Source organism: Peromyscus eremicus, chromosome 23 (genome assembly GCF_949786415.1).
Source record: "Peromyscus eremicus chromosome 23, PerEre_H2_v1, whole genome shotgun sequence".
In the NCBI taxonomy this organism is placed as follows: domain Eukaryota; kingdom Metazoa; phylum Chordata; class Mammalia; order Rodentia; family Cricetidae; genus Peromyscus; species Peromyscus eremicus.
This window is the reverse complement of record NC_081438.1, coordinates 19,689,127-19,806,379: the sequence shown is the minus strand read 5'-3', so window position 1 is coordinate 19,806,379 and position 117,253 is coordinate 19,689,127. Positions and strand designations below refer to the sequence as shown.

General features: G+C 46.2%; 3 protein-coding genes and 1 non-coding gene across 6 annotated transcripts; 1 reads left to right on the top strand and 3 right to left on the bottom strand.

The window, feature by feature from the left end:
* Nucleotides 1–16,703: 16,703 nt before the first annotated feature.
* Nucleotides 16,704–48,749, bottom strand: LOC131898010 (protein-tyrosine sulfotransferase 1-like). 2 transcript variants are annotated; one of them, XM_059249047.1, is made up of 4 exons: nt 48,666–48,749; nt 31,456–32,401; nt 20,507–20,705; nt 16,704–18,021 (listed from the first exon to the last, which is right to left on the bottom strand). In XM_059249047.1, exons 2-4 carry the CDS (start codon nt 32,298–32,300, stop codon nt 17,872–17,874), a joined length of 1,194 nt encoding a protein of 397 aa, XP_059105030.1. In that variant the 5' UTR covers nt 32,301–32,401; nt 48,666–48,749; the 3' UTR covers nt 16,704–17,871. The 2 variants fall into 2 exon arrangements, with proteins under 2 accessions (XP_059105030.1, XP_059105029.1); XM_059249046.1 differs by lacking the exon at nt 48,666–48,749 and adding an exon at nt 40,550–40,671.
* Nucleotides 48,750–56,484: 7,735 nt separating this feature from the next.
* Crcp (CGRP receptor component) lies at nt 56,485–86,489 on the bottom strand. Its single transcript, XM_059249778.1, has 6 exons — nt 86,249–86,489; nt 76,038–76,117; nt 75,022–75,120; nt 70,930–71,024; nt 64,636–64,693; nt 56,485–56,787 (listed from the first exon to the last, which is right to left on the bottom strand). The coding sequence occupies exons 1-6, from the start codon at nt 86,487–86,489 to the stop codon at nt 56,638–56,640; spliced, it is 723 nt and encodes a 240-aa protein (XP_059105761.1). The 3' UTR covers nt 56,485–56,637.
* Nucleotides 86,487–111,464, top strand: Asl (argininosuccinate lyase). Of its 2 annotated transcripts, XM_059249004.1 has the most exons (17): nt 86,487–86,737; nt 95,334–95,391; nt 100,786–100,980; nt 101,504–101,587; nt 101,781–101,837; nt 101,984–102,081; nt 104,325–104,402; nt 104,506–104,583; nt 106,248–106,300; nt 107,156–107,218; nt 107,813–107,927; nt 108,059–108,143; nt 108,254–108,313; nt 108,560–108,643; nt 110,850–110,930; nt 111,041–111,147; nt 111,264–111,464. In XM_059249004.1, the coding sequence occupies exons 2-17, from the start codon at nt 95,380–95,382 to the stop codon at nt 111,406–111,408; spliced, it is 1,395 nt and encodes a 464-aa protein (XP_059104987.1). In that variant the 5' UTR covers nt 86,487–86,737; nt 95,334–95,379; the 3' UTR covers nt 111,409–111,464. The 2 variants fall into 2 exon arrangements, with proteins under 2 accessions (XP_059104987.1, XP_059104986.1); XM_059249003.1 differs by lacking the exon at nt 86,487–86,737 and having other exon boundaries at nt 95,103–95,391.
* On the bottom strand, nt 90,983–91,091 carry LOC131898704 (U6 spliceosomal RNA). The gene has a single exon (XR_009376009.1). It is a non-coding gene; the product is annotated as a U6 spliceosomal RNA (small nuclear RNA).
* Nucleotides 111,465–117,253: the final 5,789 nt, after the last annotated feature.

Genomic DNA, 117,253 nt, shown 5'->3' with positions numbered 1-117,253 from the left:
TAGATAATGGATGATAGATGGATAGATACCTTGATGGTAGACAGATAATAGATGGTAGATTACAGATGACAGATAAATAGATAGATGATAGATAGTTAGCTAGATAGACAGATGATAAGTAGATGACTGACAGATGACAGGCAGAGACAATGGACAGACAGACTTCACCACCGTTACCACTACTGATCCTGAAGTTTGAGAGTAAACTTCAGGCAGTCTTATGTTCTTTTCCCCCAAATACATCAACAGTATCCCCTAACAATAAGAGCATTCTTTTAAAAACATTTTTATCTCTATGTTTATCTTTTAATTTACAAGTATGTGTCCGTGTATGCCACATGAGTGCAGTGCCCACAGAGGCCATCAAAGAGAGTTCAGTCTACAGAGCTGGAGTTACACATGCTTGTGAGTTACCCATTGCAGGTGCTGGCAACTGAAGCTGGGTCCTCTGGAGAAGCAGTATTTGCTCTTAACAGCCGAGCCATCTCTCCAGCCACAGCACATTCTCTTATTTAATGATGACATGAAAGAAATGTAAAATGGGCATGTTGGTGCATGCTTGCAAACCAGCAGTAAAGACGTTGAAGCGGAAGGGTTGTGAGTCCTAAACTAGCCTGGGCTATATAATAAGACCATATCTGAAAAAAAATTTTAAGGAATCTAGCATTAATTTGATTCTATTATCTAACAAACAACATTCTCACATGATATTTTCCCTGAATTATTATCTCAGCTCTCTGACTCTGGGCCATTTCCTCTCTCTTTCATTGAGAAGGCACAGTAGTTATCTGTCCCAGCTGCGGTACGCTGCCTTTCTCAGTAGAAACAAGTCTGTCTGTCTGTCTGTCTGTCTCACTTTTGGGACATACACATCTTTGGTGAAGGCAGAATCTGCGAAGTGTCTCCAGTACAAAGTTACCATGTTGGCCCTTGTGATAATTAATGGAGAGATCCTTCGAGTCTGTGGAAATGTTCTGGGCTGGCCACTGAGGATTCCATGCCCAGCCCTACTGAGCTTGCCAGTCATTCAAGGAAAGTGGAGCTGGCCAGGGTTCAAGATCCAGTGCCAGGTTTGGGCAGGGAAGGAAAAGTAACCAGAGCAGAAATCTATGCCTAGAGCCACGGGACAGATTGTACGCCAAGCAGTGTCTCACTGGGGTAGGAATCAGGCACCCTTCCTTCTCCTTCAGTATCCATCACAAACCTCCGAGCACCCCAATGGGGCTTACCTTTTTGCCTTCATGCCTTGTACAGGGGCAACTTTGTAGGAAAAGAAGAACCCCGAGACCAATAAGTCCCTCTTCACCCTCTACTAGTCTCTGATGATCCCTCAGGGTAAATATGCCTGAGACAGAAGTCCTGCATCATTTCTAGAATCTTCAGAGGCTTTAGCAAATCGGTTATGGGCTTCTGGGTCTGGTGTGGCCTCCTCCACGGTAACTCGACATGCCCCTGCCAGTTTGCTCAGCTCCCTGCAAATATTTGCTGTGCTGTTGTTCCTGGCCCTGGGCTGATAGTCAATGTGGAATGGGGGAAGGAAGCGAGCATGAAGCCCACAGGATACAAACACAACCCGGGACAAATTGGCCATGCGTCAAGTCACTGTTTGTTTGACAGAAGGTCTATTAATCTCCTAGGGTGCCAGTTAATAAGTGAGTCATTTGCAACCTAGTGGTAACATTTCTTCTCTTTTTCTATCTTTCCTTTTTTTTTAGAGAGAAAGAGAGAGAGAGAGAGAGAGAGAGAATCTCACTCTGTAGCCTTGCTCGGCCTGGAACTCACATTGATCCACCTGCCCCAGTCTCCCAAATGCTGGCATTAAAGGTGTGTGCATCACACCCAGCTAAAGATTTACGTGTGTGTGTGTGTGTGTGTGTGTGTGTGTGTGCCCATGTGCAGGATACCCATAGGTCAGAGGTGTCAGATCACCATGGAGCTAAACATACGGCTTGTGAGCCACCTGACATGGGTGTTGGAAACCAAACTCAGGTCCTCTGGAAGAGCAGTACATTGCTTTAACCACTAAGCCATCTCTCCAGCCCTGAATCTTTTTTTTTTTTTAATGTGTGTGGGTGTTTTGCCTGCATGTATGTCTATGAACCCCATGTTTGCAGTGCCCCTGGAGGCCAGAAGAGGGTACTGAACCCCAGAAACTGAAAATACAGATAGAAGCTGCAACGTGAGTGTGGGCAATTAAACCTGGGTCTTCCGAAAGGAAGAACAGTCAGTAAGAACTCTTAAGTGCTGAGCCATCTCTCCAGCCATGAGTTTTCTTTCTTTCTTTTTTTTTTTTTTTTTTTTTTTTTTTTTTTTTTTTTGAGGACTTAGGACTTGCTGGTGTAAAGGGCAAGCCAAAGAAACCCACCCTGGCCCAGATACCAGAGCCAGTGAAAGAAACACTTTAACACTGAACCAAGAACCAAAGAAACACATCTTGACTCTGAAACCAGAGCCAAAGAAACACACTTCAGTCCTAGAATCAGAGCCAGGAAAAGACTATGGCCTAGCCCTGAAACTAGAGCCAAAAGGCTAAAAAGGGTCAATGAAATAAACACACTTTAGCCCTGAAACCAGAGCCAAATCTTCCCCTGGCCAACTAAGCAGAAAACCAACCAATCCCTGGGCAGGAAAACGAACCAATCCCTGAGCTGAAAACCAACCAATCCCTGAGCAGGAAAACCAACCAATCCCTGAGCAGAAAACCAACCAATCCCTGAGCAGGAAAACTAACCAATCCCTGAGCAGAAAACCAACCAATCCCTGAGCAGGAAAACTAACCAATCCCTGAGCAGAAAACCAACCGATCCTTGAGCAGAAAACCAACCAATCCCTGAGTGGGAAAATGAACCAATCCCTGAGCAGGAAAACCAACCAATCCCTGAGCAGAAAACCAACCAATCCCCGAACATGAGATCTAGACAATCTGAGCTCAAGGACTGAAATCTGACCAATTCCCACCCTGAAAATCTTCTCCCTGAGAAAACTCCGCCCCCAAGAAGACCTATATAAGCCCTGCGTCTGTTCAGTTCGTTGCTGCCCTTTTTTCCACCCTGGTGGAGGCAGCCACTTCTCCAGATTCTTCCCTCCCAATAAATCTCCTAAATGAGGTTTGGGTGAGACCTTCTTTCGCCCAGGCTCGGGCTTGGGCAGAGCATAGCCAAGCACGTCTGTTTCCGCTTCCTCGGGGAAACCCTCCCCTACCGAAGCAGAGCTGTTACATTGGAGAAGCCTTTCCCTGGAGCAGGGCTGTAAGTTGCTATGCTTACTGTGACTTGTGGTGTTCCTTGGCTCCCGACTGCCAGAATACTTTTCCATCTGAGCTGTAACACTTAGTATTCATTGGCTCCTGATTGACAGAATCCCTTTCCATCTGAGCTGCAACGCTTATAGCTGGACCATTGCTCCACATAGTAGACATAGTAGCTGGGCCTGAAATCATCATTCTCCAGTCCCTTTAAATCTTCCAAGTACCTGGGAACTAGAAGCTTCTAACTGGGTTGTGGGGTCCAGATCTCACCTTTTTTTTTTTTTTTTTTTTTGGTTTTTCGAGACAAGGTTTCTCTATGTACTTTTCTGTCCTGGATCTCAATCTGTAGACCAGGCTGGCCTTGAACTCACAGAGATCCGCCTGGCTCTGCCTCCTGAGTGCTGGAATTAAAGGGCATGCGCCACCACCGCCCGGCCCATAAATGTCTTTTTATAGCAAAAGACCATAAGCATAGTGGGTAGTGCATTACTAGGGTCAGGATTTACAGCCACTGGGGAGTGTCCTCCCCCCCTCAGTCAGGATTTATAACCCCTGGGGAATTCATACACACACCCAACCCCAACCAGTTGGGATTTACAACCTCTGATTACAGGGTGTTAGTTCAAGATATTTACATTGCTATGGTTCTATTTTAACTATTTTTCCCATCTCTGGGGAGAATGTAAGGAAAATGGTCAGGTAGCTTGTTTAAAGCAGCCCCAATACCCCTAGAGTATGCGTATAGGCTATAGGCATACAATTTTTCATATTCCTGGGCTCTTCGCTCTTAAACGCTGAACTATCTCTCCAGCCCATGTGTGACTTTCTAACATAGAGGTTCTGAGGGGTCAAATTCAGGTCCTCATGCTTGCCACAAGCACTCTTCTGGCCCTTAAGAGGTGTGCCTCTGAAGACCAGACTCAAGCTTTTGCTCCTGCCTGTCTCTCTCTGTGTCCTGGTCTGCTGGGATGTGAACAGTACCTTTACATGCTCCCACTACCATGCCATCCTCCTCAAACACATGAGGCCAAATAGGTACGGAATAAAGCACCCTAGAACTGCAAGCCCCAAATTTGCACTCCAATACATGGTTTCTTTTAGGCATTGTGGTCTTAGTGTCCTAGTTAGCAATAATTGTCAATGTGACACAGCCTATCAGTCATCTGATAGGAGAGACTCAATTGAGACATTGGCTAAGTCAGATTAGCCTGTGGGCATGCCTCTGGGGGATTGTCTTGACTGTCAATCATGCAAGAAGACCCAGCCTACTGTGGGCAGCACTATCCCTATTAAGGTGGTCCTGGGCTATATAAGAAAGCTGATTAATCATGAGCCTTTGAGTAAGCCAGCAAGCAACATTTCTCTATGGTCCCTGCCTCCAGGTTCCTGCCCTAATTTTCCTCAGTGATGGACTATTTACCTTGAAGTGTAAACCCTTTCTTCCCTAAGTTGCTTTTGGTCAGAATATTGTATCACTGTAACATAAAGGGAACTAGAATACATGTCAATGGAAAAGTGAATGAATACAGATAAGTATCTCCACATATTTATATATGTAAATCTATACACATAAAATGTGTCCTGGATAGCATCTGGGTCAATGATAGCATATACAACAGTAGATTCATAAGATTGCATTGCCTATGACATCATAGCTATCTTTGTAAAGGATGAGGATTTATATGATATTAAGAGAAGCAAAAATATCATTATATGATATACATTCTCCTAAATCTCTGCATCCTAGCTAGCTTCAACTGTCAATTTGACAAAGCTTAGAGTCACCTGAGAAGGGAGTCTCAACAGAAGGATTACATAGATCAAATTGTCCTGTGGGCACATCTGTGGAGGGATTGTCTTGATTGTTAATTGATGGAGGAGGGGCCAGCCCACTGTGGGCAGCACCATTCCCTGGGCTGTATAAGACTGCCAGTTGAGCAAAAGTCTGAATAAACCAGAAAGTAGCAGTTCTTCATGGCTTCTGCTTCAGGTTAATGTCTGACTTCCTTGTCCTGATCCCCTTCAACGACTGACTATGGCTGGAAATATATAAGCCAAGTAACCCTGTCCTCTCCTAAACTGCTTTTGGTTAGAGATTTTTATAACAGTAACAGAAAGGAAACTATAATGTTGTGGGATGTCTGCACACTGTATGAAGGTGTATTGAGTGACTGGTGTAATAAAATGCTAGATGGCCAATAGCTAGGCAGGAGGTATAGGTGGTACTTCCGGGTACAGAGAGGAAGGAGGAAGAATCTAGGTGCATGAGAGAGAAGCCAGGAGACACAGTAGAAGCAAGATGGGCAGTCCGTGGCAGAATATAAATTAATAGAAATGGCTTAAGTTATAAGAACTAGTTAGGAGGCAGGCAGTGGTGGTGGTGCACGCCTTTAATCCCAGCACTTGGGAGGCAGAGGCAGGTGGATCTCTGTGAGTTTGAGGCTAGCCTGGTCTACAAAGCGAGTTCCAGGAAAGGTGCAAAGCTTCACAGAGAAACCCTGTCTTGAGAAACAAAACAAAAACAACAACAAAAAAAACAACAAAACTAGTTAGGAACAAAACTAAGCTAAGGCCGAGCTTTCATAATTAATAATAAGTTTCTGTCATTTTTTTTGTGAGCTGGTGGCCCACAAAAAATCCATCTACACTATAACATTATGCATAGTAATGAAATTACCTAAAGATCTTATTTTTGTGTTAATGATTCTGTGCATGTATTCACATACACACATACATGCATGTATTGATACATTGTACTGGTTTTGCTTCTTAATTTAGTCTCTAATACAATACTATATTTATAAACCATTAGAAATCTCATATATATGTATATGTATATATGTATGTACATATATATGTATATATGAGACAGGGTCACATGCATCCTACTGTGGAGGATGGTCTAGAATTTACAGTATAGCCTAGGCTGGCCTTGAACACTTGACCCTACTACTTCAGTTTTCCAGGTGCTGGGATTACAAGCATGCACAACCACACCTCACTTCCATTTTTGTTTTGGTTACCTCTCCAGCATGTCAGAACCAGATCACCTCACAGACTAGAGCTTCCAGAAAGACCATATGTTTGACTATTGGAATTTTCTTTTTACTTTTTTGTTTGTTTTTGTGTGTGTGTGATATGCATGTGTGTATGTATGCTTTTGCATGTGTGGGGCGAGGGTGCATGTGTAGGTGTGTATGTATCTGTGCATATGGAGGCCCAAGTCAACACGAGGAATCATGCTGGATTATTCCATCCCATTAGTCACTGAAGTAGGGTCTCTAGATCAAGTCCAGAGCTTGCAAGTATAGCAGGCCTTGCTAGCCATCTTGTTCTAGGGATCCCGTCTCTGCCTTCAGGGGCCAGAGTTGCAGGTGGGCCACCACACCGACCCAAAATTGATGTGGATCCTGAGGATCTGAACCAAGAGGCTTGTACTTGTAGAACAATGCTCTAACCACTGAGCCATCTCCCCAGCCCCCTGCTTTGCACATTCATATAAACATAAAATCCGTTTCCTGAACTCTATTAGGAAAAATGCTGAGCTATGCATCATGACCTTCCTGTTCCAGCACCCAGGATTGGAAGCAAGAGTATTGTTATGAGTTCACATACACACAGTGAGTTCCAGGGCTAGTCTGAGCTACAGAGTGCAACCCTGTCTCAAAAACTCAAAAGGAGGAATATACTGACATTTTTATAAGAATTGTGCATAATATACAAGTCGATTTGCTTCTTCTTTAAAAGATTTATTTTATGTATGTATGATACATGAAAACAGGTGATGATAATAGTTGATAGATAACATAGATGACAGATTTGATAAATTAGATATTAGATAAATAGATGATAGATAGATAGGCATAGATGATAGAAAGAAAGAGAGAGAGAGAGAGAGAGAGAGAGAGAGAGAGAGAGAGAGAGAGAGAAAGAGAGAGAAACAAACAGATACATAATTTCATGGAGCCTATAGAGTGTTCTGGGCAACTGTATCTAGGTTACATTCTCTGGAGTAAAAAGGATCCAGACTTCAAGAACTGGAAATAGGAATGCTGGAATTGCAGTTCCGAATGGACGATGACACATTTTATTCATTAGCGTTGATGCGGGCCAGATTGCTTTCCAAGAAACCCTGCCCTCTTGCTTTTTCCAGCCCTTCTTGATGGAGGACAACGAAGAGCTAGGCAAGCCTGGAGGGGAAGTTGTGCCCTTGCATGGTGGCCAGCTCTCAGGAGGGGGGTATGCAAAGGGGTGTGATGGATGAGAAGAGAAGCCAGCAGCCAGCCCCTTCCAGGGAGACCACAATCTTCTGGGTCTGGAGGCCACAGAGGAGGCCCGCCTCCACAGTCCAGCTATGACCCTATTTCCTCTGTGCTCCTGAAATCCAACCAGAGCTCATTTCTCGGCCCAAATTGCATCACAAAACGTGGCAGCTGTAAAAAGTGATCTTGTATGTCACATACAGCTGTAACTACACCCTTGGTTCCAGACTTCATTCTGGCTTGTTGCTTGTTTGTTTGTTTAGCTGGTTTGAGTAGCATAGGTTGCCACAGAACTCATTTTGTAGTCCAGGATGGCCTCCCACTCATGATCTCCTCGCCTGAGCCTTTCATTGTGTTGGGCTGACAAGCGTGTGCCACCAAAACTGCTTAAAGCTATGATGCTTAATCTTGATTTCAAACTAGATGGGTTTTACAATCACCATGGAAACAAACCTCTGGGTACATCTGTGAATTTCTAGACTGTGTTAACTGGGGAGGGAAGACTCCCTCCAAAGGTAGACAGAACCATCTTATGGGTTGAGGTCTCAGGCAGTGAAAAGTGACCTGAACACCAGTACTCATTTTCCCTGCTTCCTTACTGCAGGTGCTATGTGACCATGATTTCCTAGCTATGATGGAACCCCGAAACTCTGAGACAAATACTCCTTTCCTTGCGTGGCTTTGTCATGACAAAGAGAAAAGTAATAGACACCCCCCACCCCACACACATTCTAATCCCACCCATTTGGATCTGGAGCCTATTCCACATTCCATGAGAAAAGACCATGGAGATTCTTATGGCAAGCTTCAAATTAAAGACTGATATGTAAGTTAACCTTTTTCATTGCCAGTTCCAAATCCTGACACGATACAATTAGATAACAGAAGGATTTGTTCTGGCTCACAATTGGATACAGACTGCTGTGGTAGGGAAGGCATGGGGGCAGGAGCATGAGGCAACTGGTCCACTTCATCCAGTCTGGAAGCATCCAGAGACGAATGCTGATGTTCAGCTCACTATCTCCTTTCTATGTAGTTCAGAACCTCAGATCACACAATGGTGCTACCCACAAGAGAGGTTAGATGATAAAGGAGCATCTAAGGACTTGGGAGAAGCTGGCCTGGGAGCCTGTGACAAAGCCAGGCACACTTACCAGTGCCACGCTTTGCTCTGGAAGGGGTTCAGCGTTCCAGCTGGGCTGTCACAGGATGCTGGCTGTCCTTTCTCTCACCCCATCCTGCAGCAAGGCAGAGACCTCCCACCACATAGATCTGCTCCAGCCTTGGCTGGAATCACAAAATCTACCCAGTACTCTGAGAGACGATGCAGCCTCAGCATCCGGTCACCTAGAAAAGCTAGGGAGGTGGCTCAGTTACTGTGGTCACAACAGCATGAGGGCCTGAACTTGACCCTCCAGACCCCAGGTAAGAAAGCTGGGTGTGGGAGAATGCACTTGTGGTCCCAGGGACATGGAAGCAGAGAACACCTGGGTGGACTCTACCTTAAGTCCTCAATAGTGTCTCAAAAAAATAAGGTGGAGACCAAAGAGACATCTTAGCCCTTAAGAAGCACATATTGCTGTTGCAAAGGACCCAATCTGGCTCCCAGCACCCAGGCCAGGTGGCTCACAAATACCTGTTACAAAGAGAAAAAAAAAAAACCATAAATGAGGAAGTTGGAAGTGTGGCTCAGTGGTAGAGCACTTGTCCACCATGTGCAAGGCCCTAGGTTTCATCCACAGCACTGAAAACTTAATTTGAAACTATGTAACAAAGAGAATATACTTAAGACTATTAGGGACAAAGGCCTCCAGTGTGTTTATATGTGTTACAACCCACCCACCGTGTAAGGATCTCTTGCGTTGGCTCTAGGGTGAAACACTAAAAGCGGCGCGGCGTGGGAGCTTGTGGGGCGTTTGCCCACCAACCTCACAGCTCCCCAGAGTTTTCTTGGATGTGTGCAGCAGGAAATATTAGATAGAAGGAGTTATATTGCGGAGAATATTGCGGAGATAAACAGATAAAGGATAGCCTCGAGAGGGCCTGGAACCTTTTCCAACGGGCCCCAACTGTCTCTGCCCCACAGTATTTATGGAGACGCCAAGGGGTGGAGCAAAAGATCTCCCCCCAGCACAGCCAAGTGCAGACCATCTCAGACACCTGCACTCAAGCCCGTGGTTCTAATCATCCTCTATGTGGACCTGCTGGTTAAAGCCATGAGGAACCCGAAAACGGGCTCCCACAGAAGCTTCCCCAAGGGAGAGCCCCCCCACTATTCTGAGATTGGGAAGGTTGGGATTCCATTGTCGGGGGGCGGGGAGATCACAACTGCCAGGGGGATCTGTCCAAAGCATTCATTAGATCTCACTTACCGAAGAAGCAGGAGTTCATGGCTATCTTTGATTACATAGTGAATCTGAGACAAGCCTGAGCTACATGAGAAATGAGGGAAACAGGGAGGGAAGGGACGGGAAATAAGGGAGCAGGCTCCATGAGGAATGCATTTGTCAGCAAAGATGCCAGGAAGGTACACCCAGTGTTGGGGTGGGCAATCGCTGTAAGGGTGACTTGGACACAGACATAGCGGCATTGGTGCTGGTGACAGAAGTGTGTGTGGTTGTCCTTTGGCAGCCACATCCACGGCTCTGTGGCGAGAATACTGGTGTCCTCATCAGGTCCATTCTGCCATATCGTCTGGGCACTGTTCCTGCAGGCTCAGCTGCAGGTGGTTCTGAGTTTCCCACTGCCCAGTAACAGGTGCTTTTCCTGTGCAAACTAACTGCAGGGGGGTTGCTACATGTCAAGAAGTCTTCTCTGACCCAGTAGGCAGGACTAAACAATGAAGGTGGTGTTTCCAGATGAACTGTTGTTACAGATGCTTGGTATTTAAAGTGTGTCATCACCAGTGGCAGCAAGGACTTGGTAATAAATACATTGTTTGGAGGCTGGGGCTGAGGCTCAGTTACCTTTTAAAGTACTTGTCTGGCATGTACAAAGCCCTGAATTTGATTCCATGCAATATAGAAAGCAGGCAAGTAGTGTCACATGCCTGTAATCTTAGACACAGGAGGTGAAGGCAGGAGGATAAATTCAAGTTAAGCCGGGTGGTGGTGGCATACACCTTTAATCCCAGCACTTGAGAGGCAGAGACAGGCGGATCTCTGACAGTTCCAGGCAAGCCTGGGCTACAGAGCAAATCCCAGGACAGCCAGGGCCACACAGAGAAACTCTGTCTCAAAAAAACTAAACAAAACAAAACAAAAAAATGTTCAAATTTGTCCTCAGCTACACAGCAAGTTTGAGGTTAGCTGAGGACACATGAAAGCCATCAAAACAAAACAAAATAAAATCAATGAAACAAAAAAGCACACACACACACACAGTATTTCTATGAAGTGGTATGGAATAACTTCGAGAAGATTTAAATAGACATATTGAATTACATAATATAGTAGAATTACAGAAGAGAGAACACACAGATTCTAGAATAACCTAGGCTATAGAGTCTCAAAAATAAACATAAAAGAGATATAAATCAGTTAACAATGGAAAGAAAGGAAGAACTGAAGGCAGATAGCACATAATGAAGCCAATTTAATTTCAAATTAGTTCCACAACCACACTGAAATTTTCTAAAGAACAAATTCCACTAACTTAGCACAGCATTTGACTCCATACCCTCAGCTGGGGGCAGAGGACGTGGAGGGGGGAGAATCAACAACAAATCCCAAACTATTTGTGGTTGATTTGTTTTGTTAAGACAAGGTCTATGTAGCCCTGGCTGTCCTGGAACTCACTATGTAGACCTGGCTGGCCTTCAACTCACAGATATCCACCTGCCTCTGCCTCCCAATTACTGGGTTAAAGGTGTGCTCTAACAATGCCTAGCTTAAACTTTTTTTCCCCCTGTTTGAGACAGGGTTTCTCTATGTACCCCTGCCTATCCTGGAACTCAGAGATTCACATGCCCACCACCGACAGGCCTTAAACTCTTATTTTTCAAAATAAAATTGTATTACTGGTTTTGTGCTGTGTGTTGGTGACTGTGACACAGGTATGTAGAAGTCAGAGGACAACTCTGTGGAGTGGGTTCTCTCCTTCCACCTGAATGGAGGTCTGGGGCCAGGCTTATGCAGGAAGCACCTTTACCCCAAGCCATCTCACTAGCCCCTAAACTCTTTAAAATAGCTATTGTTACAAAAAAAAAATAGCTATTGTTTCTAAGGGCATACATGAAGCCATTCAGAGACAGAATAGAAGACGGAGTTTATATGCTGATGTGGTTGGAAGCCAGGATTCGAAGAGGAAGAAAGATAAACATATGTCATGTGGCGGGGAAGATCAGGTGTGGTAGTATACATGTGCAATTTCAGGATTTGGAAAGCTGAGGCAGGAGGATTACAAGCTTGAAGCCAACCTGGACTAAATAGAGAGACCCTGGCTCCATAAACAAAGCCCAGCCAGTTGTGATGGCGCACGCCGGTAGGATTTGCTGAAGGAGGCGGAGGCAAGAGGATCACAAGTTCCAGGCCAGACTGGGCTACACATTATAAAATAAAAATATTATTTAAATAAAAAAGGGGGTGGGAGGAGGGAGGATAGGGAAATCCTTGGCTGATATGTGAAATTAATTATAAAATAAAAATATTATTTAAAAAAAGCCCAAACACTAAATGTGTGAGGGGCTGGAGAGATGGCTCAGCACTTAAGAGCACGTGAGTGAGTTTGGTCCCCAGCAACCATGTCAGGGGGCTACAACCACCAGTAACTCCACTTTAGAGCTCCGATGCCCTCTTCTGGCCATCACGAGCACTGCACTCTTGTGCACAGAGGCATACACACATAGGCATACAGAAAAACAAAAATAAATCTTAAGCAGAAGAAAACCTATACTGCAACCTAGTAGCAATGACCCAACACCTTGACCTTGACCTTTAACACCATTCACTGCTATCAGAAATTAAACTGCTTGTTTGAACCACTTTAAAGAAGTAATTAAATTCACAGTTGGCAAGACAGACAGCGGGAACATCTGATTCTATCAAAAAGTCACAAAGTAATTTTTTTTAAGAACAGGGTTATGCCATAAGGACCCATCCGGAAGATGTTTCTACTAACAAATCTGAGGCAATTTGAACACCAAAATAATTCAGTGAATTTGTTTTTAGCTTGAGTCTTGTGGAGACCAGACTAGTCTCAAACTCGCCGTGCAGCTAAAGATGGTCATTAAATGCACACCATGGCATCCTCCCAACACATAATAAATAAATGTAATGTACAAAAAAACAAAAATAGAAAACAAGCCAGGTGTGGTGATACGAATTTGTAACCCCAGAATCCAGAGGCAGAGACTAGGCAGCAGACTGAGTGGTGGGCTCTAGGCCAATGAGACACTGTGGCAAAAGCCAAGACAAATGCTTCCCGAGGGACAACAAATGAGGCTGTCCTCTGACCTCCACCTGCACACATGCGCACATAAACCAGTGCATGCTCTCACAAGTGCTTATGCACAAACACACAGAATTCAAGGAAATATGCATTTATTTGATATCGCCTGCTTTTATTTTTATCACATTTTATAAATTTGTTTCCACATATTTTAAAAAAGAAAAAGTCAGGACATAGAAGAAGGCTCTTGAGAAATGTAGTGTACCTCTAAAGAGAAGCTGGGGTCAATGGAGAAGCCACAGATGAGCTGCAGCATCCGGTGCCCCCAACTGAGAAGACTCCCGAGAAGCTGGGCCTGCGTGTAGTTAGGTCCGTCTGGGCCTGAGGGGTCTGTTGGAGCTGCTTCACCATAGCTGGAGAGCTCAAGAGACACCCTATGTGGTGCTCCCTCCCAGCCTGGCACACCCCTATCTGATCCTCCCTCCCTAGTCTTGAGCACTCCCACCACTGGACCAATCAGTCCAGCCGGCTTAGACCACCGTCCACCCTGAGACCAGACAGCAGCTCTGGGATCTGCAGACACACCAGCCTCCCCTAGCCCAGTCCTTGAGACCTTGCCTTGTCAGGACTGTTCCTGGCCCCGAGCCTGACTGCAGCTCCATCCTGTGACTTTGCCTCCAGCTGCTGACTTCCCATGCTAGTGCAGTCCCTGGCTTTCCTTCCTTCAGCAGTTCTGGCATTGTGCACCTTGCCCTGGCCCTGACTCCCTGGCTCCCCTATGACTCAGGACATTGGCTCCTTGCCCCAGGATCCCACCCTGCCTATGCATGCTCTGGGCCTCCCCTCTGAGGCCCTCACTGGGAAAGAACTGGAATATTTAACCCCCAATCTCCCAGGTTTCCAGGCCTCTGCAGCCTGCCCTGAAAAAGGACAACTTGGAGCTTCTGATTCTGTGAACACCATTACCAATCCAACTCTGACATAGGACATCAAAGACATGTCATGCAGGTGCCTAAGGAGGCTCTAGGCAGGAATAGCTGTAGCTCCATCCAGGAACTAATTACAGACTAAAGAATATAACCACCCAGCATGTCAGCCTCCAGCCCAAGACTGCCTGCTCTGCCCTTATGCTGGCTAGTTTATGTCAACTCTTTACAGTAGAAGAGGAAACCTCAACTGAGAAAATAGCTCCATAAAATTTGCCTGCATCAAAGTCTGTAGTGCACGTCTTAATTAGTCACTGGTGTGGGAGGGCCCAGCCCCCAGCCCATCTCTGAGGGGTACTATCTCTGGGCTGGTGGTCTTGGGTAACAGACAGAAAGCAGGCTGAGCAAACCAGGATGGAGCAATCAGTAAGCAGTGGTCCTCCACCGCCTCTGCATCAGTTCCTGCCTGACTTCCTCAGTGGTAGTCGCAAGTGTAAGTTGCTTTTGGTCATAGCGTTTGGTCACAGCAACAGAAATCCTAACCAGCCAGGCACCGGTGGCGCACACCTTTAATCCCAGCTTGGGAGGCAGAGGCAGGTGGATCTCTGTGAGTTTGACGCTAGCCTGGTCTACAGAGCGAGTTGCAAGACAGCCAGGGCTACAACAAGAAAGCCCTATCCAAAAACAACAAACACACAAACCCTAACTAAAAAACCACTTTCAATTGTTCAGAAGTATTCAGGAACCCAAGGAAGAAAAATCAGTAAAGGGATTGCTTAACCAAGTATGGTGATGCAGCCTCAGACCAGCAACTTACTTGGGGGGCTAGAGCAGGGGAATCATGAGCCCGTGTGCTAAGCCTGTCTCAAAAAGTTCAGCAGTACAATTTGCCTAGAATCCATCAGGGAAGGCCTAAAGAGTGCCACTCAGAGGGAGAGTGCTTGCCTGGAATTCTCCAGTGAGGAGCCACAAGTTTGGCTCAGCAAGACAGCTTTTCCTAGGAGCCCCCAGTGTTTCCAGGGGCATGGCTCAGTGGCAGAACACTTGTCTGGCATGGATGAGACCTTAGGTTCAACTCCCAGCTAATAAATAACAATTCAAAGAAGAGAACCAGGCTTGATTAGTAGGCCTGACAATCCAATCTATATATCTGGGGTCTATATCTGGATCAGATAGTCCTGGGTGTGCACCCCCATTTCTGCTGCTTTCTGGCTCTGATTCTTCAGGCCATCGCTTCTTTCTCCCTGTTAGCATCAGGGTCTTCATCTGTGACTCGGGAACAATGCATGTGAGCCACCAATTGATGCCCTCCATACTAGAGACTTTTGTAAGCAAAGCTAGACAAAAGCAGTTTAAGGGGTCAGAAGTGGCTGCTGGGTTAGTTGTGTTTCTGGGCCTAGTGTGAGGCAGAACATCATGGTGGTGGGAGCGCAGGCAGCAACAGGAAGCAAAGAGGAGAAATGATAGGAAGAGGACAGGCCAACACCCCACCTCTAAGATATGTTCCTCGAGACCTACTTCCTCCACCCAGATAGGACTTTCTACTGTGCCCCAACAATCCATTCACATTCTAATCCATGAAGTAATGGATTAAGCCTAGGTCAGTCTTCATGATCTATCTCTGGAAACACCCTCACAAATACACCCAGAGGTGTGCTTCCCTCTTTCAGAGGTAGATCTCTGTGAATTTGAGGCAGACCAGAGCAACACAGTGACACCCTGTCCCAAAAAACAAAACAAATCCAGGAGGTGAAGGCACACGCCTTAATTCCAGCAGAGCCAGAGGCTGGTGGATCTCTGAGTGTAAGGCCAACCTGGTCTACAGTGTGAGTTTCAGGACAGCCAGGGCTACACTGAAACCATGTCTCGAAAAACTAGAAGAAAAAAAGAGTCTCAAAAAAAAAAAATCAAAACAAACTAACAATAGCAAACAGAAGTCGTTATCAGGCTCTCTGACAAGCAACAGAGGACAGCGACAATAACTCTGTTACTAAGAAAACACTGAGACCCAGAAATGAAATTCAGTGACAGAGACTATATCTCTGTGCACAAGAAAGCGTCTGTTTCTTGATCAAACTTCATCACAGTTTCAAGGGGATCAAGCTGGCCAGAAGAAGGGTAGAGAAGAGGGCTGGAAACTTTTAAGAAGACATGAAGTTCGTTGGTCCTCAGGGAGAGCCACCACCTCATCCCTCTGAAGGACAAATACCAGGACAAATACCAGAATGTATGTATGTCTCTGCAGACCCAGCAATGAAGATACTTGACAAGGAATCTTTGCCTCCTGGACTTCCTCCTGAGGACAGGAGTGACGATATGTTGACGGAGCAAAAGTACACACAAGGTGACAGCCCCATCAAAAAAGAAACAGAAAGCTAGTTTGTGGGCTTTCTGGAAAAACTGCAGTTAACGGTGTTCTTGTGGAAGAGCCACTGCTTAATAGCTCTGAAGAAAAACCACACTGCATGCTGTCCTGGATGCAGAAAAGAAGACCAAGAAAACAGTAACCGTGACAGTGACTATACACCTGTCCATTTCCAGCCTCCCTGGGGACTCACACGAGGAAAGCTGGGCCCAGCTGGGGGCCACACAGTATTCGTTTCTTATCCAGTACCTAAGAGAAAGACTGAAAGAGAGGACGAAAGAAGGTACTGAGAACTCTGAATCTGATACTTCTGATGAAGAACCACTACCGAGAACTTCTGGAGGAAGAACATGTGGCTTAGTGCCACACTGATTCCTTTATGTCCTATGACCCAACTGTAGAATGTCCTTAGCAAAAGGGTCATACCATTGACTTTTAAGGAGCCATGACAATGTCCTCTAATTGTTTTGGGGTGGGGTGGGGTGGACATCTATGGGACTCATAAAGATTACCTATACCTAGCAATGCACATTTTATTTGATAGACCATGGTGTCTGGAGAGAAACTATCTCCCCATTATATAGTAACTCCATTAAACTCCTATTAAATATGAAAAAAAAAACACAAAAGAAACTAACCTCTTCTCCCCCCAACACACACACACACACACACACACACACACACACACACACACACACCAAGTATGGTGGCACACACTGGTTCATTTTTGTTTTTATGAGACAGGGTCTCACTGTGTAGCTCTGGCTGGCTGGAACTTGCTATGTGGACCAGGCTGGCCTTTACCTGGTCTCTCAAGTGAGTGGCACACATTTTTAATCCCACACTCACGAGGCTGAGGCAGAAGAATCATCAAAAGTCTGATGACAGAGTGGGCTACATACTGAGTTCAAGGACAATTTGGGCGACAAGAGACTGAAAATAAACAAGTGCTTCTCATTTTCCATCAGGTGGTATCCTATGCTACCCCAGCATTCTGGCAATAAGAGGTCCATACCCAGGACGCCCTATGACCTTGGACCTGAACCATGAGCCAAAATAAGTATCTTTTTCTTGTCACTTACCAAGGCTATAGAGTTGTTTTGAGCAACAGAAAACGGACTAATTTTTTGTATGTATGTGGCATGCATGCATGTTAGCTGTGTTCACATGTGTGTTCCTTACTATGTAGACCAGCATGGGCTCTTAATCTCCTTTTCTCACCTCCTGTTTCTGCTGAGGACATTCCTCTAGAGTGAGCTAAGCTCTGGGTCATTCCCCTGGAGCAGCTGTGTGCAGCTCTGGGTGCTCTCAACCATCTGAGCCCATTCCCACAGCTCTGCTCTCACCCAGGAGCTCCTGCCATTGCCTACAACACAGCCACCAAAGCACCTGACTGGCTTACCACTGTGTACAAGTGTGGCAGAGGCCACAGAAGTCTTTCTACCCCAGAGGGCTGCACAGCCACATCCCCTCATCTTGAGTTCTCTGCCCTTCTCTGATCCCATGTTTCTTGATCCCAAGGCACAAAGATTCTTTTTATCTTAGTTTTGTGATTTTCCCAACCCACCCTGAGATCAGGCATTTTGAGAGAGGGGGTAAAACCAAATACACAATTCTCTGAACATCCAGGAAATGGCTGCTGGGGTTTCGAACTTCACGAACAACCTGGCCAGCTGTGCACATCTACGCTGGGTCTTCCTCTTCCATGGCCACATCATTGCTAGTGTTTTTACTCTGTTCATCCTCTGGGCCTGCAGGCAGAATGCTGGTGACAGTATGCAGAAGGGCTTCAATCTGCTCCTCCGTGAGGCGCTCTTCACTCTCCTCTACCATCTACAAGGGAAAGGAAGCCGTCAGGGCTTTAGAAGGAAGCCTCCCATCATGGCCCACCCCAGCCATGCAGTCCACAGTGCCAGCCCAGACCCTGGTCCTGAGCCAGCCAGGTCTTCATCTAGGATCCACAGCAGGATGAAGCCAGCTCAGATCCCAGACCTAGCCAAAGCAAGCACATAAAATGGGTCTGTGAAGCTGAGTGTCTGTCCATCTGCCTGCCGCCTGCAGCATCTCAGTCATCAAAGGCAAAAAAAAAAAAAAAATTTTTTTTGAAGATACACAGGATTGGGTTTGAAATTCAGCTAGCTAGTAAGACAGACAATGAAACTCAAATTCAAAAACAAGGCTAGGGTCAGCAAGATGGTTCACTAGGTTCAAACGGCTAGCAGTGCAAACCTAGCAAGCTGAGTCTGACTCCTGTGAACCCATACAGAAGGGAAGGAGAGAATTTTCTCCACAGATTTGTCCTCTGACTTCCACATGCATGCCATAGCACACACAGTAAATATACAATAACAAACAAAAATCCAAGCACATTAGGATTGCATACATTATTACAAAGGGATCAATAATGGAATTCATCTTTTCTTTCTTAACTCTCCACCCCCAGGATGCATTAAGAAACCCTTTCAAAAGCCACAGTGTGTATAAAACACATTCTCGAGTCACATGGATTCAAACCACAGCATTCTTCCCAACTACCCCTCAAGAAAGCCAAGAATAATGGAGCAAAGACAGCATGCACATGTGAAACTGTAGTGACTACTGTCCTGGGAACCTGGGAATATTGTTGACACACGTATCTTGGTTTACAGAAATCCCTTTCAGTCCTGTGCACAGGAGAAAGCTACTGGTTACATCTCATTACAAAAAGACTGTCAGGGATTGCCGAGTGGCAGGCTAGACTAATGTTGGCTTGCTATTTAGCAAACTGCAGTTCTAAACTTCAATATATGAAATAATAAAACTTTTTAGAAACTTAAAAGGCAGTTCAAAAAACACATGCCAAGAGTTGGGCGTTGGTGGATCACACCTTTAATACCAGCACTCGAGAGGCTGATCTCTGTGAGTTCAAGGCCAGCCTCGTCTACAAAGCATGTTCCAGGACAGCCAAGAGAAACACAAAGAAATCCTGTCTTGAAAAAACAAAAACAAAACAAACAAACAAATCCACATACAAACAGCTAATAAACTGGAAATGTTCAATTATATTAATCAGTGATGCCTATTAAAATTAACAAAAATCTAAATTACCTCCATTATGTTGGTTTTCAAGTTTCTGCAGTATACATGTGTGTTCAGCAACATATATCAAGCACCTTAAAAAAAATCTCAGAGACTTTGACCTGTTCAATCTTACCTTTATTAATTTAACCTTAACGAAAACCCTAAAATATATAACCTATATTCAGTACCCAGCACCTCTTCTATATAGTGAGTTAAAGGCCAGCTTGAGCCATAGGAGACTCTGACCAAATCCAACCACAACCTGGATGTCAAAAAAAAAAAAGTGTAAATTTCATGTTTATCTTACCCAATAAAAACTTTCAGCAAAAATATAAAATGCTGATTTGAAACCAGACCTAACCACCAATGTATTTATTCATATTAGTTCAAGTCTTTAGCACTTTCTGAAACAACATTCTGTAAAGCTGCAACCCTGTTTATTTTTGTTGTATGTATTTAAGTGTTTTGCCTGCATGGATGTAGTGCACCGTGTGTATACAGTACCCTTGGAGGCCAAAAAAATGGCATCTGATGCCCTGGAACTGAAGTTAGAGGCAGTTGTGAGCTGCCAGGTGGCAGCCAGTGCTCTTAACTACTGAGACATCTCTCCACGACAAAATGTATTTATTTTTAACGTGTATGTGTGACTATATATGTTGGGGGAACTGCATGCCCACATGTGTATGGAGGTGGCTATCACACCTAGCTTTTCTGTGGGTTCTGGGGACTGAACCCAGGACCTTAAATCTGAGTAACAAGCTTTACTGGTGAGTCATCTCCCCAGCCCTTACTAGTAACTTTGAACACAGCGCTAGCATATCTAATCTTTCTTCTCATGTAGCTAACGTCTGGCCTTCAGGGGGGTCAAGAAATCACATCTCATCTAAACAAAGCCTTAAGAGTAAAGTGCTCCTCATACTTAAGGAAAGGAAAAAGAAAGCAGAAGTAAGGTCACTAACAATTCTGGTGTTTGTGCGAATTTGGGGTAATCAGCTATGGGAATAGATGTCAGCATGCAAACGGAAGTCAGAGGACAACATCCTACAAACTGAGCAGGGCACAGGGTTGAACTGTCTCCACAGCTCTTTGAAAGAAGGGTTTTGCTGACATTGCAGACTTCTGATGATAAAGCATTCAACAAGTTACAACAATGGTAATTTAAAATAATTTTCTGGTCATAAAAAGTAAGAAACAAAACAAGAAAAATCTACTCAAAACCAAATTCCATGTCCTTAGTTACTTTGGGAGTCTCACTTACCCTTCTGGTGTTTTCAAGGATCTTGGGGTCAGGTTTTCCATAGTTAGGGGGATTGGCATATGGGTCATATCCAAGTTTGGCAAGCATGGGTGCAATCACGGCCATGTCTTGTAAAACATCTGGGGGTATCTTCCCAACCCACTTTGATAGAGCCCCCACGTTGACAGGCTTGATGACTTGGTCTGTTGATCTTTCCACTCTGAAAACAACAACATGAACAATAACTTACTTCAAATCTAAACAAAACCAAAACATGGTGGCAGGCCCTATAATCTCAGCGCTCCAAAAGCAGAGGCAGGAGAATTAGGAGTTCCAGGATAATTCTGTGTACAAGAGCAAGTCAGAGGTCAGCCTGACTCCATGAGACTCTCATCTCAACAGTTAAACGATTGTAAATTCTCTTTGATAGCTTTAAATTCTTTAATTGTCTGAGCTGCTGAGATGGCTCAGAAGGTAAAAGTACTTAATAGAGGAAGATGGCTGACTCTCAAACTTGTCTTCTGACCCATACAGTGTGTTGATATACTGCCTCCCCCCACTCTGTCTCTCTCTGTGTATGTGTCCTCTGAGCCAAACAATGTGCCCATATTCACTCACTCACACACTCTCTCTAACACACACACACAGAGTCACACCACACACATGGCAAATAATTAAAATCATAATTGTCTGCATTATATTATAAAGCAATCATAAAAGGTTAGATGGATGTTGTCATGATTCATTAGAATAGATGGTATGGGAACTAGGTATGGTGGTATACACCTTTAATCCCAGCACTTGGAAGACAGAAACAGCTGGATTTCTTTGAGTTCAAAACCAGTTTGGTCTATATAGCGAGTTCAAAGTCAGCCAAGCCTAATTAGTGAGACCTGTCTCAAGAAAAAAGAATGGGCAGTATGGGCGGGTGAAGTGGTTTAGTCTTTCCACTTGCCAACAAGCCTATCAACCTGAGTTTGATCCCCAGGATCAAAGAGGAGAACTGACTCCCACTGGTTGTCCTGACATGAGTTCACACACACACACACACACACACACACACACACACACACACACTCTAAACATAATACAAATTTAAAAGAATGGACAGCAGAAGAGTGTCTCCTTCAGTTTTAGAAAGTAGCCAACATGTAGTCTTGATATATACTAGGGCTTTTGGTTATCATTCTGGCACTCTCCACCTCCCTGGAACCTTAAAACACAGCTTGACACACTGGTGTGCTTCAAAAACCCACATGAACCAGCCATCACCCCCATTAGCCTCTGCTCAGCACCCCCTGTGACAGCTGCTCCATCTCAAGAAATGGGATCAAACCGGGCAGCGGTGGCACATGCTTTATTCCCAGCACTCAGAAGGCAGAGCCAGGTGGATCTCTGTGAGTTCAAGGCCAGCCTGGGTCTACAGAGCGAGATCCAGGACAGGCACCAAAACTACACAGAGAAACCCTGTCTCGAAAAACCAAACCAACAAACCAACCAACCAACAACAACAACAACCAAAAAGAAATGGGATCAAGGCCAAAGCCCTGAATGTCTGTGTTGAGTAGCTAAACATCACAGCCAGACTGTCTGTCAAGCCGCAGCTGAATTACAGTATGCAGCAACTACTACCGGAACTCAAATCCTCCGTAGCACAGCATCAGTGCTGGAGTGGACATGCCAAGAGGAATGAACGAAAGTCAGTAACCGAAGCCAGATGATCACAGGGAAATACACAATGAAATGCCACCAGAAGCCATATTTTTAAAGACTAATATTAGAAAATGTTCAGGTTTTGTCTTTGGGAAAGATGGTTTTAAAATGCAGACAGGACAATGAGATAGCTGAGCCAAGAAAGGCACCAGCTGCCAAGCCTGATGACTTAGTTCCATCCCGGGAACCTACATGGTAGAAAACCAACTTGTACAACTGTCCTCTGAGTTCCACATACACACACCACGTCATGTGTACAGACAGACAGAAACACACAGACACACAAATACATGGAATTTTAATAATTCTAACAAACGTATTTTTCAATGTATATACAACAGAAATTCAGGTGGTATGGGACTGGAGACATGGCTCAGTAGCTAAGAGCACTTGCTGCTCTTAAAGTGGACCAGAGTTCAGATCCTAGCACCCACTTTGGGTGGCTCATGACTGCCTGTCACTCCAGCTCCAGATGATCCAACACCCTCTTCTGGCCTGGGTGGGCACCCACAGAGCACATGTGTGTACACAAAGACACACACATATGCACAGATAAAATCTTTTTTAAAATGTGCTATATTAGAGGCTGGATTGATGGCTCAGTAGTTAAGAGCACATGCTCTTGCAAAGGAGCAAGATTCAGCTCCCAGCACCCAAATGGCAGCTCACAACTATCTGTAACTCCACTTTCCGGGTGATGCCTTATTCTGACCTCCACAGGCACCAGGCATGCAGGTGACACACATACATGCAGACAAATCTCATACACATAAAACAAAATATGTAAATATGAAAATAAAAATGTGCTATACACAGATGATATATCTATAGCATAACTGCTTACACATGTGGGCAATGTGCACACAAAGAACCATGCACAATTGCTAACAAATAGAGCAGTGGGATATTAAAAAGTCATTAAAATTTTATAACTAATATATGAAAAAGCAATCAAAATTAGATTGTAAAAAGATACAAGATACAGCAAACTGATAAATCTAAACATGGAAGATCAACAGCTGCTAACATCATGGAAGAAAGAGAACCACACACTAATACTAACATTGCCAAATCAGACTGTGGGCCTTTAATATAGTTCATCATGTTGTAGTGACACCCCAAACCATAAAATTATTACTACTTCATAACTATAATTTTGCTACTGTTATGGCCCTTTTTCTAAAAAGATTTATTTATTTTTATGTATATGAGTGCTCTATCCGCATGTATGCCTGCACACCAGAAGAGGACATCAGATCTCATTACAGATGGTTGTGAGCCACCATGTGGTTGCTGGGAATTGAACTCAGGACCTCTGGAAGAGCAGCTGGTGCTCTTAAGCTCTGAGACATCTCTCTGGCCCGTTATGAATCTTAATGTAAATATCTGTGTTTCCTGGTGATGTCAGCAACTCCTGTGAAAGGATTGTTTGACTCCCAAGGGGTCAAGACCCACAGGTTGAGAAACACTTCTCTAGGAGCTCCAACAACCTTTCCTGGTTTTCACAGGCCTATGGAGGCATGACATGCACACACACATACAAACACATAAAAATAAAAATACCCAGCACTCAGGAAGTGTGAACTCTGTAAGTTTGAGGCTGGCTAGGTCTAGTTCCAGGTCAGCCAAGGCTACACTGTATGACCCTCTCAACAAATAAAATAAAAACTTAAATGTGTGGTAAAGAGGGGCTGGAGAGATGGCTCATCAGTTAAGAGCACTTCCTCCCTTTGCAGACTATCTGAGTTCAGTTCCCAGCACTCACACCAGGCAACTCACAACAGCCTGTATGCCCAGCTCCAGGGGATCCAATGCCCTATTCTGCCCTCCAAGAGGTACCAGCAAATCTTCCTGCCTCCTTGGAATCTTATTAGCGCTAAGAAGCCATCCTATTAAGTAAGTTAAAAGACAAGTTAAAGGTGTGTTTTGTGAGATGGTAATAAACACTGGATAAAAAGCAATAAAGCAGAGGGATGGATATTTGTAAAAAACTGGGTTGAAAGCCTGGCAGTGGTGGTACATGCCTTTAATCCCAGCACTCAGGAGGCAGAGCCAGGCGGATCTCTGTGAGTTCGAGGCCAGCCTGGTCTACAGAGCGAGATCCAGGACAGGCACCAAAACTACACAGAGAAACCCTGTCTCGAAAAACAAACAAACAAAAAGAAACTGGGCTGAAGGAATATGACATATCACATACACTCATCAAGACACAGACACATGGACATGTGATATACAGCCATAAAAAAACTTTAAAAAGAATTCATTTTTTTTAATGTATGGTAAAGAAAGGAATGGAGCACTTGGAAACTTGTAGACAAGGTAACATAAGACATGTCAAATTGCTACTGTTTTGTTTTTGAGGCAGGGACTTCTATTCTCATCAACGATTTTCTTCCTTTTCTTCACTAAACTCGCTAAGACGTGGTTTTCTTATTTTATATAGATTTTATTGTGCTTTGATTTCTGTCTGCTTGGTCCACTTGTCCTACAGTTCTCCACTCAAATGTCACCAGGCTTTTCCTGACGCTCCTTCAGCCCAGTTTCTCCAAAATATCCAGCTCTCAGCTTTATTGCTTGTTATCCAGTGTTTATTACCACCTCACAAAACACACCTTTAACTTGTCTTCTAACTTACTTAATAGGATGGTTTCTTAATGCTAATAAGATTCCAAGGAGGGAGGAAGATTTGCTTTGTATGTCTCGATAGCTGCTGTCACCATGGTGGAAAACACTCCCTAGCATATAATAGGGTGCGGGGGGGGGGGGGGGGAGTTACATTTAAGGTTTTCTCTTCTTCCTTCTTTAAGACAAAGAAATTTTAACCAAGAAGTCTTCTCAGAACCAATAATATAACCCAGTGTTTTTTTCTTCTTTAATTTACTGATGAAGTAAATTATGTTGATAGTTGCTAAAATAAAAGTTATTTGGTCATGATATCTTAACAGTCTTTGATACACAACTGAATTCTTCTTATAGCTATTGTTTATGGTTTAAGCATCTGATAGATATTATCTGAAGTTTCCTTCCTGTAATTTCTACTGAGAATTGTGATTAAATAAAAGTTTCATAAAATGACACTTTTTTAAAGATTAAAGAAAATAATTTTTTAAAGCCAGGTGGTGGTGGCACACCACTTTAAGTCTAGCACTTGGGAGGCAGAGGCAGGAGGATCTCTGAGTTTGAGGCTAGCCTGGTCTACAGAGCGAGTTCCAGGACAGCCAGGGCTACACAAAGAAACTCTATTTCAAAAAAAACAAAGAAAAAAATTTAATTATTATTTTTATATTATGTGTACGGATGTTTTCCTGCAAGTATGTCTGTGCATCACACGTGTGGTTGTGCACAGGAGTCAGAGGAGGGCACTGGATCCTCTGAAACTGACGTTTCAGGTGGTTGTTATCTGCCATGTAGGTGCTAGCGATGGAACCCAGGTCCTCCGGAAAAGGAGCAAGTTTTAACTGCTGAGCCATCTTTCCAAACCTATTTTTATTTTTAATTATGTGTATGTTTGTGTGTGTGCCTGTGAGTGCAGGTACCCATAGAGGTCAGAGGTGTCAGATCCTGTTTTAATCAGAGTTCTCGAGACGACCAGAACCAAGAAGGTGGGGGTAAGGGGTTTAAAACAGTAACAACAGCCAAATCACACCTGGAGAGCCACTGGTCTATTCCACAATGGAAGCGTGGAAACCCTGATTCTGCTATCTAAGGAGTCAGCAGCAACCAAAGGGCCAATTCACCAGCATCAGGAGGGAAGCCAAGCAAGCAATGGAGGCGCACGCCTTTAATCCCAGCACTCAGGAGGCAGAGCCAGGTGGATCTCTGTGAGTTCGAGGCCAGCCTGGTCTAGAGATCGAGTTCCAGGAAAGGTTCCAAAGCTACACAGAGAAACCCTGTCTCAAAAAACCAAAAAAAAAAAAAAAAAAAAAAAAAAAAAAAAAAAAGAAACGAAACAAAACAAAAAAAACCCACACTTTTTTTTTTTTTAAACCTGGGTTCCTACCAGAAGGCACTGACTACAGCGGGAGTGGGTCTTCCCACATCAATCAGAGTCAACAGGACAGTTCCTCAGGTGAGGCTCCCTACTCAGGTGGGTCTAACTTGTGGCAAGTTGACATTAAAACCAAATACAATACAATACATTCCTTGGAATTGGAATTACTTTGACATGGGTTCTGGGATTCAAACGGGTCCTCTGCAAAAGCATAATTCTCTATTAATTTCTGGGTCATTTTTTCCACCCTCTTCCCAGATTTTTGTTTGCTTTTGAGATATGGTCTGAAGTAGCCCAGTTGAGGTCTGTGCTGGGTAGTTTTGCATCAACTTGACACAAACTAAAATCATTTAAGAGGAGGGAAACTCAAACAAAATTGCCTCCATAAAATTGGCTGTGGGGCACCTTAATTATTGAATGATGGAGGAGGGTCCAGCCCATTGAGGGTGGTGCCATCCCTGGGCTAGTGGTCCTGGGTGCTATAAGAAAGCGGGCTGAGCAAGCCATAGGGAGCAAGTCAGTAAGCAGCATCCTCCACAGCTTCTGCATCAGCTCCTGCCTCCAGGTTCCTGCCCTGCTTCAGTTTCTGTCCTGACCTCCTTCAAAGATGCACAGTGACACGGGAATGTAAGCTGAAAACCCTTTTCTCCCCAACTTGCTTTTGGTCATGGTGTTTCATCACAGCAATAGAAACCCTGACTGAGACAGTCTCCAATTCTCCATAGATCAGACCCTAGCTAGCCTTCAACTCCTCATCCCCCTGTCTCTAGCTCCAGTGCTGGGACTACAGGTGTCAGCCACAATGCTTGCTTCTCTCTCCTCCCTCTCTCTCTCTCTCTCTCTCTCTCTCTCTCTCTCTCTCTCTCTCTCTCTCTCTCAAATGATTTATGTAACAGACTATTTGTTCTCTAATGGATGGAAATAATCTAGTTGTGATCACCTTATAAATGACATCTCTTCACCATCTTTAATTTCTTCGATGCTAATCAACCTGTTTAAGTTCAATATCCATCTTGTAAAATCAGTGATTGTCTCAAGAATAAAATTAATAAACATGCACTTTCATGACTGCTTTAAATACTTTATATCCGATTATTTCTCCTCATCTACTGAATAAAAGAAACTGGGGAAATCTGTTTCTATTCTTCAGAAACAATGAGCATTTCTCAGTTTACAATAACAGTTAACACAAGAGTAAGGAGAAAAAGGCCTCCCTTTAGTCTACTCTGCAGCTCCCCCACATGCTGGCCATGCCTCAGCCTTTATTCTTTTGTGTGGGGACAAAGCAGTTGTGCTGCAGTTCCTCCCTGGTTGTCTTATTTTCTCTGTGGAGCAACATCTTGGTGTGTGGCCAGCCAGCCCTGCATTCTTTGCAAACAGCAAATCTCATTTCATGTTTGGTTTTTTTTTTTTTTAATTTCCCAATGTGGTTGTAAAAACACTGCATCCCGTTTCTCAAATGTTCCCTCACTAACACATTCTGCTTGGGCCCTCCAGCATGAAGTAACAACCAGCTTGGTGAAAGGCTGCTTCCAATTATGCTGGACTTCCAATTAGTCCTGGACTTCAGGAGTAACACAGGGCCAAGTACTAAAACGCTAACTCAAATCCAGTATGTGAACTGTCTTGATTTGCTCTCTGTTGCTGTGATTAAACACCATGACCAAAAGTAACTTGGGGAGGAAAGGATGTATTTGGCTTACACATCCCAATCACAGTCCATCCTTGAAGGAAGTCAGGGCAGGAACCTGGAGGAGGCATGAACTGAAGCAGAGACCAGGGAAGGCCACTGTTTCCTGGACTGCTCTCTTCATGGCTTGTTCAGCTTGCTTTCTTACAGAACCAAGGATTGCTTGCACATGAGTGGTACTGCCCACAGTGTGTTGGACCCTCCCACAACAATTAGTAGTCCCACACACTTGCCTACAGGAAAACGAAAAGAAATGTTTCTCTTTATTTCTCAGAATTACTCATTTTATTTTGTGTTACTGTTTTGCCTGCATGTATGTGTGCACCACATGTGTTCAGTGCCTGTGGAAATCAGAAAGTATTAGATCCCTTGACCTGGAGTTGCACATGGTTATAAACCACTGTGTGGGTGCTGGGGACTGAATCCAGATGCTACAAGAGCAATAAATGCTCTTAACTGTTAAGTTATCTCTACAGAGCCCCTGGAGGAATTTTCTCAACTGAAGGTCCCTCTTCCCAAAATGACCCTGGCTTGTGTCAAGCTGACAAAAACAAAAACAAAAGAAAAGAAAAAGTCCCAACTAAGCACCACAGGAACCAACAGACTCATAATTAGATTTAGGTTGATGTTTTTGGCTTTTTTGTTTGTGTATTGTTTTGTTGTTGTTTGAGACAGGGTTTCTCTCTATGTAACCCTGTCCTGGAACTCACTATCTAGACAAGACAGGCCTTGAAAGCACAGAGATCTACCTGCTTCTGGCTTGTTTTTAATTAAAAAATAAATCATTTAGGACCTGGGACAAGGCACCATCCGTAAAGCGTTTGCTCTGCAAGTGTTGGTCCTCAGAACATATGCAAAATGCACATGCTTATAATCCTAGTGCTGGAGCAGTAGAGACAGGCAGAGATCCCTGGGGCTTAATCAGCGAATTCCAGACCAATGAGAGACGCTGTCTCAAAAAACAAGCTGGACAGCACTTGAGAGAAAACACCCAAGGTTGACTTCTGGCCTCCACCTGCACACATACACAATGTGTGGTCATTAGCATATAGGTGTACCCCACACGAATGAACACACACAGTTTGTCCTGGTTGTTGCTTAGTTTATAATTTTCTTCAGAATTGACTCTACAAAGTCTCTATCTCTTTTTTGTTATGTGGTACTGAAGTCTGTTTGTCAAGCTGGTGGTCAGCCAACAACCACACAGAGTTTCTTTTTTGTTTGTTTTGTTTTTTTTTTGTTTTTTGAGAGAGGGTTTCTCTGTGTAGCCCTGGCTGTCCTGGAACTCACTCTGTAGACCAGGTTGGCCTTGAATTCAGATCCACCTGCCTCTCCCTCATGAGTACTGTGCTTAAAGGCATGTGTCACCACTGCCCGGCTACAAAAGCTTCTTATATGCCTAAACCCACAAGAGCTCCATGTGTGTTTAGGGCACAGCATTCAGCCAGCTGGTTTATAAGTCTGCCTTTGCCTTTGTTTCCTGCTGCTGTGGAGCCTTGAGATCAGCCAGAAGGCTCCCCAGGCATGCACGCATGTCCAGGACCTTGGCCATCTGTGCTTGCAGAAGCATGTCAGAGTCCTTATATGTTTTCAGGGTTTCTGGTGTTTGTCCACATTGCTATCTACTGACTCAGGCAGCACGACCAAACCCCATAAATGTTTCTGGTGGTAATAGACCTCCACATTCTCAGCAGCTTCAGTGGTGAAACAGTTCTGGGTCAGAAGGAATAAAGAGACTTGGTTTGGTTTGGTTTGGTTTTTGGTTTTCGACACAGCCTTTCACTGTGTAGCTTTGGAGCCAGTCCTGGAACTCCCTCACAGACCAGGCTGGCCTGGAACTCACAAAGATCCACCTGCCTCTGCCTCCCCAGTGCTGGGACTAAAGGTGTATGCCACCTCCGCCCAGCTATAAAGAGACTTTTAAACTGGTTTTCCAGGGAACTACCACAAAAGAAAACCAGTACCAATAATCCAGGCTGTCCATTCAGTCCACCTGAATATCCACACCACAAATATCAACCTTCCCACTGAAATTCTGAAAAACTACAATAAACAAACAAACAAACAAACAAAAACAAACACACACATAAAAGAAAGACAGAGCACAGAGTTTGGGGTTTGCCCAGCTGGTGTTTGGTCTTGCTTTGGTCCAGTTTTTCCTCACTATGCTCCCTTCCTACATTTTGGAGCTATAATGTATATCCTGTGCTACTGTATGTTGGAGGTATGTGATCTGCTTTTTTATTTCAATTTTATAAGGGAATATATATGGATAAAAGTGGCATTAAGGGGGCTGGGCGGTGGTGGCGCACACCTTTAATCCCAGCACTCGGGAGGCAGAGCCAGGCGGATCTCTGTGAGTTCGAGGCCAAACTGGGCTACCAAGTGAGTTCCAGGAGAGGCGCAAAGCTACACAGAGAAACCCTGTCTCGAAAAACCAAAAAAAAAAAAAAAAAAAGTGACATTAAGTATAACCAATCTACTCTCCCAAATTTAACAGCAACTTCCATTTGCATAGCCTCCCTGTAGGAATAACACTCACTGATCAGGTTATCAGGGTCAGGACAGCTAGTTCAGGAGAATGAAAGCAGACACTGACATTTCATTAAATGCTAAAATCACTGATGTATGCATGTTGAATCTACAAGCTTCTTATATGAACTATGTGCCCAGAATTGGAGACTCTCCAGCCTTTCGTAAAAACACGATGTATGCTTTACATAACCAAAGCAGCAAGGGACATATACAATCCCTTGGGAAAATACAAGAGCTCAAGGGCAAGCTCTGGATCCTAACTCTGGCCTTACTCTTTCTGTGGCTTACCAATCTCTTTCCTGTAGGGTTTTCTAAACTCAGCTTAGTGATATGACTCAGGAAAGGGCTTGACCAGCATACATGAAACCCTGGATTCTATCCCCAGCACTGCATGAACACCAGAAGTTCAAAGTCATCCTCAGCTAACAAGTGAGTCTGAAGCTAGCCTAAGGAATATGAGAGCCTGTCTCAAAAAAAAAAAAAAAAAAAAAAGGAAAGAGAGACAGAAGGAAAGAGGGACAAGAAAAAATCTAAATGCTTTCAATTCACTAAGTGCTTACACACGAGGTAGATGTACTTCCTGATACAAGCTACAAAAAAAGACAATTATTCTTATTTGCAGAACTACCTGGGAATCAGAAGCCACTGAACGGGAATGATGGACACTGAAGCCTGAGGTCAGTGAAAAAGCTTTTCACTGCATTTAACTTGGGTTTGGAATGATCAAACACACACAAATCACTAGATATGATCAAAATGGAAGGACAGAAAATAAACTGGTAGCAAATGAACCAAAGAAACCTCACCAATGAAAAACAAACACAAACATACACTTGTGTATATCTTTTCTTTCTTGAGACAGGGTCTCTCTATGGCCATGACTGGTACGCAACACTTCCTAGACCTGGCTGGCCTCAAACTCACAGATGCTTGCCTCTGCCTCTCGAATGCTGGCCTGAGCCAATGTAAGTGGCATGCTTCCATACCTTTATCAGTTGAATATAGAGTTAAAAAAGAAGAAGAAACATTGTGTTTACTCACTTTGACAGAGACACTCCCCCAGCTTTCCCGATCATTTCTTCATGGTGCAAAACTGAATGGTTCCATGGAATATGCAGGAACTTTAAGAGTGTTCTCATCCACCGTTCAGGGTGTAAGACAAGCTGTTCATAGTGAACCAACATGCACTTTTTATAACCAACCTCCATACACTGGTTGTACATGGTTTCTATGGCCCGATTCCACTTGGTCAAACAGTCCCTGTAGCTGTTCAGGTCAAATCCAGCTATGGTAACTCTTTGAGAAATCATTGAATGTACTGTTGCCCGGCCATCTCGGACCATCAGGAGAAATTTGGCATTGGGAAATAACCTAGCAAGGTAAGTCAAGGATTTCAGGGCAAAAGGATCTTTGTTACATAAATAAGGTGCTGGCTCCCCGTGTTTAACAATGACCTCCAGAAGGAAGGCTTGCATGGCAGAATCCAGCACTTCATCAGTGACACCAGCCTCATCCAGGCGGATCTTCTCTTTACTAGACTGGGACCACATCTGCTTCAGGGCAAGGATTCGAGGGATGACCCTGGTTTCCTCTCCACAGCGGATGTCAGGATGTGCATCCAGCATAGCCCTCATGAGCGTGGTTCCACTCCGAGGCACACCTCCGATAAATATTAAAGGCATATCTTTGTGATAAGTGAGTGTTTTGTTGGATTTGATGTCCAGGCCAGTTCCCACAGTTGTCTTGGGGTTCCTCAGTCTAGCTGGCTGGCTACGTTCCTCTATTCGGTGATGGCACTCCATGGCATGCTGGCCCAGGTAAAACATTGTCACAGAACCAATCACCAGACACGCCAAAAGTAAGTTCTGCTTCAGCTTTCCCACCATCTTGATGTGGTTATCTTCTTATTAAACGTATAATTTGCTCAAAATGATTGTCAAGAAATGTTCAGGCCATGGAGATTCTATTTCAGAAAGATGGTCAGCATCTGGTAAGAAAAAAACAAAGATTACCATCACATTATGATGTTTACAAACCAGTCATCAATCATTTTAGACAGAAAGCGGCAGAAGCAATCTGGATGCTTTACTATCCTAAGAACATAAGATCTACAAATGTGGGCACAAACGAGGTGGTGAAGCACTGTGGTGCAGGCCTACAACCTGGCTACTCAGGAGGCTGAGGTAAGCAGACTGCATTAAGGCCAGCCTACAGTACAGAGTACGTTCGAGGCCAGTGTGGGCAACTTCATAAGATCTTGTCTCAAAAGAAAAGGATGCTGGGAATACAGCTAAATGGCAGAGTGCTTGCCTAGCATGAAGACCCAGGTCCAACCTCTAGAAGAGAGCCCCACCTCCTCCAACAAACAAATGCTTATAATCAGAAACAGCTTTTTTTGATTTCACAGATCTGAAGCTGTGCACCTGGCTCACAATAGAAAAACCAAAACTATTTTTAGCAGCAAATTTAGCAAACATTTAATTCATTCCGACATGTATTCAATGTTGGGAGTCCAATCTAATATTGATCACTTGTATTCAAATTGCTTCACACACACACACACACACACACACACACACACACACACACACACACACACCACTATCACTAGCTCCACATTCTATTAAAAAGACAAATTACCTAACTAGGAGTCCAGTGTGCCTAACTCATATATGCCTAACTGTCTTAGGGATTTCAATTTGTAGTCTCATAATCACTAAGCTAGTTTCTTAAAATCAATCTTTTAGCGCTTCCATCCTCCCCACCCTTGGTGTGTGTGTGTGTGTGTGTGTGTGTGTGTGTGTGTGTGTGTGTGTTCCCTAAACATACCCTACTGGCTCTATTTCACAGCAGGATGCTAACTAAAACAGAGAAATGACTGGATATACTAGAGAAAAAAATATATTCTAGGGCCTGGGGAGATGGCTCAACACTTGTTGCTCTTTCAGAGGACCTGGGTCCAATTCCCAGCATCCACATGGTGGCTAATATTCATCTGTACCTCCAGTTTCAGGGGATCTGATGCCCTCTCCCAGCTTCCATGGGTGCCAGGCACACATGTGATACATATACATACACATAGACAAAACACCCACACACATAAAATAAAAATAAAAAAATAAGTCTTAGAAAGAGAGGAGGAGGAGAGGAGAAGGAGGGGGAGAGGAGGGGGAGGGGGGAGGGGGAGAAGAAGGAGGAGGAGAATATATTCTGAGAGTCAGGACTTCAGCTCTGGCCTAGTGACAATGCAGTCAATTCCCCACCCCAACCAATTATAAAGCTTGATTAACAATTGGGCCTTTCAGTGTTCTGGAAATCGAAGGAATGAACAACCTAAGAACATTTACAACTAAACACTATACAAGCTGGTCAGAACAAGCCAGAGTCTGTAACTCCGCCATCTCCCAACTCAGGAGGTACCAAGGGCAGCAGGGCAGCGTAAACAGTTAGCACTGCCAGCTTTTGCTCGGAAGTGGATGGGAGCTTGCTAATTTGAGGGGGTGAACAAGATACATGCCCAAGAGCACTGTCAAGTTGAACGAGAAGGTGAGCAACTCTAGCAGGCTGAGGCTGCAGTACTAGCTGGGCAACTCAGGCACACAAGAGTCGGGAACAGAGAAGTTTGTATGGCTCAGATTTATAATCCCAATACTTAGAAATTGGAGGCAGGTAGAATGCTGGGAGTTTGGTGCTAGCCTGGGCTATATACTGACCTATATATAGGTCAGGATGGACTAGTGTGATACCTTGTCTGAAAAAAATTAAATAAGGAGAAGGGAAAGGGGAAAAAGGGGGAATGGGAAAGAGAAAAGAAGGGAATGCAAAGGAAACAAGTAATAGATGTCCAAACAGCCTGAACTTGACAGTTCCCCAGCTCAAGTCCAGATCTACTGGTGGAAGAGCTCAGGTGTCTAATCCAGGCACTATTCAAGTACCAGCTGACGTCTGGGTACTGAGCTAGGCAGACAGAGGCAACTCCTAGAAACCATGCTAAAAAAACAATTACAAGAGCACAGATACTTTACACAAATAGGGTTGGGGTACGTCTAAGCCATTCATAATAGTGTGTGTGTGTGTGTGTGTGTGTGTGTGTGTGTGTGTTTCTGAAACAGGGTTTCTCTGGGTAACAGCCTTGCTGCCCTGGAACTTCTCTATAGACCAGGCTGGCCTCAAACTCACAGAGATCCACCTGCCTCTGCCTCCCAAGTGCTAGGATTAAAGTCATGCGCCACCACCACCCAGCAGTATATATATAATAGCTTCCATTTAACGATCTAAAAAGTAACAACCACATACACATATACAGCATATCCATATGGGCAAGCTCACAGAGAGAGAACAGACTGCAGAATCAAGACTTTAACTGCCAACGGGCAATGTGGGACTTTCCACAGTAGATGAAAATTATCTGCCTCAACTGTTGTCAAAGTGGCACAACTATATAATCTAAGAAAATCACTGAATTATACTCTAACAATGGGTGACTATTATGACATACAAATCACACCTCAATACAGCCATTATCTAAAAATGAATACATAACTAAAATTGTATTAATAGTCTCAGTGAGCGATACCAACCGAGATCTGGTTTTTGTTTATTCATATATTAATTCATTTGATGTCGCTGAGCACATACTATTCTGTCAGGCATTGCACAGAACTTCAATCAAGAATCCTGAAGAATCGGTTGAGATTAAAAGATTGGCTTAATAAAAAAGACTACAAATGAAAAGCATTAATTAGGATAACTGGTAGCAATACAGCTCCAAAAAGTCTTAATACAAAATGGTATCCATTGTATGGAAGGCACACTTAAGATATTATCCTGGACTTCAATTTCAAAGGGAGCTTATGGGAAGAAAAGCAATAGCAAGAAGACCAAGAAACAGAAACCAGTGAGATCCAACCCCAGAACAGTCACACTCTGGGTTTTTTGTTTGTTTGTTTTGGGTTTTTTGTTTTGTTTTGTTTTTTTTTTTTTTTTTGCTTGTTTTCTGAGACAGGGTTTCCCTGTGTAGTTTTGGAGCCTATCCTAGAACTCACTCTGTAGCCCTGGCTGGCCTCGAACTCACAGAGATCTGCCTGCCTCTGGCTCTTGAGTGCTGGGATTAAAAAAAGGTGTGCGCCACCACCGCCGGGAGAACAGTCACACTGTGGTTGATGAAATTAGAACTGTATTATAAGGAGAAGGGGGACCAAATGACAACAGGTCCAAGGAAGACATAGCATGACATTTTTAAGCGTGCAGGAAATAATTCAGGAGGACATCAAATCAAAAGACTATAAGAGGGGGCTGGAGAGATGGCTCAGTAGTTAAGAGCACTGGTTGCTCTTCCAGAGGACCCGGGTCATTTCCCAGCACCCACATGGCAGCTGACACCTGTCTGTAACTCAAGTGCATCTGACACCCTCACACAGACACGCAGGTCAAACATCAACTCACATTAAAACAAAACAAAACAAAACCCAGAAAAAACCAAGAACCAAAGGGCCAAATAACCAGTTGACACTAGATGTCTTGACTCAATGCTTGTCCTTGAGTGTGTGTGTGTGAGATGTGAGAGTGTGCCTGTAGGTAGAGGTGAGATGTCAACCTTGGGTGTCATCCTCAGAAACACTACCCACTTCTTGAGACAGGGATTTCCACTGGCCTGGAATTCACCATTGATGTCATACTGGCAGGCTAGTGAGCCCTGAGGCTGGACCTGTCTCTACCTTTCCAGCACTGGGATTACAGGCATGCACCACCACACTCAGAGTGTTTCACACGGGTTCTGGGGGTCTAATTCACATCCTCGTGCTTGCTAGGCAAGTACATCACTAAAGCCATCCCTCAAACCAATCTTTCCTTTAAAGTGGCACTTGGGCTAAGACTTGAAGAATGCGTAGAAGTGAGGCAGTGTGAGGTGAAGGGCATGCCAAGCACCAGGGCCATGTTGAGAAGGCATTTCAGCGCTGTCAGGAAGAAAAGGCCAGTGTAGTTACAAGGTGGGGAGCAGGGGGCAAATGAAGAAGAAAGGGAACCAGGCAGGGGCTGGACTACAAACCTCACAGTGCAAGGAAGGGATGTGAAATTGTACAGCAGAGTTCAGTGTGACTGATTCTAACAAGGAGTCACTTATCAAACTTAGCATAATAAAACCTCATTCTAGCCAAAACAACCTCGACAAAGAATAAAGCTGAAGGACTCACACTTTGAAGTTTCAGACTACAAAGCTATTAGAATGACGCCAACTTAAAATGGCTAACACAAAGACGGACTGTCCAGAGCAATGAGTTTATTTGGAAATAGCAAGAGGCTGTGATCCAGGATTCATGTGCCATGACAGGGCATTCAAGGGGAAGCTTTTAAAGATGGAGGGCTGAGGAGATATTTCAATGGGCAAAATGCTTGCCTTGAAGGCACTAGAACCACTTTTCCACCCTCAGAATCCATGTTAAGGTAGGTGTGGGTGTGTGGGTGTGTGTGTGTGTAAACAGGTAAAAGCATCTGTTGTGCAAGCCTAATAACCTGAGTTCAATTCCTTGAACTCACAGTAGCAGAGAACTGACTCCCAATATTTTTTACCTCCATATACACTTGTTTATATTTGCACATGCACACACGCACACATAAATTTAAAAAGCAGTGCACATGCACACAGCATGTGTGTGCAATCTCAGCAAAGGGAGGTGGAGGCAGGCAGGACTCTGGCACCTGTCTAACCTGCTTGGCTAATAAAAAGTGCATGGCACCAGAAGAACAACATACCTGGAGGTAGTCACCTGGCATCTCAATACACATGCGCCCACATGTGCACTGGACTGACAAAAACTAGGGGAGTGTTTGCCTGAATGCATGAAGCCCTGGGACTCATCTCCAGTACCACATAAATCCAGCATGGTGGCACATGCCTGAGATCCCTGCACTTAGGAGGTGGAGGCAGGAAAACCAGCCCTGCCTACATGAGAGCATTTCAAGCAAACAAACAAAAAGGTCACTGTGTAGAAAAAAGGTCTTTTTTTTGTTTGTTTGTTTGTTTTTGTTTTTCAAGACAGGGTTTCTTTTATGAAACCCTGGGATTTAAGGCATGCATCACTGCATCACCACTATCTGGCTTGGTTCTTCTTTTTTAAAGATTATATTTATTATTAATTTTGTGTATGCCTGTGTGTGTATGTGTGTGTGTGTGTGTGTGCGCGCGTGCAAACGAGCACACACATGAGTGCACGTGCTGGAGGAGTCTAGATGAGGGTTGTAGAACGAATCTTACAGGTCTTACTAATAAAAACAACCCCTGGAGCCTGGGGTCAGCGCTAGAAGATCAGAGAAGTAGAACAAGCCACAGCCACCTCACCTCGCCAATTCCTCAGCTGATTCTGTTTCCTCAGACTGCAAGCCTCTGAGCCCTCACCTAGAATGAATCTCAGCTGAACTGTTGCTCAAAAGCATAAAAGCTTAACCAGGCCTAGTTCCTGGTTTTCACGCCTTATATATCTTTCTGCCATCACTTCCTGAGATTAAAAGCATGAATCATCATGCCTGGCTGTTTTCAGTGTGGCTTTGAACTCACAGAGATCCAGATGGATCTCTACCTTTGGAATGCTAGGATTAAAGGCCTGTGTGCCACCATTTTCTGGCCTCTGTTATTTAGTGGCTGTTCTGTTCTCTGACCCCAGATAAGTTTATTAGGGTGCACAATATTTTGGGGAACACAATATCACCACAGAGGGTGTTGGGTCCTCTGGAACTAGAGTTACAGGAAGTTGTGAGAGCTGCCTGACCTGGGTGTCAGAGCAGAATGCAAGTTATGCAAGAGCATAACTTCTGAGGCATCTCTCAAGCTCCTGCTTTTTCTTTTCAATGAAGGGAAATTTGAGGGAAAACACAACGCATTCCATGGAAAATAAGAAGGTGGATTTAAGTCAGAAGCCATGGCCCTAAATTTTCCAATCACTACATAATGTTTCTGATCAAACAGTACTTACAGGCATGAGTCCGGTGGTAATGAATGAAGTGAATGATAAATTTTACTGATATTGACAGAGAAATGATCCTGGGAAAAAAGCTGTCATGTCTATTTTACAAACTAATGAAATTTTCAAAATAATTGAAATCTGGGCAAAGGGCGTTCGACTCCATGAAACAGAGCAGAGCTGATTTTAGGGGCTTTAATAATGGTTGCTTTATCTTTGGATTATCACAGGAGTGGCTGTCTAACACGCTCCATTTGTTTTAGGTTTGTATAAGCATACTACAGGAGAGCACAGAAGTAAAACCAGCCAGAATTATTCTGAACAAGCAAGGCTTTTAATAAAAACCTACACTTCATATGTTCAATTACATTTAACTTGCTAACTTTTGACAACTGTCAGGATACAATAGGTGACAGATGACTCAACGTCTTTCAAAATTACCTTCAAAATCAGCATGGTGAAAGTCAACTGAAGGTGGGGATGTAGCTCAGTGGTAGTGTTTGTGCAGCATGCATGAGGCTTCTATCCCCATGAGGGGGGAAAAACCCACTCAGTTGTAAAACAAAAACAAATGACTAGCTACCTCACTAAAATAAGAAATAAAAAGTATATCTTACCAAAAATTAACAAGGTGAGCTGGTCATGGTATCGCATGCCTTTAATCTCAGCACTCAGAGGCAGAGACAAATGGATCTCTGGAGGCCAGCCTGGTCTACAGAGAAAGTTCCAGGACAGCCAGGGCTACAGAGAGAAACCCTGTCTCAAAAAATCAAAAAGAAAAAAAAAAATTAACAAGATGGTCATGTCTACTATCCCAGTACTGAGAGGGCTGAGGTAGGAAGACGAGGAATTCAAAGCCATACTTAGCTTCAAGGCCATTCTTAGCTACAAATGGAATTGGGGCCATCCTGAGTTAGAGACTCTAGCTCAGAAAAGAAAAGGTTAACAAGGCTAATGTCTGCAGTATCTTCTACCATTACCAGTTTTCTACTAAAACGTCTTAACTCCCAGTTCTGAACATACTGACGAGTGCTAACAGTTTCTCCAACATACTCAGACACAGATCTTCCTGATCCTACATGTGACTTCTGCACACCTAACAGGCCATCAACCCATAATTCAGTTAGGACAGAAGGATCCCTTGGGCATGTTGTCCAGACAAAAACCAAAAAAAATCCAACAAGGGGTCTTTGGCTTCTGCACATTTTCACTAACTCATGAAGCTTGACTTCCTCTTTGGATGTTTCTCAAACTGGAAGACCACAGGTCCATACTGCAGCCCTGCTATAAGGGGCCTCAGGGTCACTCCACTTCACAGATGAACAATCCGAGGCTCAGGCATTAGATTCTCCTCAGCACTTCTCCAGAGCCAACCAAATCTTCAAATGTCCTTTGGCATTTCATCTTACATATTGTATTTACTCCAAAAGATGTTCAATCCCTACAGCCCAAAGCCTTTGTCTACACCTCACCTCCACCACAGCAGGTGGAACAGACAGCCAGCTCTCACTGTCTACGGCATCTCCAGCAAGATTCCAAAAGAACCCGTTTGGTAGCACCTTTCTCTAGATAAGAGAAAGGGTCAAGCCTGAGGTCCCTACACCTTGATGTTCTTCCTTCCAAAGCCTTGGCTAATAGCCCTTTAAGAAAGCACACGGCTGGGGATATGGTTCAAAGGGTAAAACCCTTGCCAGGCAAGTGTGAGAACCAGAGTCTAGATCCACACAAAAAAGGTGGCCAGGCATGGTAGCTACCTGTGATCTTCCCACTTGGGAAACAGAGACAGGGGTTCCTTAGGGCAAGCTGGCCAGTTAAGACTAGTTCAATCAGTGAGGTCATGGTTCAGTGAGAGACCTTGCCTCAATAAAGTGCGAGAGACTGAGGAAGACACCATTGAGATTAGGCCTACACACACACACACACACACACACACACACACACACCCCAAAACAACAAACAAAAAAACAAACAAAAACCTGACATGGCAGGGACTGGAGAGATGCCTTAGTGGTTAAGTCTTGTATAATATTAAAGGACCAGCCTTCCCAGGGACTCAGAAGAGAAATGACAAACAACAGAACTATTTTTGGGAAATGAATCTAAGTACACCAAGCTCTTTGTCTGTCTACTTTATCCCTCTAGGATAAAAATCCTATCTACACAGCTTCAGTTCTTACCCATCTAGTTCTTCTGTTTTCTTTTTTCCTCTCTCTTTCCTCCTCTCAGTCTCCTTATTCTCTCAGTTCTCCCTAAGTCTCTCAGAAATCCAGTTACAAACCCAAGTAATAGCAATCCTCTCACAGAGCAAGGTCACCAGGCTTGAATTCTTACGGTGTCATAAAGGCAGGTAAGAACTTTCCTCAGGTAGTGACCACTAGGCTTTCTTTTACAACCAAAAAGGGGAGTGGTAAAGGAGGAGGCCAATAGAGAGCTAATGATTGGTTAGTATATCAAGAAGGGAATTTATATGCTCAATCTACATTCCTAGAAGTGGTTAGGTAAGAAATTAGGAGTCTATTAGTAAGGCTGTAAGGAAGGAGGTCTCACCCTAAATTGCACAAGAAATAAAGCTATCCTCCTGACCTAGGAGACAGATGTTGTTTCATTTGGCCTTTTTTTTTTTTTTCTTAATGGGTATTTTAGATAAATACACCGTTAGGAGTTCTTGGAAGCACGCACAGCATTCCAAGAAAATCACTGTAGGAACCAGCTAATATATATATATATATATATACATATAAAAGCTAAAAGATCACCAAGACTTCTTAAGTCAGGGCTTGACCTATGGAGAAGTCCTTGACTTTTCCAAGTAGTAGCTTTTGTGATAGTAGCTAAATTCCATACATTTTCCTGTGGCTTGCAGCAGTTAAGAGTTCATACTGTTTTTCCTGAGGACCTGAGTTTGACTTCCAGAAACCCCATCAGGCAGCTTCCAACTGCATGTAACCCCAGCTCCAGGGGAATCTTACACCTCTGACCTCTGTGGGCATTTGCACTCATGTCCATACACCCCCCATACACATAATAAAATAATAAAAATAAATCATTTTTAAAAAGACATGGAAGTAGGAGGGCTTGTTGGGAAGGTGAGAGAAGGAACTAAGAGAGGATAATGGGAGGGTATGATGAAAGATTTTATATATATATACATACATATATACATATAGTGTGTGTGTGTGTGTGTGTGTGTGTGTGAAAGGCTAAGTCAATCAAAAAAAAAAAAAAAGCACAGTAAAGGCTGACCTGACCATTTCCTTTACACATCCTAATACTCCATACATGCAAGTGTATATGGACATCTGTGCGATGGGGGGGGGGGGGGGGGGGGGGCTCTTCCCAGGACCTCAAATGCTTCATCATGTCTTTTCAAACAGAACCAGAAAAGAACCCTAGGATGGTTCGTTTCAATTTTAGTCAAGAGAAAGAGAAAGAAGAGAAACTCTGTAGAAACATAACTTCAAACACTATTAATAGAAGTGCTCCCTGCAGCATGTGCTGTCTCTGCAGCCCAAATGACATCGACTGCTTAGAAAGACCTGAAAGCTTCTAGACTCAGAGTGTCACAATTTCTCTTTCCCTTTCTTCCTCTTTCATTGTTTATGTAGTGTTGGAGACCAAATGAAAGGCTTCACATGCTGGGCAAGCATTTACACTCACTCCCCAAACTCTTCGCAAAATTTCCAAAGTCATTCTGCTAATTAAAAACAGCACTGAGCTGGAGAGATGGATGGCTCAGAGGTAAAGAGCACTGGATGCTCTTCCAGAGAAACCAGGTTTGATTCCCAGCACCCACATGGTGGCTCACAGCTGTCTGTAATTCCAGTCTCAGGGAACCCCACCCCTCTTCTGGCCTCCAGGGGCATCACATGCATGTGGCACACAGACACAGAAACAGACAAAAAACCAAACTCATAGAATAAATATTAACAGCACTGCCAGATGTGGTGGTGCACACCTTTTACCACAGCACTCAGCAGGCCAAGGCAGGTATATCTCTCTGGGTTTGAGGCCCTATAGCAAGCTCCAGGCCAGCCAAGGCTATAGAGTGAGACCCTATCTCAAACAAACAAAGAAACAAGCAAGCAAAATGAACTCAAATACAGAAATGAAAAAATAAAACCAGTAATGATTAGCCAGCAAGGTGACTTCCTGAGTAAAGGTGCTTGCTGCCACTCTGATGACCTGACTTCAACCCCCCAAACTCACATTAAAATAAGAGAGAACCAACTCCTACAGGTTAAATTGTCCTCTCACCTCCACAAGCACGCCATGGCACAAGCCCACCCACCTGTCCTATACACATACACATAATAAAAAAATGAAATTCAAATGCCACACTGTGCAACTTGAGGGAGTTGGTTGGTGTCAAGTGTCTCCACTGACCCATCTTGCTGACCCTGCTATGGATTCTGTAGTTGTTGTGCTGATTGGGGGAGGGGGCAATGTGTGGCTCAGCAGTTAAGAACACTGACTACTCTTCAAGTCCCAGAACATGGCATCTCATAACTGTCGTCTATAACTACAGTTCCTGGGGAACTGACCCCCTCTTCTGGCTTCAGTGGGCACCAGGCACTCATGTGATACACAGACATACATGTAGGCAAACCACCCATATGGATAACATAAAAATAAATAAATCTCCCATCTTCAACACAACTCCTAAACCTAAGGCTCAAGGATTAAGTGTAGAAGAGGGGGCAGAAACACTGTAAGACCAGAGGAACAAGAAGGTGCTGTGAGATTCCCTCTCCTAGAAATGCAAGAGAAGCTCCACCCATGAAATTGCACCAACAGGAGCCTAACCATGCTGTGAACAAGGAAGACACCAACGGATATGCTAATGTGGAAGGAGGCAAGCTCAGGAGGCCTCAACCCTAGACAAGGAACTCCAAGGATAGATGGAACTGACTGGAGGCAGCAGACTTCAATAGGCCCTATGGTCATGAGCAGAGAGCTGGCCAGGCATTAACAACTGCCCCTAACATCCAGGACACACTTTGGGGGCCGGGAGTACAAGAGATGGGGGAACTAAGCTTGGTCTGAATAAGACCTGTTCTTTGTCACCTGGCAGCATTAGATAAAGTACTGGGTCATAGTTTTTTAATCCACAAAACAAGAGCAATGATAAACTCTTTCACAGTAATCAGAGGGAAATTATGAAAGGACGGAGCAGGGAGCAGAGGAAATGGAGCACACTTGCTGGGTTCTCCTTTTTAAAGAGCAGCTTCCAGGGCGCCCACACGGACTGGTCCTTGTGTGCCTTTACCTCCCAAGCAGGACTGGTGCCATGGAGCCTGCCCTCAGGACTACTCACACCAGTTCCAGCTTGTCAACAACTGCCTGTGCTCGCCTCTGGTGTTGTTCTCCTTTTCCTTTATCCATCCCTCGGGGACGTCTTCCCGAGGTGCTCTTTTTCCATTCTCCAGCCCCAAATCAACCACTTCCCCTTCTGCAACCTCAAACTACTGGGTGAAAACATCTTGTGTCCACTCAGACAGACCACTGCATGTGGTTAGTTTACTCTAGTAGACTGCAATCTTTGTAAAAACCCATCAGCATCCAGTATGCTGTGGATACATGAATACTGAGTAAGGATAAAACCAAGAACCCACAGGTAAAGAGATAAAGGAGTGAAGGGTCATTTCCTAAATCTTCTTGAAATATCTATAAAGTCATCTGAGACAAATGAAGCAAATATTCAAGAAAATAATCAAAAAGTAAAACAAAGAACTACAAGTAAACAGGAACAAAGTAATCTGAAAGCGATGAAAAGGTTTTGCAATTATAAACATTATCCTCTAAGGGTTTTTATTATTTTCAAACACAGAGAGCACACAAACAAACAGGACCCACCATCTGCCACAAAGAGCTGGCAGGGAAGACAGGAGACCCTCCACACATGCCATGACAGAATGATAAAAAGGTCACACAGGAGGTACGAACGGACAGAGGAGAAGTCTAAGGAAGAGTTAGGTCGATGGGCTGAGGAAGGGCAGGACGGAGGAAATGGCACTAGAGGAAAGGGTCCCTAACAGTCCCACTCTGGTGTGGAAGGACAATGCAGAGGAGGGCAAGAACACATATTGAGGGACTATTAAAGTTAACTCTGAGGGAACAGAAATAATGGCACAAAACGGAAACAGAAAAACAGATCTGTAGTATTTCAGAGTTGTCAGGGGCCTAAACAAATGTGCTAAATCATAGTGCATGAAGGGCTGGAGACATGGCTCAGTGGTTAAGAGCACTGGCTGCTCTTCCAGAGGTCCTGAGTTCAATTCCCAGCACCTACATGGCAGCTCATAGTCTGATGCCCTCTCGTGGTCTGCAGGCATACATGCAGACATAACACCTGTATACATTAAAAAAAAAAAAAAAAAGACATATAATATGGGTTGGAGAGATGGCTCAGAGGTTAAGAGCACTGGCTGCTCTTCCAGAGGTCCTGAGTTCAATTCCCAGCAACCACATGGTGGCTTACAACCAATCTGTAATGAGATCTGGTGTCCTCTTCTGGCCTGCAGGCATACATGCAGGCAGAACAGTATATACATAAATATTAAAAAAAAAAACAACAACATAGTGCAAGAGCCCCTTGTCCTCCATAAACAGAAGGAGAGGCAGGAGGAAGCACTCTTAGGATGGTGGAACAGGGACTTCCAAAGTCTGCTCTTCATGAAAGTATAGAACACTGACAGAATGGTCAAGACCAGCTTTCTCAGAACTCTAAATATTCACCAAAGGCTTACAAAAATCCAAGGAATGTTTATACAAGAAAGAAGCCTGACTCTCGGCAAGCAGTGAGCACTAAAGCACTGTACCTTGCCTTACTTACTCCCTTTCTCCAGCTCTGAAGAACCTTGAAAACCAACAGCCTCATAAACATCTTATGAACACCGGGAGCCACTGACTGGGGCAGAACAGAACCGCAGCTCCCAACAAAACAGTGCCCTCAGAGAGCTGTCGCTACTTACCCTGTCAGGCGGCTCACTGACAAAGCTCCACTCTTAGGACTTCTCTTGGTTAGAATGGAATCAGCTCCCTTCATATGAATGGTCATATCCCAAAGCATTTGTAAAAATAATCAAAGACAACTACTTAATGCCACAAGCAACCACAAATGGAGCAGTCAAGACTAAAGATTTGGGGAATGAGATGTTCATAGAGCTTAGAAAAGCCCCCAAAATGTCATGGGATGTCTCTCAGCATTTCTTGACCTGATGTTCTGTACAAAGAGAAAATATGAACTGAGGCACAGAGGATGTAGAAATGAAAGCCCATCTTGATTTCAAAGCCCTACCCTTAGGGCGGAGAAAGAGGAAAAAGATACATAAACAAGCGAAAGCCACAATCACAGGTACTTTGGACAGTAGACATTAAGCATAAGATAGCCCAGTGTGGTGGCTCATGCCTGTCATCTTAGCACTCAGGACCCTGAGGCAGGGGGATAGAGAAATGTTTCAGTGGGGTAAAGTGTTTGCACTCAAGCATGAGGACCTCAGTTCAGATCCCCAGAACCCATATAAAGCCAGACACAGTAGTGTGTGCTACAATTTCAACATTCCCACAGCAAGGTGGAAGGTGAGAAAAAAGGACCTCCGGAAGCTAGCCAGCCAACCAGCATGATATGGTGAAGAAACAGAAGAGACCTTGCCTTAGGAAAACAAGATAGAAGGTGAGGACCACACACATGTGCACCCACACTCACACAAATATCCATAAAAGGAAGATAGATTGAAAGCTTTTTTATAAGCAGGGGTGGGTATGGGGGTGCACACCCTTAGTCTCAGCACTCAGGAGGCAGAGGCTGGTGGATCTCTGAGTTAGAGGGCAGCCTGGGCTACAGAGAGAGTTCCAGGGCAGCCAGGGCTACACAGAGAAACTCTGTCTTGAAAAATATAAATAAATAAATAAATAAATAAATAAATAAATAAATAAATAAAAGCTTTCCTATAAACTAGACACACAATGGGCTATATGACTCCGGCCCATTCCGTTCCCTTTATTACACTTGGAATCCCCCAATTCACCCGCTGTCTCCCACCCCAGTCTTCAGGTAAAGGGTCAAAATCTTCTGGAGGCTGGAGAGATGATTCACTGCTAAGAATGCTTGCTGTATAGTCACAAGGACCAGGGATGCCCTCTTCTGGCCTCTGTGCATACACTGGCACACGCACCCCCAGCACACACACACATGTGCATACACTCATACATACAGACACATACACACCTATAAATAAATCTTTTTTAAAAATCACTTTGTAAGAGCTGAGGAAATGGCTCAGTGGTTAAAAACACTTGCTGCTCTTCCAGACAATTCCCAGCACCCACACAGCAGGTCACATCCATCATTAGGCACAACCAATGCCTGAGTCAACTCTCTGTCCATGAAGACAGAATAAGACCTGAGGTCACAATAGGATATATGACAGACCCAAAGCAAGGGGAAAAAATGATCCTGATATTTGTTTTTAAAGATTTATTTTTAATTTTGTGCATATAAGTGTGCATGTGTGTGGGGGTACATGCATGTGGGTGCAGGTGCCCCAGAGTCCAGAAGAGGGTATCATATCTCCTGAGCAGTTGTGAACTGCCCAATATGGGTTCTGGGAACTGAACTTAGTCCTTTTTAAGAGTAGTACAAACTCTGCACTCCTGAGCCATCTCTTTCTACAACTCCCTAGTTCTAAGAAGAAATGGATACACGTGGGCGTGTGCACACACACACACGTGCACTTAGAGGTCATGGGTACAGAGAAGACAGAAGGAGGGAGGAATAGACAGCCATATTTGTAATGTCAAGGTTATCCAGCAGAGATGAAAACTGAGACCTGAGATTCACCAGAAATGAGGACTGAATAAACATCTTTGAAAATCACAAATGTTCTGGGCATGGCAGTTTTTAATGCCAGCACTCAGAAGACAGAGACAGGTGGCTCCTCCTAGGAATGAGGACCCCTCTTCCTGAGATAAAAGGACAGATCAGAATCAAATAAGCATGAACAACAGGCAAAAATGAAAAACCCTTAAGAGTCCAGGCCTAATACCCACCAATTTCTTCTGTAAAGTGGGAGGCACAAAGAGAGAGAGGTAGTGGGGAGAGCAAGTCAAAGGATCTCCAAGTACTAAGTAAAGCTGGGACTACCTTCCATGTGCTAGACCACTGTGTAAGCGATCATCAATGAGGAGTTAACACATTATGGGTACAGCTTACCTAAGGACAAATTATGATACTTGTTTAGATATACTTTACATCATTTCTTCTTAGGGTTTGAGTGGCTTTTGTGGAGGTCACCGGACAACTTGCAGAAGCCAGGTCTCTCCTTCTACCATGTTTTGGGCTCTGAGGATCTAACTGAGGTAGTCAGGTTTGGTAGCAGGAGCCTTAAGTCCCTGAGCCGTCTCCTTGTTCCCAGCAATGTTTAAAGGATGGCTCTCAATTTGCTCACTGTGGCTCCCGCCTGTCATCCCAACCAGTGGGAGGCTGAAGCAGGACTGTTTGGAGTTCAAGGCTACACAGTCTGTTCTGGACAATCTAGAACTAGTGTGAGGCCCTGACTCAAATGGGAAGGGCGCTAACTGGACCCATTGCTTGGGGGTTTGAGCACTTGTTGCTCTCCCAGAGGATGGGACCTCAATTCCCACCAGTACCCACAGGATGCCTCACAACCATCTGTGACTCCAACTTCCAGGTCCTCCTGGGGCATTAGGCACACACATGGTGCACACACATACATGAAGACAAAACATGTATACGTATAAATAAAATTTTTATAAAAAAAGGAACTGGCATCAGGACCGTGGGAAATGTCTCAAGAGTCACGTGTCGAGAAGAAGAAAAGGCAAGAGATGGAGGTTGACAATCAGGAGATTTAAGCAGAGGAGATGACGGGTCTCCGGGGAAAAAAAGGGTATGTGAACTACACCCCATGAAGGGGAGTCAGCAACTGACATGGAAAGGGGGGGCTCACGGTGGCCCATGCTCGTCATCACAGGACTTAGGAGGTAGAGGCACGAAGACGACCATCCCCCTGGGGCCAGCCTGGGCTAGACGGTGATTCCGAGGTCGGCCTGAGCTACAAAGTCTGAAGCCAGCCTAGGCTACTCAACGAGTTCGAAGAATGAATCGAATTCGAAGCCAACACTGAGTTCAAGGCCAGCCTGGGCTACAAAGTGAACTGTCTCATAAAAATTGGGGGGAGGGGGAAGAGTTTGAAGCCAACACTGAGTTCAAGGCCAGCCTGGGCTACAAAGTGAACTGTCTCATAAAAACGGGGGGAGGGGGCAGGGTCTCACATAAACGGGATAACGGTCTCCATCAGGCCAGGGATGCCGATGTGAGTGTGCGCAGGTGAGGCGGCGGACGGTGACCGGAGAGTCGGAATGCCTGCTGGGCAGACACAGCAGCAGCAGCGCCCGGGACTGCTGGGCAAAGGGAGCGGGGCGTACGGGCGGCCGGGGCGAGGGAGGAAGGGGCCGCCGGGATGAAGGATGAAGGATGGAAGATAAAGGAGGCGCAGCCGTGCCGACGCTCCGGCATCTTGGGCTTCGGCCGTTTCTCCCGCCGCCCTAGCTGGTGGCCATGGCGCCCGCCCCGGGAGCGCGTCCTCACCGCCAGGCGACGGCCCTGCCCGGCCCCCGCCGAGAAGAAGCGAACCCGCGGCCGCCTCAGCAGCGACTGGCCGCGGTCGCCGCCTCAGCGCCCGCCACCCGCCGCGTGGCTGCAGGATCTCACGCGCGCCGCTATTGGCTGCCCCGAGCTCGGCCGCGCGATGTCTCTGCCTCTCTGATTGGTCGGGTCCGGGGGGAGGCGGGGTTTGGGAGAGAGCCGGTGGGGCAGGCGCTGAGGGGTGGGGTCTGACATCCGGGCCCAGCGTTTGGCCAACTGTCCGGAGGGGGCTCCCCTGCCACTACCTGCAGGGGTAGTTTGTTGCTACAGCAACGGTGCGGGTGGCCTAACTGGATGGGAGCCAGGACAGGGTCCTGAGCCCTCACTGTCCGGCTTGGCGGCCAGTGTCTTTACCCATGGGCCCTTTTGTAGTTGCTGGGCTGGAAATGCCTCAGTGATGAAGAGCACATACTGCTCTTGCAGAAGGACTCAGAGTTCCACTCCCAGCATCCACATCCGGCAGCTCACAACTACCTGTAATACCAGATCTAAGGAATCCGATGCATTTGGCTTCTATGGGCACTGCATCACACACACACACACACACACAGAAAGAGAGAGAGAGAGAGAGAGAGAGAGAGAGAGAGAGAGAGAGAGAGAGAGAGAGAGAGAGAGAGAGAGAGGAGAGGGGGGAGGGAGAGAGGGAGGAAGGGAGGGAGGGAGGGAGGGAGGTGGTATGGAATAACTTCGAGAAGATTTAAATAGACATATTGAATTACATAATATAGTAGAATTACAGAAGAGAGCATACACAGATTCTAGAATAACCTAGGCTATAGAGTCTCAAAAATAAACATAAAAGAGATATAAATCAGTTAACAATGGAAAGAAAGGAAGAACTGAAGGCAGGTAGCACATAATGAAGCCAATTTAATTTCAAATTAGTTCCACAACCACACTGAAATTTTCTAAAGAACAAATTCCACTAACTTAGCACAGCATTTGACTCCATACCCTCAGCTGGGGGCAGAGGACGTGGGGGGAGAAGAATCAACAACAAATCCCAAACTATTTGTGGTTGATTTGTTTTGTTAAGACAAGGTCTGTGTAGCCCTGGCTGTCCTGGAACTCACTATGTAGACCTGGCTGGCCTTCAACTCACAGATATCCACCTGCCTCTGCCTCCCAATTACTGGGTTAAAGGTGTGCTCTACGAACGCCTAGCTTAAACTTTTTTTTTTAACCCTGTTTGAGACAGGGTTTCTCTATGTAGCCCTGGTTGTCCTGGAACTCAGATCCAAATGCCCACCATTGACAGGCCTTAAACTCTTATTTTTCAAAATAAAATTGTATTACTGGTTTTGTGCTGTGTTGGTGACCATGACACAGGTATCCAGAGGTCAGAGGACAACTCTGTGGAGTGGGTTCTCTCCTTCCACCTGGATGTAGGTCTGCCTTTACCCCAAGCCATCTGACTAGCCCCTAAACTCTTTAAAACACCTATTGTTTCTAAGGGTATGCATGAAGCCATTCAGAGACAGAATAGAGGATGGAGTTTATATTGTGATGTGGTCGGAAGCCAGGATTCGAAGAGGAAGAAATATAAACATATGTCATGTGGCGGGGAAGATCAGGTGTGGTAGTATACATGTGCAATTTCAGGATTTGGAAAGCTGAGGCAGGAGGATTACAAGCTTGAAGCCAACCTGGACTAAATAGAGAGACCCTGGCTCCATAAACAAAGCCCAGCCGGTTGTGATGGCGCATGCCGGTAGGATTTGCTGAAGGAGGCGGAGGCAAGAGGATCACAAGTTCCAGGCCAGACTGGGCTACACATTATAAAATAAAAATATTATTTAAATAAAAAAGGGGGTGGGAGGAGGGAGGATAGGGAAATCCTTGGCTGATATGTGAAATTAATTATAAAATAAAAATATTATTTAAAAAAAGCCCAAACACTAAATGTGTGAGGGGCTGGAGAGATGGCTCAGTACTTAAGAGCACGTGAGTGAGTTTGGTCCCCAGCAACCATGTCAGGGGGCTACAACCACCAGTAACTCCACTTTAGAGCTCCGATGCCCTCTTCTGGCCATCACGAGCACTGCACTCTTGTGCACAGAGGCATACACACATAGGCATACAGAAAAACAAAAATAAATCTTAAGCAGAAGAAAACCTATACTGCAACCTAGTAGCAATGACCCAACACCCTGACCTTGACCTTTAACACCATTCACTGCTATCAGAAATTAAACTGCTTGTCTGAACCACTTTAAAGAAGTAATTAAATTCACAGTTGGCAAGACAGACAGCGGGAACATCTGATTCTATCAAAAAGTCACAAAGTGATTTTTTTAAAGGACAGGGTTATGCCACAAGGACCCAAACGGAAGATGTTTCTACTAACAAATCTGAGGCAATTTGAACACCAAAATAATTCAGTGAATTTGTTTTTAGCTTGAGTCTTGTGGAGACCAGTCTAGTCTCAAACTCGCCGTAAAGCTAAAGATGGTCATTAAATGCACACCATGGCATCCCCCCACACACATAATAAATAAATGTAATTTACAATAAACAAAAATAGAAAACAAGCCAGGTGTGGTGATACGAATTTGTAACCCCAGAATCCAGAGGCAGAGACTAGGCAGCAGACTGAGTGGTGGGCTCTAGGCCAATGAGACACTGTGGCAAAAGCCAAGACGAATGCTTCCCGAGGGACAACAAATGAGGCTGTCCTCTGACCTCCACCTGCACACATGCGCACATAAACCAGTGCATGCTCTCACAAGTGCTTATGCACAAACACACAGAATTCAAGGAAATATGCATTTATTTTGATATCGCCTGCTTTTATTTTTATCACATTTTATAAATTTGTTTCCACATATTTTAAAAAAGAAAAAGTCAGGACATAGAAGAAGGCTCTTGAGAAATGTAGTGTACCTCTAAAGAGAAGCTGGGGTCAATGGAGAAGCCACAGATGAGATGCAGCATCCGGTGCCCCCAACTGAGAAGACTCCAGAGAAGCTGGGCCTGTGTGTAGTTAGGTCCGTCTGGGCCTGAGGGGTCTGTTGGAGCTGCTTCACCATAGCTGAAGAGCTCAAGAGACACCCTATGTGGTGCTCCCTCCCAGCCTGGCACACCCCTATCTGATCCTCCCTCCCTAGTCTTGAGCACTCCCAGCACTGGACCAATCAGTCCAGCCGGCTTAGGCCACCGTCCACCCTGAGACCAGACAGCAGCTCTGGGATCTGCAGACACACCAGCCTCCCCTAGCCCAGTCCTTGAGACCTTGCCTTGTCAGGTCTGTTCCTGGCCCCGAGCCTGACTGCAGCTCCGTCCTGTGACTTTGCCTCCAGCTGCTGACTTCCCATGCTAGTGCAGTCCCTGGCTTTCCTTCCTTCAGCAGTTCTGGCATTGTGCACCTTGCCCTGGCCCTGACTCCCTGGCTCCCCTATGACTCAGGACATTGGCTCCTTGCCCCAGGATCCCACCCTGCCTATGCATGCTCTGGGCCTCCCCTCTGAGGCCCTCACTGGGAAAGAATTGGAATATTTAACCCCCAATCTCCCAGGTTTCCAGGCCTCTGCAGCCTTCCCTGAAAAAGGACAACTTGGAGCTTCTGATTCTGTGAATGGCATTACCAATCCAACTCTGACATAGGACATCAAAGACATGTCATTCAGGTGCCTAAGGAGGCTCTAGGCAGGAATAGCTGTAGCTCCATCCAGGAACTAATTACAGACTAAAGAATATAACCACCCAGCATGTCAGCCTCCAGCCCAAGACTGCCTGCTCTGCCCTTATGCTGGCTAGTTTATGTCAACTCTTTACAGTAGAAGAGGAAACCTCAACTGAGAAAATAGCTCCATAAAATTTGCGTGCATCAAAGTCTGTAGTGCACGTCTTAATTAGTCACTGGTGTGGGAGGGCCCAGCCCCCAGCCCATCTCTGAGGGGTACTATCTCTGGGCTGGTGGTCTTGGGTAACAGATATAAAGCAGGCTGAGCAAACCAGGATGGAGCAATCAGTAAGCAGTGGTCCTCCACCGCCTCTGCATCAGTTCCTGCCTGACTTCCTCCGTGGTGGTCGCAAGTGTAAGTTGCTTTTGGTCATAGCGTTTGGTCACAGCAACAGAAATCCTAACCAGCCAGGCACCGGTGGCGCACACCTTTAATCCCAGCTTGGGAGGCAGAGGCAGGTGGATCTCTGTGAGTTTGACGCTAGCCTGGTCTACAGAGCGAGTTGCAAGACAGCCAGGGCTACAACAAGAAAGCCCTATCCAAAAACAACAAACACACAAACCCTAACTAAAAAACCACTTTCAATTGTTCAGAAGTATTCAGGAACCCAAGGAAGAAAAATCAGTAAAGGGATTGCTTAACCAAGTACGGTGATGTAGCCTCAGACCAGCAACTTACTTGGGGGGCTAGAGCAGGGGGATCATGAGCCCGTGTGCTAAGCCTGTCTCAAAAGGAGGGCAAGGGACGAGGTTCAGCAGTATGACTTGCCTAGAATTCATCAGGGAAGGCCTGAAGAGTGCCACTCAGTAGGAGAGTGCTTGCCTGGAATTCTCCAGTGAGGAGCCACAAGTTTGGCTCAGCAAGACAGCTTTTCCTAGGAGCCCCCAGTGTTTCCAGGGGCATGGCTCAGTGGCAGAACACTTGTCTGGCATGGATGAGACCTTAGGTTCAACTCCCAGCTAGTAAATAACAATTCAAAGAAGAGAACCAGGCTTGAATAGTAGGTCTGACAATCCAATCTGTGGGGTGTATATGTGGATCAGATAGTCCTGGGTGTGCACCCCCATTTCTGCTGCTTTCTGGCTCTGATTCTTCAGGCCATCGCTTCTTTCTCCCTGTTAGCATCAGGGTCTTCATCTGTGACTCAGGAACAATGCATGTGAGCCACTAATTGATGCCCTCCATACTAGAGACTTTTGTAAGCAAAGCTAGACAAAAGCAGTTTAAGGGGTCAGAAGTGGCTGCTGGGTTAGTTGTGTTTCTGGGCCTAGTGTGAGGCAGAACATCATGGTGGTGGGAGCGCAGGCACCAACAGGAAGCAAAGAGGAGAAATGATAGGAAGAGGACAGGCCAACACCCCACCTCTAAGATACGTTCCTCGAGACCTACTTCCTCCACCCAGATAGGACTTTCTACTGTGCCCCAACAATCCATTCACATTCTAATCCATGAAGTAATGGATTAAGCCTAGGTCAGTCTTCATGATCTATCTCTGGAAACACCCTCACAAATACACCCAGAGGTGTGCTTCCCTCTTTCAGAGGTAGATCTCTGTGAATTTGAGGCAGACCAGAGCAACACAGTGACACCCTGTCCCAAAAAACAAAACAAATCCAGGAGGTGAAGGCACACGCCTTAATTCCAGCAGAGCCAGAGGCTGGTGGATCTCTGAGTGTAAGGCCAACCTGGTCTACAGAGTGAGTTTCAGGACAGCCAGGGCTATACTGAAACCATGTCTTGAAAAACTAGAAGAAAAAAAGAGTCTCAAAAAAAAAAAAAATCAAAACAAACTAACAATAGCAAACAGAAGTCATTATCAGGCTCTCTGACAAGCAACAGAGGACAGCGACAATAACTCTGTTACTAAGAAAACACTGAGACCCAGAAATGAAATTCAATGACATAGACTATATCTCTGTGCACAAGAAAGCGTCTGTTTCTTGATCAAACTTCATCACGATTTCAAGGGGATCAAGCTGGCCAGAAGAAGGGTAGAGAAGAGGGCTGGAAACTTTTAAGAAGACATGAAGTTCGTTGGTCCTCAGGGAGAGCCACCACCTCATCCCTCTGAAGGACAAATACCAGGACAAATACCAGAATGTATGTATGTCTCTGCAGACCCAGCAATGAAGATACTTGACAAGGAATCTTTGCCTCCTGGACTTCCTCCTGAGGACAGGAGTGACGATATGTTGACGGAGCAAAAGTACACACAAGGTGACAGCCCCATCAAAAAAGAAACAGAAAGCTAGTTTGTGGGCTTTCTGGAAGAACTGCAGTTAACGGTGTTCTTGTGGAAGAGCCACTACTTAATAGCTCTGAAGAAAAACCACACTGCATGCTGTCCTGGATGCAGAAAAGAAGACCAAGAAAACAGTAACCGTGACAGTGACTATACACCTGTCCATTTCCAGCCTCCCTGGGGACTCACACGAGGAAAGCTGGACCCAGCTGGAAGCCACACAGTATTCGTTTCTTATCCAGTACCTAAGAGAAAGACTGAAAGAGAGGACGAAAGAAGATACTGAGAACTCTGAATCCGATACTTCTGATGAAGAACCACTATCGAGAACTTCTGGAGGAAGAACATGTGGCTTAGTGCCACACTGATTCCTTTATGTCCTATGACCCAACTGTAGAACGTCCTTAGCAAAAGGGTCATACCATTGACTTTTAAAGAGCCATGACAATGTCCTCTAATTGTTTTGGGGTGGGGTGGGGTGGACATCTATGGGACTCATAAAGATTACCTATACCTAGCAATGCACATTTTATTTGATAGACTATGGTGTCTGGAGAGAAACTATCTCCCCATTATATAGTAACTCCATTAAACTCCTATTAAATATGAAAAAAAAAAAAACACAAAAGAAACTAACCTCCTCTCCCCCCAACACACACACACACACACACACACACACACACACACACCAAGTATGGTGGCACACACTGGTTCATTTTTGTTTTTATGAGACAGGGTCTCACTGTGTAGCTCTGGCTGGCTGGAACTTGCTATGTGGACCAGGCTGGCCTTTACCTGGTCTCTCAAGTGAGTGGCACACATTTTTAATCCCACACTCATGAGGCTGAGGCAGAAGAATCATCAAAAGTCTGATGACAGAGTGGGCTACATACTGAGTTCAAGGACAATTTGGGCGACAAGAGACTGAAAATAAACAAGTGCTTCTCATTTTCCATCAGGTGGTATCCTATGCTACCCCAGCATTCTGGCAATAAGAGGTCCATACCCAGGACGCCCTATGACCTTGGACCTGAACCATGAGCCAAAATAAGTATCTTTTTCTTGTCACTTACCAAGGCTATAGAGTTGTTTTGAGCAACAGAAAACGGACTAATTTTTTGTATGTATGTGGCATGCATGTATGTTAGCTGTGTTCACATGTGTGTTCCTTACTATGTAGACCAGCATGGGCTCTTAATCTCCTTTTCTCACCTCCTGTTTCTGCTGAGGACATTCCTCTAGAGTGAGCTAAGCTCTGGGTCATTCCCCTGGAGCAGCTGTGTGCAGCTCTGGGTGCTCTCAACCATCTGAGCCCACTCCCACAGCTCTGCTCTCACCCAGGAGCTCCTGCCATTGCCTACAACACAGCCACCAAAGCACCTGACTGGCTTACCACTGTGTACAAGTGTGGCAGAGGCCACAGAAGTCTTTCTACCCCAGAGGGCTGCACAGCCACGTCCCCTCATCTTGAGTTCTCTGCCCTTCTCTGATCCCATGTTTCTTGATCCCAAGGCACAAAGATTCTTTTTATCTTAGTTTTGTGATTTTCCCAACCCACCCTGAGATCAGGCATTTTGAGAGAGGGGGTAAAACCAAATACACAATCCTCTGAACATCCAGGAAATGGCTGCTGGGGTTTCGAACTTCACGAACAACCTGGCCAGCTGTGCACATCTACGCTGGGTCTTCCTCTTCCATGGCCACATCATTGCTAGTGTTTTTACTCTGTTCATCCTCTGGGCCTGCAGGCAGAATGCTGGTGACAGTATGCAGAAGGGCTTCAATCTGCTCCTCCGTGAGGCGCTCTTCACTCTCCTCTACCATCTACAAGGGAAAGGAAGCCGTCAGGGCTTTAGAAGGAAGCCTCCCATCATGGCCCACCCCAGCCATGCAGTCCACAGTGCCAGCCCAGACCCTGGTCCTGAGCCAGCCAGGTCTTCATCTAGGATCCACAGCAGGATAAAGCCAACTCAGATCCCAGACCTAGCCAAAGCAAGCACATAAAATGGGTCTGTGAAGCTGAGTGTCTGTCCGTCTGCCCCTGCCTCCCCAGCCCACTCTTTCCTTTTTTGGAGACAAGGTAGTCCTGGTTGTCCTCCAACACACAGAAATCTGCCTGCCTCTGTCTCCTGAGTTCGGGAACTAAAGAGACATGTGCCACCAACATGCCCAGCTTGTTTTTCTTTAAATAAAGGGAAATCCTAACTATTCTACTTCCATTCATATCCACACACTAATATGCTGGATGTGCAACACCTTTAGGGGGTGCCATGGCCTTAGACAAACTTTCGGATTTCACAACAGTACCTCTGTCACTGAGTGGTGTCACCCACTCCTTTGATGCTGCTTCTCCTGAGCCACAGAATTTCTATCCTGCAACAGTTCTCATTTCCCCTGCTACTCCCCAGAACTCTGCAGGGGCTTCCTGTGCCCGCAACCATACTAGAAATTTTATAAGCATGATCTCTTTCAACACTCACTGTAATCCTAGCAAGAAGCAGAACTGGACACCCAGTCTGGCATGCCCAGGTAGAAAGCCTCCCAGCTACTTCATGCCACATTGTGGTTTGAATCCTAAATGTCCCTCAAGTGCTGTGTACGGAAGGTTTAGACCCCAGCCTATGGCACTACTGGGAGATGGAAGAACCTTTAGTAGTGGGGCTTAGAGGGAGGAAGTCAAGATATTAGGGGTGCTGGGACTCTGGCCTTTTTTCTGTTTGCTTTTGGTTTCCTCAAGGTGAGCAATGATCATTGTCACAGTCCTAAAGCAACAAGGCCATCTGGACTAGGATGGACTCTGAAACCATGAGGCAAAATAAACCTTTCTTCTTTGTAAGTTGATTATCTCAGGTATTCTGTTAAAGCAAGAGAAAGCCCACTAACACAACCCACTGGTCTCCAAAGCCTGCGGAACAGGAGTCTGACAAGTTAAGCAGAAGAGGAGCTGTAGATGATAGCTCAGCAGTTAAGAGCACTGGCTGCTGTGGCAGAGGACCCGAGTTCCGTTCCCGGCCGCCACACGGCAGCTCACAACCACTTGCAACTCCAGCTCCAAGAAATCCAAGGCCCCTCCTCTGGCCTCTGCAGGCACCCATATGCACCCGCACACAGGTATATACACAAGACACAGGCACACAAACACACACATGAATAAGAAATACTAAATCTTTAAGATTTTAAATTTATGTTTATTTTTTACGTGTATTAACACTTTGCCTGCATGTGCACCATGTGTGTGCTTGACGCCTGCTGAGACCAGGAGGGCACATCAGACCCTTAAAACTGGAGTTCAAGATGGTTGTGAGCTGCCACATGGGTGCTGGGAACTGAACCTGGGTCCTCTGGAAGAGCAGCAAGTGCTCTTAACTCTCCATCCTCATAAAAAAATACAACTTTAAAAGTATGCAGGTATTCAAGGGCTGTGTTCACAAGGAGGCAGGAGCATGTGACAAACACCTTTCCCAGATGAAGGTTTCCTAACAGCAACCTCTGAGACCCGGCAAATGATACAAAAAGGTGTTTCAGAAAGAACCCTGGCAAATGTACGGAAAGTAATACAGGGAACAGGCTACATCCTGAAGAGGATGGCAGTCTGACTGTCTCCTCTTACACAGTATGGCTGATTTAAGACATCATAAGACACGCCCAAGAGCACATCACAGGTCCACGAACACCTTTCTTTCAGCCAAACTGTTTCTATAGCTAAAAAATAGTTTGGGATGTTTTAAGTAGGGACTGTCCTAAGCAAACCATTTTCTATTTTTTTTTTTTTTTAAGACAAGGTCTCAAGTAGCCCAGGCTAGTCCTCAGACTTGCCCTGTAGTCAAGGACAACCTTGAACTTCTGGCTTTGCTGCTGCTACCTCCCAAGTGCTGAGATCATTAGGTGCATACCCCCAGGCTGGCTTGTACAGTGCCAGGAAAGGAATTCAACACCTTGCACCTGCTAGGCCAGTACTCCAGCAACTGAATTCCGTCTTCAGCCCAAATAAAACTTCTTGACTGAACAAGAAACAGCTCTCAGAAGGAATGACTGGAAGGAGCAGCAGGGAAGAACTAGGGGGACCCTGGATCAGCACCAGGAGGCCAGGTCTCAAGGGGACCATTCGTTACAGCACACCTCCATTCCTTTGTGACTCCCACAGACACGTCATCTACCCGGAACCCCACAGCTTTCACCTGGCGAGGCCCAACACCGGGGTGACAGTAACTGGAGAGCAGAACACCAACAAACAAAGGCCAGACCAAATCTCTACACCAAGAAGCACCACCAGCATCCTAACTCCACATCTTAGATCCCAGCACAAATACAAGCAAGACAATATGCCTCCCCCAGAAGCCAGCACCCTACTGTAACAGGCCCCGGGAAAAGCAATTTAACTGAAGTGAAAAATAAGGTCTTCAAAACAACAATTATGAATATGTTCAAGGACCTTCAAGAGGACATGATGAATGTCTTAATCAAGACTACGAAAACACTCCGTTGAATGAAATAATGAAAACAATTTGAGATATGGAAGTAGACTTTAACAAGGAAAGAGATCGCTAAAGAAAAGCCAACCTGAAATAAAGCTCAAAATGAAAAACTCAGGAAGTCAAACAAAAAGCTGAGAGGTGAGACTCATCAACAGGTCAAAAGACATGAAAGACAGAACGGTAGGTCCTGAAGACAAGACAGAAAAACCGATAGCTCAGTCAGTGTTCTCCAATGGAGAGACACCGGCATGCCCCTCACACTCCAGGGCAGGCCCCATGCACAGGAGTAGGCCAACAGAAAACAGACTTCATGGTGTTTTATACCTTTTGTTTTAGTTCGGTAATTTTTGTCTTACTGAGGGTTTTTTGTTTGTTTATTTTGATTTTTTGTGTGGTTTTGGGTTTTTGGTTTTTTTTTTCCCTTTGAGGGAGAGCATGAAGTTGGGAGGATAGGGAAGTAGGAAGGATCTGAGAGGAGTCAGGGGAGAGGAAAGAATAGGACCAAAATACACTTTATGAATTGTTTTGAAATAATAAGCGAAAAAAACCCAATTCTTTAAAAATGCATTTTTAGACAGGTATGTTGATACATGCTTTTACTGCCAGTATTTGGGAGGTAGGGACAAGAGGATTAGGAATTCAAGATCAGCCCAGCCTCAACTAGATTTTTTTTTTTTTTTTTTTTGGTTTTTCGAGACAGGGTTTCTCTGTGTAGCTTTGCGCCTTTCCTGGAACTCGCTTTGGAGACCAGGCTGGCCTCGAACTCACAGAGATCCGCCTGGCTCTGCCTCCCGAGTGCTGGGATTAAAGGCGTGTGCCACCACCGCCCGGCTCTCAACTAGATATTAAGTTTGAGGCCAACCTAGGTTACAGGAGACCTTACTTCAAAAAAGCACATCATTTTTCTAAGATCAGACAAACAAAGTGAATGGCAGGAACCCAACACAGTATGCCCCCAGAGGAGAGGGGTTGGAGGGAATACCTGATGTGATTATTTAGTCCAAAGGAAAGCCTGTAAGCTGATGAATAATGACAAACACGGCCAATGAACCGCCCGGCCAAAGCACCTGTGAAGAGCTCCACCTCCAAGAGGAGCCGTGCTGGGATCACACTGACCGTACTGCATCATACTGACTTTATGGAGCCTTGAAACCTGAAGCCAAGACAATGACAGATGAGGAAAGAGAGACAGGCTCTGTCCGGGCCTCGGCACGGAGGGAGGCCGCAGGTCTTTAAGTTCATCCCAACTCCTTCTGGAACACCACAGCTTCTCTCACTGACGCTGTACAGCAGTATGGAGTTCTCTGGTGTGGGGTGGGGGATCGTCTGAGGCCTTCCTTCTAACATAAGAACCAATGCCGATGCCCGGCATCACTGTCTCGGGGTCTGGCAGCTGCAATGCCCATCAGGAGTCGTCCTCAGCCAAAGGGCAACAGCTCTCTGATTCCGCCACCTCTGGTAACAACAGAAGCCTTTGCTAGAACTAAGGCCTCAGGGACAATTATAGTTGGGAAGGTAGTTTTACACCTAAGATTCTCCGTCCTCAGGCACAGGAAGAACCAGGCTTACCTACTCCTCCTGGACCACCAGGGTGAGCAGCAACTACATCCTCCTCACCTGTCCTCCTCAACACAGGAGAAGAGCCCAAATAAGGAAGCTCAGTGTTCTCCAGTACCAACGTGTCAAGTTGTTCACAATATAAAAGCAAACAAAAACCTAGCATCCCAAGTGCTAGAAGGCAGACAACTCTTGGTGAAGGACCAATCTCTGCACACACAAAGCTCTCTTCATCCCTGGAGGCCGCCAAACACTCCAGAAGAGGCCGCTCCCCACTGTAAGCTGCCAGACCTAGCACACAGCTTTCCTCCCATGACCCAAACCTAACAGGCCAACAGCTGTAATCAGAAATCAAATGCTGTAACCCTGAAAACAACTGTAAAGCTTTGTTTTTCTTGAATTTGAAGACTTCATCACAGTGTATATGCGAGCACGTGCATGCTCGAGTGAGTACACCACAGTGTGTGTGTGTCAGAGGACAAGCTGGGGTCCGGCCCTCACCTTCCACCTAGTTTGAGCCAGGGTCTCCCTTTGCTGTTTATGCATGCCAGGACAGTCGGTCTGTTTCCAGGGAGTCTCCTCTCTGCCACCCATCTCCCTAGAGGAGCCCTAGGATTACAGACGCGCACACTACACAACAGCTTTATGTCAGTCTGGGGGATCTGAACTTGGGTCCTCAAGCTTGTGGGGCGAGTGCTTTACCCACTGAGCCATTTCTTCCACATCACCACCTTAGTATTGGAACTTTTCTGAGCACTAACACGACACTTCCTTAGGTAAGACTTGACAAAAACTGCTCTCCACCTATGTGGAAATTTCTATCTGACCTCATTTGACAGGCTGCAGAAAAATCAATCAATCAATAAATAAAAGCAAGATCTTACAAAAAATACTGTATACAATTGCTTTCAATCTATATGTTACAGTACATATGAAATATAAATCAATTCTGTGTTGAAACTTGGACCTTAACTGAGACATCTTGGTTGGAATAAGGTTCCAATACTAATCACAGACTTCATCTTGGAAAACTCAGCTATAGCAGCAGCCATGACTTGCAGCTGTGTGGCCCAGCGTCCACTCGGCCTTGAAACACCAGCTTCTTCTAAGTTAAAGTAATGCCTACAGCGAGCAGGAGCGGGGCCTGGGGGGCTGTTTAGCAAGCCACGGAATTTAATGGACACAAATAGTAATGCTGTGCAGGGCAATGATCTGTGAGTTCACAGGGTTTGGGGCCCCTTCAGAGGGCTCCTAGACCGTTCCAAACGGACCCCAGCAGAGCAAGCTGGAGTCACACAGCAGGCCCACCTCTCCACAGAGCCTCTCAGTCAGTGGACAGCCACCAAAGGACCACTCAAACCCCAGCTGAGGCACTTCTTGCTCTCAACCGGATTCTAACAAGTGCGGGTGGTGCAGCCACTTTCTGAGTCTGGGGAGAACACACGGCTGTAGTTACTACAGGGAAGCATTAAGTTCTTTGTTCCCTAACCTTTGTGAAACCCTCATCCCTCACGTTCTCGGGTAGATAGGATGCTGCTCTGGTAAACGGCTTGCTATCTTTTACAGCCAATTCTAGGATAGGAAAAAAATCTGACTAGAAACTAGTCTAGCTGCAGGGAAATAAGAGTTTGTAGAAAAAGAAACATCTGAGGGAACAGCACACTAATCTCACCAGGTGTGACGGATGACTCTAGGTGTCAACTGCACCAAAGCATAGCTGGGGTCAACTGGTAAGGCTCTGGGTGCATCTGTGAGGGTCTCTGGAAGCCTGTGTGTGAGCTAATGGACTTGGTGTAGAATGTCTACTGCCAATGCAGGTGAGCACCATCTAAGTGGTTGGAGGCAGGACAGGGCCAGTCCACCCTCAGCTCTCAAGCCCTGTGGCCTCAGACTGTGTTAAACCATCCTTGATTCTGAGGACTTCACACTGGGACTGAGCCAATCTCCCAGTATCTTGGGGTCTTCAGCTTGTAGATGGCTTTCTGGGGGCCTCTGTGCTCCCATAACCTTGTGACCTACTCCCCTAGCAAATCCCATCTCATCTCTGTCTCTTGAAACAGGGCTTAGAAGAGGAACAAAGTCAAGGACCGGTCCTCTGGAGTAAGAAGGTGAGAATATTTGTCCTCCTCCAACACTGAAAGTAGCATGGACAAGGCCCTGGGACCGTGTCTACCGCGCTCAGAGCACTCAGTATCAGCTCTCTCACCAAGCAACCCCGGAGCTTTCTGCAGGCTCAGGATGGAGTCATGCTAATCCCTCATCTCTCCTCTCCATCTGTCACTCGGCCACGAACAGCATATGGTGCTGATTAAAGTTGGAGGAGACCCAACATGTGATCCTTAACCCAAGGGACAGAGATTGATTTCTTGATCTTTCCCTCTCCTGTGAGCTGAATCTGTCTAACATCTACAACAATGAGGACACACAGATGGGGACCTCTGTTTAGCACAAAGGCCAAGTCCCCCAGGAAGCTCCCCAGAACAGAAGGAATGTTTATAATTTAACTTCGGGTACCTTCGAGGGACAGAAGCAACTCTGGGAAGACAATGAAGGTTGTAGTCAAAAATTAACTACTTTATAACCTTTGAAGTGCTTTAAATGAATTCTGAAGATCATGGAGGTTCTTTGGCCATTGTCTTCCATACTTTGTAAAGTTTACAAAGACCCGACTGTTTCTTCTGTTCTCCTTTTCTATTACATGGATTTTTCAAGAAAGGAGCTTATTATGTGACCCGAGCTGACCTCAAACTTTCATCCTCTTCTCCTGCCTCCACAACAGTGGGATCACAGGCATATGCCACCAACCCCTGCTTAAGAGCTGAATATCTCTAAGACAAACTTTGGAAACTATTTTACTAATTTTCCTGGTGGCGACAGGACCTGCTTAACCTGAGGCCCGCCCTGTGTAACAGGAGGGACCTGCCACACGGCACGTGAGCAGCCTCTCTCTCTCTGGCCCTGTCTTCACTTTCTCCCTAGACCACCCCTGCTCTCCCTTCGGCCACCGTTGCTGAAGCCCTACTGCGACAGCGATTTGACCTGACAAATTCCTAGGCTCCACTCGATCCTTTTGCAGGGAAATGAGCCCGCGTTTATGGTTTTAGAAAGTCATCTGTAAGCCAGGCATGGTCACACATGCTTGTCGACAGGGAGAAGGATGAAATAACTGCAGGGGTGAGTTATGAAACGTTGACAGAAATGAATGCTAAGTGGTGGAGAGAGAAAATAAGCAGAAAGCGGGGACAACTGGGCCTCAGCTACAGCAAGAGCTGCTGCTTCGGGGCTGGCCCGGGAGGGCAGGAGAGGAGGACCACATGTGGGGAAAAAGGAAGAGGGGACAGGAGGGAGTGGGGGACACTCGGAGTTGAATGTTGAATGCAACAGCTGGTTGGCTCTACCTCCTCCAGGCAAGCCACGGCCAGAAGGCCTAGAGCAGCAGAGGACACAGGCTGCCAAAGCCATGGAGGAATTCCATTGCCAGCTTCCCACTCTCAGGTCCACACTAACGAGGACCAACTGGTGAGGCCTCCAGGCTCTCCTCTCACTTAGGGCATGGGATGTGTGCAGTCCTGGCTTGTGTCCTTCTGCATCTCAGACCCACAAAACAACCCCTTGAGTGCTGCGACCCTCCCCCACTCACCAGCTGGATCTCGACAGCAGTCATTGGCCTGTGGTTCAGCAGCTGAAGCTTCTCAGCTCTGTCAAAAGAAAAACATGAACTGCTTAAAACTCTCATGCCCTGAAGGACCTTGGGTCTTGATCAAGTTACTGTCAGGAAAGAACTGGAGAGTCCCTGCCACATGGCCCTGTAATAAGGAAGAATCAGGAGAGGAAGGGACTCCGGACACGCCAGCTTCCTGCAGGGAACGCAGGCACAGTGCTTCCTAAGGGAGCAACAGCAGAGGAGAGCGTTTTTTTTTTTTTGTTTTTTTTTTAATTTATTTATTATGTATACAATGTTCTGTCTGCATATATCCCTACACACCAGAAGAGGGCGCCAGATCTCATTACAGATGGTTGTGAGCCACCATGTGGTTGCTGGGAATTGAACTCAGGACCTCTGGAAGAACAGCCAGTGCTCTTAACCTCTGAGCCATCTCTGCAGCCCCTAGACTTCAGGATGACTCCATCAGTAGGGACACTTCCCTGCAAACCTAACGGCTGGAGCGCCATGCCTGGATTCTTTAAGAGAAAACGGATTTCTACACACTGCACCATGGCACACGCACAGCACACGCACACCCAGAACAAATAAGAGAATGTAAAGCATGTTTAAAGGACAACACTTGCCACGTGGTGGCGGCACAAACCTCCAATCCCAGCACTTGTGAGACAGAGGCAGGCAGATCTATAAAGTAAGATCCTGTCTCAAAAATACAAAACAACAACAAGAACTCCCCATATTTGTTACACTAATTTTATTTGGAAAATGAGAAAGTGTTTTTTTAATTCAATTTAAAGAAAAGATAAACAAAATTATTTTCATTGGTTAGTCACTGCTTAGAAATGGCTAAAAACTCAGTTGAGAGTAAGATTATACATTGCTCACATTTGTTTTGATTTCTTTTAAAAAGAATTTTTAAACATTTAGAGTGTGTGTGTGTGTGTGTGTGTGTGTGTGTGTGTGTGTACCACAGCACACATGTGGAGGTCAGAGGACAACATGCAGTTCTCTTTTTGCCATGTGGATTCTAGGAATCAGACTCAGGTGTTCAAGCCTGGCAGCAAGTACTTTACCCACTGAGACATCTCAGTTTTATTTTTTATGACAGGCTGGCCTTGAACTTGCTATCTAGCTGAGGATGACCTTGAACTCAGATGCTAGGATTCCAGTATGTGATGATTGATTTGTATTGTCAACTTGATTGGATTTATCATCATCATGGAAGCAAAGCTCTGGACATGCCTATGAGACAGTTTCTAGGCTGTATTAACTGGGGTGGTACGACACCTCCTAACTATGAATGCCACCATCCCACGGCTGGGTCCTGGACTGAATAAAAAGAAGAAAGTGAGCTGAGCACCGCATCCGTCTCCGAGTCCAGACGAGCTGCACTGTGACCGGCTCCGCCCACCCTGCGCTCTGCTTTCTCCACGTGGTGGACCACACCCTCCTCCCTCAGATGGCTCTTGTCAGGCGTTTGCACAGCAAGGAGAAAGTAACTAACATACTGTGTTACTCAGATTTGAATTATCTTAGTAAATAAAAAGAAGCCAGGCATGACTGCTGCTCAGGCCTGTTATCTCAGAACTGGGGAGACTGAGACAGGATATCAAATTTGAGCCAGCCTGGGCTAGTTGTAAATTTCCCTAAGAGATTTAAGTAACAGTTGAAGACAGTAATTACCATCTGGCCTCAAGCTTGGTAGGAGGCCAAGGATGACTTTAATACCTGATCTTCCTGCCTCCACCTCCCATCAGGATTACAGGGCACCATGCCCAGTAGCAGTTATCATCTGTCACAAAAGATACTCAGCCCTCTGTTGAAGAGGTTAAAAGGTGACAGGATTTCCAAGATTAATTTTATTTTATGTGTATAAGCACTTGTCTGCATGTATATTATGTGCACCACATATGGAGACCAGAAGAGGGCATCAGATCCCATGAACTGGAGTTATAGTCATGAGTCTCCATGTGAGTGCTGGGAACCAAGTCCTCTGCAAGGGCAGCAAGTGCAGTTAACCACTGAGCCATCTCTCCTGGTCCAGTGACAGGACGTCAAGGGGAGGGAATGACTCCACCTTCCCCATCCCACACAGGGGATACAGTTCAACATTCTTTCTGGCCTGACCCTGGAGCTCCACACTCATCCTTTAGTTCTGTTCAACACAAATGAGTCTAAAGATACTCTGGACAAAGATGAAAGGCCACAGTTGCCTTAGGCAGATGTTTGAGAAGCAGTTTGAGTTATGCACCTCCCCAGGTCCCAGGTTCACATCTGTAAAACAAATTAGAGTAGCACTTGGAGCACATGAAGGTTAGGAGAGGTAACAATCTCATATTTGAAGTGGCTGCTACCATCACTTACTGCCTGTTTTCCATTTGGCTTCCAAACAGGAAACACTTTTAACTGAAATTTTTTACACTTAAAACACAATTAGTCGGGTGGCAGTGGCGCACGCCTTTAATCCCAGCACTTGGGAGGCAAAGCCAGGCAGATCTCTGTAGGCCAGTCTGGTCTACAGATTGAGAACAGGCACCAAAACAACACAGAGAAACCCTGTCTTGAAAAAAACTAAAAAAAAAAAACTAAAACCACTTTTAATACTGAGATTAGGAAGTAACAAGTGGAAGGTTCCCAGCAGTCCAGACAGGGACTCAGCCACCACAGATCATGTTAGCCATATGCTTCTAGGAGAAACACTCAGCATGATGACTGCCCCACAACAGTTTCACCACCAATTCAGGTACTACTACAGCACACATGGTCAGGTTCTACTCCTCAGAATCCCTGAAACCTTGTACAAACGAGATTTCACATCAGTGGATGGAGTGCTGGCCCCACAAGCAGGAGGCCTTGTGTTCAATCCCTGCAGGATGGGGAGGCAGGAGGAGGGGGAAAGATGAAAGGAAACAAAGGGAGGAGAGGTGGGGGAGAAAGGGAGACTCTGCACTGAGCCCTGGGGATTTTCTGGGCAGAGCTGAGGGAGGCAGGCTGGGGATGTGGCTGAGCTGTGGGGCTCCTGGCTAACATACACAGAGCCCTGGGTTCCACTGCCAGCGCCGCATAAACCAAGGCATCCGAGCTCTGATGTGCCACTGCCAGCCACTGCTTCCTTAGACATCTACCCCATGGACTCCACCGTGTCACTCTTGAGTATCCACTTCTCTTCTGACTAGTCCCTCCTCTCCGTGTCTTTCAGGGTTCTCTTCTTTTGCTCAGTCCTAGCATGCCACACTGTCGTTTCTCCCCTCCAAACCTCTTACCGATTTCCTCACACAAAATGCACAATCTCAGTAGCTACTAGAGGTTTGCTGGAGAAATTCATGCTTCCAAGCCATGTGAGCAGAGCTCCAGACCTCTGTAGCCAAGTGCTTCCCACACATCTCCACGCAGACACACCAGATGCTTTGAAAACAATACATCTGATGCAATCGTGACTCTTTCCAACAAACTAGCTCCTCCCTGCACTTCTCATCTGGAAGAGCCTACGGTGAGAAGTCTGCGAGCCGCCCCTCCCTTCTCACCCACTGCCAACCCTCAGCTCCAGGTACTTCTGCTTACGTTTCTTTGAAGTGTGTGTTCTCCTCACCATTGCTTTACATCCCTCCAACCTCTTGGTTACGGGACAACGGCTCCACCCTGAGCCCTTCCACTTTTCAATATACTTTCCTCTTGTAAGTGAATGGTTTTTAAAAGACTGAAATCTTGGCCGGGCGGTGGTGGCGCACGCCTTTAATCCCAGCACTCGGGAGGCAGAGCCAGGCGGATCTCTGTGAGTTCGAGGCCAGCCTGGGCTACCAAGTGAGTTCCAGGAAAGGCGCAAAGCTACACAGAGGAACCCTGTCTCGAAAAACTAAAAAAAAAAAAAAAAAAAAAAAAGACTGAAATCTTGTGACCAGAGAGATAGCCCAGTAGCTAAGAGCTCTTGCAGAGGGCCCAAGTTTGGTTCCCAGCACCCACATGAAGGCCAACAACTTTCTATAACTCCTGTTTCAGAGGACCTGACACTCTCTTCTGGCCTCCATGGATGCCAGGCAGTACACATAAATACACACATGCCATTCCCAGGAGGGCCGAAGGTGCTGGGAACTAAACCCGGGTCTTCAGCAAGAACAAGAACTCCTAATCACTGGCCCGTCTTTTCAGCCATGGTCCTCCCAAAGGTTCTGGTATGACTTTGAATTTCCCTAGTTCACCCCCAAGAACCCTGAGAACTCTGCTCTTCAGCAGTCTATCTTCATACGGCTGCACTTCCACTAAATGATCCAACCAGCTTGTAGACATGATACAGAAAAGCCTCAGGCCGATTCCCAGTTCCACACCTTGCCTAGCAAATGGTATTTCCTCACCTGAATCTGGAGTCTTCCTTTATTTTACCATCACCTCTTATAAACGAAAGAGTACCCTAAAACTGACACTTGAGTCCTCTCCACTGTGTCCCCTCCCTCACAGCACTGAGAGAGACAGGGCTGACACAATACAAATGTATCTGAAGGGAAAGTAAAAGGAAGGGCTAGGGAAGCCTCGACTTCTAGTAGACGCTTGTTCGGTTCTGAGGCCACAAGAAGCAGGAGTTTGTGTTCTGAGAGCGGACCCGGGAAGACCACTAGGGAACCTGATAATCCATCATCCACACTTGAGGCTTTGCTGGTCTGAGGGCCATGTCCCAAAAATACAGTGTCAAAGCCCTGGAGTAACGTGTGCAGAATTACTCCAGACCTAACTGAGCTGGCCTGTGAGGGTGTGTCCCTCTACATAGCTGTGTGCCTTATAAGGGTGATCTCAGGATAGGAGCAGGGATTACTAGTTAGGTACTGAGAAATAAAGAGCTGGGGCCAAATCTAAAATATTAAAGAATCAGTTTGGTGGAGACTGGGGTAACATGCTAAATAAAAAATTCCATGACACACAGCGTGACTTGGAGTTGAATTCCAACTGTACTGTTTTGTTGATGAAGTCTACAAGTCAAACAAAACACAGCTCCTAGCCTACCCTCAAGGACTCCAGTGGTGAAGCTATCTAAGCAAAGTAATGAACGGATCCCCTGAGCAAAACAGAAGGAAGGTGATTTCAAGATTTAGAGGACACATTAAACCTGGTTTTAAATGTGGTTCCTGTCTTAAATGCACCGGCTAGCAAGGCTGGTCCCCGTCTTATTTGACATGCAGCCCCTTCACCAGCCAAGAGACGGAAGCCAGCCTTGGTGAAGAAGCTTGCCGGCTCCCTCTACCGGCCACTGTACAGCACTGCCAGGAGCTTCTGCCCAGGCAGTCAGAGAACCAAGAGGTGACAATTTAAAAGGTTACATGAGACTTGACAGACGATGAGTTTGAAGACAGCAAACTGGAAAAGGGAGCCAGTCAATCCTCTACTGCAGTGTGCTTCAAGTTTATGTAGATTCAACTGGGTCTAATACCATCAAACACCAAAAAACCAACCAAACAGCCAATGATTTACAAAGCAGCTTTTGGAAGTTATCAACACTAGCACTAATCCTAAAGGACATGGACTAGTTTTTTCCTAATATGAACCCTTAACCTGTGTTTTTAGCTTTTGTAAACTGAACTCACATATCAAAGTCCAAAAAAAAGTTTCTGGAAGGCACCTGACATGCAGACAGACTATAATCAAATTGCCTCTACCTCAAGCAAACACAAATGCCAGGTAATTTTGTTGACCAACCTTATAAAAAAGTATTTTCATTCTCTCTCTCTCTCTCTCTCTCTCTCTCTCTTTCCCTACAACCCCAAACCTCCAATAGTGCTGGGGACAATACCTCCGCATACATGCCGGTAAACACTAGCACTGAGCTACACTCGAAACCCAATACTGTAACTCTGAATCCTACGCCAATCTAATGTGGCTGTACTGACAGGAGGTAAAGAGCTCTAGGAACCGGGACACTAAGAAAAGACTCTGGGATAAGCATGCTGTGGCTCTACAAGGCCATGTGTCTAATTCTCAGTTGTCTTTTCCCACAGTACCATGATCCTATCTTAAAACAGTACTGTGTACACCGGGCGGTGGTGGCGCACGCCTTTAATCCCAGCACTTGGGAGGCAGAGGCAGGTGGATCTCTGTGAGTTCGAGGACAGACAGGCTACACAGAGAAACCAAACCAAACAAACAAACAAACGAAAAACAACAGTACTGTGTGCAATTATGAGGCCAAAGTGTGACCGAACGCAGATGCAGCTGCTGCAGACAGCTGTTCTAAGACATTATCCTCACTGAGGATTGCGTTTCCTGTTACCTACTGAGGTAACTCACTTGGTCAGCTTGTGGCTTTTCATTGCTGTGAGGAATTCTTGAACAATCTCCGGACTCTGGTTCCTGCATGGCGTTTTTGATATGTATTTTAATGTCTGAAAACAAATTCACAAAAGAAAGGCAAACGTAAGATAGAGAAATTTTCAGGGTTTGATAAAGATTTATTTTTATTTTTAATTATGTGAGTCTATGTGGGTATATGCCCTTGAGTACAGATAACTCTGGAGGCAAGAGGCTTCGGAACCTCCTAAAACCAGAGTTCCAAGCAGCTGAGTCACCCCACATGAGTGCTGGGAATCAAACTTGGACCCTCTGCAAGAGCAGTATGTGCTCTTAACCACTGAGCCATTTGGAGCCCCAGGCTATAGAAATTTGAGTAAGGGGCTAGAGAGATAGCTCAGTGGTTAAGAGCACATACTGCTCTTGCAGAGGACCCAGGTTCAATCCCAAGCATCTACATTGTGGCTCACAACTAGCTGTAACTCCAGTTCCAGGGATCTGACACCCTCCTCTGACCTCCACAGGCAAACAGGCATGCACATGGTACACAAACATGCATGCAATCAAAATACTTATATACATAAAACCTTGAGAAAATCTGAATAAGGAAAGCAGTGTTATAACATAATATTCTACAATTTTCAGACTTTAAGAGTTATTTTTTTATTTTTCAATTATATGTTTAGATGTGTGTGTGCGCGTGAGTATGTATATAAGAGTGCAGACACAGAGGTTATATGTGTGTGTGTGTGTGTGTGCGTGAGCGTGCATCTAAGAGCACAGGTGCAGAGGAAAGAGACACTGATCCCGACACTGGACTTGGTTAGAGGTAATTGTGAGCTGCCCAGCACAGGTGAAGAACCAAACTCAGATCCTCTAGGGAGCAATCAGCAAGCACTTTTAACTGCTGAGCCATCACTTCAGCCCCAAGAGAGCCAAGGGTTCTAGCATGGAGTCACATTTCTAGCCCAACACTTACGGAGTTTTGATTTTGTTTTTGCTGACTTGTCTTTAAGTCCTAATGTCAAGTTTCAGTTTATACATCATTTTAATGTAATGCTTTCTTGCTATTTCCTTTCAATTCTCAAATAGGTTAGGAGAGAACAACCTTATGAATCCGTTTTGCTTTCTTCCTTTTACATACCTTTAAACCCAGCACTAAAGAGGCAGAGGCAGACAAATCTCTACAAGTTCCAAACCAGCCTGGTGTGTGAGTTCTAGGCCAGCCAAAGTTACACAGTGAGGCCCTATCTCAAAAAAACTGAAGAAAAGGGGGCAGGGGGAAGAATTTAGCCTTGCACAGAGAGCAGTTCTGGCCTTTGTCCTAGACTTGTAGGTGGTGATCTCCAGGTCCTTGGAACGTTATGCCTGGGTCCCTGGGTCATACTGCATATGCTTATCAACCTAGCTTAGCAGCTGGCCCCACCGGTATAGTTTTAGAGCAAGGGTTAGCTAGCAGCAAGACCACTGTACATCAAGACCCAGCAGGGCTTCCCTGATGGCACATTCCATGCTATGGCCACACACCAACTTTAGGAAAGTAAAATGACCCAAGTCCATGTGTGAGGACAGTGGAAATTATGACTTGGGTATTCTCTCTTTTTTAATTCTCTTGGCTAATTTTAATCTGAATCCTTTCCTTGTAGCAAACTGTGAATGTAACAGCGTCAGACCTGAGATAGATGAGGGGACCCATCTCTCCTTGCACTGGACAGATGTTAAGCACTGCTCCAACCCTACTAAAAGCATTGTCAGTGTTGTGTCGGCTCTCATCACAAGCACTGCTCTGTTGTCTGTTTTCCTGTGCATAAGCAAAGACCCTGGAGAGAGAACAAGACGTCTCACCCCGCATTGGTAGCTGTCGAGCTCTCCCTCATGGCTGGGGCCTCCCTGAGTTAGAGGGCCATCAGTTAGTGGGCTCCGTGTCAGCACAGCCATTCTGAGGTCTCCCTAGACGCCCTGGGGAGATGACATAACCATCTCTGCTGCCTGTTGTGGCTCCTGAACACACAGGACTGTGTTCAACAGTCTATATGGGCTTTTTGTTTTTGTTTTTTTGTTGTTATCACAAGCCACAATGAACTCTAGATGATCCCGCAAACATATCCATGTAAGCCAGAGGGAGAGCATTTCCCTTGATGGCCTTTCAGAGGCTCTGCCATGACTTGTGTGAAAGAGACAAGGCTATGTTCGGAGCAAACATCAACTTCCATCTGCATGTGAGGTCTGCTGTGGTCACTACCAACACCCCTTATTACGGTTGGTCTTAATGTCAACCTGCCACAAATTCGAACCACCTGAGCAGGAAGCCTCGCCTAGAGAAGTGTCCTGACTGACCTGACTGGTGTGGGGAGTCCCACCCGTTTGTGGGTGGCACCTTCTGCTGGTGGTCCAGACACAAAAGGGCATGGAGGAGGAGGGCCACCTCACCCTCTGCTCACGTAGCCTCCCTCTACTGCTGAGTTAACCTGCCCTGCTGCTGCTGCTGATTCCTATGCTGTATCAGAACCAGTGCGTCCAAGCTTTCATCATGGACTAGGGGCCAGCAGCTCTCCAGGAAACCTCTGGGCTGCCAAGGCCAAACAGAGACTGCTTAGGCACCCAGCCTAGTGGACCGAGCAACTACCCATTGCTCCCACCCCAGGTGAAAGACGGCCATTGTGGAACTATTCTGTTGCTGAGGTACTGACTCTCAAGGACCAAGGAACTATTAGGTTCTCAGCTCTCGGGTGTGAGTCTACTGTTGTTACTATTTTAAAGCTGATTCTGTGTGTGTGTGTGTGTGTGTGTGTGTGTGTGTGTGTGTGTGTGTGTGATGTTTTTCATCCCATTACTTCTATTCCTCTAAGGGAACCCTAACTGATCCACACTTTTCAGACTAAGTAAGCTGTTCCAAGCCCGGTGAGACAACTCCAGCAGACACCTTCCCCCTGTGCTGCCCACCTGCCTGCCCTGATGTTGCACCACGTCTAATCAAACGCTTCTCTCAGCCAGTCTCTATGTTTACTTGTCACTGTTTTTGCCTTCCCATGTCTAGCACAGCAAGCTGCACCAGCAACATGAAGAAGTCAGAGACAGTGAAGGAGCAGCAGACAGAGGCAGTGGCACAGCAGAGGGGCTAACCACAGAGCCCCTGGCACCCCGAGCCGTGGAAGTGGTCGGGCAGCTGGCTGCTTGGCAGCTGGAGAGATGAAGCTGAGCTGCTGGCCAGCCACTTGCAAAGGTGGCATGGACTGGCTGCTCTGGTGACTGAAGACGACCCAGAGCTTCAAGGCCGGCAGCCATGGCAACAAAAGAGCAATGGCAGCCGCCTCCCAAAGAAGCCAGAGCAGCAAGAGAGCAGCAGGGAAGGGACAGGAGGGATGATGAGAGTGGAGAGTGGGTGGAGGCCCGAGGCTGAAGACATGGGGCTGGGAAGAGCCACAGAATAGCCAGGGGTGTGGCGGCACATGCCTGTAATCCCTGCACCTGGGAAGTAGAAGCAGGAGTTCAAAATCATCCTGGGCTACATAAGAAGCCTGAGGTCCTGTCTCAAAACAAAGAGATGGGGCGAAGAGTTCCAGAGAGCCATCAAGTGTTAGGACCAAAGCTGTCAGGCACCCCAGGCCTGCAAAGTGCAATACTGACACTATCAAGGCTGCAGAGTCCAAACACCTAGTCCTGCTGGGAAACTACACCGTCAACTGCTACCAAGGAATCCCGACTTTCTAGGCCTACCCAAGAACTGGAACAGAAAGTTATACTATCAAAAGCCTGCATGAGGTTACAACACTAGAGGGCGCCATCCTCGGAGGCTCCCACGGGCCAGCTGCTATTACCTCCAAGGAAACAAAAGCCCCACCGACCAGCACTAGCACTGTGAGAGCTTCCCCCACCTACCCAGGACTCTCATCCAGGGAGAGCAAAAGGACCCCAGCCAGCTGACTGGGAGCATCTGAGGGTGGTTCAGGTGGAGACCCCAAAAGTGCACTTAATGTCTACAAGTGAGGACAATTTTATCTGGTCTCACTATCTGGCAGGTGGCCAGATTCCTCCCATTTCCCGAAGCAGCAGCCACCCTCCCGACTGGTGAGGCCCTGAGCCGGGGCTCACCTCGTAGGTGATGGCGTTCAAGTTCTGCTGCCCAGCGCTATGCTTGTTCTTCCCACTCTCCTTCCGCTGCTCTTTGAGGTCTGTTAGTAACTGGTACACCTAGGATGGACACAAAAGGCATGTCAGCGAAGTGGAGAGATGTTAGCTCTCCCGAGGTTTTAAAAGACAGCCCGGTAGAGCCGCGTTCTTTCTTTCCACAAACCTGCACCAACAGTTGGTCTAGAGCAAGCACTTCAGCCTAGAACTGTACAACATCTTTCAGATGCTCTCTTAGCCAAGTCAATTCAAAGCACTCATTTATTAAAATCCTGCAGAGATGGCCCGGTGGCTAGAGCACTTACTACTCTTGCAGAGGACCCTCACATTGGCAAGTTCACAACCACCTGTAACTCCAGCTCCAAGGGGTCCAGTGACCTGTTAGGCCCCTACGGGCACTATATTTACATGTACATACCTACACACAAACACACACTTAAAAATTAAAAATAAAACCCTTAAAACTTTAGAAAGCAATACGGCACACTGAGTTAATTCTACACACACACAGCACAGAACGGAGAGCCAGACCTCCTCCAAGACTCTGGGTTTTCACCGGGACATGGAAACTGCCAGTGACTTTATAAGCAGGCTCTTCTGCACCTAGAGCTGTCCTATCAGACTGCTTTGCTAGTACTAAACTAGACCCAGCAAAACAGAAGGCAGTAAAAATACGACTACCTCCCCTCTCACCAACCTCTTTCCTCTTTCTCCATCAGCCCCCAAATTATAAAGCTGTTCATTCTTAATAAATTATTCAAAATGGCCAGTCAAGTCAGCTCTTAGTCTCAAAATGAGGAGGATATCAACATCTTTGAAGATCGGAATGAAATAAAGGACGGTAATCAGGAAAGGGCTAAGGTTTTAACAGAAGAGGCTCTAGAGCAGCTCTTCTTCCAGGACGTCTGTCTCTGAGATTTACGGAAGGGTACTTACGAACCAGAGCCTCCCACTTCCCTGAAGAACCATGTGTAATTCACCAAACTGAGACCATTCCGAGATCCACCAGGGGCCACGTGCCCTGTGTTAAAGTGGAATCCAGCATCTTCACAAGCGAAGACTAAACCCAAAAAGGAAAACGCAACAGCCCCTACGGAGGCCCTTACCTCATAGTTACTGAGCAGGGCTGCGTTCGCATCCTTCCTGCAAAAGAACAGTGAGCCGTCATCAGTTCACGACCATCCCAAGGTTTCAAGGGTCTGTCTACAAAATAATCCCTTTAGTTGAGATTCAGCTGTCTAGTTCAGGAATTTGGAACAACCTAACACTAAAATGCCATAAGTCCTGCCTGGGTTAGCTGGCCCTGCATCAGCAAGTTCAGATAGAGACAACTTTCCTTTTCTTTTCTTTTAGTATTTGTTTTATTTATGTGTGTGTATGTACCTATGAGAGCTACATATATACTACATGAGTGTGTAGATGTGCAAGTCTGTGTATACAGAAGGCACCGAGTCCCTCAAAGCTGGAGTTACAGGTGTTTGCAGGATGCCTAGACTTGTCACATGGGTGCTGAGATCTAAACTCGGATTCTCATTATGTAGCAAGCATTATTAACTATCTCTCCAGCCCCCGGACTTTCCCTGTTTACAGACATAGCATATCACATGCCCATTTCCCCATAGATGACTAAGATACCATATTATCCCAAACCTATGTAGACAGAAGTTGAGAAGTCAGACATCTGGCCCAAGGTAGTTACAAGAACATGGAAGCAAACCCTCAAAGGAACCCCACTATAGAAGGGTCCCTAAGCAGCAAGAGCATTAGAAATGACTGGAGAAACAAGGTGAGGATCTGTCCTTAGCCAACATCCTTCTCTCATTACGACCATCAGTTACTGTCACCTTGGACAACCTGAATCCTGCTGTGTTGACAGAAATGGCCTATGCACTTTAACACGAACATTGTCACTAGAAACTCCAGCAAGGGTCAAGGATCCCGTTAAAGAGACGTCATATATTTGGTTGCTAAAAGCCTGGCTTTTCCCTGGGTAACAGCTGATTAAGCAAACTGTTACCATTCCTGTGAGAGCACAGCCATGGCACAAATGACAACTGATCCACTCCACACTCTCACATCAGAGGTACGTATCAGTAACGACACAGATCACAATTGGTCCATTCCACACCATCACAGCAGAGGGCAGATTGTTCTAAGCAGCCTAGAGTCAGTATACTATGACAATTAAAGACATAATTTTAAGACCAGACATATTTGGGTTCTCATTTCCTATCTGCCAGGTTAAGATGTAGATTTTATCAGGCCAATTTCTCCCCAAGCTTACCCCGGCTAAAACAAAATATGAGAATAATCTAGTATAGCATGGGGACTGGAGAGATAGCTCAGTGGTTAGGAGCACTAGCTGCTCTTTCAGAGGACTTGGGTTTGATTCCCAGCATCCCCATGGTGGCTCACAACCATTTGTAATTCCAATCCTCAGGGAATCCTATGCCCTCTTCTGACCCCCAAGAGCATGCTCATGGATTACAGACATACATGTAGACAAAACACCTATGTATATAAAATAAATTTTAAGAAAAGGATTATGTCAGCTCTCACTCAACCCCTCCAATGCAGGACCCACTGATGTGACTCCACCTTCACAGATGACAAAGCTGAGGCTCAGAATAAAGTAACTTGCTCACACAGTGAGAAGTCCCAGTAAAATGGAAGGTAATTATGACTATGAAAAATGAGACGAGACTAGGTGAAAGGACACTAGTAACAGCACCCCAAAAACTCAGGTAGAGCAGACAGTCTCGAGCTGACACAATGTACAAGAACCACTATGTGTTCTTTCCCCAGGAGTGGACCTAGATGGTCAAAGTCACAGTGCAGAATTTCAAAACCATGGGCGTGAGAGATGGCCGCTTTCCCCAGTCAACAAGTACAGCGACCGCTCCCACAGCTAACACAGGGGTCAGCAAGTAAACAACACAGTGATGTCAGCATAGAGATCAAATCAGTGAGCAGAGCCTGGTCAAACGCTACTGGTAACTCAGCAAATGGCTACAAGTTCACAAATGTCCTGCCTCATCCCAAAGACACTGCGCCCAAGTCAGAGTATTTAGAAAGAATCTAACAGAAGAAAAATAGTGCAGAGCCCAGTTGGCAGAATGCCTGCCTAGCATGCACGAGGGCTTTGGTTCCATATCTAGTACCAAATACATCAGGCATGGTGGCCTGTAATCAGACAGAGGCAAAAGTATAAGCAGTTCAATGTCACCCTCAACTATATGGGGAGTTTGAGGCCAAATTGAGTTAAATGAGAGCCTGTCTTTAAAAAAAAAACTAAACAGATGAATCAAATCATGTCTACGTACTCAGGAAATGAGCCCACAAGGCTTCCTATTTCTGGTTGAAATTGAGTTACATTCCCTATGCTCAGAGGAATATTGCACCAATGGATCCATCCCCAGCATCACTGGTATATGTCATTTCCAAATCCCACACCACTCTGCTGGGGAAAGAGAATCACACTGGCTACATGGGGAGACCATGTCTCAAACACTCAAACACATAAACACTCTTGAGTAAACACAGATGTAAGAATCCAACAAACATCATCTGTCTTTTCTAGCAAAAAAGGGGGGAGGGGGGAAGAGAGAAAATTGGGAATTCTCTTTCACACACAATTTTGAAAAAATTGGAGTGCTAGGGATTAAACTGAGTGTCTAACACATGTTAAGCAGGTACTCTACCACCAACCTATACAGCCCCTCAAGCACATTAATGAGTCTGTTTGAGGACCAGGAGAACAATGCAGATATTGCACCTTGCAGACTCTGGCTGGCAGAAACCAATTAATTCACTGATTTCCAACCCTCTTCCCACCATCCTTTCTTTAGTTCCCATTTCTTTTTGTTTTCTGGAATGGTATCTCATTATGTAGCCCACACTGGCCTTTGTACTCATGATTCCCCTGCCTTAGGCATCTGAGCTCTAGGAATGTAGTTGTGTACCACCATGCCTGGCTGATTTTCTTTTAAGACCCAACTACTCAGCTAAATATTCAGATTAAATGCCCATACATTCTAGGCATAATTTTATTCAATAAAGAGCCAGTGAGACTGGAAGATAGTTCAATGGTAGAGCATGGGCTTGGCATGCAGTCCCCAAAACCAAATCTTTTGTCAATGGGTATATTAACCACTTTTTTCCATGAAGGCCTACATGAGCTGTACATGTTGGAAATTTCTTTTTTTTAGGATTTGCTATTTATTTATGTGTAGGTGTGTGTATGCACGTGTGTTCAGGTGTCTCCCAAGGTCAGAAAAGGGCATCAGATTCCCCGAAGCTGAAGTTGTAGGCCATCTGATGCGGGTGCTGGAAGGGCAGCAAATCCTCTGAACTGTGCAGCCATCTCTCCAGCCTGGAACTCCAGGGTGGCCTCGAACTCAGAGATCCACCTGCCTCTGCCTCCCCAGTACTGGGATTAAAGGTGTGTGCCACCAGTGCCAGGCTCAGTAAGTTCTTACAGTTACCACTAGGTTGCTGAACAAAGAATAATCTTGGTTTCCCACAAAGGAAAACATAAACAAAGCACAAATCATTCGGGAAGGCAATCAGATCCAAACTAGGCACAGGTGGAGTCTGCAGGCCACCCACGGGTGGGAGCGCAGCTTCACTATCGGACTAAACAAACAAACAACAAAAGTCATCCATCGCAAGGCCAATGTCTCAGAAAAGCCTGGGGAAGGTTCTAGAAGAAAGGAAACTAAAGGAAGAGCACAAGTCAGTGCAGTTCTTCACTGGGCCAGGGAGAAACTCTGGCTAAATGGCATTGCTGAGGATGAAGAGACCGCTCAGCGGTTAACAGCACTGGTTGCTCATCCAGAGAATCGTTTGCTTCCTAGCGCTCTCTCTGAGCATCTCACAAATACCTACAACTCCATCTCCATGGGATCCAACGCCCTTTTCTACTCTCCACAGACACCACACACGTGTGCATACACAGAGACGTGCACATATAAAATTTAAAAAAAAAATTTTTTTTTTTTTTTTTGTTTTTTTTGTTTTTCGAGACAGGGTTTCTCTGTGTAGCTTTGGAGCCTTTCCTGGGACTCACTTGGTAGCCCAGGCTGGCCTCGAACTCACAGAGATCCGCCTGGCTCTGCCTCCTGAGTGCTGGGATTAAAGGCGTGCGCCACCACCGCCCGGCTTAAAAAATTTTTTTTTAATCTTTAAATGATATTCTTGAGACAACTGGATAAACTTGGACATGTACTGGATTGACATCAGTGTTGAGTTTCCCAGGTATCATAATGGTATTGGGGTTACTTAGAACAATGTCACTTTTCGAGAAAGGGTGAAAAAACTGGAGATAGGGGTTAACGGTTACGCTTGTCCTCTTCCAGAGAACCCACGTTAGGTACCCAGTACCATATGGTGTGGCTCCCAATCATCTGTAACTCCAGTTCCAAAGGATCTTCTGACCTTGTGGGCAGTAGGCACAAACGTAGTATATACACATACATGCAGGCAAAACATTCATACACATGAAATAAAGTAAAGAAAAAGGTTTTTATTTTTGGTTTGGTTTTTTGAGACAAGGTTTCTCTGTGTAGACCTAGCTGTCCTAGAACTAGCTTGGTAGACCAGACTGGCCTCAAATTCAGAGAGATCCACCTGCCTCTGCCTCCTGAATGCTGGGATTACAAGCATGAGACACCACTGCCCAACTTAAAAAGTACTTTTTTAAAGGGGTAAAATAATGGCATGATGTCTGCAACTCTCAAATGGTTCAGTGTAACGTGTATGGAGAGAATGTTTATACAAAGCGATAAGGCAAGTATCCAGACCGAAACTTTAACAAATGGACCAGTGAGACAGCTCAGCAGGTAAAGGCACTCACCGCCAAACCTGACAACCTGAGTTTGATCCCATATGGTGGAAGGAGAACTACCTTTCACAAACGGTCATTCTGACTTCCACATGTGTACTGGGGCACATGTACCCCAATATGTAAGTAAATGTAATTCAATTTTTTAAAAGTTGTTAACAAGTAAGGCCCTAGTGAGATGCCTTAGCAGGTAAAGGGACCTGCCACCAAGCCTGATGACCCAAGTTCAATCCCAGGAACTCAAGAGTGGAAGAAAAGAAGTGACTCCCACAGGTTGCCCTGACCCCCACACGTACACCAAGACATACATACACTCACAAATAATTAAAATGTAATAGAAAATTTACGATGCTAACAAATGAACTAGATGTGGGAGCACCCAGTATAAATCCTGCACCTGTCAGGTTAAGACATTCAAAGGCAGCCTAGGCTATAGGGCGAGAACCTTGGTTGGTTGGTTGGTTGGTTTTTAAAGAAATACATAGCTGGGCAGTGGTGGCGCAGGCCTTTAATCCCAGCAATTGGGAGGTAGAGCCAGGCGGATCTCTGTGAGTTTGAAGCCAGCCTGGTCTACAGAGTGAGTTCCAGGACAGGCACCAAAACTACACAGAGAAACCCTGTCTCGAAAAACCAAAAAAAAAGAAAAAAAAAGAAAGAAATACACACACACACACACACACACACACACACACACACACACACACATTTCATGTGCATTCTTGTTTTGCCTGAAAGTATGCCTGTGTGAAGGTGTCAGATCCTGTGAAACTGGAGTGACAGACAGTTGTGAGCCACCATTTGAGTGGTGGGAATTGAACCCAGCTCCTCTGGAAGAGCTCCTCTGGAAGATGGCTCTTAACCGGCCCGTTTGTTTATTTTAAACTGGGTAATGCAACTCAAAATTGTAATCTCAGCATTTTGAAGGTAGAGGATAGATCTCCCCAGCTCAGAGTTTGTGGTTTTCTTTTGGGTTTTTTTTTGTGTGTGTGTGTTTTTGTTTGTTTGTTTGTTTTTTCTTAAGATTTATTTATTTATTATGTATACAGTGTTCTGTCTGCATGTATGCCTGCAAGCCAGAAGAGGGCACCAGATCTCATTACAGATGGTTGTGAGCCACCATGTGGTTGCTGGGAATTGAACTCAGGACCTCTGGAAGAGCAGTTGGTGCTCTTAACCTCTGAGCCATCTCTCCAGCCCCTGTTTGTTTTTTCAAGACAGGGTTTCTCTGTATAGTTTTGGTGCCTGTCCTGGATCTCACTCCGTAGACCAGGCTGGCCTCGAACTCACAGAGATCTGCCTGGCTCTGCCTCCCAAGTGCTAGGATTAAAGGCGTGCACCACCACCACCCGGCCTTTTTTTTTGTTTTTGAGATGAGACTCTTACTGTGTAACAGAGGCTGACCTAGGACTTGCTACGCAGCTGGGGCTGCCCTTAACCTTGTGATCCTCCTACTGCTAATGCTAAATGCTAGGATTACAAATCTGGGCCCAAGTGAATCTGAAAGACTATTGAATCTATGCTATAGGTCGGCACTTACTTAGTGTCCTTAAGTAACTCATTAGTGGGCTGAAGCTGACTTACTATTTGAAATTTAACCTGTAGAGTGTGCTTAATGTGCTGAGTCAATTTAATGGAAGTAAACAACCATTTTGGAAAACAGAGTTCTGAATAAACAGAACAAAATGATCTATTGACAGACTTTCCTTAAAAGCACACACACTGAAAAACTGAACAAACAAAAAAAGTGAGCAGTGTCTATTAATTGCCACACTTAACTTACGGACAAAATGACCAAAAAACAGAACAAAAAAAGTAAGCAGTGTCTATTAATTGCCACACACTTAACTTAAGAACAAAATGACCAAAAAACAGAACAAAAAAGGTGAGCAGTGTCTATTAATTGCCACACACTTAACTTACGGACAAAATGACCAAAAAACAGAACAAAAAAAGTAAGCAGTGTCTATTAATTGCCACACACTTAACTTACGGACAAAATGACCAAAAAACAGAACAAAAAAAGTAAGCAGTGTCTATTAATTGCCACACACTTAACTTAAGAACAAAATGACCAAAAAACAGAACAAAAAAGGTGAGCAGTGTCTATTAATTGCCACACACTTAACTTACGGACAAAATGACCAAAAAACAGAACAAAAAAAGTAAGCAGTGTCTATTAATTGCCACACACTTAACTTACGGACAAAATGACCAAAAAACAGAACAAAAAAAGTAAGCAGTGTCTATTAATTGCCACACACTTAACTTACGAACAAAATGACCAAAAAACAGAACAAAAAAAGTAAGCAGTGTCTATTAATTGCCACACACTTAAGAACAAAATGACGAACAGAGTTGCTAAACTTTTCTATGCTTTAAAACATGCCGTCAATTCATGTTCTGAGAGAGAAAAAAAAAAACACTAAACTTTGATACAAGAAAACTGAAAGCTTCCAAAGTTAATGAATACTTTAACCTGCACCTTGCACTTTACAGCCAGCAAACAAGCACACTCTTCCTAAGCCTACTGCTGGGTTGTTATGTATCTTTCGCTTCTCTTTCTAAATCTCCATATTGCTAGCTATAAAAGGAAAGCAATCCTGCCAGGTGGTGGTGGTGGTGGTGGTGGTGGTGGTGGTGGTGGTGGTGGTGGTGGTGGCGGCGGTGGCGCACGCCTTTAATCCCAGCACTTGGGAGGCAGAGGCAGGCGGATCTCTGTGAATTTGAAGCCAGCCTGAGCTACAGAGTGAGTTCCAGGAATGGCACAAAGCTACACAGAGAAACCCTGTCTCAAAAAAAAAAAAAAAAAAAGGGCCGGGCGGTAGTAGCGCACGCCTTTAATCCCAGCACTAGGGAGGCAGAGCCAGGCGGATCTTTGTGAGTTCGAGGCCAGCCTGGCCTACAGAGCGAGGTCCAGGAAAGGCGCAAAGCTACACAGAGAAACCCTGTCTCAGAAAACCTTAAAAAAAAAGGAAAACAATCCACACACACACACACACTACAGAAGACAATGTGTACTTTCCCAACTCTGACTATATATTACATTGAAGAAGCCACAGGAGGCTGCAGAGATAGCTCAGCAGTTAAGAGCTTGTACTGCTCTTGCCGAGAACCCAAGTTTGCATCCCAGCACCCACATCATGTAGCTGACAATCACCAATAACTCTAGCTCTAGAGGATCTGATTCCCTCTTCTGGCCTCCAAGGGCACTGCACTTACATGCACAAACCCACAAAGACATATATATACATTTAAAAAAAAAATTTTTTTTTTTCAAGACAAGGTTTCTCTGTGTAGTCCTAGATGTCCTGTAACTCACTATGTAGACTAGGGTGTCCTCAAACTCTGCTTCTCTGCTTCCTGAATGCTGGGATTAAAGGCATTTGCCACCACTGCCAGGCATAAAAAGTAATTTTTAAAGCCTTAAATAAAGGAAGAAACCACAAGCTGGGAATGTGCTCTCCTAACGTGCACAAAGCCCTGAGCCCTACCCCCAGCACTGCATAAACAGGGTGTGGTGTCAGACACCAGCAAGCTCAGCACTGATGAAGCAGTAGGATCAGAAGCTCAAGGTCATCCTTGAATATGTAGTAAGTTCAAGGTTAAGCTTTGGATACATACGTGAGACTCTACCACAGGGGTGAAGTCGGGGGACTGGAAAACAGGAAGAAGACTGTAGGAAAAGAGCTAGATTTTGGTTTAAACAATCTGACAGAAAATGAGAAAAAAAGGCCAGAAACATTTTGAGGACCCACAATTATAAAAATGAATAAAGTGACAGAGAATGCGTCCAGAGAAAGTGTCCCAAGATGAAGCACTAAGATGCTCAACATTTAGACACCAGAACGGGAAGAGAAGGAGTAAGGAAAGACTCCAAGCAGTGGATGGAGGAAGAAATCCAGGGGCATGTCCGAGAGCAGAGAATTTCCAGGGTTTCTGACAACCGCTTCTCAGAGATGGAGAAAGCTGAACCAGACAGCCTGAGCTCCACAGTGAGAGATTCCCCATCTCAAATACTGATATGGAGGCCAGGCGGTGGTGGCGGCGGCGGCGGCGGCGGCGGCGGCGGCGGCGGCGGCGCACGCCTTAATCCCAGCACTCGGGAGGCAGAGCCAGGAGGATCTCTGTGAGTTCGAGGCCAGCCTGGGCTACAGAGCGAGATCTAGGACAGGCACCAAAACTACACAGAGAAACCCTGTCTCGGAAACGCACCCCCTCCCCCCCAAAAAAAAGAGTATGGAGAAAAAAACTGTTAGGGTGACTTCGTTGGTGGTGCAACTGCCTAGAATGTTCGGGATGCTTCCATTCTAAACACAATATGATGATGATGGGGGCTGGGGTGGCTTAGTGCTAAAGTGCTTGCCTAGCATCCCTAGTTTCCATCCCCAGCACCACAAAATAATAACAGTAATAATAATGATGTGGAGGGTGTCATTCAGTGGTATCTATCTAGCACGTGCAAGATTCTGGATACCATCCCCAACATCATAAAATAATGATGACGATGATGATGGTGGGGATGTAGCTCAGAAATTTGCCCAGTTTCCTGGTTGATCTTAACTGTCAACTTGAAACATCCTAGAGTCACCTGGAGGAGAAGCCTCAATTAAGAAACTGTCTTTTATCTGTTGGTCTGTGGGCATGTCCACGAGGAATTATCTCGATTAATAAATGATGCAAGACAGTATAGCCCACTGCAGGTGGCACCATCCCTGGGTAGGTGGTCCTGGGCTGTATAAAATAGTTAGAAAAAGCCAGAGGATAAGCCCGAATGGTTTCTGCTTCAGGTCCCTGCCTTGAGTTCCTACCCTGACTTCCCTCGATGATGAACTGTGCCCTGAAGTGTAAGATGTAATAAACCCCTTCGAACCCTAAGTTGCTTTTGGTCATGGTGTTTGTCACACAACAGAAAGGAAACTAGTACACCTAGTATGTTCACAGCCCGGGGTAGCATCCCCAGTGTCACAAAAACAACGACGGTGATAACGGCTGGAGAGGCGGCTCAGTGGCAATGCCTTTGCCTAGCTTGTGCAAAGTCCTGGGTCCCATCTCCAACATTACAAAATGATGGTGATGATGATGGCTGGGGGGATATGGATCCGTAATAGTAGTGTTTCCCTAGCATATGCAAAGCCCGCATCCTACGACAGTGATTACGACTGGGGGCCAACTACTTGCGGAGCACGTGCAAGAAGGTCTTGACTTTCACCCCTAGAACCGGGGGGGGGGGGGTGGCAAAGAAAATACTTCGCTCAATTCCTCCTGCATTCCCCTCCCCAAAAGAATGTGGGAGGGGGGACCGTTGCCAGGCCAGCCGGATCCCTCCCCTGCCGCCCCATCTCCAGATACTTCCGGCCGGCCCACTCCGCCCACCCGTCCTGCTCGCGGGTCCGGAGGTCCGGCCGCCAGCCGCCTCACGGCTCCCAGATGAGTCGGGTTTCCCTCGGGACGTGCCGCTTACACTTCCATGTCGCCTCAGCGTCGTCGTTAGCGGCCGCTGGGACGGAAAGGCCTCTCGTGCTGCCACCGCCGCCCCGCTCTCCGCCGGTGTGTGTGTGCCGCAAGGCACGCTGGGACGGCCGTGCTGCATGCCGGGAGCGCTGCCGGGAAGGCAGGGCTCCTCCTTGGCTCTAGGCGTCCGCCCGGTTTCTTCTCGTTTCAGCCTGTCAAGCGCTTGGAGCCAGACTTTAAACGTTTTCAGGGTCTGGGTTTTGTTAGGGTTTTAATAAGATAAGGTTGCGGTCTTGGAAGCATTAAAATCCCCAAGCCGGTCATGTTGGCTCAGAAAGGTTGAGACAGGGGGATTGCCACGAGTTCCTGGCCAGCCTGTACTTCATGGTGAGTTTCCAGCAATCCTGGGCTATTGGAGACCATGTGTAAAAAAAAAAAAAAAAAAACAACCCAGAAGCCAAGCATGGTGGCACACGTCTCTATTTCCAGCAAAGGGGAAAAGGGGAGGTAGAGGCAGGCACTTCTCTATGAATTAGATTAGAGACAACCAGGGCTACACAGAGAAACAGAGAGAGGGATCGAGGGAGGGAGAGAGAGACAGAACTGGACAGATGGCTTAGCAGTTAAGAGTACTTCCAATTCTAGCAGAGGATCAGGATTTGGTTCCCAGCACCAACGTGGTGGCTCACAACAACCTATAACTCCGATTCTAAGGGATCCAAGTCCCTCTAGGAACCTCTCACTAGGCACACGTGTTAAGTATATACATATATGCAGGCACTCATAAGTATACATAAAATAAATCTTAAAAAAGAACAAGGCTGGACCTGCTGGCCCATATCTGCTATAATCCCAGCATTTGGGAATTGGAGGCAGGAGGATTAGGGATTCAAGATCCTCCTCTATACATCAAGTTCAAGGCCAGACTGGGATACAGGAGACCTTGTCTCAAAAAAGAAAAAAAAAAAAAAAGCAAATCTTATTGAACTTAAAGGCGTGGTGGTGCATGCCTTTAATCCCAGCACTCAGAAGGCAGAGGCAGGCAAATCTCTGTGAGTTCAAGGCCAGCCTGGTCTACAGAGAGTTCCAGGACAGGCTCCAAAGCTACACAGAGAAACCCTGTCTTGAAAAACAAAACAAAACAAAAAAAAAAAAAAGAGCAACTACATGAGGATGGTGGCATATGAATTATACTGAATTATATGAATATACTGAAAACATTGAATATTGGGGCTTAGCAGTGAAGAGTGAGCACTACTTTCGAAGAGAACCCAACTTCAGTTACCAATACCCATATCAGGCCCTGGAGTCCAGCTCCAGGGCAACCAATGCCCTCTTCTGACCTCCTGGGGCACCTGCACATGCATACACACTTAAAAACAAACTTTTATTAAAACATTGAATAAATTGGGAGGCAGACGCAGGAGGATTTCTTGTGAGTTTGAGGCCAGCCTAGTCTGCATAGTGAACTCCAGAACAGCCAAGATTACAGAAAGACCCTGCCTCAAAATAAATAAATAATATTGAATATTGAACTGTATGGTTTCAATGAGTGAATAATGGGATATATAAATTTATATATCAAAAACCTGTTAAAATTTTTCAGATTGAGACAGTTCTCACTATGTAGCCATAAGTAGCCTGAAACTTGATGTAAACCAGGCTGGCCTCAAAATCCACCTGCCTCTGCCTCCCAGTGCTGAGATTAAAGGTGTGTGCCCCCACTTCCCAGCCATGTTGAAATGGTTTACAAGTGATTGTATGGAAGGAGCAGATTAAAAGTGGGGGGAGTCTGGGATGGTGGCACATGCTTGTAATCCCTCCACTTTGGAGATAGAGGCAAGAAAATCATTTTTTAAGGTCATCTTCAGCTATATAGGGGAGTTTGAGGCCACCCTGGGCTACATGAGAAGCCTGTTTCATTAAAAAAAAAAAAAAAAAAAAAAAAAAAAGATTGTGTGTGTGTGTATGTATTCAACAAGTAAAGCCAGGCACGGTGGTACACGTCTATAATCATAGTACAGGAAGCCAAGGGGGAAGAATAGTGATTTCAAAGAGGCCATCCTGGGCCATATAGTGAAACCCTGCTTAAAAATAATAAAAATTTGGGGCCTAGAGAGATGGCTCAGCAGTTAAAAGCACTGACTGCGCTTCTAGAGGACCTGGGTTCAGTTCCCAGCACCTACATGGCAGCTCACACCTGTCTGTAACTTCAGTTCCAGGGCTTCTGACATCCTTACACAGACATACATGCAGGCAAAGCACCAATGGACATTAAATAAAAAATAATAGTAATAATAATAATAATAATAATAATAATAATAAATTTAAAACAAAATGAAAAACAACAGGTAAACAAAATGTCATCCCAGGCCCAGCTGACATAATATGCACTGAAGAGTGGCCTGGACCTGTGTCTTGAGCAGAATGGGCCCCACAATAATATTCATTGCGTTATTCACTCAGCAGTCTTAGAGCGATTGCCCACTGGGTGCTGGTGATTCAAACATGAGTAATACACACTCTCTGTCCAAGCTAGCTGACAGTCTAGTTGAGGGACCAGTTCTGGACATAAACTATGACACACTGTGTTTAGACTCTGTAGTGTAGAGGAGGGACTGACTAAGGAGGCAGAGAGGCGTCCCCAAGCCAGAAGTGTTTGAGGCGAGTGGAAGGAGGGAACATGCAAAACCAAGACTTCAGGCATGGATTCTTCTGGAGCACAGGCTCAGTGCCCCTGAGAGCCACACCATCTAATGGGTCAGAGATGAGTTAAAGTAGGAGAATTGGTTTGCACCCATGTTCAAATGGGATCCATCTAGGCACCTACTCGGTAACTTCAACCTTGTTGATCCATCAGTGATTGTCCTGAACTAACTAGCTTTTGTTTGAGTTTGGTTTGTTTGCTTGTTTTGAGACAAGGTCTTAAGTAGTCCAGGCTGGCCTCAAACTGGCTATGTAGCCACAGATTACCTTGAACTTTCTATCCTCCCATCTCTACCTCCCAAGGGCCCAGATGACAGGCGTGAGCCACCACACCTAGCTTATTAGGTGCTGGGGATGGAACACAGGGCTTTGTGCACGGGAAACAAGCATTCTACCAACTGAGCTACATCTCCAGCCCCTGAACTATTCAATATTCTCTTTGACCTTGGTAGGGCTGTTACCATTGTGATAAATGGCTTTGCAATCTCAAGAAAATGACCACACAATCCAAAATACCCTGGGACACAAAATGTTTTGTTCCTGAAGAAGGGAACACACTGGTGCCCAATTAAGCAGGCAAGTGCACCCAGAGCAAAGGCACCCAGTGGGAGTCCACACTGGGTGTTTACTCCTAAACCAGAGGGGCCCTGTGCCTCGATCCAAGTGACAGAGCTTAGCTTCACAAAGGGATGCACTTGGTAAGCAGGATGCAACTTCTCACAGAACGCAGCCTTGAACAAATATTTTGATCTCAAGAAGAGAGAACTGACCCTGGAGGGATTTTAATTTCTGCCATGCAGCTTCTTTGCAGTTTTTTGTTTGTTTGTTTGTTTGTTTGTTTTGTTTTTTCGAGACAGGGTTTCTCTGCAGCTTTGCTCCTTTCCTGGAACTCACTTGGTAGTCCAGGCTGGCCTCGAACTCACAGAGATCCGCCTGGCTCTGCCTCCCAAGTGCTGGGATTAAAGGCGTGCACCACCACAGCCCGGACGCAGTTTTTTTTTTTTTTTAATGGAGTTTGGTCTTATGTAACCCATTGATAGAAAAGACAGTACATTTTACTTACATTTCCCACACCATAATGAAGTAATTGATAAGTAGAATAATACCAATAACAGCAATAACCTCCATTCAATATTAACTTCGTAAAAACAAGTTTGGGGTAAGTGAGCTGGCTCAGCAGGTGAGTCGACAAAAACCCAACTCTCTCCTCAAAGGGTGGGAGACACAGTTTATTCTGAAGCCAAATGTGTGATAATGGCCCATGAAAACATCAGGTTACTCAAAATACTATGTTCTGATATGGCCCCAGTCAGATGAGATTTTTTTATAGTTACAGAGTAAAGAAGATCACAAATGAAAACATTCTGCAAATGTCTTGGTGGAAACATCAGGGAAGCGGGCTACAGAAAATCAAGGAACTGTCTGCTCCAGTCCTCAGATAACCTCTGATGACATTGTTGCATTTGGGTCAATGGAGGCTAGAGGTTTGTACATTCCAAAAAAAAAAATCTACAAAGATGTCAGGTCACATACAAGGTAAGTTATAAATTAGTCTTTGGATCTGCAACATTCCAACCTCTCCACCATCTTGAGGTTCTAACAGACTGTAGTCAAATACGTATGTCTTCCTTCTCATCTATTAATTTTGTCCACAGGTGCTTTGAACGTGGGTCCCAGGGGTGAAACTCAAGTAGTCGGAATTGGCAGTAGGTAGCCTCCCCGGCTGAGCCATCTTGCCTGTTTATTGTTGTTGTTTAGGGAGAAAGTTTATTTTGGCGCATGGTTCTCTGAGGGTTACTTCCCTGGTAAGCTGATTCCATTGCCGTGGGTCTAAGGTGAGGCCTACTATCACGGCCAACAGCATTTGGTAAAACAAAGCAAGCTTGTCTCCTGGCAGATGGGAAGTAAACAGCTCTTTTAGGTATCTTAAATATGGACAACTTCACACATGAGTGTCATCCTTGCGTAGGGGCCACGCTCATCTACTCTGTACAATTCTAATTTTAGACTATGTAGATCTTATTGAAGTCCCCACAAGTACCTTCCCGGTGGGGATTTCTTCCCAGAGTCCAGGGGAAGATGCTGTAAGCGGCTGGGATCTATGCTGAGGAATATCAAATGAATCTACATACATTGAGTTCTTTAGTCCATTCACTTTATTCTTCTAAGTCAATTCTATCTACACAGCTTTTTTTTCGCCTGTCCTCTTACTTAGCTCCTCTCTGTCCCTTCTTCTGCTGTTTCCTCATTGTTCTATCTTAATTCTTTCCATCTTCGTTCTCCCCATATTCGTTCTCCTTGAGTTTTGGCTTTATCCGCTGGAAGAGTTCTTGGCTCTTCCAGGTAACAGCTTTTGCCATTGTTGGCTGAATTCCCACCTTCATATTTCTGTGGCTCGCAGCAAGTGCTGAAGTGAGCATTGTTATTATTTTATATTTATTCGTGTGTGTCTGTGTGTGTGTGTGTGTGTGTGTCTCTGCGTGCGCATACATGTGCACAGCCCATAGCACTCATGTGGAGGTCAGAGGACAACTTTCATAAGTCATTTCTCAACTCCCACCCTGTGTATTCTGGGGACAAAACTTGGTCATGAAGTTCAGCAGCACGTGTCCTCTTTCCCCACTGAGCCGTCTCATTCCCCCACCCCACAATCCCTTTTCTCTGTGGTACTGGGAATGCTTGGTAAGCACTTTCTCACTGCGCTACATCCCCAGCCTTTCCTTGTCAAATGTTTGTTTTCATTCCAAGGCCTGGAAAGGCAGGTGATTGTCAGGTGAGGTTCAGTAGCAATCCTGTCAGCCGGTTGTTCATTAATGTGATCCCTCGGGTAATTAGCCTCTGACTAGCCAGCTCTTGGAGAGCTTCCCAGGCAGATGTTATGTTTATCTGAGCTGCTAGATCTGGCTCCTGGCTCTCAAACTTCCTGTCTTGGAATCTTTAGGTAAATCACCCATTCCCCCCTGTACTGTCCTCTCCTCACCTGGAGAACCATGGTGATGATCAGGGTTGCCTTCTAGAAGTACTTGTGAGAATTTAAGGAGGCTATCCATATAAAATATTTAACACAGTGCCTACAATACTGTTAGAATTCAAGATATTGCCAGGAGTGTTGGAAGGCCGAAGCAGACAGGAGAATGTTAAATTTCTGGCCAGCCTGGGCTACACAGTGAATTTAAGTCTAGCAACATAGAGAGATCCTGCCTGAAAACATACAACAAAGTAAACAGAAAATACTCACACTTAATTGGTTTGTGTGTGTGTGTGTGTGTCGCAAATAGAGACAATGCCTCCACTTAACTCCCCTAAATGTTTCTCACTCATTTTGTTTATTTGAGGCAGGGTCTCAAGTAGCCTAGTCCTACCTTGAATTCACTATGCAGCTGAGGATGACCTAGAACTCTTGACCTTGCCTCCACCTCCTGAGGGCTGGGATTCTAGGCATAAGCTACGGTGGGAGCTTTAAGCAATACCAGGAATTACACTCAGAGCTCTGTGTGTGCTAAGCAAGCACTTTACCAACTGAGCTGTGTCCCTGGCCCTCTCCTAAAGTTTCTTGAACTTCGTTGTTTGGGAAAGAGCCAGAGCTTGAGGTTTCCTAGGGTGATGCTTAACAGGGTGAGGAAGAATTCAGACTCTCTCATTTTCCTCTTGATCTGGAAGGGCTCTACCCTGAGCCATGCCCCTAGTTCCTCACTGGGGAATTCTCAGCAGGCATTCTAATGCAGAACTAACCTCCAAATCCATACTGGGTGATTCTAGGCACATGTTCACTGCTGAGCCTTGCCCCTAGCTCCTCATTTCATAGATTCTAGGCAAAGTGCTCTGCTTCTGAACCATGCCTGAGGTTTTACACATTTACTATAATCTAGGTCTGTTGGCAATGAATTTGAAAACTTGTCACTTCACAAGGCATGAACGTTTGATTCAATTCTTACCATTTTCACTGCATTGTGTGAGGCAGACAGTCTGGCAATGACTAGGAATGCTCCCTAATGCTGCAGGTCCCATCTTGGCTAGCTCTAGCATATCTCATCTGTTGGTGATCAAAAACATCCACAATCCACAAGGGGCTGAAGAGATGGCTCAATAGTTAAGAGGACCCAGTTTCAGTTTCCAGCACCCACATGGTGGCTCAAAACCATCTGGAACTCCAGTTCCAGGGGTACTGGCACCCTTTTCTGATTTCCATTGGCACCAGGCACAGATGTACTGTACATGGGCACATTGAGACAAACACAAAAACCTCCACCGTAGTGAGACACTCACAGCTGGTGTACACAGTGGTCCACTGCCCACTCTTCTTCCAGCCATGTTCCCACGCTGATTCCAGGGAAGTCTACACTTCCTGCTTTCAGGAGGGACTTGATAGACTGAGGGATGGGCTGAGTATTAACTCCCAAATGCTGAAATAGTCACTTTTAGGATCCCCTTTCTGGATTGTCTGGAGACTAATAACTGGGTTATATCCCCAACATTTTTTTTTTGTGCTTTTTAAAAAAAAAATTATTTATTTATTTATTTATTTATTTATTTATTTATTTAGTGTGTGTGTGTGTGTGTGTGTGTGTGTGTGTGTGTACACATAGATGTTAGAGGACAATTTGGTGGTATCATTCTCTCCTTCCACCATGTAGGTCCTTGAGATCAAATTCAGATCATAAGCTGACTGTAAGCCCCTTTACCCGATGACGCATCTGACTGGATCCATCTTTTCCTTAAATATTGACTTATTTTGGGTGTGAGAGGTGGATGAGTGTGTGCACCATGAGCCACAGAGCATGTGTGGAGAATAGAGGACAGCCCTCTGGAGCGGGTCCTTGCCTTTCCCCTTGTCAAGGCTTCACTTGTATTTGCCACTGTTCCGAGTACTCCAGACTAGCTGGCCCCCAAGCTCCCAAACAACTCTCCAGTCTTCTCCCCTGTCTTGAGTCAAAGTACCGAGGTTACAGATGAGCCTCCCAGCTCACCTTCTACATGAGTTCCAGGATCAAACTCAGGTTACCAGCCTTTCGTGGCTAGCTCTTTTACTTGCTGAGCTGGCTCTCTAGGTCAGTGGTTCTCAACCTGTAGTTCTTGACCCTTTGGAGGTCAAGCGACCCTTTCACAAGGGGTTGCCCAACGCCATCAGAAAACACAGATATTTACATTATGATGCACAGCAGTAGCAGAAATACAATTACGAAGTAGCAATGAAAATCATTTTATGGTTGGGGGTCACCATAGCGTGAGGAACTGTATTATAGGGTTGCAGCATTAGGAAGGTTGAGAACCACAAGAGTCTAGGCCCTGTACTCAAACTCTTGATACTCCTGCCTCAGCTTCCCAAGCGCTGAGATCACAGGTATGTGCTAGCACAGGTAACTTAGCATTAAGCAGTTATCTTTCCACACCCAGACTGCCAGCCTTTTTTCTTTTCTTTTCCTTTTTTTTTAAATTGGAAATAGGGTTTCACATAACCCAAGCTGCCTTTGAGCTGGCTTGTGCAGCTCAGGATGACCTCGAACTTCTGATCTTCCCGCCTCGATTTTCCCAATGCTGAGATTACAGGCCTGCACCACCACGACCTGCATACCATACCTGACTTATCATGTGCCCTACTCCCATGCCCCCTGCTGTGAGACAGGGTCTCAATGTGTAGTCCTGGTTGGCCTGGAACTCACAGTGTAGACCAGGCTGACCTTGAACTGACAGAGATCCTCCTGTCTCTGCCTCCCAAGTGCTGAAATTTTAAGCACGTGCCACAGGGCATGGCTTTTTTGTTTTAGAAACAGGTTCATTTGCAGCCCAGGCCTCGAACTCCCAGCAATCTTCCTGCCTCAGACTCCCGGGTGCTGCTGGGATGGCATTCGGGTGTCTTCCCTCCTAGCACGGGTCTTAGGAGTCTGACCCTCCATACAGCCTACAGGCTAAATCGCTGAAAACCCCATACCTCCTCTGGCTGCTCATAGCTCAGCCAGAGGCGGCCCCGCCCACAGGCGTCACACCCATCTCTTCCAATTGGCTCTGCGCTGCCAGGAGGCGGGGACAAGGCAAAGGGGGAGCAGACGCCATCCCGGCCAGAAAAGGCCCGAAGAGACCAGAAGGTACCTGTTCACGGAGAGTCTGTTCCTCCAGGTCCCGGGGAGTGTGGGAGAGAGGGACAAACAAGAGAGAACGCTGAGGACTGTGGCGCTCTTGCTGAGTGCTGCCCACGTCCCGCAAGCCGAGCGTGCGCCCCCATCTCTGAGCTGTCCCTGCCCCGCAGACCTCCAGAGCGAGGTCTGATCTTGTTTTCCAGATCCGTAGGACCGAAGCTCCAGGAGGAGGAGGAGGAACCGCCCAACATGGCATCGGAGGTGTGTACGACTTCGGGAACCTTGCAGACGAGCGGGGAGGAGCTACTCGGGTTGACCCGTGCTTGGGGCCACCTGCTGCCAGACAGACCTGCACTGATAGAGAAATTCCCCCACCACCTTTCCAAAGCTCAGTTTAATGTAGACTCAGGGATGTTTCCATCATCATTTGCCCCGAGCGCCGCCAAGTGGCTCAGGTGGTGATTTCATTAATGACTGAGGGTTGGCCGCCACACGTGGCTGCCCCGCTCCTTTTTGTTTTCTTGTTTTTTTCTTTTAATGGTTTGTTGTTGTTGTTGAGACCGTTTCCCTGTGTAGCCCTGGCTGCCCTGGAACTCGCTCTGTAGACCAAGCTGGCCTCGAACTCAGCTCCACCTGCCTCTGCCTCTTGCTTACTGGGATTAAAGGCGTGTGCCACCCACCATGCTCAGCATTGTTTCCCTTTTAAACATTTTTATGTGTATGCGTGTTTTGCCTACATGTATGTTTGTACACCACATGGGTGGCCGCTTGCCTATGGAGGTCAGAAGAGGGCATGGGATTTACAGGAATTGGAGTTACAGATGGTTGTGAGCCACCATGTGGGTGCTGAGAACAAAATCTGGATCCTCTGGAAGAGAAGCCAGTACTCTCCATGGCTGAGCCCTCGTTCCCAACCCCTGTTTTTCCTTCTTTGAGACAGCAGCTCACTTTAGCCCAGGCTGGCCTGGAACTCACTATCTGCCCAGACTGGCCTCAAATTTCTGGCAATTCTGCCGCCGCCGCCCACCGAGTGTTCAGATTGCAGGCGTGAACTACCACATCAAACCTTTTTCCATTTAACATTTTTATTTGTTTATTTTGTTCGTTTATCTATTTTTATGAGTGTGCACATGTGTGGGCATAGCACACATGTGGAGAACAGGGAACAACATCTTTCTTACACCCCACTTTTCACCCCCACACCCTCTTATCAGCCCCCACCCTGTAGGGTACCCCTTGTGCCATGCATGTGTCCTTATGTATAGGAAAAGTGAAGTCCCTAAATAGTACTTGAGCTCTGTCATATGGAAAGAGCCAGAAGAGGACCTCACCTCTCTCTCTCTCTCTCTCTCTCTCTCTCTCTCTCTCTCTCTCTCTCTCTGTGACCCAAGTGACCCCCCCCCCCCAGGGTGTCCCTGTCCTCTCCTTTGAGCCAGGAATTCCTGGCTTCACCTCCTATTTAGTGGTAGGTGTGCAAGACACAGGTCCCTTCCGCGGACTTGGTTGATTTAACTAGCAAATGGAAAACTGAGAGCCGTTGGGCTCCACTTGCAAGGGGTGGATCGTGGAGTCGTGACTTTGAACTCTTAGGGGGAGGGGGCTGCGGGGAAGCAGATGCCTGCGTGCCCAGTCCCATCTGATCTGCAGTAGCTGGCGAGTCACCCCCTTCCTCTCAGCTCATCTGAGTTAAGATGGCCTGATTTACTTAGCTGCAGGGTCATGTGGAAGGTCAGGAACAAGGCCTGGACTTTGGAGCCAAACAGATGCGGTTTGTACACCAGGATCGGCCTTGACCTCTTAGTTCCTTTGTGAAGTAGGGGTAATGGTGTCCACTTCACACAAGGATGTAATTGCAATGCCAGGTGTAAGCAGAGCAGAGGCAGGCGGATCTCTGAGTCTGAGGCCAGCCTAGTCTACATGCGAGTTCCAGGACATCCAGAACTGCATAGAGAAACCCTGTCTCAAAACAAACAAACACAAAAAACAAAACAAGGGCTGGAGAGATGGCTCAGAGGTTAAGAGCACTGGCTGCTCTTCCAGAGGTCCTGAGTTCAATTCCCAGCAACCACATAGTGGCCCATAACCATCTGTAATGAGATCTGGTGCCCTCTTCTGGCCTGCAGACTTACAGGCAGACATTACACTGTATACATTAATAAATAAATAAATAAATCTTTAAAAAACAAACAAACAAACAAACAAACAAACAAAAAAACAACAAAGCAAAGCAAAAAAGCTATGAATCCTCCAGCCTCTAGCTCCCTAATGCTGGGGTTATGGGTGAGCAACACTACACTCAGCTCACAGTAACCACTCTGGTTACTTCCCTTGTGCATTTGAATTGGATTTTGCTCATTCTACTCAACCCAACTCTGTGTCCCTTCCCCCTTGTTCCAGACTCCTAGCCTGGAGCAATGTCCTCTCCAACTGCATTGGTCCTTACCCATTGACTGATCAGTTGGAGACGCTTCGCTCTGACCTCCCAAGGTCGTTTCAAATGTTTCCCAGAGCTAAATGTGGTGGCTCCTACTTGTATCCCCAGCCCTCAGGAGGCTGAAGCAGAAGGATCACCAATTTGAGGCCAGCTTTAACTTTGTAATGAGTTCTAGGTCAGCCTAAACTACATGGCATGTTCCTATCTCCACAAGCCAAAAGCGTGGCTGGGGTTGTGAGCTCAGTGGTAGATTGCCGGCTTAGAATCTCAATAGTAAGGGGCTGGGTACAACTCAGTAGGACAACACTTGTGTTTCACACACAAGGCCCTAGGCTCAATCCCAAAATGGAGGGGGACAAAGGGAATCTGTGCCTGGAAGCCTGCTGGTGGGATTTGGAGCTCACTTTGCTCTCCAAACAGAGGTCTGGACTGCAGATGACCTCAGCTTGCCTCAAGCCATTCTGTGGGTTGGTACTAATTGCTCTGGCCGCTGTCCTGCTTGTTAAGGAGTTGTTATTACCTACAAACCAGGCACAGAGGCCAGAAATCTGGAATGGAAAGCAGTGGCGGGATCCCTCCTGGGCCTCCCCCAACAGGCGCCTGACTCACTCCCTGTTCTGGCTGGCTGGCCCCGACCCACAAGCCCCAGGGGCCCACAGGGCGCTTTGAAGGAGATCTGGCTTTTGTTGAGGCAGCTAAGGGTCAGGTGCAGAACCTCTCACAAAGCTGGGGGTGGTGGTGGAGGCTGCCTTTGTGGATCAGAGTCCTTGTCAAGACTGTTGAGCACTGGAGGAGGTCAGCTCATCTAGCCTGGGGCCAGAGCACAGTGCATGCTCCCCGTGGTACTCCCAGCACCAGACCCAGGAGCACAGATTGTAAAGCAAGCCCCAGGGCTCGGGAAGTGGCTTGGCTGATAAAATGTTTTTGCTGTGCAAGCCTAAGGACCTGAGTTTGGGTCTCAGTGCTGGAGAAGTTGTAACCGTTGACCAGCCAGCCCAGCTGAATCCATGAGTTCAGGGTCAGTGAGAGATCCTGTCTCTAAGAAATGTGATGTTATACTTTCATCCCAGCACTTGGGAGGCCAAGACCAGCAATCTCTATGAATTCCAGGCCAGACTGACTTACAGTGAGTTCCAAGCTAGCCAGGGCTACATAGCGAGGCCCTGTCTCAAAAAAAATAAATAGCAGTAATAAATAATAAGGTAGAGAGCAATTGAGGAAGACACTCAACATTGACCTCTGGTGTTTGTACACAGATGAGAACATGTACATACAACACACACACACACACACACACACACACACACACACACACAAGAGAGAGTGCCCCCTAACCCTGAGCACCCCAGCCCTCCTTCATTATGCATGCACTTTGCAAACGACATCAGAGTGAATGCTTATAACAGTGGTTCTCACCCTGAGGCTCTCCACCCCCTTTGGGGAAGGGTTTGAACTACCCTTTCACAGGGGATACCTGAGACCATCAGAAAACACAGATATTTACATTTCAATTCATAACAGTAGCAAAATTACAGTTGTAACATAGCAATGAAAATAATTGTGTGGTTGGGGGTCACCACAACTTGAGGAACTGTATTAAAGGGTCACAGCATGAGGAAGGTTTATAACAAGCCTATCACGCGGGTATATTCCCTATTCTGTAAAGAGCCAAAACTGAGGTTCCAAGGCGTGATATGCTATGTCCAAAGTCAGTTCAGAGTTCTAGGGCAGAAGTGAGATGTCCCCAATGACTCTTGTGGACAATCCCCCCACATACAGAAAGGTCACCAGCAATGACATGCCATGTCCCTTAACGTTTACCACATTCTCCTTCAAGTCGTGGTCACTGTGTTTCCTGTATGTTCTGTGTCCCTCCTACCACCTGTCCCTATCCTGGTCTGTGCCCTCCTCTTTCCAAACAGGTGCCTCTCTGACCTGTCCCTCTGCCTTTTTGGTGCCTGGGGTTGGTGGATCAGCTGATGTCTTTTTAGAAAAACAATGATACAAAAAAAGAAGGGCTGGGATGTGGCTCAGTTGGTAGAGTGCTTGCCTACTATGCCTGAAGCATTGGGCTTCATCCCTAGGACAACATAAATTGGACGTGGTCACATGCCTTTAATCACAGCCCTAGGAAGGCATTGGCGGAATTATCGGTGGCTCAAGGTCATCATAGAGAATTGAAGGCCAGCCTGGGCCTTCAAATAACAATATAACTTGTGCAAGTTAAATTTAACCATTCTGCAATATATATTTATCTCAGCTACTTGGAAGGCTGAGGCAGGAGGATTGCAAGTTTAAGGCCTGCCTAGGCCACAGAGTAAGTTCAATGCCAGCCTAGGCATCTTAGGAAACTCTCTCAAAATTAAGAGGGTCATCGTAGCGGCACACACCTTTAATCCCAATACTCAGGAGGCAGAGATAGGCAGATCTAAGAATGCCAAGCCAGCCAGACATAATAAGACCCTATCTTAATAAATAGATAGATGATAGATGATAGATAGATAGATAGATAGATAGATAGATAGATAGAGGGGCTGGAGAGATAGCTTAGTGATTAAGAGCACTTACTGCTTTTGCCAGAGGACCAAGGTTCAGTTCCCAGTACCCATATGGTGGTTCACAACCATCCATAAACTGCAATTCTAGGGGATCCAACACACCCTCTTGGCCTCTGCGGGTACCAGGCATGCATATATGGTGCACAGACATACATCAGGCAAAACATAAGATAAAATAAATAAATCCAAAAAATAAATAAAATAGGACTGTTAATATATAGCTCAAACATGTTTGTCTGCCATGCAAGAATCCCTAGGTTTAATCTCCAGTATTATATATACACATACACATACATGTAAGTATATATGTGTGTGCGTGTATATTGTGTATGTATATATACCTTCATACATATATATGTATTTATACATATATATGATCATAGAGTAAGTACATACTATATTGTCTGTCAGTTAAAGAAAAAATTCTGTTGTGATCCCAAGAATGCCACCATCTCCCTGGTCCATGCCATATGGTGAAAAAGAGCCCTGATTTCTGTGTCTGTCATATCCCCGGCACACTCACCAAATCCCTGACCCTCTGGGTCTCAGTTGCCCTATCTGTCCAGAAAGGATAATGTCTAATGCCTACCCTGCCCCCTCACCTTTCTGGGTAACTCTCCTAAGGGTTCCTTTTGAGAGTGTGTTCTATTCTCTCTTGGCCAGAGTGGGAAGCTATGGGGCGGCCGGTTTGTGGGTGCTGTCGACCCCATCATGGAGAAGTTCAACTCATCCATCTCCTATGATCGGCATCTGTGGAACGTGGACGTGCAGGGGAGCAAGGCCTACAGCAGGGGCCTGGAGAAAGCGGGCCTTCTCACCAAAGCCGAGATGCAGCAGATACTGCAAGGCCTGGACAAGGTAGCCTCCATGTCCCGAGGCCCACCCTACATCCACTCCCCTGGGAACCCAGGCTCCTACCCCAAATCCCTAAGCACTACATTCAACTTTATTTCCTCCTTCTGATGCTGGAGATGGAACCCAGAGCTGTGGTGCATGCTGGGTAAATGCTCTACTTCTGAGCTATGTCCCCAGGCCCTCACTGGGAGATTCTAGACAAGTGTTCAGTTCTACCACTGAGCCATATCCTGGCTCTGATATCCTGGGGCACAAGCTGTAGTATTCCAGGTTTGTTGTTTGATCTCGAGGTAAGGAGATGACTAGAGAGGTGTTATAATCACCATCTTTATCTTTTAATGAGTCCTCCTGGCCCAAGACCAAGGTGGACTGGGTCTGAGATCATCCCTCAAGGACGAGGAATATTCTGTGGCTAAGCTTCCATACAAGGGCGTTTAACCATGATGGATCCAGACCAAGGCAGGGAGACTCCTGGCTCCTGATGCCTATTAATCTGGATACCCTGGGTTGCTGCCACCTGCTTCAGGTAGCTGATGAGTGGGCCCAGGGCACCTTCAAACTACACCCTAACGATGAAGACATCCACACAGCCAATGAGCGGCGCTTGAAGGTATGGCACACCCCTTTTCCTAACAATCGGTCTCCCCTTTTCACCTTACCCTGGGCACTAACCATCATTGGCAGAGTAGAAATGCCAAGAGGCTTGGGCAAGACCGGGTCCCTGGCATAGGGAGGGAAAGCCATAGGGCTGGCCAGCACTGAGCAGGGAATTCTAGCCTAACCTCATGCCTCTTCACCCCTAGGAGCTCATCGGCGAAACTGCGGGAAAGCTACATACAGGACGAAGTCGTAACGACCAGGTATCAATCACCAGCCCTCTTTGCCCTCTGCTGTGAACTTTTCAACCTCGGGAACCCGGGAGGCTCTTAGGGGCTCAGCTGTAGTCCTGGCTCTCCAGGGAAGCAGCAAGTTCCACTCCCTGAGTGGGGCCTTTTCATCCCCACAGGTGGTCACGGACCTCAGGCTGTGGATGAGGCAGACCTGTTCAAAACTCTCTGCCCTCCTCTGGGCGCTTATTGGAAGCATGGTCGACCGGGCTGAGGCGTAAGTTTTCTGGGGGACACTGCCACAAGGATTTTCTCTCTAGGGGGGGATCTAAGCAAGGGATGGGTGTTGGTAACCCTAAGCCAGCCAGGCCGGAAGTACGCACCCAGCGTGGATGATGGTTCCGCTGTGGCTGCATAGTAGATGGGGGTCCCAGCCTATATACTGTAGCTCCTCCAGGGACCAGATGCGAGACCATGTACAGTTAGAGCAGAACTGCATATATAAACGCCTGAGGAGTAATGGAATACTCAAGTGAGGGACCAAAGAACCGCCTGCTCCTTCCTAAAGGAAGAGAGGATCAACAGTCCACAGGCCCAGTTGGGTTTGGGGGAGGTGGTATTTGTTTGTTTTAGATTTATTTTATTTTATGAGTGTTTTGACTGTGTGTGTACATGTGTTCCACCTGCATGCCTGATGCCTGTGGAGGTCAGAAGGGGGCATCAGATCCCCTGGAACTCAAGCTGTGAATAACTGTGAGCCACCATGTGGGAAGCAGGAGTCCAATCGAAAACAAGTGGCCTGAAGCAATGAGCCATCTCTCCAGTCCCATGGCCCAACTGTGATAGGCTCAACCGCTCTCATGAAGATGGCAGTGGTTTGGCTCCGAGGATAAGGCCTTAAAACAGACACTGGGAGTCACAGAGGGCCACCAGGCTCTGTGTTCTCTAAGTGCAAGACCTAGATGGCAGGAGTGAGGAGAGTTGGAGAATGAGGCCCTGAGGTATTAGGTGGGCTTAGAGCTCCAAAAACAATACAGAGTAGTAAGGAATGGGGAATATTTTTTTTTTTTAATTTTTTGGGGTTTTTTTTTTTTTGGTTTTTTGAGATAGGGTTTCTCTGTGTAGCTTTGGAGCCTTTCCTGGAACTCACTCTGTAGCCCAGGCTGGCCTCGAACTCACAGAGATCCACCTGCCTTTGCCTCCGCAGTGCTGGATTAAAGGCATGCACCACCACTGCCCGGCTTTGTTTTTGATTTTTGACACAAGGTTTCTCTGTGTAGCCCTGGCTATCCTGGAACTCGCTCTGTAGACCAGGCTGGCCTAAAACTCAGAGATTCGCCTGCCTCTGCCTCCTGAGCACTGGAATTAAATTGTGCGCCACCACCACCACCACCACCACCGGGCTAGGAGTGGAGCATGTGTTCATAGCTCCAGCCTAGATCAGAGGGCAGTGACCAGTCATCCTTAAGGATCTTTGGAGACAAAAGCTCCAGGTGCCCAAGGAAAGGTCGTGACTGAGCCTGCAGCAGGCAATCACCCCTTAGTCCATACTCTCCCATCTTACCCCACATCCCACCCCAACATGGAAGGCAAGCCACAGAGCCAAAGGCTGCCTCCTACCAGCATCATCCCATGCTTCCGTGTTCTAATATCTCTGGAACTGGCTTTGTTCTCTACAGACTTGACAAAGGAACCCCTGAAAAATCTTAGGTGGTATCAGAATTAGGGGTGACCCCCTCCTCGTTCCTGGGACTCTGTGTCCCCTGTTCATAGGCCTCAACTAATTGTGAATACAAGGGGTGGGGTGCTGGGAAGAATAGGGAATGTGAGGGCAAATTAATACAAGGTTGTTTGTAGTGGCATGACAGCACTCTGAAATTGAATGTGGTGATGGTTATACACTAAGGGTAGCCTGGGACTTGCTATGTAGCCCAGGCTAGCCTCAGATTTAATCTCCTCCTCTCCTTCCTGTCCTCGACTTTCCATTTCTTTCTTTCTTTTTTTTTTTTTTTAACTTCAGACAGTACAAGCTGTCCTCATAGCCTCTATGTGACTGAAGACTGAAGCTGACCTTGAACTTCAGGCCCTCCTGCCTCAGCCTCCCAAATGCTATGGTCACGTGTGTGCGCCACCACACCCAGAGCTGGGCTTTGTTTTTCCGAGAGGTTCTTATCTGTAACCCAGGCTGCGTAGGACTCACCATATAGCCAAGGCTGCTCTCAATCTTATGGCAATCCTCCTGCCTCAACCTCCCGAGCACTGGGACTGTAGACTTGCACCCCTGTGTCCTTCCTGGCTTAGTCTTTGATCTCGTTGGCTCGCTTCCGGTCTCTTTTCTCGTAAGACCCGTTTTGTCTCCTGGTGAGCATCTGGTCTCGTCTTCAGGCAGAGCCCCACAGGTCTGTTCCTACTTTCCCTGAAAAGAGTCTAGCCTGTAGAGTTTCAGGTATCCTAGGCAAGCCTTACCTGTCCCTGCTGGACCCCAACCCCTCAGGTCTCCTGCTTCTTCCTTTATTACAGGGAACGTGATGTCCTCTTCCCAGGGTACACACACCTGCAGAGGGCTCAGCCCATCCGCTGGAGCCACTGGATCCTGAGGTGAGCTGTGTGGAGCAGGGGGCCCTCACCAGGGGTCTTGATGGACGGGGAGGCTCCCTAGCGTCCTGCCTCCCACCACCCACCCGTTTCCGGTTTCCCACAGCCACGCTGTTGCCCTGACGCGGGACTCAGAGAGACTGCTGGAGGTGCAGAAGCGGGTCAATGTCCTGCCGCTGGGGAGGTACGGCTGTCCTCAGTGTCCCCAAGGCCTGATGGGAAGTGAGGGCGGAGAGCTACACAGTCAGCATGGATGAAGAAAGCTTGGGGGTTAGAGGGAGGGCCTTGTGAGGTCCAGCCCCTTCCTCAGACTCTATTTACACACAGTTCCGGTTGCTGGGAAGGGGCATTTCTTCAGTAGGTAAGTTGTCCGTGTTGCTGTTGGGAACCACTCACACCTGCGCCTGTAGCAATCCCAGTGAACCCCATTGGGTCACTGAAAAAGACATGAAAATAGAAGGAGCTGGGGATGGGCTGGAGAGATGGCTTAGCGGATAAGAGCACTGATGCTCTTGCAGAGAGAACACTGATGCTCTTGCAGAGGACCCGAGTTCAATCCCCAGCACCCACATGGCAGCTTACAACTGTCTGTAACTCCAGTTCCAGGGGACCTTCACACAGACATATACACAGGCAAAACACCAATGCACATAAAATAAAAATAAATCAATTTAAAAAAAAAAGGGAGCTGGGGAGAAAGGATCAATAGGGTGGGAAGACAAGAAAGGGTAATGGAGGAGTGAATATAATTGAAATACATTCTTTTCTTTTTTTTTTTTTGAGGGGGTGTTGGGTCCCCTGGAGCTGGAGTTACAGACAGTTGTGAGCTGCCATTGTGGGTGCTGGAAATTGAACCTGGGTCCTCTGGAAGAGCAGTCAGTGCTCTTAACCACTGAGCCATCTCTCCAGCCCCTGAAATATATCCTATACGTGTATGAAAAATATCATAATGAAGTCATATATGTATAATATATATGCTAATTAAAAACTCCAAGGTAGGCTGGCTCACTGGTTAAGAGCACTTGCTCTTCCGGACTAGAGTTCAGTTCCCCACACTCACATTGGGTGACTTATAACCCACCTGTAACTCCAGCTCCAGAGAATCCAGTACCCTCCTCTGGCCTCCATGGTGGCCTCCGTGGGCACCTTCATACATGTGACATATTCACATGTGTACATATATGTACACATAAATAAAAATAAATCTTTAAAAACAAAACAAACCCATAAAGGCTAGAGAGATGGTTAAGAGCATTGGCTGTTCTTGCAGAAGACCCAGGTTCAGTTCCCAGCACTCACATTGGGTGCCTCTAACTCCAGTTCCAGTATCTCTGAGGTCTTCTTCTGGCCTCTGTGGGCACCTACATGCATATGGTTCACATACAGACAGGAAGGCACACACATATACACATAATGTTTTTTATTAAAAAACAGCAACAGCCGGGCGGTGGTGGCACACGCCTTTAATCCCAGCACTCGGGAGGCAGAGCCAGGCGGATCTCTTTGAGTTTGAGGCCAGCCTGGGCTACCAAGTGAGTCCCAGGAAAGGTGCAAAGCTACACAGAGAAACCCTGTCTTGAAAAACCAAAAAAAAAAAAAAACAACAACAAAAAGCTAGTCCCTACTTGGTCTTCCAGCTCTCTGACAAGGGGAATAACCAAACTTAAGAATGTGCTGAAACTCCAGCCAACTTCCCATTGGACACCATTTTTCCTGCACGATGCCAAATGTTTGGGGCCTTAAGGTGGCCAGGCCAGCAAAGGGGCTGAGTACCTAAGATTTGATTCTGAGTGTTGCATGTGTGCGGTACCCGGAACCTCAATCACGATGAACCCTTTGTCTCTACAGTGGGGCCATTGCAGGCAACCCCCTGGGTGTGGACCGGGAGCTACTCCGAGCAGGTGAAGTATACCCTGTTCATCCTTCTCTTAGTGCCTGCTGGGTCCCAAAGACACATGAGATGACATGTGGGAGATACGGAGGTCCTTGTGTTCACCGATAAGCACTAGGGGAGCCAGGAATGTCAAACACACAGGGTTGTAGGTTCAACATGACTTAGCAGCCAGTGTTGGTTCATACTTCGGGAATCTGACCCCAAGCAGTTTATTTTAGGCATTTTGAAGCACAGCACAATTGGATGAAATTTTCCTTGGTGATAATTAACTCAATCCCATGTGTCATAAAACTTATGACATGACTATATTGAAACTCTTTGGAAAGTACATGTGACACCTTCCATAAAGATAGGTTCTATAGATTGACCAGCTCATGATAAGGGTCGGGGGGGGGGGGGGGGGGGGAGGATCTGGTGTGGTCTCGGCCACACCGAGAGTGCAAAGGTCACCAGGCTATTAACCTCTTCTGCTCCCAGCCTTCTGGGTGGAAAACAGGTTATACACCCCTCCTTTTGAAGTGACAACCCTGTGTGTTGTCATTTCTGGGTTCCCCTAATGCTTATCTGCGAACACAAAGACTTCTGTGCCCCCCCACAATGAGAGGGCAGAGGCCCTCATATCTTGCCTATGGGTATTGAGATGAATGGGGTTGCCTATGGCAGGGGTACATATTGCTGGGAATACTCGGACCTCCATCCACCCTCCTGAGATCTGTACAGAGGCCCCTCTCCCCACCCCATACTCCTCCTCCATTCTCATTTCCAAGAAGGGGTCCAGGATGAGGCTGGGAACCCCGGTTCAGGGTAGAGAAGAATGCTTCTCACCTTCCAGTCCAAACGTTTTTCCTCCCTCAACATCCAGAACTGAACTTCGGTGCCATCACACTCAACAGCATGGATGCCACCAGCGAGAGAGACTTTGTGGGTAAGACATAGGAGTCCAGGGCTGGGGATGTACGTCAGTTAGTAGAATGCTTCTTAGTGTGCCTGAAGCTCTGGGTTTGATCCTCAGCACTGGGCATGAACTGGGCGTATTGGTACACACCCACTGTCACAGCACTTGGGAAGTGGAGGCAGGAATACCAGTAATGGGAGGACATCCTCTGCTAGTTAGTTCGAGGCTAGCCTGGGCTTTCTAAGACCCTGTCTCAAACAAACAAATCCAGCAGGATTACTCAGTGGGGCCGGGCGGTGGTGGCGCACGCCTTTAATCCCAGCACTTGGGAGGCAGAGCCAGGAGGATCTCTGTGAGTTCGAGGCCAGCCTGGGCTACAGAGTAAGTTCCAGGACAGGCTCCAAAGCTACACAGAGAAACCCTGGCTCAAAAAAAAAAAAAAAAAAAAAAAAGATTACTCAGTGGGTAAAAGCGCATAGTTCCAAGCCTGACAGCCTGAGTTTGATGCCCTCAACCCACATGGTGGAAGGAGAGATCTGATTCCTACAAGTCGTCCTTTGACCTCTATGAGTGAACGCACCCAGAGGGTAAAAATTAAAAGAAAGAGCATGCTGTCCCTTCCAGCGGAGTTCCTGTTCTGGGCTTCTCTGTGTATGACCCACCTCAGCAGGATGGCAGAGGACCTTATCCTCTATGGCACCAAGGAATTCAACTTCGTGCAGCTCTCTGATGCCTACAGGTAAGGCCGTATCTCAGCACCATCTGGAACGGCTTCCTCCCACCCCAGCCTTTGCAAGACCCGCCCAGTGCCTCTGCCCGCGGGCCAGCCAGGCGTAAGCAGAACCTCAGTCCTCACACCTCTGTCCCCAGCACTGGAAGCAGCTTGATGCCCCAGAAGAAAAACCCAGACAGCCTGGAGCTGATCCGGAGCAAAGCGGGCCGAGTGTTTGGGCGGGTGAGCTGGGAAGAGTGGAAGGCAAGGCCTCCAGACGGACCCAGTGGGTCCTCAGGGGACTTCAGGATTGGCTCTGGTGTCCCAGCTCCTCAGCTTCATTCTTCCTGCAGTGTGCTGGGCTCCTGATGACTCTCAAGGGACTTCCAAGCACCTACAACAAGGACTTACAGGTACGAGGCTGGGAATGTAAGGAGGAATCCTCTGGCGATACCCCAGCCTACTTCTCAGAGCCCTGACACACCCAGACAGGAATGATTCCTTCCTGTCCTGGGCACACAGTCCGTGACTACCCTCAGAAGTACCCTGCTGCTCCTTGGGGTAGCAGGGAGAGGTGCTAAGTGTACCGAATGGAGCAAGGGGAGAGATCTGGGTGACGGGTGGGGCTGCCGGCCCCTTACCTGCCACGTGCCTCCCAGGAAGACAAGGAAGCCGTGTTTGAAGTGTCTGACACCATGACTGCTGTCCTCCAAGTGGCCACGGGAGTCATCTCCACGCTGCAGGCAAGACTAGCCCTCCCCACATCACCTACCTTCACCCTTCGCTAGGCCCTTGATCAGTGGAAATGCCAGACAGTGATTTGCAGGGGAGGAGATGAGGCCAGAAGACCTGGGATGGGGAGGGCAAGGCCCCAAAACCTGGAACAGAAGAGTAGGGATGGTTAGACACCAAAGTCCCAGGTTTTGGACAGAGTAGGATTTTTTTTTTTTTTTAGATAGGATCTTACTATGTAGCACAGGCTGTCCTCCCATATAAGGCCTCAGCCTCTCCCTACTCTCCATCTGGGATCGGGTCTTGCATATAGCCTAGGTTGGCATTCATCTCACCATCCTGTGTCTTTGTCTCCTAAGTGCTGGGGTCGCAGGCACGCTCCTTACCACTAACCAGATTCCGGCTGTAACCGTGTATCACATGAACTTTCTTTTCTGGGGCGCGGGGCTGATGGTGGTGGTAAGACAGGGTCTCACTATGTAGCTCTGGCTGTCCTGGAACTCACTATGACCAGGCTGGTCTCAAACTCACAGAGGGTCTGCCTGCCTCTGCCTCCGGAGTGCTGGGATTAAAGGCGTGTACCGCTACACGTGAGTTATCATACGAACTTTCAGTATACAGCAAAGATGCATAGAGAACCCCCACGCGCCAACATCCAGCTTTAAAAATAACCAACTCATGGCCATTCTTTGTTTGGTTAAGACAGGGTCTCACTGTGTGGTCACATGTTGCTTCTGCTGTCTTTCTCCATTTCTTCTCCTCTCCCAGTTATTCTGAAGTCGGTTTCCAATGTCTCCTCATTTCTTCCCTGAATAGTTCAGCTCTTTCTAAAGCACTGGTTCTCAAAATGTGCCTCTGCTTACCTGATGGGGACTGGGGAGATTGCCCAGTGGTTAGAGCACTTGCTTCACACGTGTGAGGCCCCGAGTTCCCATCCCCAGAAACACATGCAGATACCGGCTGGGCATGGAGGCACATCTGTAATTCCAGACCCCGAAAACAGAGACAGGGTGTCTTAGGGTTTCTATTGCTGTGAAGAGACGCCATGACCACGGCAACTCTTATAAAAGAAAACAATTGGGACAGCTGCTTACAGTTCAGAGGTTTAGTCATTATCATCATGGCGGGGATGGTGGTGTGCAGGCAGACATCATGCTGGAGAAGGACCTGCTACGTATTGACTTGAAGGCGACAGGAAGTGGTCTGAGACACTGGATGTGGCTTGAGCATATATGAGACTTTCAAGCCCGCCTCCACAGTGACACACTTCCTCCAACAAAACCACACCTACTACCAGAAGGCCACACCCCCTAATAGTGCCACTCCCTTTGGGGGGTCATATTCTTTCAAACCACCACATAGGGGATCCCCAGAGGAAGCTGGCTAGTGAGACGAGCCATGTCTGTGAGGTCTGGGTTTGATTGAGAGACTCTTCCTCAGTGAATAAGGTAGAAGCACTAACGGAAGACGATTCCCTGCCTCAGCCTCAGGCCTTCACATGCATGGACATGCACATATATTTTTTTAAATCATCAGGCTGGAGAAGTGGCTCAGAGGTTAAGAACACTGGCTGCTCTTCCAAAGGTCCTGAGATCAATTCCCAGCAACCACATGGTGGCTCACAACCATCTGTAATGAGATCTCTTCTGGTGTGCAGGTGTACATGCAGGCAGAACACTATACATAATAAAACAACAACAAAAAAAAACCTGAATAAAAAAAATCATGCACATATAATAGGTACACCACACACACTTAATAGAAAAAGAAAAAAATAATAATGTAATACAATTCTGGGAGCATGGGGACACTCCTGTAATCCCAACACTAGGGATGCTGAGGCGGGATTGTAAATTTGAGGCCAGTCTGGGCTACAACGTCTCAAAAGAGAGAAAAAACAAACAATGAAAATGTCCAAACAGAGATTTGGTCGCTAGTGGGGTGGAGTGGGGGCATAAGAGAGTGCTTGATTGCTTAGCACACAGTAGGGCAGGCTCCATGAGATACCTTAGCTCACTTTTTTTTTTTTTTTTTTGGTTTTCCGAGACAGGGTTTCTCTGTGTAGCTTTGCGCCTTTCCTGGGACTCACTTGGTAGCCCAGGCTGGCCTCGAACTCACAGAGATCCGCCTGGCTCTGCCTCCCGAGTGCTGGGATTAAAGGCGTGCGCCACCACCGCCTGGCACCTTATCTCACTTTTACTGAACCTGTGCCCCCAGATTCACCGTGAGAACATGACACAGGCACTCAGCCCTGACATGCTGGCCACCGACCTCGCCTATTACCTGGTCCGCAAAGGGGTGAGTGTGAAACAGCAGGGCATGCGGACAAGGGTGTCCCCAAAGCCGGGCACCCAGGTCACGGCAGAAAACAAGCTCCTGACAGCACCCGCCTCTGCCTTTGTCTCTAGATGCCATTCCGCCAGGCCCATGAGGCCTCAGGGAAAGCTGTGTTCATGGCAGAGACTAAAGGAGTCGCCCTCAACCAGCTGTCGCTGCAGGAGCTGCAGACCATCAGGTGTGCGCGCCCCTCCTCCACCCCATCCCCCATCCCGGAAGCTGCATCCGGAAGCTGACCCTGGGCAGCTCCAGGTTGGCATGCACTGTCTACCCTGACTTGTCTTTCTCCCCCAGCCCCCTGTTCTCCGGTGACGTGAGTCACGTGTGGGACTACGGCCACAGCGTGGAACAGTACAGTGCCTTGGGTGGTACTGCACGATCCAGTGTGGAGTGGCAGATCGGCCAGGTGCGAGCCCTGCTACGGGCCCAGCAGGCCTAGATTCCACCCACCCAAAGCTGCTCGCGCCCCAGTAATAAAGTGGGACCCTGGAGAGACGCCAATGTGTTTCCTGCTTCAGCCTGTCTTCCGCTCGGATGGGCTTGGGGGTTTGTTGAGCTGACCACTGGGGACATAAAGGAAGTAGAAAAAAAGACTGAATGCGGATGGTGAGAGGCAGGAAGGGGAGTCGAGGCTCCCATCTGATCCTGTCGTTTCCAGGCTCTACACCTCCCATGCCAGAGGCCCCGGGCAGGCAGCATAGCTATGAATTCACGATCAACACAAAATCATAAACTTAAAACATCATGAAGGGGTGCTGGAGAGATGTGACAGTGCTCACTCCTGCAGAGAGCACCCACATCAGGAGGCTCACAAACCTACCTGGAACTTCCGCTCCCGGGGTTCTGGCACCCCCTTCTGGCTTCCATGAGTACTGCACATACCCACATACTCCACACCACATACACGTACGCTTTTTTTAAATTAATCTTTTTAAAAACCACATGATAAAGGCCTGGGGCCACATGAGCGCCTGTCTCAATAAAACAAAATCAAATGAAAATACAATACATGCCAGGCAGTAGTGGCACATGCCTTTAATCCCAGGTAGGTCTCTGAGTTTGAGGCGAGCCTGGTTTACAGAGAGAGAGTTTCAGGACAGCCAGGGCTGCACAAAGAAATCCTGTCTCGAAAACCAGATAGAGAGATGGATGGGTGGATGGGTGGATAATAGAGCAATGCCAGTGAGGGCCCATTTTCCACCTTACATTGATCAGCAAAATGTGAGGATGCTGGGGAACAGGTCCCCAGAAGGAAGGGAAGAAAAACCCTCACTTGGTTGGAGGCAGAACAGATGCAGGAAATAGGGGGAGCATCTTGACCATCCTGGGTGGAATAAAGCCATTGTTAAGGACACATGGAACAGATCGAAGGACCTTTGCTATATATTAACATTGCCCACTCTGTAGACCAGGCTGACCTCAAATTCAGATATCCACCTGCTTCTGCCTCCTGAGTGCTGGGATTAAAGATCTGCACCACCGAGCCGGGCGGTGGTGGCGCACGCCTTTAATCCCAGCACTCGGGAGGCAGAGCCGGGCGGATCTCTGTGAGTTCGAGGCCAGCCTGGGCTACCAAGTGAGTTCCAGGAAAAGGCGCAAAGCTACACAGAGAAACCCTGTCTCGAAAAACCAAAAAAAAAAAAAAAAAAAAAAAAAAAAAAAAAAAAAGATCTGCACCACCACCACCCCCTGCCCCCTTATAATTTTTAATTTTTTTTTTTTATGTGTATGGCCTAGTAGTTAAGAGCATTGGCTGCTCTTCCAGAGGACCCAGGTTCTATTCCCAGAATGCACATGGCAGCTCACAACTGTCTCTAACTCCAATTCTGGGGAATCCAACACCCTCATCTGGTCTCTGTGGGCACACACATGTGGCATCTATTCACACACACACACACACTCATGTATATAAAAGCAAATCTTTTTTAAAAAGCACTAAGGGACTAGAGAGATGGTTCGGCAATTAAGAGCAATTGTTGCTCTCACAGAGGACCTGGGTTTGGCTCACAGCTCCCACACAGTGACTCCCAACCACCTGGAAATAGTTTCAAGGGACCCAGTATCCGCTTTGACCTCTCCCTGCACAAGGCATGCACATGATGCACACACATACATGGAGGAAAAACACTCAGAGATGGAAAATACATCTAAAAAGAATTTTACCGGGTGTTGATGGCACACACCTTTAATCCCAGCACTCAGGAGGCAGAGGCAGGGGGATCTCTGAGTTGGAGGTCAGCCTGGTCTACAGAGTGAGTTCTAGTTTGGCCAATGCCACACATAGAAACCCTGTCTCAAAAAATTTATTTTTATTTTATTTATTTATTTATTTTTATAATAAACAAGACTTAGGTTGTTCAGGATATGCAATACATAAATTGGGGTTTCTGGAATGAGCATGGGTAAATGACTATTTACTGAAGCATGGACAACTTACTTGTGGCCACTCCATTGAAGAAAATGACACAAACCCTTCAGGGCTTTGTGCACGGTAGGCAAGCAGTCAACCACCTAAGCTACATTTCAAGACACCGATGATTGATTGATTGATTGATTGATCTTTTAGCTTTTTTTTTTTCTGTTTTTTATTTTTTCTTTTTTTTTTTTTGTTTGTTTGTTTGGTTTTGGTTTTTCGAGAAAGGGTTTGTTTGTGTAGTTTTGGTGCTTATCCTGGATCTCGCTCTGTAGACCAGGCTGGCCTTTCAGCTCAGGATGATCTTGAACTCCTGATCCTCTTGTCTCCATCTCCCCAGTCCTGAGATCACAGGTGTGCACCGCCACCCCTAGTTTCTGGAGTGTTGGTAATGGAACCCAGGGCTTCTGGCGTGCTAACCTCATTATCATGAATTCTTTTAAAAAGGTTTATTTTAGTTTTTATGTATGGATAAGTGTGTGTATGTGTGTCAGGAGATCACTTCCTAAATATAACACCAGCAGCACAGACACTGAGCACAACAATTAATAAATAGGACCTCTTGAAACTGAGAAGCTTTTGTAGGGCAAACGTCACGGTCAATAAGACCAAATGACAGCCTACAGAACAGGAAAAGACCACCAACCCCACATCTGACAGAAGACTGATCTCCACAGTATATAAAGAACTCAAGAAACTAGACATCAAAATATTGAACAATCCAATTAAAAAATGGGCTACAGAGCTAAACAGAGATTTCTCAAAAGAAGAATCTCAAATGGCTGAAAGACATTTAAGGAAATGCTCAACATCCTTAGTCATCAGAGAAATGCAAATCAAAACGACTCTGAGATACCACCTTCCATCTGTCAGAATGGCTAAGATCAAAAACACTAATAACAGTCTATGTTGGAGAGGATGCGGAGCAAAGGAAACACTCCTCCACTGTTGGTGGGAATGCAAACTTGTACAACCACTGTGGAAATCAGTATCGCGGTTTCTCAGGAAATTCGCAATCAATCTACCTCAAGACCCAGCCATACCACTCTTAGGCATATACCCAAGGAATGCTCAATCATACCACAAAGATACATGCTCCACTATGTTCATAGCAGCACTATTTGTAATAGCCAGAACCTGGAAACAACCTAGATGCCCATCAACTGAAGAACGGATTAAGAAAATGTGGTACATATACACAATGGAGTACTACTCAGCAGAAAAAAAGCAATGACAGCATGAAATTCATAGGCAAATGGATGGAACTAGAAAATATCATCCTGAGTGAGGTAACCCAGATCCAGAAGGACAAACATGGTATGTACTCACTCATAATTGGATTCTAGATATAAAGCAAAGGACAATCAGACTGCAACCCACAGAACCAGGAAGGATATATAGCAGGGGGGACCCTAGGATGACTGTGGCTTATAACAAGTTTTGGTTTTACTCAATTACTGGGCAAGCCTCAATGAAACATTTCACTATCACTATTAGGATAAGAATTTATACTGTATCAAGCTGATAATAGAAAAATAAATTTTAAAAAAAGAAACAGAAAAAAAAGTGTGTGTGTGTGTGTGTGTGTGTGTGTGTGTGTGTGTGCAGGTTCCAGCTGAAGCCAGAAGAGGATGTCTGATGCCCTAGAGCTGGACTTACAGGTTCCTCCACAGGCAACTTTCCTCTTCCTGTCCTGTCCCTATTGGTGTCCCACAGCTTTGCCCACCCTGCAGATTCTCATCGGACCTGGAACCACAAACACTTTGAAGCTTTTGTCGTCTGTAGTGACGTGTGACCATTCTCTCTTCCTTAAAACATCCACTTTAACGCCAAGAGCTGACACTACAAGAGCTGTTCACTTCAGACCCGGGTTCAATTCCCAGTATCCGTGTGGCAGCTCACACCTGTCTGTAACTCCCGTTCCAGGAGATCTGACACCTTCACATCAATGCACATAAAATAAAGTTAAATAAATTATTTAAAAAAAAAAAAAAGAATTGCTCACTTCAGTAGCAGCCACAGTCGATGTTCCTATCCAAGATTGTCAGGTTTCTCAGACAAAGGGATTAATGGGTTCAAGAGCCTGATTTATTATCCCTCATTCTCCTCATCTGATATCCATCTCTTGCTGGCCGAGGACCAAGAATTGCGGCATAATTAAATAGGTCACTTGCTAAAAAAAACTGTACTCGTCTTTTTGAGAGACAGCAGAAGCAAGATTGTCAGAATAGTTAAGGAACTATACCAAGCCAACGCCCTTGTGAGCGGTGTACACTGAAGCATCCTATTGATAAGTTTTTCTCTCTCTGCCTGTGCTCCCTTCTCAGCCTGCAAGCCTGCAGAACGGACCTAAAAAGGTCTCCACTTCCGGGACAGAATCCTGTGGATATGATACATCGGCAGGTGTGGTGGCAAGCTTGTAATGCCAGCACACGGGAGGTGGAGGAGGCAGAGATAAGGAGTTCAAAATCAGCCTCGTTTGTATAATTGACCCCCCCACACCAATTAATAAGAGATTTTAGAAGCAAGATAGAACAAGATAGAAAGATGGGGAAAGTATTGGAAAGGTGGCCCAGTTGGTAGAGTGCTTGCCTAGCAGAAATGAAGCCCTGGGTTCAGTTCTCAGCATCATATAAATTGGCATGATGGCCCACACCTGTAATCCCAGCACTAGTACTGGGGAGGAGATGGGGGGCGGGGGCAGGATCAGAAGTTCGAGATCATCTTTGTATATAGGGAGCTGGAAGCCAACCTGGGCTACATCAGACCTTGTCAAAAAGAAAGAGAAGGAGACGGAGGAGGAAGGAAGGAAGAGAGAAGGAGGAAGGAAGGGAGAACAAGGAAGGAAGGTAGGAAGAAAGGGAGGGAGGAAGGGAGGGAAGGAGGGAGGGAGGGAGGGAGGGAGGGAGGGAGGGAGGGAGGGAGGGAGGGGTGACATGAGAAGAGGAAGAAGCCTCTCCCTGTCCTGGCTAGTTTTATGTCAACAAGACACAAGCTAGAGTCATTTGGGAAGAGGGAACCTCTACTGAGAATGTGCCCCCAACCAGACTCACCTGTGGGGCATTTTCTTAAAGATTAATGATGGATGTCAGAAGGTACAGCTCACTGTGGGTGGAGCCACCCCTGGGCTGGTGGTCCTGGGTGCTGTATAAGAAAGCAGGCTGAGCAAGCCGTGAGGAACAAGCCAGTAAGGAGCGCTCCTCCATAGCTTCTGCATCTGTTACTGCCTCCGGGTTCCTGCCTTGAGTTTCTGCCCTGACTTCCCTAAATGAAGGTGAAATAAACTCTTTCCTCCCCAAGTTGCTTCTGGTCATGCTTTTATCACCATAGAAACCCTAACTAAGACACACACACCCTTGGGTGGCTGGCTGCTGATTTATGCTTCTAACTGACCAAGTCAAGAACTTGGACATAACTTACACAATCAAAACTCCCATCGAGAGTTCCTTCAGCAACATTGTTCCATTTTTCAAAGATGTGTCTCCAACAAGAGTGTTTAAATAGCCAATCAGCCTTGCTTACAGTCAGAACGTCTGTGACCTTTGACTTAACCTTATCAGTCCTGCTCTCCATGCCTGGATCTGAACAGAACACCCCAGAAAAACCACCTTACAGTTTCATTTACAAAAGAAAATTCTCCAAGATAAGAGGAATACACAAACCAGCTCATTTTTCAAACAACCTTTAAACTCTACTTAATATTTAAACTCTGTTCAGTCCTTGAACTTGGTTCTAAATGACATTGTTTGAGTAATATAATTTCAGTTGTGCAAGGTGGTACACACTTGTCAGCTCAGCAGGTGTAAGGTAGAGGCAGGGGCATTAGGAGTTCAGGGTCATCCTAGACCAGCCCCTGAATTCAACACCAGTA

Bases quoted from the DNA above. Each gene is read 5' to 3' on its own strand.
- LOC131898010 (XM_059249047.1), bottom strand. From the start codon at position 32,300: ATGGTGGGAAAGCTGAAGCAGAACTTACTTTTGGCGTGTCTGGTGATT. The intron at 20,706-31,455 runs GTGAGTAAACAC...TGTTGTTTTCAG, and splicing joins GGGGGAGTGTCTCTGTCAAA to AGTGGAAAGATCAACAGACC. The intron at 18,022-20,506 runs GTAAGTGAGACT...TTTCCCTTGTAG, and splicing joins TCCTTGAAAACACCAGAAGG to ATGGTAGAGGAGAGTGAAGA.
- Crcp (XM_059249778.1), bottom strand. From the start codon at position 86,489: ATGCAGCACGGCCGTCCCAGCGTGCCTTGCGGCACACACACACCGGCG. The intron at 76,118-86,248 runs GTATCTGGAGAT...TTTTGGGTTTAG, and splicing joins GCGGAGTGGGCCGGCCGGAA to TCTTCGCTTGTGAAGATGCT. The intron at 71,025-75,021 runs GTGAGCCCCGGC...ATTTGTTTTCAG, and splicing joins TGAACGCCATCACCTACGAG to ACATTAAAATACATATCAAA.
- Asl (XM_059249004.1), top strand. The intron at 107,928-108,058 runs GTAAGGCCGTAT...CTCTGTCCCCAG, and splicing joins CAGCTCTCTGATGCCTACAG to CACTGGAAGCAGCTTGATGC. The intron at 110,931-111,040 runs GTGAGTGTGAAA...CTTTGTCTCTAG, and splicing joins ATTACCTGGTCCGCAAAGGG to ATGCCATTCCGCCAGGCCCA.